This window comes from Manis javanica, chromosome 13, assembly GCF_040802235.1.
Source record: "Manis javanica isolate MJ-LG chromosome 13, MJ_LKY, whole genome shotgun sequence".
NCBI lineage: Eukaryota > Metazoa > Chordata > Mammalia > Pholidota > Manidae > Manis > Manis javanica.
Window position 1 is genome coordinate 18,666,094 of NC_133168.1, and position 144,179 is coordinate 18,810,272.

A 144,179-nucleotide genomic window follows, 5' to 3' on the forward strand; every position below is an offset into this window, starting at 1 on the left:
GGAAAAAAAACTGAACAAATCTCTGTGCAAGGACCTTAATTCTGTCATTATTATAAGCCACCAGTCATACCCTCAGCTACAAGAGATTGCATATTATCGATTTCTGAAAACTGCTTTAGCAACCTCTTTCCTGGCTGGCTGGTTTTGTTTTAATGTTTTCCAGTTGGAGAGATGCTTTCTTTCTTTTTAAAGATGGCCACTTCCTTTCCTTCGGTGTTCATGCTTCTTTATGCGTCAATACATGAGAGAAAATATTTTAATGTTTTGTGTGTGTGTGTGAAGAGCCGTCAGTGGCTGCCTGCTTTTTATTTACTTGCTTTCAGCAGTTCCAGGATAGTTCTGTGGACTCTGAGCACCACCCAGTGGCACTGTGCAGCCAAAGACTTAAAAAAGAAAAAAAAAAAGGATTGGGAGATGAAAAGATGTATGAGCAGGAAGATAAGTTTTCCTTTAATTGAACTAGAGAAGTGGTGCTTCAAATGCAGGACTATGGCCAAGTTATTGCAATCACCATGACTGTAATCCTGACCTTTTGTTTCTTCTTGCTTTTGTTCCTTTGGTTATTTAGTGCCATTTCATTATATTGTTGCTGTCATGTGTTAAAATTGAAAAAAAAAGTTTGTGTGATGGTTTGTAGTACCCATTCCTTGAGGCTGTTACTGAAGTAGACATTTTAGTCATTTAAAAATTGGGTGACTATCAAGGGAATAATCCCAGTCTATGCTTTCCCACTACCACTTCGTGAGGGTCTCTGGAAGGGTAACGGGACCCTAATGAGAAGAGAACTGCCTTGTCTGCCCCTTGCAGCTGGGTGGCCATGCCATCCCTCCCCATTGCCGGTCTTGTCTAGCACAGCAGTCCCCTCTTTCTGAAACTTCACTATAAGGTTTCAGTTAGTTAGCCACCAGCAGCGGTGGTCCTGAAGCCCACGACATCCCTTCTGAAGACTTGTCAGGTCAGTAATACACTAACTGTATGACGTGTGCCTATGTCACTCACCTCTCTTCATCTCTTCACATAGGCATTTTGTTGACTCACATCGTCATAAGGGGAGTGAATATGGTGCTATAAGATATTCTGAGAGAGAGACCATATTCGTATAACTTTTATTATAATGTATTGTTGTAATTGTGCTTTTATTATTATTGTTAATTTCTTACTGTGCATAATTTATAAATTAAACTTTGTCGTAGGTGTGTGTGTATAGGAAAAACACATCGGGGTTGGTACTCTACGCAGTTTCAGGCATCCACTGGAGGTCTTGGAGCACATGCCCTATGGGCCGGGGGTACCAGTATTCATTTGCCTCTGCGGCAGGGCGCTCATGCTGTTAGCGCGCATTAAACTCGGAGCCTTGGGGTCTTGGGAGGAGCCTTCCTGCTTGTCCTTCACCTTGTTGGCTTCGGTGCCAGTGTTGCTGGGGACCACCGAAGTGTTTTAGTCACCTAGTCTAGTTTCAAGGCATCTGGAGATTTTAAAAATCGTTTCATCCATGTCTCAAGCTACTGATAAGCATGTTGAACAGAACAGGGTCAATGAGCATAGTGACAGGACACCAGGATTCTGTCCAGGACCCTTAATCAGCATTTTGAGGTTTGGTTTCAGGCATTTAGCTGGCTGTTATGAAATTAATCACAATTACAGCATTTTAGATCATCTTTTATATCTGGGCCCTTGACATATGTCATTTCGAAGGTTGATGCCATTGCTGCCTAGTAGGCGGTATCCTTGTTTTTTAAGATAGCAAACAGAAGAATGGAGAGATTAAGTGATATGTCCATGGTCACACTGAACTTGGAAGCGATTAAGCTGGATTTGAGCATATACATAGCTGACTTCAAGGTCAACACACTTTTCTCTCTACCAGATCGCCTGCTTGTGACATCTTCTGAAGGCATGCACCTCTAAAAGGTGATCCATGATCAGAGGAAGCAGAGAAATAGAATTGCTAGTCCACAAAAGTTCATTTCAAAACAACTGGTATTGTTGGCATAATTAATTCATTATAAATAAAGTTGGGACTGCATATTCATAATTGTTCCTGCGACCGTGACCAACTCACACTGTGATGAGAATGTCAGTCTAGCTTTTGTTAACATGATAAATGGAGTAAGTGCCGACTACTCATTAGTTAGTTACATGCTTTTCAATTCATACAAAAAATGTCTGCCTCTCATGCGGGAAGAAGACTGGCAGCGACGGTGCCTCCTGTCCCAGCGGGGCTGCTTTTAATGTTCTGCTTACTCGTGATACTTAATGCAGGTTTCCATTTAATTGCTTTCATTAAGATGAAGATCCTTCTTATATCTCCCTTACTGAAAGAATTTTTTAAAAAGCAAACATTTCTTCTGTGTCTCATGAAACAGTCATATTAAACACTGTTATTGCAAAATACATCAATAGCTAGGAAAGGGCTATAAAACATATGTACAGTCCAAAGAACAATATTAAAATTAACACTCTTGCACGAACCCTTTTTCAGGTAAAAAAATAGAGTGTTACAGTCTCTTTAAAAGTGCACTGAGATTCCCATGCATTTAGGTAATTATTATCCTTACACTTCTGGTAAAGGGTTGCTTTTTTTATGGTTTCACCATCTATTAAGAATATGTAATTAATTTTGCCTATCCTTGAACTTGATAAATGGAAATATTGTATTCCACTCTCCTCCTGTGTTTTCATTTTGTGGTCCAACCTTATTTTTGAGATCGCCCATGGCAATGCACGGGAGCTGCAGTTCGTCCATTGCTGAGTGGCATTCTACTGCAGGCACCCCTCACTGTGTATTCATTCATTCATCTTCCTGTTGATGGACATATGAGTTGCTTCCGGTTTGGGGTTATTGTAAACATTATGCTCCAAATATTCCTGTATGTATCTCCTAGAACTCATACACCCTTTCTTGTCTGGGGTGGCTGTGGAGGTTCTGCTCAGATGTCCGGCCAGGGACCCAGCTGTGAGGGGTGCGTCTGACTGACAGGCCCTGCCCCCCAACCTTTGGCTCAAAGATTGGTTCACATTAGGCCACGCTCCCCACCCCCTCTCTCCCTTCCAACCAGTGACAGCACAGCTTAGGATACCAGAACCCCTGACATTGGATTGCTCTGAGCAACAATGTTAGTTCAGGACTGTGGGTAAAATTACAGTATTTCCAGAATCTCTTGCCTGGCTTTAGTGCATCTCTGCACAATGGGTGCTTCCAAGGGGTGGAGAGAAGTAGTCCATCTCCGTATCAATAGGTAATTACAGGGACTAACGAGGGCTTACCTGGACCGGAGAGGTTGGGCGGGGGCCTCTTCTTCCACAGCCCTGTCGCGACAGACACAGGAGAGCAGAAATGGACTGCTTGTAAGAAATAAACGGGTTTCTCTCACTTTATTTCTGTCTTTGACTGATTTCGGTTTCAAAGATATTTTGCCCTGGGATTTCCCCCCCTGCAGTTACAGGACCTCACCATGAGCTTGGCTGCCATGTCCCAGGATTGCATTGCTGTCTGAGGCTCCTCCTATCGAGTCTTCCCCACCTTCCCTCCCCAGCCTGGGTTTAGGTCCTGGGCGCACGGCTTGGGAGCTATCTTACAGGGAAGGGTAGGAGGAGGCACCTGAAACTGCTCCCCTGACCTGCCCCAGCCACTAGTCATGATAGTAAGTCAAAAATTGTACTGCATCCCAGGGGCGGGCGTGCTCAGTAAAGAAAGGACTGCAGGGAGTGTGATCCCTATCTCCATTTAATTTGCTGGCATGGCTTTAATGTGTGTGCAAGCTAAAAATAGACAGCGGTTGCATTAGGGACGGCCTTGAAAAAACCTTCCCACTGGCCAGGGCACTCCTTTCCTTTTCGTGTGTTAGATCTTTCATCTGAGATAGTGTTCCTTCTGAATAAAGTACAATCTTTGGAATTTTCTTTACCGGGGGTCTGCTGCAGGCAGTTTCTCAGTTTTTGTTTATCTGAAATGTTTTATTTTGCCCTAATTCCTAGACTTTTTTTTCTTCCTCTCCCTCCCTCATTCCAACTTCCTTTCTTTCATTCTTGGGTTGGGTATATAATTCTAGGTGGGCAGTCAGTTCTGTTCCACACATTTGGAGACATTATTTCACTGGCTCTTGGGTTCCATTGTTGCTACTGAGAAGTCAGCTTTTAATCTTGTAGCTCCTGAGGCTGCTTTTAAAATCTGTACTTCCAGTTTGGTATGTTTGAATGTAGATTTTTTTTTTATTTTAATTCCTGGGATTTGCTGGTGTCTAAAATCTATGGATTGCTGTATCCCATCAGGTCTGAAGCCTTCTCAGCTATTATCTCTTCAAATATTACTTGTGTCCCATTTTGTCTCTCCTCTTGAAAAGTTGGGGGACTAAGTCAGCAGAGACAATCAAAGTGTTCACATTTGAGAGAATTAGCTCCTCTAAGAAATACTTTTATTTTGATGGGAACATTTATACATTGTAAAGTGTACCTCTATGGCTTGTCTACAAGGATACGGACAACCCCGTAACCACTACTACTTGCACTGGAGATCTGGACCTAGATCCCGTAGGCTTAGGAAAGCCACTGTGAAATCTCCAGGATATTTACAAGCTGGTTGTTAAATTATTAGTAGTTTGAAATCAGCCATGGTGGTAATATTTACATCAGGAATCAGCAAATGCTGAACTTTAGAAGGTTGTGTTTTTGTGTTCCTTGGACAGCCATTTCACCAGCATCCCACTGGATCATGCTTCAGTATTTTCTCCAAACTGATCTTCCCAGAGCGTTCAGTCTTTTGGGCTGTTTCTCTTCAGCCACTCTCCTTTACCTGCAGGTAGGTCTACATCTTTTTAGCCTGAAGTGGCAGCATCAGGATGGCCAATGGCAAGACTTTAGCTCCTCTAGAATCTGTACCAATCTTTCTCATTATTTAATTCTGAAAACCAGTATTTTCTCATTGATATGTAAAGCGCTACATTCAACCAGACAGATTACCAGGCGGTCTTCCCTGACTCAAGGTTCTCCTCCCCGCTTCCCACCTTCCACAGTTAGAATATTGTTTCCTCTAACTCTGAACTGTCTTATGTCACAAACTTCCTATGCCATCCCATGGCAAACTACATAATTTGCACAGCCTAGTGCAAAATGAAAATGTGGAACCTCTTTCTCAAAAAGCCAGAAAAAATATAAAGCATTCCCCTTCCTATCCTAGGCTCTATCTCCAGTTGTTGCAGCATCTTTACTTGCTACTTAATGTCATTCTTAGTAAAGAAAAATCAAAATTTTAAATTGAATTTTTATCACTCATATTTATGTTGTGTGATGTCAGTTTTTAAATAATACAGTGTGTATTTTGTATGTCTAATCACTGAAATTATGCAATTTGTATTTTGTACTTCATACAGTAATTGTATTTGGTTCTCTTCAATACCATGGAAACACTTCATAAAACTATAACCCAACTGATTTTCTTTCACTTTTTGATATAGCACTTCCTATCTTCATCTACTGATGACTAAGGAAAGACTGAAATTTAAAAGACCTATGAGTTATTTTTTATTTCTCTTTCTAAGTCATCATTTTCACCTTAAGTGGTTGGCTATTACAGAAAATAACAGTAAGAAAAGATATCAGAGGAGTCTTTGGTCATTGATGTTTCTTAGGGTGCCACTGGCTTCTTTCTGAATTCAAAGCAATTTCTGGTTGGAACAGAAAATGTAGCCTCTTGGGGCTGTCAGAGCCCTCCACTCACTCAAAGATGTTTATTTTGTATTTACTTTGAGTCTTGCTCAACTACCACCTGTCGTGGAGCCGCTGGAATTCTGTGCACAGCAGATGAATGCTGTAGGCAAATAGAGTAGCAAGGGACACCCACTGTGCATTGCGACTATCTCCTCTGCTCAGGCGAAAATGCTCCAGTGTCCGTTGGACTTATAAAACACAAGTTCAAAGATAAAATTATTAAGAATTACAAGACAGTGAGAGCAGAATACTAAATCAAGTGTGGGGAGGTAGGTTTCTGAGCATGGGGACCCATGGACAGGTTACATGCCCATAAGTTTGGCCCTGTGATGTGATTTGCTTCTGGGCCTTTGCATCCTGTTCTTGCTGTTTGGAATATTTTCCCTTCTGCCTCCACTTCCCCTGTTAAGTCCCACTTATCCCTCAGGCCTGCTGTGACTCCATTTTCTCTGGAAATCCTCTTCTGAGTTTCCTCTTCTAAGTTTTGCACCCATTCTCTGTGTGTTACATCATTCTTTGCCTTCCTGTATTATTTAATTGTCATCAACTATCAACTGTACTGTATTAAAATGACACATACCCTCTTCTCATTTAGATTACACATTCCTTATGAACAAGAACTTCGTCCCATTCATGGTTGTATCTCAAGCAACTAGCCCACTTTCTGACACATACTAGATGCTTGATAAATATTCTTGAATGTATAAATGAATGACTAAATTGAGAAGTTTTTCATTATAATTTCTTCAGATTTAATGATATCATGGGGCTACTGAGACTTTTTTCTTTAGATAAAATGTTTTCAGCATAAGCTCCTGATTTTTATGTTTCTTCCCATGATATCAAACTGTTGCCTGCTATTTCTTGTGGAAGTTAGAGTGTTGGCCCTTCTGCCTACCACCTGTTGAATACTTGGAGTGTAGATCTTACACTTAATAGAGTTTTGCATAAAAGAAAAAAATAAGTGGATACAGAAAGACTTTGAGTCTTTTCTCTGCAAAAGTGCATGAAAGTTTTGCAGATGAACTACAACATTCTCTGTATTGGGTGGCTCAGTCACTCTTTGCTTATTTCCTACTTCTTAGCTATGCTTGGAGTAGGAGTAGGTGGTATGTAGCTGTGTTTTAATTGCTGTTTTCAGCTCTACTCTCCATTCTTAGCTCACCCTGGAAGCTTGGCACTGCAGACTGAACCTGCCCTCCCCGTGCTGCATGACAGGAAGAGGCGCCCCGGCATGCCCTGTACATTCCAGTGGGGCCCTGTTGGAAACAGCCCCCTGGACAAGGCAGCCTACTTACCCTTTCTCTTGTCCTGGTTCCTTTCCTTCCTCTTTGTCTTAAGTAGCAAAGTTTCTTGTGAGTTTTGAATCTAATTTAAGACAACACAGACCTCATGCAGCACTGTGGCATGATGTCACCTATGTGCCCCCTGCCCTCCTGGCCATTTCTTCCTGTTCCCCACCCCTTTTATCTCTCTCTCTGATTGACAGTGACATCTCCCATCCAGTAGCTCAGCCCCTAAACCGGGCCCCCCTGTGCTGTAGTCCAGGATGAAAAGCCATCCTTGGTAATCCTGAGTCCTGACCCCATTTCTTCATCCCTCCCGTGATTTTTTGATCAACCCTAAATCCTTTGATTTAAAAATTCCTCTCCTGCATAATCAGTCAGCAGCAGGAACTTGCAGCTAATAAGCCAGACCACAGAGAAAGATCTGTTTCCTCTTTGTCCTCCTCTTCTCTTGGCTTTTCTCAGAACCCCCTCCAACTCTCTCCTCTCCTTGCTCACAGAGCATCTCATTTTCCTCTGAAACCACACACTTTAGGAGAATTTTGAGATGAAGCCTGTTTCTGAGCAAGCTCATCTTTCCATAGAGCAGCCTTCTGTTACAGGCCACGTTTCCCAGCATGGATTCATGTCTAACTCCCCGGTGAGTATCTAGGGAGTCTCTCATCTCTCCCTCTGGTTCCACATAGAAGATTTGCTCTTGTCTGATGTTTCAGATTTGAATTCTGGAGCTGTCATAACCAAATCAGTCAGGCTTACTTTTATTATCCTTTAAACCAGTCAGGGTAGAGAACCACTGAGTTACATGGTCTATGCATTCAGATCACTATTAGCAAGACTGGTGTAACTTCCATTTTCATCTGTAACATGGGGACATTGGCTAAAATAACTCTCTAATTAATTTTTCAGCTTAAACACTGTAAATTTGGCTAGAAGCCATTACTCTTCCACTTGTGAACATTGCAACAAACTTAATCCTTAAAAATTACACAAATAATTCAGCTTCACTGTAGAAAAATTGGAAACAAAAAATACAATCTCCTGTGTGTATATATGATTAATAGATTTCTCATATGCTTATATGAAAAAGAAAATTATGGTGGGCTAGATTGCTAATACGGGTTGCCTAAAAAGAGGGGCAAATGAGGGAGGGAGACCTAAGCAAAGAGGAAAGAGAAGAAAAAGCCTGATACAGTCACATTTGTGCCTTTATGCACGTGTCTGTGTATTTATTTGTAAAGGTGAATTAAACTAAATCAAGTATGATGAAACAAAATAAGGTGGACTGTATGGAATTATCCCTCCTGTACCCTCCCCTCTCAATTCTCTGCCTCTTCATTTTGATTTGCTTATATAAGTAATAATTCTATTTCCTGGCATGATAATTGCCCAGCCAGAAATGGGAGTGGGTACGTGTGATCTGGGAGTGGGGCTGAAGGAGCTCATAATTGAGAATGACACTGTGAATCCAGCATTGGCTGCACTGGTTTAGACTGGGATAGACCTTCTTAAGGTCCAATCATCTGGTCTGGGTGATGAATAGCTTCATTTGTGCTTTAATTAAACCTGTGCCTCTTTTCTGAATCCTATTTGAGAATTCTATCCGATCATACTATATGGTATTGTCAATAGGAACTCACATTTCATTCAGCACATGATGCTACATTCCTTAGCACCTGCTGTGTGTCAAACACTGGGCTAGACACTACGGTTTGTAAAAAGATAACTGATGCCCACTGCTGGTTCTCATGGAGATTTTGGTTTGTGGTGAGAGACAAACACTTAACATTAAATGGGTAAGTGCTAAAACAGAGGTATTACCAGAGTGGATGGGATATGGAGGCGAGAGAGAGAGAAGAGAACACTTTCAGCAGAAGTGACAGCTGAACTGGTCTGGGTGGCTGAGGAATCATAAGTACTCTGTGGCTTTGGGATGTGGGGAGCTGCCCAATATGTCTGGATACAGATCATGTGGGCAGTTGTGGATTTCAGGATAATCTGAGATCAGGTCACGGATAGCCCTGGGTTCCATGCTGAGGATTTAGAAAAGGGGCTTAATATAATCTGATATGTACACGTTAGGAACCTTAGTCTAGGGCAGTGTTCAGGATCAATGGAAGAATGGAGGCTGGAGGCAGAGGCAAGTCAGGCTTGATGGGAGCTGTACAGAAGCCTTTATGACAGGCACAGGGGTTGATGAGACACTGGACCAGGGCCGGGGAGTAGAAATGGGCTAGATAGGAATAGTGGGAAAGTGGGATTTTAAAATGACATACTATAATTTGACACATTATTGAACAGAGGGATAAAGAGAGAGATTGTTGAAAGTGATTGAAACTTTTGGTCTGAATGAGCAGAAGGAGGCAGATGCTGCTGCTAAGTATGGGAAGGGGGAGGAGCCAATTTATGCAGACAAGAAGTTTTATGTGAGGGGCCATGGGGCAATCATCCGTTCATTCCATTCAGTAGGTGATAACTGGGTGCCTACTTTGCCGCAGTCACTGTTTTAGACACCAGGAATGTAGAGGTGAACAGAAGGGACAAAATAAGTCCTCAGGAGCTTGCATGGAGAGATAGGCAATACACAAAATAAATCTGTAAAACATGTTTTAAAAATGGTAAATGCAATGGAGAAGAGTGAGGTAGGGAAGGAGAACAGAGAATACAGGGGTCTGGGGGAGTTTGTGTTGCAGTTTTAGAGTGTGGCCAGGAAGCCTGCACTGACATTAAGTAATGAAGCAACAATGCGACTACTCTAAGCCATTTTAAAGACTTCAAAAATAAGCAAGTAAACCATCAATAAATGAGGATGTCAAACACATTGATGAAAAAAGCTGCTTGGAGTTCAACAGGGAAATATGAGCTGGTGATACAGACCCAGGATCAACTCCATAGACATGGTGGTTGATTCCAACAGAATAGGGAGAAAGGAAAAGACAGGTGTGTGAAGAACAGATTCTTCCAGAAGTCTCAGTTGGAAGACTTGCGCAGAGGTCAAGAAGACAGTGAAAGACGTTGAGAGTGGGTAGTGGGCTACGATATTGCCAAGAAGACTTTGTGTGGATAAGATGAAAGTGTCTGTGGCCAGGATTCTTACCTGGCCCTGGTTGGCTTGCTCACTACACATGTGTGGGCAATACGTTGCTATTGACTCTATATAAAGAGCTCTGCCCAGTGCTCTGGGTACACGGTGGCAGGGCTGCAACAGAGCAGAGCAGAGGCTGGAGTGGTGGCAGCGCCCAGGACAGAGACTGGGATGGCTATGCAGGCAGAGAGGCCCAAGGTGGAGGCAGAGATGCTAGTGTTCGACCTACCACCAGGAGAGCAAACCTGGTAATAAGCCCTTTCACCCCAAAGAAACGTTCTGCTGTCATTTCTTTGGTCACACTGAATCCATAGCAAACTTTCCAGGGGCTGAAACCCATTGGCAAAACACTTTGTATGGAATTCCACAAGCAGGACAGATTTATGTTTCTTCACTTAATGAACTTACAAGCTATGATTATTAAAAATAACAGTATATTCAAAATTATCCTGGAAAATATTCTGCAGATAGGATCTTGTCTAAATAGAGTAAGCTTTGCCAGAACTTAGATTGGACTTAGATTCTACCCCTCTGCAATTTCTTTCAATTCCCTGTTTTCCTTTTGTGCTTCCTATTTGCTGTGAAAACAGGAGACTTAAATTATTCTAAGCAGTCATTAGGTAAGTGCAGATGGCTTTGTGTGGTTACTGGGTTGCAAGTTGTGTGGCAAAAATGTATACTCAAATCAAGTTTGTCAAAAGCATGGGGGATATCTACCTCTTACAGGAGCTTTACTTCACCGATCTGTTTTTCTTTCCTCTCCCCCACTGAACCACAACAAGGCATCGGAGTGAACTCCCATGCATCGTGATCAATGCCCTTTCACTCGCTTCTGGAAACAACCTATTATTTCTTCTGTTTGTTCCTGGGTGCTTTCCGTATGCAATAAACCCAGCTGACATATGGCTCCACTGATTAAACAGTGTCGAAGCTTAGTGAACTGAGGGCACATAAAGAAAACACTGCTAGGGCTCGGGTGTATTGCATGAGTTTGTTTGTACTGTGAATCAGCTGCTTTGGGTCTCGCTTTATGGACCAGACGAACTAGTTAAATGTGAGTTGCAGCCACAAAACCGAAGGTCTTCTCTTCTCCTCATTGCTGCTTCTTTTGTTAAGAGGAAGGTACTGCTTAAGAAGATGGTTATCAGAACCTCCCTTTTTGATCCAAATCCTGTCTCAATTATTGCTAAGCTATATGGTCACGGGCAGGTTATCCTAGCTTCTCTGCCTCTTTTCTCACCCATCTCCCAGGGTTGTGTGTGAAGCTTAAGTGAGATGAGGTGTGCAGAGCACATAATACAGTGTCAGTAGTTACTGAAGGCTTGGAAGAGGTTACACTTGCTGTAATAAAATCACACCCACCAAAAACAAACTCCCATGAATTGCTTTCCTGTTAACCTAATTAACTGGATTCTGAATAAAGGAGTTAACAATTATTCATTACTTGTGAAGTGTCCTGAGGGATTGAATTCACATATATATGTAATATGAAACCACAGAAATCCCAGGCGGAACAGACCGGGCCTTCTCTTTTTCCTCTACCTCTGAAAGGTTCATTGGATTGTTTATTTTTATAATATGAACTCAAGCCTCTGGTCACCTAGAGCCCAGTTCACTATTTAAGTGGCAGGAAGTTAGTGTTTCAACCTTAGAAAAGCTAGAATATAATTTTTAACAACTTCCTCTTGCAAATGTCAGTATCAATTTCTAATAAGCATGAAATTAATCTTAGTCTGTTCCCTCCTGAGAAATAATAAGCTATTAAATAATATCTCATCATCAGATGATGAGGAGAGAGATCCATTTTTCATTTTTGTTAAGCATATGCCCATAAATGTTTCCTCTATTCTTTCCTCAGCGACCTTTCCTCATCCAGCACACAGTAAAATTATTATTATTTAATATAAAGATTTGGATCTGTTCAACTCGTGAATGTCGACTCTGTTTTCATTCCACCAAGCTTCTAGTTTTAGAAAAAAACAAATGGCTGGCTTGTAGTCAGAAACTTCCCATATCTAATTGATTTGTCTACCTGGATGCATTGTAAAGGGAGTGTGGCCGACTTCAGTTCATTTTGGCATTACATGGACAGAATATTTTGGCAATATGGAGGAGACACTTCCTGGTGGAAATACACTCTTCAGAGAAGGAGAGTTCCAATATCTCACTCAAGATTCCACTGAAAATATGAAAGTCTTCCACCGTTTAAGTCCTCCAAATGCAGCAAGCATAAAAATGACAGAAGAGAAAACTCAAGAAACAGTCACACTGTCTGAAGATTCAACTCTGAAATGTCACAGGAATCATCCCCAGCATATTTGTTTGTGATGAGTCTCCATTTAAGCTCTCATTTTTTTTTGCCTCCTCATTGGCTGATGAGAAAAATAATTCAGTGTAAGTTTCGGTGGATTTCAGACTGGAAAAATTTATGGGGATATTTATCTTCAGTCCTAAAGTTGAGCAAGAGTAGTCATTAAGTATGGAAACCTTAAAAATACCATAGTATGTGTCAGGCATCAGAAACAAATAATAGATGTTGTAATGATTGCAACTATAAGAGCATTAAAACAATGATTTTTATCAGTGACATAAATGAATAGTTTACTTTGGATGTGCTACAGTATGATTTTATGGTTCCTCCTTGCTTCAATTTTGGAATCTCTAAGCACAAAAACTGTAGATATTTGAGAGCTTTGATCCATGATTAACCCAAATAACTGTCCAATCTCTGTTGAGATGGATTGAAATTTGAATGTTCTTTTGGTGGCTATTGTATGCCACATGATCGGTGTATTTAAAAAAAAAACAAAGGAAAAAATATTATTCTGCTTGAAAGTTTTCATTGTTTCTCTGGATTCCAAATAACTTTGCAAGTAAAAGATGTTGGACTTCGGTGCTTGTATTTCAGACATCAGTGTATCTCACCATTTGGAATATATTGCAGAGATAGGACAGCTGAATATTAGTAAAACCCAGCTGGTGAAAATGATTATACTCCCATACTCCCACTTAGGAGACAATCTTTTAAAGTGCTGAGTTGGTTTTTGGACTCAATCCCACAATGCCCCAGTGTTGAGGAAAAGTAAAATATCTAGCGATGGCCAATTTAAATTAAGGATCATAGAAGTTGAAGTCAAGGGGTGAGGAGAATGGTAGGCTGTTATTTGAAATCTCATGGTCTGTTAGCTAGCATTTATTGCAATAACAAACCACCCCAAAACGTAGTGGTTTAAAGCCACAGCCATTTATTTAGCTCATGTTTCTTTGCTTTGGCAGTTTGGAATGTGCTGGGTGATCCTCTGGTCTAGGCTGGTCTCATTCACCTGTAGTCAGCTTCTGGTTAGCTCTGCTTCCTAGGCTGGGGTAGCTCTTGGCTGGAGTGGTAGGGCTGACTGGACCTCATGTCTTTCATTATCTGATACACTTTTTTTGGCTTCTTCACAGGATGGTGGTGTGGTTACAAGAGGGGAAGCCCCAGTGTGTAAGTGCTTCTCAAGACTTTGCACCATTTTTGCTAACATCTCATTGGTCAAAACATGTTCCCTGGCCATGCTCAGAGTCAAGTTTGAGGGCACTGAAACTTAGATGATATATGGATACAGGGAGAGGAAACACATGGCCATTTTTCCAACCTCCCTCAGATGGTTTATTAAGTAAGATCAACTATGGAGTTGAGAGGTTGTATGATTCTGGCATAACCCAAAAGCTGGCATTAAAGACAATAATTTGGAGATGGGTCAAAGACAGACTTAATGGCAAATAATAGGTATGTTCAGCTAAAATAAATACTTAGTCCAAAAACTTTGGGGAACCCTGTTTGGACTAGCGGACTTCATGGAATTTAGTCAGCAGGAGTCAGGGAGTTATAAGCTTTCTTTCTTGGGGTTATTGTTTTGTACTCTGCATTAGAAAGGGCTGAGAACCTTGGTTTAGGTTCTAGACTGGTCACCTTAGGCAATTCAGTGCAATCCATCTCATCCTTCTGTATCTAGGGTTTTAGTAAAAGTATGTATTTTTAGCTTATATGCTTCAAGTGTATATATAATTATATTATGGATGACTTTGGTGGAGTGGTAGTTGTAAAGGTAAGTTGGAATAAGATACTGCAACTCTAAAGGTTTGAGAGTTGTTGATTCCTTGAGCTGAAAGAGGCAACTTTTCATTACTGCCTAATATTAGGATAAGTCCAGAGCATGACCCTGGTAGCTCATTTTTGGAAAGGGGGTGAAACTACTTTTAGATGGTAGGATTCATCTGGGGAAAAAAACAAAAACAAAAACCAATCATTCCTTACCTCCCCCTAAACCTACCCCTAGGTCACCCCAGTCCTCTCTGCCCAAAACTTTGCTTTACTACCTCAGAAAATTCAAGCAGTTTGAATTTATTTGGTTTTAAGAAAAACAAATTAATTTTGTTTTTATTATCTAAATAGCACCAACATACATAAACTAAAGTTAAATTATTTTTCTACTTAATATTTGTGGGTAAAATCGCAATATTTCCAGAATCTCTCACCTGGCCTTGTGCATCTATATATCAATAGGTGTTTCCAAGGGTGGAGAAAAGTAGTCCATCTCCACATTAATAGGTATTTAGAAGGATGGGGAGAAAGAGAGTATAACTGAACTGGAGAAGTTTGGTGGGGTCCCTTTTTATAGCCTGGTGGTGAGAGACACAGGCAAGCAGAAGTGGACAACTGCTTGTAGGCAATAAATGGGTTTCTCCCACTTCATTTCCTCCTTTGACTGATTTCGGTTTCAAAGGTAATTTGCCCCAAGCTGGGAGAAAGATTTCCTCCTTGGAATTACAATATTTCAATTTAGAATTTACCTGTGTTAAAACTTTCTTAAGTGACTCTTCCTTGACTACTGCTCAGTGAATATTTCCACCTCTTAAGAGAATTTGTCAATTTCAGACTGCTTTCATGTTTCTTCGTTGGTATCACATACTTTTTGCTCCAGAATTGGCTTGAGATGTCAAGCATGAATAAAATGCCAGATGCAGCGCAGCCTCAGTAGTTAGCATTACTTGGGAAGATTGATTTGAACTAGTGAAATATTTGGACTGAAACTACCTTGAAGAGGAAAATATTCATTGAATTATGCTTCTACACTGCACTGAGCTCTTTGGGTATTTAAAAGACAGTAAAAGGCCCTAGTACCTGACTTGAAGGAATGTATAATTTATTTCAAGACGTGCTTAAGAAAAATAACAGGAAAAAGCTGTATGGCATAGCTAGAGTGGTGGAATGGACCTTAAAGTTCAGAGAAGAACAATCCCAGAAAAATGACTGGGAAAGATGTCTTTCTTTGAGAGGGTGGGACTTGAGGTGAAATTTACAGAAAGTGAGAATTATCGGAATGAGGTACTAATGACAGCAAGGACAAGCCAGAGATGGAATGTCAGGGATGCCCAGGGGCCAAAGAGTGGTCTGTTGTAAGTAGGGGTCATAATGGGGAGTAATGGGAGCCAGCGGTGGGCACATAAATAGAGATGGTACATAAATAGAGATGGATTAAGGAGAGGCTTGACTATCTAAATGAAGATCTTGGATGTGGTTTGTATACATCAGGAACTCAGAAATGTTTGAAAAGAAATGTTTTTCAAGATTAGAGCACTGAACATGCATGGTTATTTGACTGAAGATGGGCAGTGAGTGCCTGAAGGAAGAGCCTGCCAAGCGGCTTTTATACCTAGATAAGGTTAATCAGAAGCCAGCTCATTACTTACCTCCCACTGACGGGTTGAAATCTATTCTCTATTCGTTCCTCGGTTTGTCTGCAATCTTGTTAATTCTTGCAACTGCCTCAGTAATTCCTTTTGCATGTATGGGACAAATGGAAGCTTCAGACTCTCCAGTTCAAATGATACCAATTTCAAATTAGTAGTATATGAATCAATCAAGCAGTATTTATTTTGAATAGTTACTGTTAGAACTCTGAAGAGTTAGAGAAGAGAATTAAATTCTGCATTTCCACCTCAGGCAGTCTTAATGTTAGTCACCCTGATTTCTGTTGTTATTATAGAAAATATGTAGTGTTATAGATTGAATTGTGTCCCCTCTACCTGCCTTCAAATTCATACGTTGAAGCCCAAACCCCCAGGGGGACTGTGTTTTGGAGGCAGGGCCTTTAGGGAGGTAATTATGGTTAAAGGGGGTTGTAAGGGCGGGGTCCTAATCTGGTAGGATTGGTGTCTTCATAAGAAGAGGAAGAGACGCGTGAGAGCTCTCTCCCTGTGAGCACAGTGGAAGGGCCACTGGGGACTCAGTGGGAGGGTGGCAGTCTACAAGCCAGGGACAGAGGCTTCACCAGACACTGAATTTTCTGATGCCGTGATCTTGGACTTGTAGCCTCCAGCACTGTGAGAAAATTATTTTCTGTTGTTTAAGCCACCGGTTTGTGCTGCTCTGTCATGGCGGCCCTGGCAGTGGTGAGGCTAGTGGGGGTGTGGGCCAGGGGTGGCACTCCTGTAATGGGGCTCGGGGTGGGAATGCAGGCTAATATCAGTAGTCACCCTCAAAATGAAGGACACGAGGGCATGTGGGCTGTGGCTTATAGCTGCTCAATCTGCCTTGGCCATAATTGAGTTCCAGGTGCTGGAAGTTGGTAGGGTCACAGGTTTCTATTGGAATTGTTTTCAAGAGTGTGAGGCCCCAGTCTTGACTTTGTCATCATTGTCTACATAAGGCTCTTAAGTGTCAGAAGGTGATTTCTTGACAATACCTTGGCTAGGACTATTGTACATTTTGGTAATGGGTGAGCAATTCATGAGAAAATTTCCCTGAGGAAATCCACACTTTGGTGCAGATGAGAGCAGTTATGTTTTTTAAAATAGAGTATTGATTCACAGGCTCTGACTGAAGTTGCTGAGTGACTGATCTCTTGACAATAACAGGGACTGACACATCTATTTGTGTAGCGAGTAGATTGTTATTTGGTTGCTGGGCATTATTTGATGATATACCAGCAAGCTTTCTCCTGATCAAACCTGCATTACAATTTGTGTTTGTATAACAATTTCCAGCAGAATCAATAAGATTTGAAAGGGGATTCTCACCTATGTTTCCTCGGACTCTTTCAGATTTTCCATTCCCTTAAAAATCAGTTTGTGGGCTTCTAAGGTTAAAGCTGGTTGGCCAGAAACTATTTTATGCCACAGGATACCTAATAATAATATTGCCTCCCTCTCTGCTCTCACCACTTCCCTCTCTTTCTTTTAAAATGGTACCTGTTTTTGATCTCTTTGCCATAGGATAGTAAGTCTATTAATTCAAGCAGAACCTATTAAGATGCCTTGTTTTTAGGTTTAATATTTTTTAATTTCAATAGGGTAGTTACTGTAGTTTCAAATCAGTTCTGGTCATTTGGAATAGAAACAATTTGGCCTCTCCTGGTACAACCATCATCTGGAACTGGTGCCCTCTGTGGTGCTTGTACACAGATGCTGGTTCTTTCTCTGATGGAGCTTTTCATGTTTCGGCAGACATCCCTCCCTGTCCCTGGCTGAGAACCTCCAGCCCCTCCCTGACGCTGGTTTCTGTCCACTGGCTAACCCCGCCCAGTGCCTGCTCCTGTCCGTGCCCTGTGGCTCACCTCATCCCTCCCACAGTCCTCTGGGGCAGGGGCGCTTAGAGGCCACGCAGGCCTCACTGTCTTCTGCTTGGCCCGCTGTGCATCCACTGCAGCTTTCTCACATCCCAGCCTTCTCTTCTTGTCCCTGGAGTCAAAAGTAGATCCAGTCAACTTCTCACCTTAAGACTGTCCAGATGAGAGCGGGCCCCAGTATCTACCCTCTCCAACCCCCAAGGACACGGGTTCAGCTCTCTCCCATGGCCACCCTTGCCCGCTGCTCAGCAGACCTCTCCCTGGGGCACCTCTCCGCACTGTCTGTCCTTTATCCTCCCAGCAAACACCACCATTCTGTCTGAGTGGTTCTCTGAAGCCCTGTAAGGCTGGTGGTAGGGGCCAGGTGGGGGCACTCCTCTAGAGGGGGTTGGGATAGGGACAGAGAACACTGACAGTTCTGTTCAAAGAACTCATCAATGATCTTAAATAATGTCCTAGGTTTCTTTCCTATATCCTGGGGACTGGTGATTTATGCTAAGATTGTGGATTTCATATTTTGGAGGCTTCTTAGCTAGTCCTGTATGCGTATTTGGCATTTCTCTTTAGAGTGTGAACAGTTAAGCATGGATATGAATATACAATATGCTATTTTAGGCATCCATTTTATTATGAGAGCTCTTCATTGGTCACATACATGAAGCACTAAACTACAAGGGATCACATTAGAGACTGAACAGAGCAAAGCATCTGTATCAAGAGTGCAGCATTTGATGGCTGGGTTTGCTAAGTGTCACATCTAAGAGTAATGTGACTGTTAGTTGGGTTTACAATTAAATATATATATAAATGAATGAATGCACCACAATTCTGTTAAAAGCTGTGAAACTTTGGTACAATAGTAGCAGGTATCTTTTTATTCTTTTAAAATAAGTTTTTATTTTAGAATAGTTTTCGATTCATAAGAGTCGCAAAGATAATAATGATAGTTCCTACACACTCTAGCCAGTTTCTTCTCTTGCTAACATTTTATATTAGTTTGATACATTTGTCATAACTAATGTATATGTTGTTTATGTTACTAATGATACCTTATTCTTAACTACAGTCAATGCTTCATTCAGATTTCTGTGGTTTTTAACCTAACGTCCTTTTTCTGACCCAGGTTTCCATCCAGGACGCCACATTACATTTAGTAGTTATGTCTCCCTAGCTCCTGTACTGTGACTGGCTTTCAGACTTTGTTTTGATAGCCTTGGCAGGTTGGAAGAATGTTGCTCAGCTGTTTTGTTGGGTGTTACTGAATTTGGACTTCTAATTAGACTAGGGATATGGGTTTTTGGGAGGACGACCGCAGGAATGAACTGTCAGTCTCATCACACCCTACTAAGGACAAATACCATCATTAAGACTTGTCATTGTTGATATTAACCTCGATCACCTGGTTGAGGCAGCCTTTGTCAAGTTTCTCCACTGGTGCAATTACTCTTTTGTCCCACTTTCCATACTCTGACTCTTTGAAGGAAGTTTACTGTGCACAGCCTACACTTAAGTGATGGGGAGTTATGCTTTATGTCTGTGAGGGGGCATTATCTACACAGATTGTTTAGAATTCTATATGGTAACTTTCCTATTCTATCTCATTTATTTGTTCAATAATTTATTTATATCATTATTGAGTCATGGATATTTATCTTATACTTTGGGCTATAACCCAACACTACATTATTTATTTTCTTGCTAAAATTGTTCCAGCTTTGACCATCTGGAGCTCTGTCAGTGGGCTCCCGTGTGCCTTTGACAGAGTCCCGTCTTTGGGTTTTTTGAGCAAATTCTTGTTTTCTGGAATTCCAAGATGCTTTAGGCTCATTTTATATGTTTCTTTCCCCAGCCCTAGAATCAGCCATTTCTCTCAGGAGCCCCAGTCCCTTTTAGCGGAGAATGGCAATCACAAACCACTATCTGGGTATCCATTGTGAACATTGTTACTGGGGACGAGTTGTACTTTTAAGCTTGGGAATTTCTGTGGTTTCAGGAAAGTAGTGAACAGTTGTGGTTGTTGTGCATGTGGGTCTGTCTGTGTGGATCAGAAATTTCCAGCAACACTGGCACCTGGCGACCACACCCGAGAGATATTGTTTGTTTTATAGGTTAAGGACCTTTAAGACATTTAGAATAGACCTCCTGGACTAGGGGTGGAGATTTGTTTTGAGGAGAACTTGGACATGTTCCAGCCTTCAAGAGGTGAATTTCCTGAGACCGGGAGGCATGAGGTGGCTGTTTCCATGAGTGCTGGAGTCCTGGGTCCCACTTGTGTATAGCACCCGAGAGCAGGCAGGACCTGGATGGCCCCTCTAAAGCATGGGGGTCTTGTTTGGGAATCTCAGAAGTCCCACAGCAGAGTCAGGCACCAGGGACACAGAGTGACAGTGAGCAAGACAGCATCAGTGGTACGCCTAGCCTGGGAAAGGAGAATGGCCTGAGAACAGGGCTTGCCCTCACGAGTTCCTGGAAAGCAGAGCCTTGGTTTCACCTATGATCCTCTGTGTGTTCATTCTTAACAGCAATATTTATTTCTTCTTAAAATGTAAAAACCAGTCAGCCTAAAGTCTAGGAAGTGTATTTATATACCTTTGTTTCAGTTTCTTGTTTTTTATGTGCCTTTTTTTGGGAAATGTACCTAGCCAGCATCTGAAGCACGGATGAATGTCATTGCCAGAGCTCTCCTGTGTCTGGCAGACTGGGACAAGGTCAGGAGTTTGGGGTAGCAATGGCAATTAAAATCGAGTGGAATAATGTTCTGGTTACTATTGCTGCATGAGAAATTATCACAAAATGTAGTGGTTCAGAACAGCCATTTTATTCTCTCACAGTTGTGTGGACAAATGCTTCAAGAAGGGCCTGCATAGGCAGCCTGACGCATGTGCAGTCAGATGTCCCTGGGACTGCGGTCCTTTGAACACTCAAATACATGGTGAGCAGCAGCTCACTCTCCCGGCGGCTGATGCTGGCTGTCAGTTGGGGCGCTTCCCGGGTCTGTCCTGTGGAGCCCCGCCACTGAACTGTCCAGTGTGCTGGTGTTGGGAGAGGTGCATTTTTCACTCCTGGTGTCTGGCTTCCTCCAGGAAGTGGATCAGTAGAAAACTGATATTTTTTTTCTGACGTGGCTGAGGAAGTCAGAGTAAATTTTGTCTTACTTTGTTGGTCTAGGCAGCCACAGACACATCTGGATTCAAAGAAATAGGACATATACTCTTCCTCAAGATGGGAGTAGTATCATAGTTTGGGGACTAATTCTTAAAATTGCCACAAGTGATAAACCTTTTCAAGTTTAAATATATTTCTTACCCTAGTCTATGTTAAGTGTGTCTCTCATTTGAATGTCATAGAACAATTTTTACTTGTCTCATCTCTTTGAAGCATGGGCTGATGATCAGCGATGAGTCTTAGAGATACAGCCTGGCCATTGTAACTCAGGGGGTGTGCCCAAGCTGTGGAAATGCATGAGGCACGGTGCAGAAGAGCATGGGCTTCCATAAACCCCAGCACTGCCGCTTACTAGCTACATGACTGTGAGCAAGCTATTTCAATTTATGAGTTGACATTTTCTTATCTATAAAATTACAATTATAGCCTTCACTCATTAATTTATTCATGCAATTATTGAGCACCTATATTGCACTGAATTATGGCATTATAGTGAGAATTATGCATGAGAAGCACTTGTCACAGTGCCTGGAACAAGGTTAGGACTCAATAAATGTTACTATTACTATTATAAGTAGTAGCAGTAATACTTGGGCAACATGATGTAATGAGGAGGTAGATGAACCTGTGATCTCACCTGAAACCCACCCATAGACCAGAGGAACCAACATAGTAGTCAACATGAACTGCAGAGCTGTTCTCAAGGTTGATGAGAATTCATGTTCAAGGACGGAGAGAGTTCGGGTAGAGTCAAGCAACTATCAGAACCTCAGCTTCCTTGGGCAGATTTGGGGGAGCTCAACCTGTGGGTACAGCACTGGCACAGGGGATCCCGAATCACACACGGGCATGAGGTCTTGCTCTCTGAGGCCCATTAGGCATCCATTGGTGTTATGGGCTGGATTGTCCCCTGTCATGTTTCATAGGTTGAAACCCTTACTCCCAGCACCTCAGAATGAGACTCTATTTGGTGACAGAGGGCCTTTAAAGAGATGATTACGTTAAAATGAGCCAATTTTGGTGGGTCCTAATCCAATTTGACTAGAATCCTTATAAGAAGAGGAAGAGAAAATCTGGGCACCCAGAGATACCAGGCCAAACACCATGTAGGGGTACAACAAGAAGTCAGCTCTTCTCGAGCTATGAGAGGCTTTGGGAGAAGCCAAGCCTGCCGGCACCTTGACCTCAGACTTCCAGCCTCAAGAACTGTGAGGAAATACTTCTGTGGTTTAAGCTACCCAGTTGGTGTTACGGCAGCCATAGAAACTAATACAGATGTTGTGCTGGGATGTGGGGGACGGTGGAATAAGGGAGGCAGGCAGGAGCCAAAAGAGGAGGCCGGGACTAGTTTCTGGGGTCCACAGGGCAAGAAGAATGATGATACAGGGAGCACAGGCCTCCGGTCTGACCTCCTGCAAAGATGACCTGGGGGGCGACATGGGACCCTTAGGGTATGAGCAGGACTGGATGGTGGGCCTCACAATGGTTGTTTGGGATGTAGGGTCAGCTGGGCCTTCATGTAGAAAATGTGTGGGTCGGCTTACAAGGGGAAGGAGAATGTAGAGACTCCAGAGATGGCGGTGGTGGTGCGAGCAATCATGCGGGAGATCAGTGATCTGATTGGTTACGGCAGGAGGCTGACCACCATTTGGTTTATTTTAGGGGTTGTGATTTTAATTTGGGTCAACAGTATGATTTTATGCTGTGTAGTGTGTGGTTGTGTGCACATGAGTGCATGTGTGTTTGTGTAAAACTGTATATGAACCAGGATTATATTTTGGTTTATTTTAGTCTTCAGGTTGAGTGGTTAGTGCATTTACTCATATTTTTCTGTTACCTGCACTTCTAAAGATGGCATCTCTCAATATTTGATCATTTTAACAGTTCTGTTTTCCTATGTCAAATCAGTTAACACCGTTTAATAGACTGTCCTTATAGAAACTGGGGGGAGTTGGAAAATTGTAAGTCAAGAATGAAATTCACAGTCTAGTTATTATATTTTGTAGATCAAATATTAGGAGAAACTCACTGAGGCCATAATTGCTTAGCATCCCAAACATAAACCCCAGAAATGATTTGTTTTGCGTTTATTTTATTGCCTAAATATTTTTGATGCATTCTTGTATTTTGTATATTCCTCTATTACTTTATCGACTCATTTTATCCTCAGTCAACTTTTCTTGTGGTCAGGAATAGCGTGAAGTACATGAGGAGGCCCTGCAGAGAAAATTCATATTGTACATTGGATAATAACACTATGGCCAGTAGAGGGCATCAAGGAATCGTCACAAGTGCAGGTTTTGATAAGACAAAAATATTAGCATTTTAATCACAGAACAATTTCAGCCAAAGCATCTGTGCTAAAATGATTCCATGATGTAAAATGTAAAGCATCATTCTTACATTGCTGAGTGACAGTTTTGGGTTTTGGTCACTATAGACATGCTTTTCTTATGCATTTGAAATAAGAGTAGCTCTTATTTATGTTGAAATGAGAATTGTTGAATTTTGACAGTGTTATAGCTATGAAATGTTATATTTCAAAATAAAGAGTATGAGTTCTCACTTTGAAATCTCTATATACTCCATTTTCCTGCCTTCACTTACTCATCTTTTCAGTGTGGCATACTGAGGAAATACGCTCCAAGGCCTTTTGGAGAGTTCTAGCATAATGTGATGGAGTCTTTACTCATCTTCTGTCCCACAGGAGGATTCAGATGCTTTCTATCAGCCACTGGAGGGCTCCCTCGATCAAATCAAAACTTGCATTAAAAGTACCATGTGGTTTCTGGACATGGTGTGTCTGATTTCTCAGCATTATTTATCAAAACAGAATCCTTACTGCATGCATTATGGGAGGCAGTTTTAGAGATTTTCTGATTTCACTTACCATCCCTTCAGTCCCTCCCTCCCTCGCTGGCTTTGTAGTTCACCAAAGCACCTTTTTGAGTATTATGTCATTTAACTGGTCACAAAACCCTGGAGAATGAATATGTTTCCCCATAGTTTTATGGATGGAGAAACTTGGGCTCCAGAGGTTAAACAACTTTTCCTGATGTCACTCAATAATTTTGGGATGGAAACATAAATCCAGGTCGTCTTACCCCATGTTTAGTATTCTTTTCAATTTAGCAGTCAGTCCCAACTTAATTCCAAATATGTTGCTTGGTAGAAGGAATTTATTAAACTGCAATAATGCGGCAATACATTTACAAGGATCGTAAGATTTTAGAGGTGGAAGGCATTAGGTATTCTAATTCCTCTGTCAGCAGAAATGCTTGTGGCTTCCCCTCTACTGCCAACTCCCATCATGCCTCTCGCGCTGGTCTCATCAGCTCAGGCTCCTTCAGAGAGTGGCAGATATGGCCACTGAGTTCCCATTTTTATTTTTACAATGCCCAGGGACCATGCATTAACCCCAGGAAAGGACTTTAATTTGCCTCCCTGGAGCTAAGAAATGAGGTATGGTTGGAGGGCACGGGCTGGGGATGGGGTGGGAAGGGGTTCTCCAAGCTGAAGGAGCTGTTTCCAAGGGAAAGAGAAGTGGAATGGTTTCTGAGCTGGGCTGTCCAGGGTGGGACCCTCAGGAAAGATCCGTGGGCAGTATTGGGAGGACCTTGTCGTCGCATGGGTGTCAAAGGAGTAAAGAACCCAGAAAACACGCTTCTCAGATCTAACAGCCCTTACCGGGGACCAGGCTGTAAATACACCAAGCACTAGCATGGAAAGGCCTGAAGAGTCTAAATGGTGTTAAGCATCGATCTTCAGAAGTATCCTGTAAGATACTTTTTGATTACCAATATAACATCAGCCAGGAAGTGCAAAACTATGATTCCTGGTGTTTCTGGACAGGTATGATGGACCTCCTCACCTGTGCTCCCCCTCTGGATTGAGACTTTTACCAGGACACGTAGAACTGAGAACTACAGCATCTTGGAGGGTAACAGGCTCATGGAATTAAGGTCTCGTAAATTTCTGGAAGCTAGGTAAGCCGCTTTTCAGGATGCTGACTTGGTTACACATTTAAATATCTTCTGTTAATGGTATAAATATACATCTTGGAACTTACGCACACATTTTAGATTTTTTTATACTGCATTAAAATGCCAAGGAAAGAGCATTTCCTTAGGGCAGAGTCTACCATTGACGTCTCCTGATGGACTGCTTTATGTCTCTGGGCCCTGATGTTGCATCTGCTGGGACTCTGGCTCTGCCGTGTCCAATACAGAAGACCTGAAACAGACTGAATAAACAGGAGCAACTTCCCTCCTGGTCTCATTTTCTTTCCATTTCTCTTGGCCTTTAATTTCCTTGAAAAAGACCAACTACCCCAGTCTTTACATGGTCTCAAGACCCACATAAGTTGAATTCTCCTAACTCAGGCACATTCTTTAATGTTGCCCAAAGAGGATCTTTAAGGTCTAGAGATTTTACTAGTTCAACAAAAGGATTAGTTGACGAGATATGAACCTATAGGATAAAGTGTGTTAATTTATAGAATAGCTAACTTAAGCACAAATGGGTACAGAATATTATTTAAAAAGTACTCATATGGCTTAATTTGGGAATTAAATATGAATTCCTCTATTCTGTGCTATGGGCAAAAAATAAACCAAAATAAGACAAAACAGAAGTCTGAGTGATGAGGTAAGTGCTCTGTCCTGGCCCTTGGTCTCTAAACTTTCATTGCGCTTTAACATACTGTATTGAAAATGCTACTTAAATTCTCTCTCTCTTCCACTGGTTTGAAATTTCTGTTAGGAAAGGAATCTATATAGCCTAGTTCACCATTGAATGTCTAGGACCTAGCATAATTTCTGGCATATAGGTGCTCAGTAAGTGTTTGTTGAATGATACATGAGTGGATATTTGCTGCAGTAAGGGTTGTTTGCTTAACCTGGTTGTTAAGTAACCAGTGTGTTTAAAAGGGCTCAATGAAAGAGTAGTGCTAACAGTGGACACAAATGAGGTGTGTACTGAGCACCTCTGATCCTACTATTATTTCCTAGAAGAGATTTTCTGCCCAGTTGACTGTGATCAGCCAAGGGTAGGCAATCTCCAACGTGGGAAACGGACTGGTTTATTTGGCGAAGAAGGTGACTCTTGCTCCGTTTTACCATATCTTCAAACTGTGAGATTACGATTTGCTACTGCAATTACTACATGTTCTCTTTGGCAGTCTGGAACTTTGCACTTTTTCAATTTAAAAAGGTCATCTTCCAGTTAAATCTATTGGTTCGTCTGTCCTCCAGTGTTATCTGTGAAATGTCTCTGACCTCCTCCCCCGCTCTCCTTTGCTTTCCAAGACTCCCCTTGTCACCGTCTGCTCTAGTCCAACACCCGTCCACCTGCGTTTCATTTTTCCATCCTCTTTCACTCAAGGATGCTTTCAAAAATTCAGGTCTCTCATGTTCTCCTTTGGTTAAAAACCAAGGGTAATTTTTTGCTGCTTGTAGGATAAAATCCAAAGTGGTTAGTGAGGCATTTGAGGCCCTTTATGGACACGCCTCCTCTCCTGCTGTTACTTTCCTACCCCACCGCAGGCCGCTTCTCATTTGCTGAATTCCATTCGGATCTCTGCATCTCCATGCTTTTCCTCATGTTGTTTATCTGAATAAGTTGACAGCCTAGTGAACTCTTATGTCATGTTCCAGTTGAAATGTGAAGGCTCCTCTCCCCTACCTCCCACAGAACTGTTTATTTCTTCTTCTGTGCCCAGGCAGCACATTGTACATATCTCTATTATGCACTTTATCACACTCTATTGCAACCACTTACTTGTTTACTTGACTTTCTCTTCCAATAGACCATATTTTCCTTAAGGGCTGGGGCTGTGTGTCATTTATAGCACAATGTGTTGCAAAGTTTAACACACAGATGTTAACAAATCCTTTTTGAGTGAATGAACTTTACTTTACCTTCAAGTTATTATTTAATATGAAGGATATGAACCTATGGGATAAAGTGTGCTTATTTATAGAGTAATTATAAATGCACACAGAAAATGATTTTAAAAGTATTGGTATAACTAATTTGGGGCCAGGTATTAAACACTAATCCCTCTACACTGTGCTGTGGGCCAAAACTAAAACAAAACAAAACAAAAGCCTGAGAGACGAGACTAAATCTACCCCTGCCACCCTTGCCCACACAATCCTCCTGGATTTTGGTAATTTCTTCTGGTTATTTTTATTAAGAAAGGACTTATGTCACTGGACATATCCCCATTTGCTAGAGTATATTCAGATCTACAACATTTTTATAAGATTCAAGGAAGTGACCCTACCCCCTAGGATGCTTGTAACTCAGCTAAGAATATAGTACTTGTTAACATTAGGACTCACCCCCAGAGCATTCAGAACACCCCCTTAGAATGCAAGAGGAACTGGCGAAGCCTGGTCTACCAACCCTTTGAAGTTACCCACTTGTGCTTGTCATGGACTGAATATTGTGTCTCCCACAAATTCATATATCAAAACCTCCTCCCCTCAATGCAGTGGGACCTTTGGGAGGGTAACTAGGATTGGCGAAGTCGTGATGGTGGAGCCCTCATGAATGGGACTAATGCCCTTGTAAGAGTCATGGGGGAGCCTGCTTCCTGTCTCTGGGCTCTGCCGTGTGAGGAGGACACAGGAGAAGCCAGCAGTGTGCAGCCCAGGAGAGGCTCCTTGGCAGAACCTCCCCGTGCTGGTCCCCTGATCTCAGCTTCCAGCCTCCAGAACTATGAAAAATAAGTGTCTGTTGCTTATAGGCCAACTGGCCTATGGGATTTTTGTTATAGCAGCCCGAGTGGACTAAGAGTACTTTGATTTCTGCTCGCTGCCCTTCCTACTCCTTCCCACTCCCAAGGCCAAGAATGAAGGAAATCAAAATCAGTTGCTCCTTAGGCAAAGGTCACTTTTTCCTAGAACAAAAGCAAAAAACAAGTAACAACAACTTAAAAAATAAAAACACCATATGATGAATAGAATTGAAATCCATGGAGTAAAAACTAAATAGAGAAATTTAATTTCATGAAGAAAACATTAATGGTATCAGGCAGTTATGGAAACTGTGTACATTTCCACACAAGAAAGTTCAGTGGAAATGAAAAGACTCGAATCTGGTCCGGCTGCACTTACTGTCCTAATGGAGCCGATGTGCTGCTCAGAGACCCAGGAACTGGATGTGTTAGGGCTCTGTGGGTTGAAGGAAGATCACAGTGCAGGTTCTGGTGGCCGATTGTAATAGTAACTGTTGCAGTAAGACAGAAAGAGTCTCAGGAATATTCTCACAGCTAAACCTCAAGGAACTGGAGCATAGGGTGGGAACTGGGAGGCACTGGGAATATAAAAGGCATCTCTAAAGGGCAGGCAACATTGTTCTTTCCTCAGCAGCAGGAATTGAGCCTCCTTCTTGTGCTTTTCCCTGGATGCTAGCTGGCTGTTTTGTTTCAGCTTTACTTATCTTTCTACTTCTGCTTCCACTGAGAAAGAAATCTTTTCATGATTTGCTTATTCAAATTCTTGAGAGGTAAGAATGTCACCATTGGAACTAATCACCTACTGTTTGTGGGGAGCACCTCATGGCACAGAACCAGCCTATAGATCTGCTGTTCTTGAGCCAGGTGCTCCTAGGGGAGTGGGGGTGGTGTGTCACATGAAGCCATCTGGTGGATTATGCTTAAAGAACACCTGGAGCTGCTTTTCTCAGCAGAGGTCGTGTCTCGTAATGCATTTAGTTGTTTGCGGGCAAGGCAGGCATTCTTACATGAGATCTCTTTGGTACAGAAACTCTAATCTCGATTTCTCCTGTGTTACCAATGAGGCTGATATCTTCGTCCCCTCCTATTCCAATTTGTGTGGTTTCCAACAATCATACATGACATAACACGTATATGCAAAGTACCCTGCTGTTACATTTCTAAACTTGTGGAAATAGTTGTACTCATAACCATTCAACCAATGACACTTGCCTGTATCAAAGTTGCCTTTGCTTTTCTTCCTGGGGCTGAGGGTATTAATTTTGTTTCTATGTGTGTGCATGTGTGACTAGAAAGGGAAGTTTTAGTTTTTCGCTAGGAAGAACCGATAAATAAGAAGTGAACAGGTAAGGTTGCCAGGTAAGCTGCATGTTGCCTCAACAGTTTTATAGCCTATGTCAATACTTATTTACATTATGGTTGTTCTTACTGTTCTCCATAAAATGCCAGTTCTCTGTCCCTCCCCACAAAGGACAGGAAGACAGGATGGCTGATGGTGTAGCTTACAGCCTCAGCATTTATACATAACTGCTTCATATCTCTGTGTATTTTATTAGCATCTTTCTTACTGACTGACATATGTCCTCTTGTTATATTGCCAAGTTGCTCTCCTTTGCCATCCAGATTCTAGTTCAGTCCTGATTATTCAATTGAGTAAGTGATTTTTCCATTTGCCAATCCCTTTGTGCGTGCTTAGCCACGAGCCAGAAACACTTGGGGTCACTGGTCTGCTTGTTAGACTGGTCATCAGTCTAAAGATTCCTCAGAGGATCTATTTCCATTCTCACTCCTTTCGATGTCTTTGTGAATTAATTTCTCTTAAATCATTCCTTGATGTATGACTGTTTGATAACATATAAACTAGAAAAACATGTCCACGAACTTATTTCTTGTATCCACGTTGTTTATACATTTTCTCTGAAGAGCCAGCCATCCTCCTCTCCTCTTCAGTTTCTGGTGTCACATCATTTTCCGTATGATTCAGATGTGCAAAATGTGCTCCCCTTTCCCCTTTCTCCCTCACCCCCTGAAGCAAAGGCAGTGTTTATAATTCCCTCTAAAGTGCAGTTTCAGCCCAAAATAAAATAAATATAATCAATTGTCTATGGATCTGCTCTTAAGATCTGGATCTTGTAGTTTTCCACCTTGATTATCTGCCCTCTTTTCTCTTATTACCCTTACAGAGATCCCACTGCCTAGTATGATGTCAGAGTCCTGGCAGACGCTCACTCGGTGTTTGTGAACCCAGAACCACTGCCAATATTATCTCCCCACCTCCGCTCTTTCCATTGCTATGTTCTTGCTTTCTTCATATCATTGCTCTCATACCTCTTTTTCTTTTTCAATGAAAAGTGTTCATACTCTACACAAACTCATAGCAGATGGTCAATCATCATTTTTTAAATTTAAAACTTTAAGTATTAAATTTTTATTAATAAAGTATTATCTCCCAACTCCTGTTATTTCTTTTGTGTCATCACTGTCCTGATGCCTTGTATGTATCTTTTTTAATTTAAATATTTCACAACTCCATTTTCATATGAAAAGGTGCCCTTTTTACCCACAACATAGTTACCCATCAAAATTTCTTGAGGTCTCTAATTAATGTGTTCACTTCAATTAAATCCCACAGACATGTAAACAATACAAATTGAAAGCCACAATGCATTCCCCTCTGTGCTGCTCCGTGCTGGGAGCACCCAGAGGGCCCACAGATCACTTCCCTGAATCAGTTCTTTCCTCAGAGAACTCTCTCTTTTCCGTTCTCAAGGAAATCATTTCAAACTACTTTCATGGCGAGGCTGAAACCTACTGCGTTTTCTCCAGGTAGGGTTTGTGGGAAGAGAGGAGGGCCCCTGTATAATTTAAGGGTCCCAGGAACACCCAATGCCTTCCTTCCTAACATTTGAAATATCGCTTCATTTTATTGACAGGTGTCTGAGATTCCCTTCGAATTCTAAGTCTGAAGTGACATAGGTGAGATTATTTTTGGTCTTTGAAAGCCTGTCTGTCAAATAAAGATCTTCTGAAGCACCACTACCTCCTGTTTGCTAATAGGCATTTTATTGGTTCCCTTTTCTTAATGATCTCTGCCAATGTCATGGCAAACTATTTAACCAGTGTGATGTCTGTATTTGTTGGCCTGACCCTCGCTTTGATCCTGGGAAGATTCAAATTGGCCTTGAGTCTTTGAAACCGTCCATTCCTTGCAATAACATTTCATGAACAGCACTTTCACCATGCCTAGTCTTTAAATTCTCAGATCATCTCTGGCCAGTGCTGAGTTAACATTAGGCTTCTGGGCAGTCCATGTTGAAGCTGATACTCTGAGTTTCTCAGTAGGTGGTGATGTTGGCATTTTGGGTGGGGTAATTCTTTATGGAGTGGGACTGCTTTTTTTTTATTGCAGGATTTAGCCCCCCACCTCTGCCTCCTACTATAAAACGCCATTGGTGTTCTCTACTGAGATAACTAAATGTGCCCACACACATTACCAAACAGCTTTCAGAACCACTGGGTGACACTCAGACATTTTCCAATCTCATTAATCACTTTTCCTCATTTCCTGCTGATTATAGTTGGTAATTCAGGCACACTGCTTTTTCACGTATTGCATATGTGGTTCTTGAAAACTGGACAAGGTTTGGTTCCATTCTCACGTGCAGTGCTTGACATTTTCTCAGCACTCTATCTTTTCTGATGCTTTCACTGCTTTTGCAAATACCATACATAATGGAGTTAAAATTTGTGCAAATAAGACCTTAAAAACAAAGCAAACACTGCAAACATATAGTAGCAGAGTAAGACCAGTGCGATGGCTGAAACTACAATTTCCTGTGCTGGTAACGAGCACAGGTGTGGGACTTCACTCTAGAACTTACCTTGTACATAATTATCAGAGTTTGCAATCTGAAACTCATGAGCATAGGAGGCCTGTAGAGTTACCTAAAGCAGATACTGGTAACTAATGCTAACAGGGGTTCTTATGGCCACTGGTTATAACTAAAGGATATTCCTTATCTTCAAGGGAGACTTATATCCAAAAATTCCATTACCAAGTACACAAACCAGGAAGTCCTAATTTATTAGTTAGTGGAGGTGATTGAAATGTTACCTCTGGGGCTTACTTTTAATCTGCTAATGTTCATACTAGAAAAACTGGCCATATCCGAAGGTCCTGTCACTTCACTCAACTTTTAATTTAAAGAGGCAGTAGTGGTCAGTGGCAGCTATAGCACTACTGGTTGAATGAGTAAACCAAACAGTTTTTTCAACAGGTTTGATTTTTACTAGGAAATACATACAGATTCTTTTTTGCTAAGGGCAGAGGTAGGTGTGAGAAAAATACATTTAATTAGGACTTATCTAGTAAATTGGAAATGAGTTAGTGAAAATAGTAACTGAACATTAGTTGTGTGTTTGCTTTTTGGTTTGTATTTAGACTCTTGAAATTTTAAAACTCATAATTTCTAAGACACTTTCAAAGACAATATGTGGAGGATGATGGAAAAGCATGTGAGTGGCTCATATTATTTTTAGATATTATAGACAGCATATTCATGATAAGTATTGGATTCTCAGCAGGTGCACAGTCTCAGTCAAACTACCTGTAATTTAAATCCCAACATCCTTCTACATGGATCACCACTAGCTGGGTAGCCATTTGACTTGCCTGGTAATATTTGAGCTGTGTATACAGAAACCAACATCCTTATGTGGCAGAGACTGTTCAATGTCCCCTTGTATTCATTCTCTCTTTCTTCCTTTTATTATAAGGTCCCCATTTTTAGCAAGGCACATGGCTACCCAGCTAGAGATTTACTCTCCTATTTTTACAACTCTGTGTGGCCATATAACTAATTGTTGCCAATGCAATGGGAGCAGAAGCTGTATTACCCACATGACTTCCTTAAAGGGAAACTGCTCTCACGTCTCCCTTCCTGCGGACTGGGAAGTGGATGCGACTGTGAGCCAGCTTTGACAGTGCATATGAAGACAGGCCCCGGGGGGGAAGCAGAGACCCCAGTGGGAGGAAGCTGAGTCCTTAGGTATTGGGCAGACTCTCCTACTCTGATAGAAACTATCCTGTTTTAACTGTTATATTTGGGGGGTCTCTTCTTTGCCAGCAACTTAGCCAGGATCCTAACTAATAAAGGACATTCACTTATATTCAATAAGAAGTGCACTTTCTTTCCACGCAGAAGCATTTCCTAGCATTTTTTAGAAAGGCTGGAAATGCTAGGGGAAGTTTTTGGGGAAAAGGAAGTCCTTATTCACCATGGGATTTTAAAGTTTGGTTTTCTCGTTGGGAGAAGATAGCACATTTACATTTCTCTTCCAGGGACATAATTCCATTGACATTCACAGCCATTTATTGACTGCCTACTGTGTGTACAACACTGTAGGAGTCCTTAGGAAACAGAGATGAAACAGACACAGCTACTGTGGGCCTCAAGGAGCCCACAATGTACTAGGGCAGACAGCAGAAATACCCAGACAGATATGGGATGATACCCAAACCTGATGGGGTGCCTATAGTGACAGATATGAAGGAGGGTATCTGGGCCCAGGTAACTGGGAGAGAGGACTTTCATAGGGACAGAGAAGGAAGGAGGGTCTCGGGAAGAGTTTTCAAAGAGACAACATTTGAGATATGTGATGAAGTATGAGTGGAGGAAGGATGGGAAGCTGTGGGGTCAGGTTTCTAAAGCAGAGGGAACAAATGTTAGGGGAGCTTGGAAAACAGGGAATATGCAGACTTCTCTGGAGTATGAGGAGGCGAGAAGAGACGGTGAGGCATGACTCTGGGAGGTGGTCCGAGGCCACATGGTGAAGGAACAGTGCATGTTATACCAAGGAATCTTAATTTATTTTGTACTAATGGGGAAATAGTAGAGGATTTTGAGGACTGAAATTAGAATTCACCTCTACACTCTAGGAGAGTGATTATCAAACTTTAGCATGCACCAGAATTTCCTGGGTCTTATTGAAGGGGTTTCCCACTCTCAGAATTTCTGATTCCCTAAGTCTTCAGTGGGGCGCTAGACTTTGCATTTCAACAAGTTCCCAGGTAATGCTAACGTTGCTCTGGAGATATCACTCTGAAAGCAGCTCCTCTAGGAAGCTGTCTCTGGCAGATGGGAGGGAGCAGAGTTGCAGGTGAAGGAGTCCAGAGGTTGGTGGGTCAGGTGAGATTTGGTCCATGGGAAAGGACTGAGTTACTGGGGAAGGGAACATATACAAATGTTTCTGTAGAGGCAAAGACCATCTGGGTAAGAGAGACAAGCCAGGAAGAGAGGAAATCATCAGTCTCGTGTGAATGATGCAAAGCATGGCAATCCTTTTATCTGAAACTGAGAAGGTGCCAGAGGAGAAGGTTTGAGTGTGGGAAAATGACCCATGAGTTCAGTTTAGAAAGGCTGTGTTTGAGCCTCTGACAAGGGAGAAATGCATGGACATGATTCTTGGTTTTGGAGTTTGAGAAAGAGAGAGATCAGAACTAAAGACACAAACATAAGAGCCACAGACACAGAAGTAATTGCTGAAATGATAATGGGGAGCACAGAGTATGGAGCATGGAGTTACAGGAGGTAAGAACCGAAGACAAAGCCCCAGAGTAAAGCAAAGGGGATACAAAATGAGGAGGTAGGTAGAGAACCGGGAGAGTAAGATATCCTGGAAAGCATGGGCTTTGAAAAGAAAGGGATGGTTTGCTGTTTCAGTAGATGAGAGGACCGAGGTGGATGAGGACAGAAGGAAACATAGCAGTTGCCTATTAGCGAGTCGCCGATGACCTTTGGGAGGTCAGTTACAGAAGAGCTGGCAGAGGCGCACTCAGATGGCAAGGGCTAGAAGAGTCAGTGAGAGGAGAGAAGTGAGCAGAATGAGTAGAGTGACGTGTGATGACTCTCAGGCGGCAGTCGGGAGAGAGACGAAGCAGGAGCCGGCACATGAAGTAGGGCCAAAGGAGGTGTGTGTGCACCAGTGTCCAAGAGACCTGAGCAAACTAATAAGTCAGTGAGGTTAAAGAGTGGGGAGAGGAAGGGGTGGTGAGAGGAGAGAAGGTGGGACAGGGACGATGAGAGGAAGATCACAGAGAAGTCGAGAAGGATAGATTTAAGGGCTGAACTGTGAGGGTGGAGAGAGGGCAAACCAATGTCTTCTCAGCACACAAAGAAGAGAGATGGTGTGTGAAGAGTGCAGAGACGGGGAGAAGCTGCAGAGGAGAGATGAGGAGCAGAGCCCAGGGCAGTTCTTTACTGAGGAGCATACGGGAATGTACAGACTTTCAGTCCTTTCCGTCACGGCTCTTGACTCAGTGGTGAGTTCCTGCGCGTGACTAAGGCAGTCATCCAGGCTGTGAGAGGCAGGGTCGAGCCTTGCAGTGCATGGCCTCAGGGTGCAGTCAGGGATGGAAGACACAGCGATTTCAGGAGACAGAATTCCATGCTCATTTCCTGATGAGTTGCCTTTGCTTGTAAGCATAGATTTTCAACTTTTAATTTTTTCAACTACACAACTGGTAATTTCATGGGTAACATTTCTCCAATGAAGGTCTTTAGGTAATATATGCCCTCATTTGATCATTGCACTCCATTAAGCTGCTTTAAAAGTTCTCCAAATTTATCAGGTACTCCCACTTTTATCCTGCCAGAGTGAGAGCTTCACTGGGACTTAGAAGGGGAAAGGGCCCAATGTGTCTGCCAGGGAATATAGTAGCACATGGACCAAAGTAGATTTAGATTCTTATTGGCTTATGTTTCATATTCATAATCAAAGGCCTATGAAAGTGCCAGTGTATTCATTCCAGGTTCCTTTTAGAGAATAAGGAAGCTTATTTAGTCATGAACTAAAAAGGACATGCCAGCTCTATTATTTGTGTCTGGAAGGAATGGGCTATGTATCACGGCGAATAACTCTAGCTCAGGTCTGCAAGCAGTAGATGACAGCACATACACTTTTTATGCTTTATGTAGTCATGCAATTCCCATTGGAATTTGTATGCACATGGAGCCATAACCTCAGATTTAATGTCACAGAAGGGAATGTTGTCAAGTATTTAATTTATAAGTAAAAAGAAATTCTTCAACTGAAGATTTATTTTGGCAATCTTTAATTGCAGGATTAACTTAAATGGCTAAAAAAGGTAGTTTCTATTTTACCTTATTATTACTTCTATGAAATTTCTGTTTTTGTATGATAATATTTATTTGAAATTATGTGCCACAAATAAGACCAGAGGTAGAAAACAGCACACCAAATAACACACCTCAAACAAAACAGAGCAAAACAAAAAACAGGACCACACATACTTACAAATTTCCTGAACCAAGTGTGTTCAAGAATTAATGAGGTGCACCCTTTCCCCCATCCACTCACAGAGCTGGTAAAAATCATGCCTCTTGGCTTTTTACAATCTAATTATGTTCTCGACATCTAATGAGCTTTTTAAAAGCCAGCTTAAAGTCCTCATTAAAGCTTGTGTAGAGCAGAGGGTTGATAAGAGAATTAACATAACCGAGCCATGTCAAAAAATCAGCCACTTCAGAGGACACTGTATAGACACTGAGACCGACAATCAACTCTTTGATGAAAAATGGCAGCCATGACAAAATGAATGCACCCAAAATCAGTCCCAGGATGCGTGCCGCCTTGCGCTCCCTGGTACTAGAGATCTGCTGGCGTTCTCCTGGGTGATCTAGATCATTGTCGAAGGAAGAGATCCTGATGGAGGTGTGGATCTTTTCAAACTCTGTGGTAGGGTCTGAGGTTGAGAAGTCAGACACGCAGAAAGTCTGTGTGAGTTTACAACTCGCAAAAGAATTTTGGCTATCTGTGCTTCTGCTGCTTAGGTGCCGGCTTGATCCTCTCTTCTGGTAAAGGCTCTTGGCCGCATGGTAAATCCGGTAATAGAGAATCAGTATCAAAGTCAAGGGGATATAAAATGCCCCAAGTGTGGAGTAAATGGTGTAGATGACGTGGTCATGCTGAATGGTGCACTGACTGGGGGGCGGGCTGAGCTGGCGGTGACTCCGCCAGAACAGAGGGGGCATGGAGATGAAGATGGAGATGGCCCAGACGGTGAGGATCATCAGTCCAGCTCTCTTGGCGGTCCTCTTCCTGGCATACTCAATGGCATTGGTGATGGCCCAGTACCTGTCCAAGGCAATCACGCAGAGATGCAGGATGGAGCAGGTGCAGCAGGTCATGTCCACACTCAGCCACACCTCGCAGATGAAGTACCCTAGCTTCCAGCTGTCCATGACAATGTACATGATGCTCAGGGGCATGACCAACACTGCCACCAGGAGGTCCGTCACAGCCAGAGAGCAGATCAGGTAATTGGCAGGCTGGTGGAGCTTCTTGGTGGTGCAGATGGCCATGATCACAGCCAAGTTCAGCAACACAGTCAGGGTGGTGATGACCACCAGAGCCACAGAAATGAGCATCTTCTCAGTGACGGTCTTGGGTCTCACGGCCGCACTGGCTTCTGTGGTGCAGTTAGTGGTGTTCATGTTTTCCCTGTTCCTTCGGCACTGTGGAGAAGCTCTTGGTTAATTTCCTTCAGCTGGAAACTACTTAGACTTGAATGTGTCTCATTTGTAAGGAGGCTTTAGTTTCTTCAGCTATGTAGTCTCTTGTGTTCTTTTTTGTATGGGTAAAGGGAAGTGCCACAGCATTTCTTCTGGATGGAGGGTTCCTGGAAGATAGTATGTTACTGGTTAATTAATGAAAAAGCCCTGTTTTTTTTTTCCCCTCTGGAAAACCTGATAATATCTTGAGATTCATAAATTCTTTACACATATTTGATATAATTTCCATTTTTATCTCTGAATATAAAGTTCAGCTTTACATTATTCCTTAAAAGATACTTTTATAAAAGTTAAGTTTCTAAACTCTTTCTGATGAAGATATAACCAAATACTGTCTATCTTGCCACCTGAATTCTTTTATTTTTTATTAAATTCATATAGAGATCTATTTATATCTATAAAAAGCCTATTTCACATTTGGAGACATATAGTCACATTCTATCAGAACTTAGAAATTCAGGGACCATTACATTGAAGAAAAAACTTGTGTTGTTTATAATGAGCAGACTTCCAACCAGATTTTAAAGTTTCATAGCAAATATTCAGCTCCAAAGATATTAGCATCACAATGGAATTGTGTAATTTTTCTGATTATTTCTGATACTTTACATATCCCTCTGTGTATTTCGTAGGAGAAAAGGGAAAAAAAGCATATGCTTTGACGTTTATGGCAAATTGTTCTCAGAGTAATGAGTAAATTGACTATGAAATGGCATCACTGCCAAACTCAAAGATCTCTACATAAAAATAAATGTGTTTAGTTTTGTTTAACATTTGTGTCCTTTCAATTTCTCTATCTATCCATCTACCTACCTATCATCTTGTCTCCTGGATGGCTGTTATTAAGCAGGACAGTCAATGAGATAGGGACATTTATTGAGTGCCTAACTGTAAAGGCTTTTTACAAAGAGTAAGGTCAAATATAAATATATGTTTATAAGAACAAGACAATCAAAATCTGTATAGGAATACTCATGGCTAATGGCTGTTGGTTAGAATGCTGATCAAATTCTGTGATTTGACTGAAGGATTAGGCCCAGGAAAATTTCAAAGCAAAACTGGTGTTTCAGCAGTTTTAAGATGGGACAGACTGATGTGGATTAGGCCTAACAGACACAATTATCTTAGCAAAGACTGAGGATGGGAGCAGGTGAGGCACGTGTGAACTGGAGAGTGAAAGTAGGTGGGGGGGGACTGGAAGTTAAGGGGCAGGCATCAAAATCTCCAGCCAGGGTGAGATCGAGCTGGCTCTAGAGCTGGTTTCTCCTGCCCATTGGGCAGAACCAAGAATAGAGGGAGATGGGTACCATTAACTTTTAGATATAGACAATAATGATTTCACTAAAGACCAAAAATGGGGCAATTGTCTTTAAGACAGTCTATCTTTCTGCAGGTACCTGAGAATTGTCATGCCTCTGTGTTTCTACTAAGCTTTTACACTGTTTCTGTGGATTCGCCTACTTTTCGAAGTGTTGTGTTTCTCTAGTTCTCCCACAGGACTTGCTTCACCACCAATATCCTCTTTCTTGTAAATTAAATGTTTTCTTCTCCATTGGAACCTTTCCCTCTGTTTATAATCAGTTTAAATTTGCATTTTTATTTGAGGCAGGCTGTACAATTTAAAGGGTAGGCTTTGGACTCAGACCTGGGCTCAGATTCCAGCTGAGCTACCTTATCAGCTTGGGGCAGCCTCTCTACATTTCCCCCTATATCCCATGCACTTATTTCTCCATTTTGACCCCTTTCTCTATAATAAAATGAAATGAAATTATTTTCTTTATACAACTATTCTTAATTATGTCTTTCTTGAGTTCTACAGGTTTGTTGGATAGAGTAGTTCTCAACAAAAAGGCTTTTCCACTCTGATAGGCAGATTGAGAATACAGAGAGTGACATGGATAAGGGACAAAAACTTTACAAATTCCAATGTGATAATAGAGAAAATTAGGAAACGTGGTTATTTTGGAAATATGCAGTAAGAAAATCAGAAATAATTTAGCTTCACAGAGCTCTTAAAAGCTGGTGTAATTATCCAAGCTCCTATAAGTCCTAATTGTTATTTCTCTGGTGACACCATTTTCTTTGTTACTTTGTGATCATTTATGTTTCACTCCCCCCAGCAGGCAACACATTTCTGGAGGGTGGGATGTCTGACTGATTCTTTTAAATGCCTCTCGTTAAATTTGCAAAAACATTACAGGTTGCGGCTACATTGCCAGCTCTTTAATGTGTCTTAAATGTGTTTATTTTGTGTCCAAGCCTTTCAGAATAGGAGTTTTGTATCTTTGTATTGTCAGTCACCCCAAACTTCTGCACACATCCAGCTTGCCATCTTTAATCTTTTTTCCACTAACAATGTATCTTGTACTTCGTTCCATAACAACAGATATAACACAGCCTTTTGAGCAGCTGGGTAAGAGCACTTAGGGAGAGATTATAGATGGAACAAGTCTGAGAACTGGGCCCTGGAGCTCTTCACTCTTTAAAGGTCAGGAACCAGCAAAGCAGAGAAGAACAGCTATTGAAGTGGAGGAGAACAATAAGAGATAACTGGGTCCCAAGACTATGTGAAGAAAGCTTATCAGACTTGGCCATTGGCTAGGCAAAGTGGATGACATTGATAAACCTTGACAAGAGCAGTGTGATGCAGTAGAGGGGTTGAAAGGCTGAATGTGGTGGTTTCAAGAAATAAAGGGAAGAGAGGAAATAGGAACATTGGATAAGGGCAATTCAAAAGTTTTGCAGAAAAGGAGAGCAGAGAAATAAGGTATCTGGGGAGGGAGATATGGGGTCAAGGCTGCTTTCTGTTTAAAATGAGAGATTGTCTTTTTTTGCCGGTCTGGTTACAATTTTCTCTGCTGCTACACTCAATTTTCTTTATATTGGGACACAGAGCATTTTTTGGAGTGAGTAAATGTAAAAGAGGAAGCAGGAAAGCAGTATGGAAGAGTCTGGGAGTCAGTAGGTGAGGCCTGGAGGCCCTGGGTAAGTAGAATTTCTCGAATAATTTAAAGGATCATGTTGAAGGCAGTGAGGGGCCAAGATACAGTCTATTTTAGGAAATGATCCATCCTCAATTGACTTTTACCTTCCTAAGAAAATAACCCATGGTTTTATAATCACCACCAACTCCTTAGGGGGTAGTATGATTTCTAATTAGAATACTGCTGTTTAAATGGCACCTGAAAATCTCTTAAGTCTCTTTAGCTTTCACATAGTAGATAGGGGTGGAGGAATTATAATAACACTTAACTCAGAACACATTCTGCAAAACCTATCCAAACACTAATATCAACACACCAAACTTTTATTAGTCCATCAGAATGGAAAGTTAACTGCAATTATCATAGCTAAAAATGGACATATCCTATCAGGACTTAAAGCAGGAACTTCTTGGGGGGGTTTATTACTTTCAGTTTTTGTTCTGATTACAACATGGAAAATACCAGTGTGGTCCAAAGCCATATTTAAATAGGTTTTCATGAAAATTATGAACAGGAGAGAATCACAGTAAACCAAATGGGTCAGAGCATTCTGCTCCCATTTACTGGTATGCTTTGGAGCCTCTGACTTACACTACCCCACTGATGGTCAGAGCATTAGGGAGATGAGGCCACGAGGACACTCAACTGATTTTTTATTTCACCCTCTTATCTAGTCTTCTACTGGTTTTCAATAACTACCAATAATTCAACATAAATATTCTTTCATCTCTTCATTGTTTTCATTTTGCCCCAGTTTTTCCAAATCAGTAAAAAATCTCCAACATAGAATCTAAAAACAAAACCAGTATATGAACAAAACAAGACAAGACAAAACAGAAACAGACTCATAAATACAGAGAACACACTGGTGGTTGCCAGAAGGTGGGTCATGTAGGTGAAGGGGATTCAGAGGTATAAACTTCCAGTTGTAAAATAAATAAATCACAGGAATGTAAAGTACAACATAGAGAACATAGTCAATAACACTGCAATAACTATGTACGGTGACAGACGGTACCTAGACTTACCATGGTGAGCATTTTGTAATGTATATAAATGTTAAATCACTGAGTTGTATACCTGAGCCTAATATAATATTGTGTGTTAACTATACCTCAATAAAAATAAAAAGTCTCCAATATGAGCCAAGTGCTTTATTGTTGTTTCAGGAGTGGCAGCTTGCTCTCGCAATTACTAATTTTATCTAATCGTTTCTTGAATTCACTTCTGCAACCTTCATAAAGACTTTTCTTTGCCTGTCCAGGGGAAGGAAGGATGGATAGTAGTGTACGTCTCAACTTGATCAGATCAAAGGAAGGTGTGGGGAGATACTGAAGCAAGGGCTTGTTTATTTTCTTTCTCCTTTCTATTTATTTAAATTGTGATTGTGACATGGTGTGTGGTTATTTTGAGGTTATTATATTCAGAATAACAGGGAAAACATATCATTGTAAAACTTCAAGCAAATGTAGTACATAGAGGTCTAGGAGATGTTTATACATTCTGGCCACAAGTCTTTTGTCAGCACAGTGTTTTGTGAACATTTTCTACTCAGTGGTTTGCCTTTGTATTTTTTGGTGATGACTTTTGATGAGCAGATTTTAATTTTCTAAGTTATCTATTTTTTCTTTGGCATTAGCACTTCCTGTGTCCCAAGACGTGGCCTCAAAGTTACAAAGAAATTTTTCTATGTTTTCCTCTAGAGGCCTAATAGTTTTTTCTTCTATGTTCATGTTGGAGGAGGTCAGCAAAAGGACATGGGCTTGTTCAGGGGAACTGGAGGCTTCTCATCTCCTGCCCTGTCCTCGGAATGTACACTCTCCCTACCTCTCCCATAGGGGGAGCCATATTCAAGGGCATATCCTTGAGAGAGCAAAGTATTGTTGAGACCATCTGGATGGTATGGGTGACTGAACCCAGGTAAGGCTTCTAGATAAACTTTTAAGATTCTGGGAGGCAGGTGTGGAGATCTATTCATCTTGAATGCAAGCCTTGTATGTAAGTTCCCCTGCTTATTAAATGTGTGACCTAGCCGTCTGGAGTAGTCTATCTCTTTAGTCTCTCCTTGCCAATTTCAGGTTTCACCCAGGAAATTCCTGAATTTGTGAACCAACAATTCACTATCCATCTTGAATAAATTTATTTTAATTGCTTGAAAAATGAGTTCTTTTTTTATTGAAGTATAGTTGATATACAATCTTATATTGGTTTCAAGTATGCAACACGGTGGTTCAACAGTTACCCATATTATTAAATCCTTACCCCCACTGTGCAGTTGCTATCTGTCAACTGGTGGTTACCATGGGGGAGGGGTTGGGGTGGGTACATGGGGAGGGTGAGGGGGATAAAAGAGCACAAAAATTCTTAAATACATTTTGCCTTCGGATATGAAGTAGGTGTTTACTTTTTCCCCCTGATAGGGATGTCTAGTTATTTTAGCACCTCTTGGGAGTATTTCTTTCACCATTGAAATGTTTTGGTGCCTTGTATAAAAAATCAACTGACTGCATATGTCAGTCTATTTCTATATCCTATCTTCTGTTCCCTTGATCTACCTTTATGCCAGTATAACATCATCTTTATTATTGGAGCTCTTAAACTAAGTTTTGCAATTAGGTGAATCCAATGTTGTTCTTTTTCAAGATTGTTTTGGCTACTCTAAGGTTTTATGGATTTCCATATACATTTTAGAATCGAACTGTCAATTCCTACAAAACCCTCCTGGAATTTTAGATGGGGTTGTGTAGAAATTATAGACTAATAAAAGGAGAATTAAAATTTATCAATACTGTGTGTTCTCCAATCCAACAACAAAGTAGCATTCTCTGTTGACTTGGTATTTCTTAATCTTTCAGTAATATTTATAATTTTCAGGGTATAGATTTTATACATATTTCTTTAAATATGCTCCTATGTATTTTAATATTTTTGTAAATGGTACTTGTATTTCAATTTTCATATTTATTGCTTGTGTAGAGAAATACAATGGATTTTTGGGTATTAATTTTGAATCTGTGATCATGTTAATACTCATAAATTCTAGTGGATATTTTATTAATTTTTAAGATTTTTCTATGCAAACAATCATGTCTTTGCAAATAGAGGAGTTTTATTTCTTTTCCAGTTTTATTGCTTTCATTTCTTTGTCTTGCCTTATCATACTGACTAGAAACCCAGTAAGATGCTGAATAAAAGTGATGAGGGTAGACATTCTTACTGTTCTCAATTTCAGAGGGGGAGATGCTCATCACTTATAATTCATAAGATATTAACTATAAGTTTTTCTTAGATCCCTTTTACTATTTTGAGGAAATTTTCTTCTATTCCTAAATTGCTGATGGTTTTCATAATAATTGGATATTTAATTTTATCAAATATATCTTTTCCAACTCCTCGGATGATTTTATGATATCTTTTGTTTACTTTGTTAATATGGTGAATTACAATAGTTGATTTTTGGAAGTAAAACCAATATTGCAGTCTTGGAAAAACCCCAGTTAGTTATGGTATATTGTCCTTTTTATGTATTGTTGAATTTGATTCGCTAATATTTTGTTAAGGATTATTTTTTGCATTTACGTTCAGGAGAAATATTGCTCTGAATATTTTTCCTGTACTCATCTTGACCAGTTTTGGTATTGAGGCTATACTGGTCTTAAAAAAAAAGAATTTTAAAAACTTTTTGAAAGACTTAGAGAAATACTAATGTCATTTCTTTTGAGAATGTTTGGTGGAATATACCTGTGGATCTCTTTGAACCTTGAGTTTTCCTTGTGGGAAGATTTTAATTATAAATTCAATTTACATATAAAGGGCTCCTTAGGACTTCTGTTTATTCTTAGGTCACTTTTGGTGATTTATGTTCTTTAAGGAATTTGTTTCATCTAAGTTATCAGATTCATAATCATAATGTTAATCACAACATTCCTTTCATATCCTTTTAATGACTTAAATATCTATAATAATATTCCTGCTCTCATTCTTGATATTCATAATTATACTTTTTCTCTCTTGATCAGGTCTAGATAAGGATTTTTCAATTTTATTGATTTTGCAAAGACAGCCTTTGAATGACTTGATTTCCTGTATTATCTATTCTTCATTTAATTCCTTTCAGTCTTTATATTTGTTATTTCCTTCCTATACTTATTCTGGTTTAATTCACCCTTCTTTTTCTGGTTTCTTAATGTAAAAAGTAAGATAATTTGTTTAAAACTTTCTTCACCAAAAATAGAAGCATTTACAATTACAAATTTTGCCCTGAGCACTGTTTAGCTGTATCCTATAAATTTTAATATTTGTATTTTCATTATCATTCAGTCAGAAATATTTTCTAATTTCTTTCATGGTTTCTTACTTGATTTATGCAATATTTAGGACTGAATTTCTTAACTTCAATATATTTAAGCATTTTACAGGTTGTTTTAAAATTAGCTTTTAATTCCATTGTACTCAGGCTCACAAAACATGATCTGTATGATTTCAATCATTTGAAATTTTTTTGTGACTTATTTTATTGCTCAGCTTATAGTCTATCTTGATGTTATATGTGTGTTTAAAAAGAATGTGCATTCTGTGATTTTTCCATGTGATTGGCTTGACAGTGATATTCAAGTTTTCTATACATTCACTGATGTTTTGTCAACTTGTTCTATCAATTATTGACAAAAGACTATTAAAATCTCCAACTATAATTGTGAATGTGCCAATCTTTCCCTTCAGCTATGTCAACTTTTGAGTATCTATTTTCTATTTATTCAAATGCCCTTTAATTCATTTCCTTAGCATTTTGTAGTTTTTAGCATACAAGTCCTGCACATGTTATGTTAGATTTATACCTAAGTATTTTATTTTCTTGGGGTGATTCTAAATGGTATTGTGTTTTTCATTTAAGTTTCTACATGTTCATTTTTAGGATGTAGAAATGGGATTGATTCTGTGTGCTGACCTTGTGTTATGCAACCTTGCCTACCTCACCTATGAGTCATATGACTTTATGGGTAGCTTCTCAGAGTTTTCTACAGATACAATCATGTCATTGCAAATAGGAACACTTTTATTTCCCCTTTTCTGTATGCTTTTTTTTTTTTTGCCTTACTGAAGTAGCTAGACTTCCCTATACTATGTTTATTGTCAGTAATGAAAGCAAACATTTTATCTTATTCCCTATCTCAGGGAGAAAGTATTCAGTCTTTCCCTATTAACAGAACAAAGATCATTTTTGGGGACAGAATGTGAGCCTAAGTGGTAGGTGCCACTCCTCAGCCCTCGTGCTAAGATGTCTAACGTGCTATCATTGCTCTGAATCTCCCTCCACCCGCCACATGGATGAGGTGGCTGTATCCCGAGTCTCCAATCAGGTTGAGCAGAAGACAACCCCTTCCCCTTCTGACTTGTATTAGATGTTTGATATGAGCGAGAAATAACATTTTGTAGGGTTAAATTACTGATATTTTGTGGTTTATCAGTTAAAGGTGCTAGTATTATTTACCTTAAATAACACATCAACTCTCCTTGGGTGATTTGATGTTTGGAAGCTTGGTTTCACAATTTGAAAAATGAGGAAAATTATAACTACCTTACACATTTATAGGGAGAATTAAATGAGACAGCATTTGCCAAAGTGTTTGCACATTTCCTGACACCTAAAAGGTACTCAGTAAACATTTGTTCAATCTACTGTTTGCTGAGCATGCTCATATGTAGATATACTAATGGATTTCTTGTCTCCATACTGAACTAAAGGGTATTTACATGTGCCTGTGTCCTTGAATGTTTAACCTACCCCTTTAAAATGTATTCTTCAACAGTGAAAGTGATGAAACATAATGTAAGCATAATATATATTGATCAAAATATTGTGCGTTTGTCAGTCCCCTTAACATAGTTCTTTGGTAAACATTCATAGTTGGCTGGTGAATTTGACTTTAAGAACTATTTTTAAGAAAATTCATGCCACATGTGTCACAAGCTATGCCCAGGCCTACCTTGCATCTTTTGGAAACACAGTTGTGTGTTTCTGTGCAAATGAGGAGAAAAAGGGCAAGTTATACAGGTAGTTGTCCTCATCTACATGAAAGCAGATAAATGCCTCCTTACCCATTAAGTCAGTTCCATTCATTCAAAAGCTCTTTTGAAGGGATTATTGTTCGGAAAACAAATCCAGAAAAGGTTTCAGAAAGAAGTCGGTTGAGAGTCTTTCAATTAGGCCAGGAGACTTGGCAGGGATGGGTGGAGAGGGGGAGGTTGACTACAGGGTTGAAAGCAGGGGATGGCCTGGGTGGGAAAAGGAAGTCATTGAGAGGATGGGTGGCAGGAAGGTGATACAACTGACTGGCAAAATGGTGTTACTTCTTTGGAGACGACAATATAAAAGTCAGGTATTATTATAATGTCCTTGGTAACTATAAAGAGAATTTAGAGAAATTTCCCAAATTTGAAGAGTTTGTCTAAAACTTATGTTTTCAATTTGAATCTTTTCTACAATTAAACATAGTCATTATTGGATAGTCAGCACACTTTTGTTTCTTTGAAATCTGGTTAGCTTATTCATTTGAGCTTTTACCATATCAGTTTTGCTGACCTACCAAGAAGAGCCTCAATTTTTGTTAGGTTCAGAACATATTCCGCTTCACAGACTATTACACAAATAATACTTAGTTTGTTCAGTGAAGGACAAATGCTGCTTCTCCTTTTGTTGTACAGTGTAATGTTCCACTCCAACCATGGCTTCGGAACTCACTTAGCTTTCCCAAGCCTTTTTTAATTGTATTTCTTGGATTTGGCTACAAAATGCTGCCCTGCTCCAGACAGGAGAATGCAAGGGGATAAATTTGCACCATCTGTTTTTTTTAACAAACTTTAAATTTTGGTGTAATTTTATATTTATGGAAAAATTATAAAGCTTATACAGAGAGTTCCTGTATACCCATTAGCCAATTTTACACATTGTTAACATCTTACATTACATAGTGCATTTATTATAACGAGGAAACTGACATTGTTCATTATTATTAACTAAACTCCAGACTTTATGTGGGTTTACTAAGTTTGTCCATTAATGGTCTCTCTGTGTTTCAATCCAGGATACCACATCATATTATTTATTTATTTTGATTTATTCTTTTTATTGAAGTATGGTTGATATACAATATTATGTTAGCTTCAAGTATACAGCAGTGTTATTGGATAATTATCTATATCATTAAATGCTCACTCCAGCTAGTGTAGTTGCTATCTTTCAACATAGAAATATGTTACAGAATTATGGATCACACTGTATTTAGCTGTCACATCTCCCCAGTGTCCTGTAATCTGTGATGATTTCTCACCCTTTGTTTATTTTTCATGACCTTGATGGTCTTGAGAAGTACTGGCCAGGTATCCTGTAGAGTGTCCCCTGATGGTGGTTTGTCTGATGTTTTTCTCATGATTATACTGGGGTTACGGCTTTTTGGAAAGAGTACTGTGGCGGTGAAGCACCCTTCTCATTCCATCATATCCAATCTACATGACATCCTGGGAATGTTACCCTTCACCACATGGCTATGCGTCTCTTGCCAGGATCCTCCACTGCAAAGGTACTGTTTTCCCCTTCCCCACTCTGTTTTTTGGAAGTAAGTTCGTAAGTCTAGCCCACCCTCAAGGGTGGTGAATTAAGCTCTACCTCCTTGAGGGGGGAATGTGTACATATATTTTTTGGAATTCCTTTTTAAGGAAGATTGGTGTCTTCATCACTTATTTACTTACTCAGAAATGTATATTTATTTTTTTATTTGTATGTGTATACATTTATGATTCAAGGATTCCAAGGTGTAGATAAAGTGAAGGTTTCTGTGGCCAGGATTCTCACCTGGCCCTGGTTGGTTGGTTGGCTCACTACACATGTGCGGGCAATACGTTGTTAGTGACTCTATATAAAGAGCTCTGCCCAGTGCTCTCCGCAACATGGTGGCACGGCTGCAAGGCTGAAGGAGAGCAGAGACAAGACTGCAGTGGTGGCAGTGCCGAGGATGAAGACTGAGATGGCTGTGTGGACAGAGGGGCCCAGAGGCAGAGACCGGCTTGCTGCGTGCAGACTTGCTCAAGAGGACAGGATTCTAGTGATCGATCTACCACCATGGGAATAAAGTTGGGTATAAACCCTTTCACCCCAAGAACGCTATACTGTCATTTCTTTGGTCTCATTGACTCCATAGTGAACTTGCCCGGGGCTGAAACCCACTGGCAAGACACAAGGGAACAGTAGTTTCTAATTTGGGGAAAATTACTTTTATGAAAGTGCTGTTGATGTCTATTTACATTCTTTGTTTATATCAGTATGGACTCACAGATATTTATGTTATTCTTTGGCTCATAAACCCATACCACATTATTTGTTTTGTAGCTCAAATTGCTCCAGCTTTGGCTACTGGGAGCTCTCTTTGCAGCATCTCTTTTATCAGATGGTTTTCCTTTGCCCTGTATGGAATGGCAGCATCTCCCTGAAAGCTGATGGGGAAAAACAATCTGCCTTGGGAAGTATAGATAAGCTTTTAGTCAATAGAGAGTCTCTATTGCAAGCAAATAAAGTCTTTTAATATGAAGGAGTGTTATTTACTTCTCAGTAAATTCACTAACCTGTAGAAGTGTTATTTACTTCTCAGCTGAGAATAATAAAAATGAACTTCACAAAGTGCCTGTCATTTAAGCTGGCTGTGCTCAAGGTTGTATTAGCATAAAATAAAAATGGAATTACTTTTTTTAACCCAGCTTAATGACACTCTCTTGCCAATGGGTTTCAGCCCAGGATAAGATCACTATGGACTCAGTGAGACTCATATAGTGACAGTGGAATGTTCTTGGGGTGAAAGGGTTTGTACCCAACTTTAGTCCCATGGTGGCAGGTATAAGGAAGCCCCACCTCCACTATCCCTACTATTCTATGAAGATGGCGTCCTCTGCTTCACCCCAAATATGTCAGGCCTTGTATGGAGCCAGATATGTCTGGCCTTCAGAAACCTGAAAACACAGCATGTTGTACCCATGAGAAAGGAGCTACATAAGGGCCTTGAAGGCCAGATACCTGGCCATGAAGGCCGCATGCATGTGCGTCTTCAATATTTATGCAACCATGAATTAGCACTGTAGCAGTATAAGAAGTACAGCTTTTTTCTAGGAAGTTGTCCATTTCTTCTAGGTTTTTCAGCTTCTTAGCATATAGGTTTCCATCGTAGTCTCTAATAATTCTTTGTATTTCTGTTGAGTCCGTCGTGATGTTTCCTTTCTCATTTCTCATTCTGTTGATGTGTGTTGATTCTCTTTTTCTCTTAATAAGTCTGACTAGAGGCTTATCTATTTTATTTATTTTCTCAAAGAACCAGCTCTTGGTTTCATTGATTTTTTCTATTGTTTTATTCTTCTCAATTTTGTTTATTTCTTCTCTGATCTTTATTATGTCCCTCCTTCTGCTGACTTTGGGCCTCATTTGTTCTTCCTTTTCCAATTTTGATAACTGTGACATTAGACTATTCATTTGGATTTGTTCTTCCTTCTTTAAATATGCCTGGATTGCTATATACTTTCCTCTTAAGACTGCTTTCACTGCGTCCCACAGAAGTTGGGGCTTTGTGCTGTTGTTGTGTGTGTTATTTCCATATATTGCTGGATCTCCATTTTAATTTGATCGTTGATCCATTGACTGTTTAGAAGCATGTTGTTAAGCCTCCATGTGTTTGTGAGCCTTTTTGCTTTCTTGGTACAATTTATTTGTAGTTTTATACCTTTGTGGTCTGAAAAGTTGGTTGGTAGGATTTCAATCTTTTGGAATTTACTGAGGCTCTTTTTGTGGCCTAGTATGTGGTCTATTCTGGAGGATGTTCCATGTGCACTTGAGAAGAATGTGTATCCTGCTGCTTTTGGGTGTAGAGTTCTATAGATGTCTATTAGGTCCATCTGTTCTAGTGTGTTGTTCAGTGTCTCTGTGTCCTTACTTATTTTCTGTCTGGTGGATCTGTCCTTTGGAGTGAATGGTGTGTTGAAGTCTCCTAAAATGAATGCATTGCAGTCTATTTCCTCCTTTAGTTCTGTTAGTATTTGTTTCACATATGCTGGTGCTCCTGTATTGGGTGCATATATATTTATAATGGTTATATCCTCTTGTTGGACTGAGCCCTTTATCATTATGTAATGTCTTTCTTTATCTCTTGTTACTTTCTTTGTTTTGAAGTCTATTTTGTCTGATACTAGTACTGCAACAACTGCTTTTTTCTCCCTATTGTTTGCATGAAATGTATTTTTCCATCCCTTCACTTTTAGTCTGTGCATGTCTTTGGGTTTGAGGTGAGTCTCTTGTAAGCAGCATATAGATGGGTCCTGTTTTTTTAATCCATTCAGTGACTCTATATCTTTTGATTGGTGCATTCAGTCCATTTACATTTAGGGTGATTATCGATAGGTATGTATTTATTGCCATTTTAGGCTTTAGATTTATGGTTACCAAGGGTTCCAGGTTACTTTCCTTACTATCTAAGAGTCTAACTTAACTCACTTAGTATGCTGCTACAAACACAATCTAAAGGTTCTTTTCTATTTCTCCTCCTTTTTCTTCCTCCTTCATTCTTTATATATTGGGTATCAGATTCTATACTTTTTCTCTATCCCTTCCTTGATTGGCTTTGGGGATAGTCAATTTAATTTTGCATTTGCCTCACAATCAGCTGCTCCACCCTCCCTACCATGATTTTACTACCTCTGGTGACAGCTATTCAACCCTAGGAACACTTCCATCTATAGCAGTCCCTCCAAAATAGACTGCAGAGATGGTTTGTGGGAGGTAAACTCTCTCAGCTTTTGCTTATCTGGAAATTGTTTAATCCCCCCTTCAAATTTAAATGATAATCTCGCCGGATAAAGTAATCTTGGTTCCAGGCCCTTCTGCTCCATGGCATTAAATACATCATGCCACTCCCTTCCGGCCTGTAAGGTCTCTGCTGAGAAGTCTGTTGTTAGTCTGATGGGCTTTCCTTTGTATGTGATCTTATTTCTGCCTCTGGCTGCTTTTAACAGTCTGCCCTTATCCTTGATCTTTCCCATTTTAATTACTATGTGTCTTGCTGTTGTCTTCCTTGGGTCCCTTGTGTAGGGGGATCTGTGGATTTCCATGGCCTGAGAGACTATCTCCTTCCCCACACTGGGGAAGTTTTCAGCAACTACCTCCTCAAAGACACTTTCTATCCATTTTTCTCTCTCTTCTTCTTCTGGTATCCATATAATGCGAATATTGTTCCGCTTGGATTGGTCACACAGTTCTCTCAATATTCTTTCATTTTTAGATATCGTTTTTTCTCTCTGTGCCTCAGCTTCTTTGTATTCCTCTTCTCTAGTTTCTATTTCATTTATTGTCTCCTCCACCGTATCCAACCTGCTTTTAATACCCTCAATCATGTTCTTTAACAATTGGATCTCTGACCTGAATTCATTCCTGAGTTCTTGGATATCTTTCCGTACCTCCATTAGGATATTGATTATTTTTATTTTGAACTCCCTTTCAGGAAGAGTCACAAGGTTCATATCATTTAAATCTTTCTCGGGAGTTGTATTAACAATTTTACCCTGGACAAGGTTCCTTTGGCGTTTCATGTTTGTATATGGTGCCCTCTAGTGTCCAGAAGCTCTATTCTGGAGCTGCTGAGCCCCTGAAGCAATGTCAGGGGTCGCAGGGGAGTGGTACTGGGGGTAGGAAAGAGCTGTTCCCCGCCTCCTGGCTCCTGTGCCTGTCTCCACTGCCTGAGCCAGTGGGCTGGGCACACAGGTATAAGTTTTTGTCCCAGAGTAGCCAGATATGGATCCATGCTTTCCACGAGCAGCTGGAAAACCAGTCTCCCCAGGAACTTTGCCTGTATTAACTTTCCAACCCAGTAGTCATGCGAGTCTCATGAAAGCACCATCAAATGTAGGTTTGTGCTCCCAGCACAGATCTCCAGAGCTAGGTATTCAGCAGTCCCAAGCCTTCCACTCCCTCCCTGCTCCGTTTCTCTTCCTCCCGCCGGTGAGCTGGGGTAGGGGAGGGGCTCGGGTCCCATGGAGCCACAGCTCTGGTATGTTACCCTGATCAGTGAGGTCTGCTCTTTTCTCCAGGTGTGTGCACTCTGACGCATCCTCTTTCCTGTTGCTCTCTCAGGATTAGTTGTGCCAATTAAATTTTCTAATTGTATCCAGTTTTAGGAGGAAGCCTCTGTCTCTCCTCTCACACCACCATCTTTAATCAAGGTGGCTTCTTCTGAGCACCCTCTATGATGACTCCCACTGCCTTCTTTGCTCTTCACATTGCCCCAAAACCTCAAAGACAAACCCCAGACCCTGACAGCAGGTCACTAGAATCCTGTCCACCTCGGAGCCAGTCTGCGTGCAGCAAGCCAGTCTCTGCCTCTGGGCCTCTCCCCCCTGCAGCCATCTCAGTCTCTGTCCTGGGGGCTGCCACTATTCCAGTCTCTGCTCTCCTGCAGCTGTGCAGCCCAGGGCACAGGGTGGAGCTCTTTAAATAGAGTCAAGAACAATGTATTGCCCACATGTGGGTATTAAGCAAGCTGACCAGGGCCAGCTGAGAATCCTGGCTCTAGGAACCTTCCCTTCCTCCACAGACACCACTGAAGTATTCAATTCCCCAGAAAAGATCTGGGCTCCTTCCTGTGCTGTGCATAGATTTTTCTTTGAAATCTTTTGCAGTGCAATGTACTTTTGGGGCAGACCCAAGGGAATGAGCATGTTAGCTGTCTGCAGGGCTACAGGGGTTCTCTCCTGGGTTTCCACCTGGGGGGTAAGCAGTGCTCTCTCAGACCACTTGGCTCTGCTCCAACTGCCTCCAAGTGCATGTTCGATAAGAGGGAGGTTGGCCAGTATCTACTTTGTGTACTTTTTTTGGTTCAACCTATTTCAGGTTGAAAAGCAAAAGATAGTGTATAGTAATGAAATGGAGAGGTATGGATAAAATGAAGGTTCCTGTGGCTAGTATTCTCACCTGGCCCTGGTTGGCCAGCTCACTACACATGAGTGGGCAATGTGTCATTACTGAGTCTAGAGAGCCCTGCCTAGTGCTCTGGGCGACACTGTGGCATGGATACAAGGCTGCAGAACAGCAGAGATGAGACTGGAGTGTGGTGGCAGCACTGAGGACAGAGACCAGATGGCTGCCAGGGCAGAGAGGCCCGGAGGCAGAGAGCAGCCTGCTGCACGAAGGCTCGCTCTGAGTGAACGGGATTCTAGTGATTGACCTGCCACGGTGGGAATAAAGTTGGTTATAACCCTTTCACCCCAAGAACATTCTGCTGTCATTTCTTTGGTCACATTGAATCCATACTGAACTTGCCTGTGGCTGAAACCCATTGGCAAGACAAGAGGTCAAAAGCAGAGACCTGTGAACACATCTCAGATCTATTGCTGGTTGGTCGTGTGGCCCCAAAAAAGAGACTATGCCTTTGGGTCTCAGTTTTCTTATCTGTATAATTATTTGTGGGGTAAATGTAAGTTCCTATAGCCAGAATCTTCACCTGACCCTAAACTACTTGATGATGTAATTGGGCCACTGCCAGGCTACTGCTTCCACACCCATAGGCAATGAGCTATTATTGACTGAGTCACTGTATAAAGAGCTCTGCTCTGTGCTGAGCTGAGAGAGAGACGAGGTGGATTACGGACCTGCAGACTATTGGATGCAAACATGATTCTAGTGCTCGACCTGCCACCAGGAGAATAAAGCCAGATGTAAATCCTTTCACCCTGAGAACTTTTCATGTCATTTCTAGGTCTTACAGAATCCACAGTGAACTTGTCTGGGGCTAAAACCCTCAGGCAAGACATTAGGACTTCATTATTTCTGAATATCTTTTGGCCTAACATTCTATGATTTTTATGCTATGATTTTATGAAGACTGAAAGAAGGGTATGTGTGTATGGGGTTTTGATTCAGTTTCAAGATAGAGAAAGTTTCTAGTTTTGGGGAAATTGCACTTATAAATGTACTGTTGATGCCCCATAAAAATTCAAAGGATTCCTGACATTTATATAGCACTACTGTTTTTCAAATTCACGTTCACATTTATTTTCTGTTTTTAACTTTGAACACATATTAGTTTTATTGACCATATTAGTTTGCCAGCTTTTGCCTCCTTTTCTTTTTCCTCAATATTATGGTTACTAAGGGGGTAAAAGGGACTTAGTTTTATTTCTTTTTACCCCAGTGAACCCTCTTAGTTGCTGAACTATTATCAGTCACAGTCTCTTTTAGAAAATGACTGATTAGACTTCACCATTTTCCAGCAAATTGATGTGAGTCTATAAGGATTAATAGCACTAATCAGGATTTGAAAGGGCACTGATGTCTCTGTAAATATTACCAGACTCTATTTTTTTCTTTTTAAGCTGCTGCAGGTGAGATACTTCAGATATAATAGGAAAGGCAAATAGTTTCACCTCATATAACCTCAGCGCAGTCCTGGCTGCTGGAGAGCTGGGCTGAGTATTCAGAGGTGGTGTCTAGATTTAGCAGAAGAGAGTTATGACTGATTAATTATCAATCACTAGCTGAGATTTTTTATTTCCCTAGGAAAAAAGAAACACTGTCCTCCCAAATGGCAGCCAAGGTTTTGAGGACCATGATCCCGAATCAGTCTAATTTCAACCCTAGTTCTGCCTAGAGAAAAACAAGTCCCATCACCGTGCTTATGAATTGGAGCCCTTATCAGAAAACTGATAGAATTGTGACCCTTATACCACCTTGCTATTGCTTATAAGAAACGTAGCCAGGGCGTCATACAACTCTTCCTCCTTCTACAACAGCACAAATAGTAAATAACAGCCCTTTAGATATTGGAAATAGTCAACATTACCAGAATTTGTTCCACAAATGTGAAGAATGCCACCATATATTTTTAACTGATAGTTTGTCCAATTTTTCAAATATTTAGGGCTAATAGAATAGATAATGGCAATTTTCCTGAGTGAAGATTAAATGTAGAAAAATATCTCATATTTACCACACTAAGTAAGAGAGGATGGCAGCAAGAGAGATGTAAGGGAAGAAATGATTCCAGTAAATTTGATTTGTAAGGAAGTATTCCAATCCTAGGCAGATATGAGGATCCACCTGCCTCCCATCTCAGTCCGACAACATGTGGTTTTCAAAGTCAAGATATCCTTAAAAGACTACCTCTCACTATAAGGTATACTGTAGAGTTTATAAGTAGCAAGTAGATGCACATATTCAATTTTGTTCCATTCTCTTAACCTGGACAATTGGACAGATACTGTTGGAGCTGAAGGGTAACTATGGTCCTTGCCCTTGAGGTGGTCAGAGTTCACCAGTGAAGATCATCCTGATTTCTCTTTTGAGAGAAATCATAGGCTGAGTGAAGCTAGGCTGAGGGCCCTCACTTTCCCTCAGGGTTAACTGGTCATTCCCAGCCACAGTGATGGCCCTGACGCCGCGTACCAACTAGCACTATTTGAGTTCCTTTGACCTGGAACACCTCTCATTTCTTCTTTCATTTGAACTCTACTTTTTCTCCAGGGCACCCAAATCCAATTCCATGTGTGAAGTCTTTTTTCACACTTCTTATAATTATTTGTTTAGAAATCTAGGACCAAGTTGAAGCTTTAGGCTGCTCAGGTATTAAAAATATTTCAATCCTTCTACATGTATTTAAAAAAAATGCTAAACAATTTCAAGTAAAAGGTAGTCCAACAAAGTTCTTACTTTTCCTTTGATGATGATTTTAATGACTTTTAAGGTCATATCAAGGATTAAAGTGTCTTAAAAGTTTTCATTTTTCTCTGTCTCTGTGTCTGGTTGCTCCTACATTGGAATCTTAAAAATGTACTTGCCTTATTTAAGGGTACTCTAGCTCTGTTCTGTCCTGTCTCCTACAGTGGATTGAGAGTGCTACCCTTATTTCCTTAGTTCACAGCCCAGCACATGGCATATAGTAGATATTCAATAAGCATTTGCTGAATGAGTGACTAAATCGTAGTTAATTATTGTCAGCTCACATATGTTGTCCTTATTAATAAAATATCCAGAAAAAAATAGCTGTTCATAAATCATTTTTTGATATTTGTAGTAGTATGGTTACTGTACACCAAATTCATGCTTCTCATTCCATAGTTCAGGTTCATCACTGGGAAGCTGCCATCCCATCAGGGGCACACTTTCTAGTCTGTTTTCCCTTTGCACTTAGATTTGGTTTAGGAATCACTTCTCATCAGTGAAGTATGAACACAGGTGATGTGTGTCACTTCTGGTCCCTGCTTTTAGGAAGTAGTGTGCGTCTTCAGGTTTTCTTCTTCCAATGGCTGAGGAGATTATGAGGCCCCAAATGGCAGGAGCACAAGGTGAAGGAGCCCATGAGAGGGATCGTGATCTGAAATAAACTTCTGCTGTGCCAGCCATTGGCATGTCAGGCATTATTTGTCATAGTGCTTAGGGTTATTCTAACCCACAAAGCCTTGTAACTAAGTGCTGAGAGATAGTGACCTTGTTTTTTTTGGTGGTGGCTCACTCTTGCCACTGGTTAGGGTGCAGTATTAAAATCCAAGTCATGGGTGCTTCCTTGGCTGGGCCTGAGAGAGTTGTTCTAAAAACCAAAGTTCAGAGGTCGGTGTTTTGGTTTTAAGGCAGATGGATTGAGAGAATGTGGATTTTTCAGTTCAAATTAATTTTTCCATTTTATGAAAAATGTCTTGAGTCTTGAACTTCCAAGTGAGAGCAGAATTGTAATGCTCTTTCACCCTGGAAGACAATTTTATATTTTACATACAGTGTATTTGGAAGCCACTCCTGCTGTGTTTCTTCAGTCTGGAAAAAATAAAGTCTTAGGCTTTTTGAGTAATGTATAAGGGAAGTGAGGCTTTAACTTAAAAATCAAGCCACTGAAGCAAAGGCTACATACAGCAATTAAGATCCAATTACCTCCAGGAAAACAGATCATAGTGGAATTTCTTAAGCAGTAAGGATGAACTATGTTAAACCCAAACTGGAAAATTACTTATAATACCTCCAAAAGTAAATGTGAGTATAGGCCAATATAAATGTGAATATAATCAGGGAATAGATAAGGAAAAGTATTAGTTAAGAGGAAGTCAAGTCTAGAAATATGCATATATATATTTAAATAATTATACTACTGTTGCAATTCAAGATACAATCTCTGACACTTTTCTGTCTTCATGTGACTCCATAGGTGTTATTCCTTGCCAAGTTCTCATCTCCTCTGTGTTTTCAGGACCATTTCAATCTCTTCATCAAATAACACTGTTAAGTGTTATAGCTGAATTGTACATATTTTGTTGATTTCACAGCATGAAGAATTCACAGTAAAGATATTTCATAAACAGGCCACCTTGTAACTCTCCATTGAAATAAAGCTGCTATGGTTCTTAGCTTTTGCCTGTTGTGTTATTTTTAAAGATTTCTGAACATTTATGTAAGAATTCAAGATTGTGAATAGAATTGGGACAGGTGTCAATGAGTGTTTTAGTGTTAACCCACACCTAGACGGAACTCCTTTGCTTTAAATGCCTGCTAGTTCTCTTTCTAAGACAAAGCACATTCATTGAATGGCCAGCACACTATTTCTTGTTCTTAGCATTGTCTTATAGTCCTCAGTAACCTTGTCCTAATTTATTAATTCCAGATATTTACTGAGCATTTGCTTTGTACCAGTTACTGTTCCACTGGCTAGGGATATGGTGTAAACAAAACAGGTAAAAAAGTTTGCCTTTCACAAGTTTATATCCTGTTCCTAGCATAATTTATTTAAAATGAAATACTAGTTGTGGTGCCTTTAGAGACAGACTTAACATTTTATATAATTCCTAAGACACTATAAATTCTGAGGAATGTTTTATATATACATATCTCTTTATTTTTTATATGGGAACACTCCTCAAAACTTTAAGGTGTTTATTGAATTATTAATTTATTTGATCAGATTAACCTAATAGCATTATTTGCATATTTGTTAATAATCTCCTATTAGTACAAAAGTAAATAATTATTTTCAGCATAGATAATACCACCAAGGTGTTTGATTTGATACTTTTAAGTAAGAGCTTTACATTTTCCTTAACATTTTTCAGTCACTAAAACCTTCTTATCCTAGAACTTGAGGTATACATATATTTTGAAAGAATATGTTTAGAGCTTGACCAAAACAACTGAGCAATAGTGATATGAACATTCCTCACTTAGCAGCTCTTTAATCAACACTTTGCAGAAATTATGTCTTAGGAAAGAATTTTTCTTTCTGGGTTTTGCTAAATATCACTGAAACAACAAAGAGGTGCATGTTAAGTTAGATCTGAAAAATGGTTCTTTGTGTTATAAATTGTAAAATAGCTCAAGTTTCAGAAAAGATGGAAGGGAAGAATATTCTTCCTAATAATTTAAGGTAATCAAACCCTGCTTATTTATAGGAAACAAAAGGAGAATTTGCATAATTTCTTTTACATATTAGAGATGTTTTTGAATTTTCAATGCAGTCTGCCATCCTTAACTAAGCTTCTCCTTTGAATGGCCTCTCTCTCTCTTTCTGCTTTCCCTAATCAGACAACACAGACTTCAAACTGGGAAGTTTAGGGTGTGAAAATTGCATGGTAAGCAGAAGATAATTAAATTATGTGGTCTGATCCTAAATCGGTAATATGCTATATTCCACACAGATTTGATTGGCATTCATTCAAATTACTCAGTTTCATTCTATTATTTTTAGAACTTTCATATTTCATAATCTTTCTTTGCTCCATTTAGTTTCCCAGGAGAGAGAGCTCAGGATCTTTTAAATTCTGCATAGTCAGGTTCCAAACTGGTCTTTAGAACCTTAAAAACTCTTTATCTGGAAGAGGAACAAGTAATTAAACTGAAGATACGCATTAGTCCCCAGTCGGACAGAGTGTAGTGCACATGGGACTGCTCACTCCAGGCCCCTCTCCAGGGCTGCCCATCCCTGGTGTCCCCTCCCTCCGTCCTTTCTTCACTTCCTTGCAGGTCTATCTCCCGAGAGCACCTCTCACCTTCTGCACACAATTCTTCATCTCAGAACCTATTTCCAGGAGACCCAGCCTAAGGTAGTCGGGGTAGGGCCTCCAATCTTTCTTTATTTCTCAGATACCAGTAAAGGTATAAAATTTTCTAAAGCACATTTAAGAGGTCAGATGTTTTCTAGAGAGAACTGAAGTAGAGAGTAGGTTCTTTGGACAATCAGGTAATGGTGGATGGAGAGAGGAGGCAGATACTTAGGGGAAAATGTGGTCTTTAATTAAGAAGAGAGAAAAGAGGTAGGGCTTTTAACGCCTGAAGACATGCATATTGATGTGTCAATTGCGTCTGTTAAGGAGCTGGAGCACAATGACACCAGTGATGAAGCCCACGAGGTTCTCATTCCTAAAGGGGCGGTGGGCGTGGCTAGAAGGCCGTGTAGGCGCTCAGGTGCGCAGGCATCACTCGGGAGAAAGCAAAGTTAAGTGAAAAGTTTCATTATCTATGAAAAACAAATGGAGTATGTGAGATGTAGTGGATGTGTCTGGCTAGTGTGCTGGACACACTGGGGTAATAAGAAGGAAGGCATTGACTTCAGAATTTTAGGTTCAAATCCTGGCTCTGCCCCTTACTAGCTGTTGTCTTTGGTTAAGTTACTTGAATTCTCTGGGACCATAAATTGCAGATAAAATCAAAGGACAGTTGTGAGCATTAAATAATATATGTAATGCACTTAATACAGTGTGTAGTAGGTAGTTATCCATATTGTGCACTAATGTACAAATACCCACGTGACAGCTTGCTCGGACTATGTCAGCCTCAGGAGTGGCTGAATAGCTCTTTCCTGTGCTCTAGGACATTGAAGAAGATGTTAAGAATGTTAAGGAGAGTTTCTTTAATTGGACTAAATTACAAAGTACAGATTTACTCCAGGGCATAAATCATCCTCTTAATTTTTTATAGCTTTGTGGGGTCATTACTTAGGCATGTAAATATTGGCCTGTGAAATGGTAAACACAATTTCTGCAATTCGGGGAAATGCCAAGGTTCATGGAAGGCTGTAACTGTGACCATCTCAAAAAGACACTGAGGATTTGCTATATTTTAATGTCTGCTGGTTTATCCAAGTTTTAGTTTAAAATAGAGGATTTAGCAGTCTCTAAGTCCTTTCAAACTAAAGCAGCCACGAAGTAGCAAAACTGATGGTTCCTATTAAGCATGATAATTAGGGGCATGCGTGACAGCCACTGAATGTCAAAGCTGGAAGTGCCAGCAGAGCCTCGGTTGCCTCAACCCCTTTCATGGAAATAAAAGAGAAGCTGGGAGGGTCGGAGGGCTTGACAGACTCCTACAGCTTGCTGAGGAAAAGACAGATCATAACCCGTGTCTACTCCAGAATGCTCTCCATTCCACCAACAACCTATTCAATCAGTTCCTGAGAAGATAACAGACGTGGTGGGGTGGTGGCGGCGTTTCAGATCTCCTGCATACAGGCACTCTCCACTGATCAGATCAGTAAATTATACGCACACACCTACCCCCACTTCCAGACGCAATTTATGTTCATGACAACTCAAAAGAGACATGTGAGTTTACTATTAGTTAGTATGGTTTGGTGTTGGAATTAAAGCAAATTGTTTCAAGTTTCCATACACACTTTGTCCTTGGACAGTAATAAAGGACTGCCAGGTTTATGGAGCCAGAAGAGCGTTTTTGCCTGAGGGATAAAGGACTGAATTTAGAAAGTTAATGATTATGAAATATGTATTTGTTTATATTCAAAAAGTTATCAACATGCAGTATGGTAACTAAAAACTAACATTGACAAAATGGAAAGGATTCCAAAATATACATTTTAGCCCAAAATGTGTCCCCAAGCTGTTGTGGAAACAGACATCTCTGTTTCTTAATCAGAGTCTGTCCTGCACTGTTACTGGGCACTACTGTCTGTGTCTCTGCTGGGTGCTGTCTATTTGCTCTGTCAGGTTCCTTCTCTGCCTTGACCCTTTTGGAGGCCTCAGGGACTGACCTCTTCAGACAGGATAATCCAGCCCCCCTCCCCTCAGTTTTTGTGTGGATTTGATCAATGAGAGGATGGGGGAAAGGAGAAGGAGGGTGCATTTATTTTCCTGCCTCTTTTCTTGTCAGCTGCCATTTGGCAGTTTCTGCAACTCGCTGCCTGTGGTCGTATCTCCTGTCGGGGACGCTTGCCCTATGTAGCTGTGACTCTCACTGGACCAGCCTCTGAGAAAACTCACCCCTCTTGCCTCTTTGGGTTTAGGAGTGGTAACAGCTGTTACTGTTGTTAATACTAGGCTTCTTCAACATCCCTGTGGTTTCCCTGAATCCTGTCCACTCTTTTAAAAATGTTCTTTTCATTAAAAATTCTTCAGTTATCCTTTTTGATAATGCCTTTAGTTTCCTGACACAGACACGCACCTAATTTGTACAGTCACCATATGTATTGTCATTAAATATCTTAAAGCCTCCAGTGACTTCTAATGTGCTTGTTGTGGGTAACAGATTAAAAAACAAATACAACGACTTTGCCAAATCCAGGAGGCAGTTTCCTTATATCTGTCCACGTCAAACTCTTTAAGTACATCTTATTTTATTCCTTCCATCTTCTTTCCTGTCTAATGATAATTTTTCTGATCACCTACAATTATTACTCAGTCTCCAGCAATGGTTTTAACTTTTTTTGAGTCATGACTCTTTTGTGAATCAGATGAAAATACAATTTTTCTCCTCAGAACAGTAACACAGTTATATATATATATATATATATATATATATATATATATATATATATATATATATAAAACATATTTGCATGTAGTTTATATTAAACTGAAAATTGATTTTGACCAGAGAATATTTTATTCATGGAAGAAAAAAATTATGTAAAATCTAATGGTGACATTTTGGAAATAACTGAAATTAATCTTTGCAAATAATAAAAAAAACCCTCTCCCCGAATAAATATTAACTCTGCCCAAATGTTAAACTTGAAAAAAAAGGTTGACATAGCAACGTGAAAGTTATCTTGGGCATTAAATTGATTTTGACATTTTTATCTTGATGACTGCTGGTACTAAAAACTGTGACTCAAAGGTAGGTTGTTGTCAAAGAATGTCAGCATTTTCCAAGATTCTTTTGGGTTGAATTTCTGTAGCATCATTTCCTTTGTTCTCAAATCAAATGAGTTTACCTTTGCAAAGCTGGCATTATTGATTCCCACTATGCCCAAAAAGAAAACGTTATGGTCCACATTTAAGTTTTAAAGTTGTTGAAACAGAAGGAGTCAGCACGAAAAAATCCCCACTGTTCCAGCTATTTTCAGATTTCTTTCTGCAGAGAAACTGAGAAGGCCTTGTAACTCTTGACTCTAACATATAAAAGCACTTTCTGCTGCAGTGTTAGGTTGGCATGGATGTCTGCCTGCAGTCTCAGCTTTCAGACTGGAGTGTGGACATGGTTTGATTAACTAGGAGTCTCCTGGCTGCAAATACAAAAGCCTGACTCAAGGAAGAATCATACAGTGAAGAAGTTTACTATCTTACATACACAGAGTCCAGAGCTAGAGTTAGTTTTGGTTGAGTTGGCTAGTCAGTAATTGGATAGTATCATAAAGGATCTCAAGTGTTCCTGTATTTCTGCTCTGTTGTCATCAGCATGACAGCATTGAATTCAGACTTGTTCCTTTTATGGTTGCAAGATCCTTACCAACACTATTTGAATATAGCATTCATATTCTTGTTCGCATCCTGAAAGGGAGAGAGAGCCCTTTCCCCCAACTATAATTGAACCAATGTAGGCTGCATGACTTCTCTACCTACCGCAGGAGCCAGAGCAATGCCATGTGCTGACTGCCTTCAGTGAAGCAGGGATAACTTGATATGAGGTCTGTTTTCCCTCAGTCATTTGTGGGGGTGGGGTGGGTGCGAGCTATTTAAACAAAATCAGGATTCTGTTAAGAAGAAAGAAAGAGAAGTGGATGCTGGGAAGGCAACATTCTCTACTGATATTTTCAGTAGAATCTATTATAGCACTTGGAAGTATGTTGAAAGATTTATCTCAGCTAAATATATCTTCTAATTAAACAAAGTCATGAATTAACTCTCTATTGAGTTATTCTGAGAATGGGTATTGCTTTTCTCTAAAACTTTTGCCTTGAGTTCTGTGTGTTTCAAGAACACTTTTTTGGAAGTCCAGCCATCTTGTGTGGAGTAGAAAAGAACTTCATATTCTGTTACACTGTTTTGAACTAAAACTGTTAAAAAGGCAATTGTTTAATACCCTGGCTCTGAGAAGACCACCAAGGTACTAGACATCTTTCTGAATGGTTGGCAGAGCATGAGCGTGACACAGTGACATCAGAAGCTTCTTTCTTTGTTAAAGCAGCAAAATCAGATGTGATGGAGAGTTTCAGCTGCTCCATTTATATGTGTAACATCCATATTTTTCTTCATTAAAGTTTTGATCAACCAAGCATCTTCACACCATTTTGCAGATGGTGATGCCTGTGTAGTCACCAAAAGTGACTCTCAAGTAGGAATTATTTAAAGGTGTCAGTAAGCACCTATGTAGACAAGTTGTCCGAAGCTTCTGGCTGTCAGTTTCATTCAGTTGTATTAAAGGCGGTGAATGAATGAACAGTTTCTCCAGTACATAAGTGTCAGCAATCTTGGAGTAGATTTTTTCATTTTGGGGCTGATTACAGGATTGGAGCCTTTTGCCCAGTGACTTTTGTGGCCAGGTTGGACTTTCCTGAATGCCATTGCACCATTCCCTTTCCACATCTCTCCCATTTAGGCTTCCTCTCCTAGGCTTCTCTTTCCATCCCCCTCCTGCTACCTTCCTGCTTCCCCCGCCACCATTTCATTATCTTATTTTCTTCTCTATTCCTCCTCCTGTCTTCCAAAATATCCTCCTTGCAGCCCTTTGGCTGCTGCCAGCATTCTTGTATCGGAAGAATCTTTCCAGCGACAGCATGTAATAGGCAGTGTTTTTCATTAAAAATATTAATAATTTGATTCACTTTTGCCAATTTTTGATCCACAGAGGGATGAATGACAGTGAAGGAAATGCTCGTGGTGAAGGAGTGTGTGTGCACGTGTGTGATATTTAATACTGAAAAGCTATACATTTTCTCTTTTAAACAGTGACTATATTGATGACTGGTTGGTGGGTAGAAAAGAAGGAATCCCTCTTCCTTGAATGTGCTTCACGTGGTCTAATAAAGTCAGGATTTGGTCAAGGACCTTAAGGTGTTAGACTGTCCCTAGATAAGCACTTCTACCAGTATCTCTTTCTCCTTTAACTTAAGATTCTTACTATTTGTAAGCAGAGTAGAGGATGTCCATGAAGACAGCAGCCTGGTGGAGTGAGCAGGGTACACATGTAGGATGGCCTACAATGGGTCATCAGAGCCCCAGCAGGCAGAAGAGGTGCCCCTGTGGGAACCAGTAGTGTGGCATGGGGCTGTCAGAGAACAAGCAGGCTGAGGGGCATATACATCCCGGGAGGGGAGGAAGGAGGGTGACTCGGATGGTGTTTCAATGACTGAGCTGTGAGGGGAGGACATCCATGTGCGGCCGTGGCCTGAGACGAGTTAGGAGGACATTTAAGTGGGGGAGGTGGTAGTTTCAAATGGGAAACTGGGTCAGGAAGTGCTTAAATAAGTAACTATATTAAGATTAACGTGAGCCAGGGTTTCATTGTTGAAAAAGCGAATTGCAAATATGGAAGGGGAGAAAGCTGGAATAAACTCAGTGCAGTTGGAAGATAAAAGTGCGAAAGCTTGTGGTTTTCAGTATATATAGACAGATGTCTTAATAACTATAGATGTAAACATGTGTAGATCTATACACATGTGCACATACATGCACCCCTAAGGTTCCTAACCTCTGTCCACTGAGTGATTCTGGGAGCATTAAACTTTAAAAACAACAGTAACTCCTGGGCTCAGACCTTGGCTTCTGGATACCATTCTTACGGGAACCAGGAGCCCTTACAGAAGTGGATGACTCCAGGTCTGGGGCAAGGAAAGTATAGATGAGCTCAGAACATTTTCTACCACAAAACAAGAAAATGCTCAAAAAATGATGAGCACGTGTCAACGGACACAGAGCCACTTTGAAGGGGCTCTCATTGGCCAAATCTGTGTCCATTTGAGCTTCAGAATAAATAATGATAGTAATGGATTACATTCATAGAATAAAATGAACAAGTGGTCAAAGTGAATACGACCAGTAATAGAACAAATTTCAATCATTTACCATGTAATAGGAACACAGCCTAGCTTCTGTGACATTTTTATGAATGATGTGTACCCTGGAACTAGTCATGAGGAAACACCAGATAAACCCAAATTGATGAATCTTCTCCTGGCCTGTAATTTTGAATAGGATCTTTCTGCTGTAAAGAACCTTCCTGGAATGAGGAAGAGATGGCAATAATATTTCAATAATAATTTTCTGATTTTGATGGTTATACTGTGGTTATGTGGAGAATGTCTTTTTTTGTAGGAAATACACATGCAGGTCCTCAGGGGGGATGGGCATTCGCTTGGCAACTGACTCTCAAATAGTTTAAGAAATAAGTTCTTTTTACTGTACCTGCAACTTTTCTGTAAGTTTGCTGGTTTCAAAATAAAAAGAATATATATATATATATATATACAGTAAAGGTAAAAAAAGTGAGAATCAAAGGAGGGGAAACTTTTTCTATGAACAGTGAAACTATGTGTACAAGGACGATTTTATAAAAATCTTATAAAAATTATATAAAAATCTTATATAAAAATTAAAATGCTATGTTAAAAGTCATAATGATGCAGTAGAACAAAAAATTTTCTTAAATTCAGTTACGTTCACCTCTCTGCTTTGTGAGTTATGTGCTTTGAGGACTATATGAAGAGAAGGAGGCTCCTTATTGGAAGACTGAAGGATTGGAGGATCTGGTTGGGCAAAGATGCAGAGAAGACCATTCTAGGATACAGCCTAACTCCAGGATACATTCTAGCAGATGCATGTGGTCTGTGTGGGCTAACGGAATGTCTCACTCAGCCACACACACACACACAAATAAGCATGCGTGTACTGCTACTGTGCTGTCTTCTCAGACTATTGCAACAGCCTCCTAACGGGCCTTCCTGTCTCTGGACAAGGAGCATAGAAGCTACTGTGTATTTTAAGCCAACAATTTAAGATGAGAAGGTGGATGGTAGAATGGAAGAGATTTGAGAGACGAAGATAGTATTTTCCCCTAGGAAAGTAAATCCTCCTACTGAACAGCAAAGGGGTATCCAACCTTGCTAGAGAATTTCTGTATCATAGACCAAGCTGTGAAGTTCAGCTATGATAAGGAACAGGCTCATTAGCAATAGCAGCTGTAAAACAAGCTGCAGTTTTGAAGGCTTTTTTTAGAAAGCATTCTCTAAAGAGGGCTGTTTACTTAATCTCCCTGCTCCGGGAACCAGCATCTAGTTATTGAAATAAAACTCATTCTTATAAAAGCTGTACATGTTTGTCACAGAAATTTGTGATGGTACAAGTTAAAAATGAGAAGTAAAAATTATCCATTATCGCACACACAACCCTTATAATCACTGGCAAAGATTCTTCCATACCTCCCCCTCCCCCATTGCTGCCCCATCCTATGCACACACATATAGGTATCTGGAAAGAATGATTATCTGTGTGCATGCACATGCAGACTTATCTAATGATGATCATATTGCAATCATTTCATCTGCTATGAAATATTCTTTGAAAATAGGATTTTAAAATTTATAAATATGCCATTATTGTTAGAAATTTAGATTTCTCCCCCATAATGTTGTTGCAATGACATATCTTTTTTGTCTTTATTATTAACTCCTCGGAGTCTAATTGATTCAAATGCTAAATATTTCAAGGATTTTTATGCAAATGGGAATACTGTCCTCCAGAGATAATTTTTCAATGTACATAACCACCAGCCATAATGAGAAGGGTATAGAGCCTTGTAAAAGTGGGTTGCATCACCCAGGTTAGGTATAACTTGTTTTTCTAAGAATGCCTAGAGTATATCTTCAAATACGCTGCTTGGCCTTTAACCTCTGCATACCTAAGAAAAGGGAGAGTGCAAAAGTTCCTAAAGAATGTTTAACGCATTTCACTAACAGAATTTAAGCAGCATTAATTTTTGAAGAGAATGAATAAGCAGCCATCACTTGTGCTATTTTAAGAAGATGGTAATTGAAACCAAGATTATGCAAGTGGTATAAAATTTTACAGTTAATGAAGGTTCTACTTACTAAAGCAAAGCAGATAACATTGTTTTAATTATTGCAAAATAAAAAATAATAATGCTATGTTAAAAGTCGTAACGATGAAGTAGAAAAAAATTTTTCTTAAACTCAGTTGACATTCACCTCTGTGGATCATGTGCTTTGAGGACTATATGAAGCAAAATTTTAAAACATTTTAAAATGGTTTCTGTTCCTGTCCAGCACAATGATTATTTTCTTTATCACCCAGTTTACATATGCTCAGACAACCCACACTCATTTTGGTACCACTGGAGGCAAAACACAATTAGGAAGGAAAATTGACTGCTGAATCTATCATAAAACAAGGTCCCCAACCACATATAAATGACTTTTCATTGTCCACTACTTTGCATTCGCTCATTAGCAGAGACAATTGGAAGCTGAATAAATTTTATTTGCAGAAATCAGAGTGATCTTTCATAGCCATGACGCCTTCCTTTCAGAGTTCAGAGAGTTCTACATGGCTTTATAATTCGTAAAGAGTCTGAACCCCAATGAACCTACAGGAGGAAAAGAATGAAATAATCAGTTCTAAGAATAAGTCTTTGATGTATGTAGTTATTATCATGTGTGCGTCCCAATAAAGTTTTATTTATAAAAACAGGCAGCAGGGTAGCTTTGGTTCCTGGGCTATAGTTTGCAACCACTGCCCCTGATGATACTCAGATGAGGCGGCTGTGCACGGGCACTATGACCCCGTCTGTTCCCCTGAGACAGAACCGCCCTTGGTCTGGTGCGGAGCTGAGAGCTGTGCAAACGGGCGATGGGGGAGCTGTGTTTGGAGCTGCTGACGCGGTGAGTGCCGAGGCCAGGATGCGAGGCCTGGAATAGGTTGGGCCTTCCTTCCAAGAAGCACCAGCGGCCCAATTCCAGATCGGCCCAACGCTCCTAACTCTGGCCACAACATGACCCTGGGGCCCTGGCCGCCACTGCCCTTGCTGGGCCCCCAGGAGCCCGGGTGCTGGGGCGTGACCCCCAGCTCCTCTCTGGTGACAGCCCAGTTGTAGCTCCTCGGGGGTCCAACGCTTCTTCCATTGGCCATTCCACGTTCCCTGTGGCGGTGAAGTTTGTCCGTCCTCCTGCGGCTGCTGCACCCACGCCTGCGCCTCTCCCGCCAGCCGCTGCTCCTGCTTCGGGGCCTCCTGCGGCCGCTCGACCTGGTTCCAGGCCGCCAGCTCCCCGCGCTCTGCCGCATCCTCCCTGCCAGGCCCAGCGCCTGGGCCTCACCGCACGAACTCCAGTCCGACGGCGCGCACGGCCTGGCGGGACTGCGGGTAATGCCCGGTGTGCACCGAGAACTCTGCAGGACCCAACACGGGCGGGTCCCCACGCACCTGACCTTGGACTTGGCCGGCGGGGTGGGGCGGGCCTTGCAGCTGCTCACGCAAATCCGCAGCCGGGCCAGGGGCTGGGGGACGCACTCCCGGTTCTACTATCAAAAGTTTTATGTTGAACCGTAAAGTAGGTATAATTTTCACTGTCTTACACTTAGAAAACCACGGATTTTGAGCCAGGGAGTTATGAATTTGAATCCAGAAACTAGGCCGTCTGTTAGCTCAGTGATTTTTTGCAAGTAGAATATCAATACCTGGAAGCAATTGTTATTTTAGGTTATTTATTCCCTTTTCCTCTTTATATTTACTGAATGCTGTGTGCTCCAGGTGTGGTGCTGGGAATACAGCAGCATTAGGACAGTTTCTGCCCTTAAGAAGCAGTTTCTATCCTGTAGTTAAGAGGTTGCGGTTGGGAGTGACAGAACACCCATCCTAAAACGACTTGAGGACAAATAGGGAATTTATAAGCTCATGTAATATTAAGTAGTCCAGGGACAAAAACGGTTTCAGATTTGACCCAGGCCTTCAAGTGATGTTCTCTGTCTCTGTATTTCTTGGCTCTAATCCTTCATTTTTGGTCCATTCTGCAATCTCCTGCTACTGGATGACTTCAGGTATCTTTGTTCGGGCTCCCCTTTGTTTCGGTTTCACTGCGTCCTGTTCGCTCTCTCCGGGCACAGGCATATTGCTGAGCCAATCACTGGGGCTTGGAGAGTGACCGGGGCTAAGTGGCTGATGCTCTAGGTCTTGCGTGGGACCAGAAGCACGGGAGCTTACAGTCAGAGAAGGGGCATCCCCCTGAGAGAAGTTTAGTTACTAGGAGAAAGAGCAATAGAAGCGGCGGAGGGAAGGAAAGTGTCCACGGCAGAGGCGAAAGCTTTAAGACACTAAAGTCCCGGACTCTATAAAGTGCCGAATCCTGCAGAGACATCCAAGAGTTCCTGACTCGGTCTTGGCCAGGCCAGGGAAGTAGAAGGGGAAATAATGTGTAAGCTGAAAACTGAAGGACTAGTAGGGGGAACCTACACTGAGATAGAGAGGTAAGCAGAGGCCAGATGAGAAGGGGCACCAAATTCCCATGATGGAGGTTTGGACTTGATCAAGCGTGCTACTAGACTAGGTGTCTTCCCATCACCTTCTGCCTCATTCAAGCATTTGTTTTGGAATCTTTCCTATTTTTCTTCCCTCATATTTTTATCTTAACTGCGTTCCTGTTTACTGTCTTAATTCTACCTCATCATCCTTCCTGTTTCCTGCATCTTACTTTTTCTGTGTTCAGTAGGTCATATCTAGCCTCAGTTCTGGTGAACTGATCGAGGGGACTTTCTAGATTCCCAAATGGAATAATAGCTGTAACAGACCACTGCTCTCTCTGTGATAAAAAAGAATTTATCATATGACAGCATATCATACGACAGTGGCATTTCAAATTGCAGTGGGAGAAAGGTGTTGTTCATGAATGGAACTGGGACCACTTGGTAGCCATCAAGAAAAAAACAAAAACACAAAAACAAAGATCCCTCTCTCACTATAAATAAATACCAAATGAGTAATAACTTATATATGAAAGTCATAGTACTAGATAAAAATAAAGGAGTTAAAAAATCATATTAATAAAGATATTTATAAATATGAAATAAAACATAAAATTCATTCATTTATAGAACTAGACAATTATGTAAGGCAACAAATATTAAGAAAGTCAAAAGACAAATGACGTATTAGGAAAAATATAAGTAATTCAGATTATGAACTAAGGACTAATGTCATTATTATTAGAACAGTTCCCCCAAGTCAGTAAAAGAATAACCACCCCAAAGGAAAAATGATAGAGGATATAAACAGAGCTCACAGAGAAGGAAACACTGATACTTTTTAAACTATGAGAAATGTTCGAGCAGTCTCATAATTAGAAAGCAGGCAAATGAAACCACCGTAAGACCTTATTCTTCACTTATCAGATTATCAAAGATCACAAAGTTTGATAACACACTGCATTAGTAACAGTGGGGAAATGGGTACTTCTACACATTGCTGCTGGTAATTTCAATCAATAAAGATTTTCCAGAGGGGGATTGGCAACAGCTATCAAAATAACCAATTCACGTACACCTTGGCCAAGCAATTTCCTTATAGAAAATTGTCTTAGGTATATACTTTCAGAGTTGTTTGTACAAAGCTCTTTTACTGAGTCATTTTAATAGCAAAAGTCTGCAGAAACAAACAAAAGACAAAACAAAACAAAACAAAACCCACTAAATGTCCTTTCAGAGCAGGCTAGTTAAATAAATTATGGTACATTTGTACCTGAAATATGATGCAACCATTAAAAGTAATAACTCAGCATAAAATAATCTCAAACATGTACCATAAGAGAAAGAAGTAGGGAGCAGAACAGTTCATACAGAATGATACCAAATGTATGAATGGTATGCTAGGGAGCGCATTTGATATCTGGAAGGACACACAAGAAACCAGTAACAGTGAGTGCCTCCAGGAAAGCAAACGGGTGACTGGAAGACAGGGATGGGAAGGAGGATTGTTTTGTGCATCTATTGCTTATCTGGAAAATCTCCCCCAAAGTACAACTCCCTTTTCACGCTCTGTCTGACACACCAGGTGACCCCTCCAGCTTTTTTCTTTTTTTTTCTTTTCTTGAAATGAAACTTCCTCTCTTTAACACTCACAGGGACCAAGTTATCTGATATGTACATACAACCTTTTATAAAATATAAAACACTGAGCACAAGTAAGAAATGACTACCATTAGTACTAGTCTAATATCATGAATTATGTTAATCTGACAAGAGAAGCAAGGAAAAGTTGAATAGAAAAAGTAATTTCCCTGATCCTAAGTAGATTTAAGCTTTCCTTTCCTCTGTGTATTTAATCTTTCCTTGTCAGAGAAAAGAACCACATCTTTCCAAAGTTTTGTAGCCTAGCTCACTGTGGGTGTTTAAGGAATGTTAAATAATAATAATAGCTATTTATGGATCACTGCACCACTTGACAATACTTTCCCTCCATTGAATCACACCTTCTAGCAAGCCATTTTTAAAATGTATTTCTAACTAAATTAAGGTGCAATAACTCACAGTGAGAATTGATATTTATATAAAAAAGGGAACTGGCACAAAACCAATGATTTAAGCTCCAACTTTCCAATTCCTTCTTGGTGGCATTAATAATGGTGCCCTTTTGAAATGTCTTTTCTTCTTTCAAATACCATAGCATAATTGAGATAGGCTGGCTAGAGGGTAAAGTCTTCCCATTTGCTTTTTTTCCCCCTTCCTTTGCTTTTACATTTTGTGATATGCCAGGGGGGAAGGGCATCAAAGAGAATAATAACCTAATTTTAACCTTTAATTATTCTTGCTCTTTAACTATGCCTCTGGTTTCACAGTCTTCCTGCTCATTATGCTGTATCACTCCTCAGTGGTGGCACATGTGTACATAGAGCTGAGATGAATGATCTCTGGGGGCCCCTCCAATTCTGACGCTCTCTGCTTCTCTTCTCCAAAAGATGTCCATTTAATGTGTCTTGTATTGGCTTTGGTTTTGAAGAATTATGTCTATTAAATAAACTCAAATAAAATATTAAGCCTTTAGAGAATACACATTCTCTAGGTCCTTTAAGAGCACGTCCACAGAGCTGAGTTTCAGAAATCCCAGTGTAATGAAAATGCGTATTCACATTTCTGGGGCTTTACACAAATTGGTTCATCTTACCTGGGAGAGAGTGCCCTTTCTCTGCCTGGAGAACTCTCAGTCAGCGTTTAAAACTGAGCCTGAATGTCATCTCCTTTCTGAATCTTTCTGCAGCAAAGAAGAGTGGGCAGGTCCCTTCTCTGCTCCCATGCCAGCCTACAGCGCTGCAGCTTCTCTCCAGCTCTATACTTACCTGCTTTTGAAACTGTATTTCCCAGCAGGCTGTGAGCTCCTCATTAGCAAGAGTGTTTCCTATTCATCTTTGAATCCCCACTGGCTGGAACATAGGAAATGCTCAACAGAAGTTTCCTGAAGGAACGAGTGAATAAATTCTTGGAAGTAAGGGGTTCTTGGTTCTAGTTCCAGCTCTGCTGCCGATAATGTGTGGTCTTGAGAAACTTGATGAACCTTTCTGGATTTCAGTATCCTCAAGTATAAAATGAAGGCGTATTTTAGAAACTCTCTTAGGTCTATTTACTGATTTTGTTTAATTAATTATTATTAAGATTATTAACTCCTTTTGACAGGGATTCTATCTTCTGGGTCATTGTTTAATAAATATTTTTCAAGTTTCTCAGAAAAACATAAATTGAAAAAGTAGTCTATGAGTGAGGTGTTGGAAAAATGATTGGTATCTCTTCAAACCAAGGTCTGATCATTATGCATTAGCTTTGGAAAAGCACCTGCCATACAGAACTTTTTGTTCACGTTCTTATGCATCTTCAAGTCTGAAAGACAACTATGGGGCAGTGGCGGAGGCCAGGTCTCAGAGACAATGGGAATGAATGATAATCATCATTACAAAGTGATATAATTCACTGAGCACTTAATTTGCACTACATAAATTACACACACTATTTCGAATCTTCAACATGATCTCCAAAAACCATCAAATCTTACCTCAGAATCTTACCTTACCCTTCAACATGACCTGAGAAAACCATCAAATCAAACCTCAGAAAAGTTATGTAACTTGCTGTTCTAATTATCTATTGCTATGCAACAAAACCTTCCAAGCATAATGGTATAAAACAACAACTATTTTATTATGCTCCTGGATTCTGTGGGTCAGGTATCCAGAAACGGCACAGTGGGTGTATTGTGCCTCTGCTACTCTGTGTCTAGGGCCTTAGCTGGGCAGACTTGAAGTTAAGAATGTCTGAAAGGCTGGGGGCTAGAGTCACTTAAAGGCTGACCCTGGAGGTTGATGCTGGTAGTCAGCTGGGACCTCAGCTGGGGCTGCTGCAGACCTAGACATGGCCTCTATGGGTGGTCTCATCTCCCCACATCACAGCGACTGGGAGCCAATACGGGTGTCCCCGCAGAACTGAGAAATGCTGTACTGCTTCTCATGACATAGTTTTAGAAGACATGGAGCATCACATCCACTGCGGTCTTAGGGCCACACAGATTCAAGGTACAGGTGACACAGACCACATCTCTCATTAGGAGACTTAGTATCACCTTGTGAGAAGAATATGTGTGATAAGAGATCTTGTGTGCATCTTGGAAAATCTGCCACAACTGCCCAAGGTTGCAGAGCTAGAAAGATGTAGAGATGAGATTGAACCTGTCCATTTTAGCTCAAGACTTGTGTACTTTTCATTACACCCTGGGGTCACAGTCTCTTGATGATGCTAATCATTGCATGGAAATTTCCTTTATTTGCAAACCTGTTCAGTTAAGTAAGATTAAGTTTCCTTAAAATCTGTTGTTCCCTCCTTACTTTTTTCTCTTTCCTTGTTTTATTTCCCTCTCTCTCTTTTTAAATTTTTTTTTGTCCTTAGACTGCATTACTTTGCCTGACTTTTGTTTCTTTCCTTCTATATTCGTGGTATATTTTTCTGCCTCAAATTACACATGGTCGAGGCATTTCCTTCATTCATTTTTTTTCAGAATCTGAAAAATTATGAAACCATCTCATCCTTTCATCCTGTACCATCCTCCAAGAAAGACTTTGTCAGCTAAGACTAGTTTAGAGAATGATCATCTATTTGTAATCATATCCATATCTTGCACTATTATTTTCATATAGCTAGTCTAGTGTGTGTGTGTGTGTGTGTGTGTGTGTGTGTGACAGCCCTGGACTGGCCTGGCTGTTGGCATTGCCTGGAAAGATAAGACTGGGGTTGTGATGCCTACTAGGGCAGTGGTCCTCAATCTGGTTGCCGCACATTAGAACCACCTGGGAAACTTCTGTGAAATGCTGATCACTGTAATCCACCCTAGAGCCATTAAATCAGAATCGATGAAAATTCAGAATAGACAAGCTTCAGAATGTGTGGAGATTTTAAGTATCAGACACTGAAATTAAAGAAAAATAAAGAACTTTACTGATGAATAAAATACGCAGTCAAATCTGAGAACCTCTGCACTAAAAAAGTCTACTGTTTTCATTTGGGAATCCCTGGTAACCCCTGACCTGGGACTCACAGAAGGTAAGGAGATGGTATAGATTCCACACCAGGCATGGGAGTCTCAGTATCAGATTGGGCGATGTAGATGGGGCTGAGACTCAGAGCTGCCTTGTGTCAATGATTAGCTCTGGTCACGCTGTGGGTCAGAGAGCAGTGAGCATGCCCTGGGGCTGCTGGAGGACCCCCCAGACAGCTCCACAGAAAGGGGCAGGAAGCCCAAGATGCCGAGTCCTCAAGTCAGGACTGGTCCAGAACAATGCAGTGAAGGGGAACTTGACCCATAAGGCAATGCCAATATATTAATTGAGCAACTTTGCTTCTGAAGCAGCAGCTTGAACAGGAAAATCTAGGAATGGATGAAGCACAGTAAATTTAGAGAATATGTTTCTAATGATGTTCCTTTTCATTTCTTTTAATGGCAGTATATTGTTTCATTTATTAATTTTAAATTATCAATTGTAATTTTATGTGAAAGTCATTCCTACAAATGAAATAATTCTTCATACCCGCTAGCAATAAAATACATAAGGATACTAATATTTGTTATACGTGAAGGTTTATTTTACTGCTGTTTCATTTAGCACTTCAGTACTATGAATCACTATTTTAAGAGGATTTAAGATACTTTGAAGACTTTGTTCAAACTGTCATTTATTACTGTTGTAAAGAGAAGTGAAAATAATACAGTGCAATCACACCACATGCTCATTTAACAGGCAAATCTTACTACCCATGCTTGAAAAAATATGAAGGTAGAGGAAGGAAAAAATCATTTAAATACTGCAAATGACTTTTCATGACCTGGATGAGTGAATGACCTTCCATCACATTTTCCTTGTGTCTCTTACATTGAGAGCATCTTGTTATGCTGAGTTTGATTCTTGTGTTTATTGTTTGGACTGCATACTTATGCATATTTATTACTGAATATGGTTATAACTATATAACTATATTTTCATATATATGGTACTTTGTGGGAAATGTGCAGGAATTTTACAAATAAATAATTGAAGTATACTTCATTTCTGACTTTTGTGCTGATAGTGCAACCTGCCCCTCACCCAAGCAAGGCAACATTCCAGTGCATGTTCTTTTACTCCTCCAGATGACTACACGAGCTTTCTTTGTGATCACATGACAGCTTAGTTTTTAGAACTGGAGAGCTGGATATTGTCATGAAGCCTTCCTGAGCATGCATAGCCCCAGGTAAGGTGCCTTTCCTCTGTATTGCATAGCACCAGTGCACATTTCTAAGTTTTTCTAGAATTATGTCCTGAAGTGTATAGTAATTTTTGCTTGTCTGTTTGTCCTACCCCTAAGACTATAAAGGCCTTGAAGGCAGAGTCTGTTCATTGTGTTTCCAGTGTCAGGCATAGTGTCTGCTATAGAGTAGGTGCTTGGCAAATGTTTACGGGATAAACAATTATATTAATCTGTGTCTGACTAGTTTCACAGCTGGTTAAGATAATTTCCATTCAATCCCTGCCATTTCTGATCCAAGCAACTTTAGGAAAATTATTTTTTATTTTTTCTTTATATGTTCCAGACACACAACCCCACATTATAAACCATTCCATTGTTCATCACCAAGAGATTCCCTTTAATGCACAAAGCCTCACCTGCTTTATGTGTCCTTCTTTGCCCATTCTCTGTGAGCATGGGAAAGGTACATGGAAAAATGCTCTCAGGAAGGCAGTTCTTAGAAGATTAGCATTGGGAATTTAATTAGAAACACAGGGCATAGGCTATCATTTTAATCTTTCTGCATAATTGCCATTAACCTCAATTCAGTTTTTGGTGGTGATAGTACCCTTCCACATGCATTCATCTTCATGCATCTATGCTCCCACACAGTTTTCAGGATTGGCAGAAACTCAGTATATGGGGCCGAGCCATGTACCCAGAATGAGCCTTGGGGAAGGAGCCAGTAAATCTTCTAGGGGCTGCAGTAGACTGGGACATTTTCACACCGTCCGTGGATAGATGCTATATATGTCATTTCAGAACTAATTTGTCTCCATTCTTGATGTGAGGCACTCACAGGAATTTTTCTCAGCACAGCTGACATTTCCCTCAATGCCAGGCAGGAGCATATATGGCCGGCCTCTGATCTTGTGCCATGAACTCATGTGCTTGTTACTTATCTTCCCTGTGTGGATGTCAGCCTGTGGCTTTGCCATGACAGCAGAGGCATGGAAGTAGCCAAGTGTAAAGGGAATCTGGAGGAATCAGATGGCTCAGATTTAAAAGGGTTCAGATGAAGCTCTGCAAAGGAGTTCAAGTTAGACTAGGTTAAAAAAATGTGGAATACGCCCTCATCTTAACTTGCCACCACTGCCTGTCTTTTATTTCCTTTTAAAAATATCCCCATGACTTATTTTATAGCTGGAAGTTTGGACCTCTTAATCCCCTTCACCTATGGCATAAGGATACATAACTACATATTTGTATTTGCACACATGTATTTGCATGTGCACATGTGTATATTATAAAACCCAAGGGCAAAATGAAGGTGACAGTCACTGCTCAATGGCATGACCTCACCCCTCTTCTCCTATTCAGCGCACTGTTTCTGCTGCTTCATCCAGGGTCAGAGCTTCTGCACGGCCATGGAGACACGTCTGGCTAACAATGCCGCTCTGACGCACTTGGCAAAAGGAGGGCATGGAAGTGAATCATTAAATCCACTGGTAAGAAGGAAATTAATTAGAATAGCAAGATGCTCAGGAAAAAATAATACAATTTTCCCTTGAGCTCGGGTAAATTAAACTCGTATAATTGATTTTATTCACCCTTTACTCTCATTCAAGTGGGGTGTGAAAGAACGGGGAAGAAAGAGTTAAAAGTTTGGTAGAATAACAAACTGAGTCAGAAAAAGCATTCTCTTTCATTTCATAGGTGATCTCACAGTCAGATGTTAGCATTATAATTAGGTCTGACTTGTAACTGTAAAGGCATGAAGAAAGAATTTTAAAACATGAAAAAACCCATTTGACTTCCTAGCAACAAGACATTTTCTGAGTCAAATGAGCAGCAGGAATATTAAAAAAGAAAACAGACTCCCTAAATATTGGAAGCTTATTTGAAACCAAAAATATTAAAGAATGTAATGATATTTGGAAATATGACCACATTCTCTTGATGGTTCCTAGCTTCATTTTTATCACTAGTACAGTATTTTTTTTCTATTTATAATAAGATGAACACACAACGTAAGTATAAAGCATTTCAGAATCTGTGTTCTGACTCCCCATTGTGGAGAAAATATATATATTTTTAATATGGGCTTTCCATTACTCAAACGGTGGAAATAAAATGAACAGAGGCAGTAGTGGATATTTGAAGGCACGTAGGGTTAGCATTCGGCATTCGCAGAGGGGCCCAGGGCCATTAGGGCCAGCAGAGTGTCTGGGGTTAGAAATCATGAAATTATAGGGCTGGGAGAGAACCAAAGAGGAAACTGAGGCTTGAAGAGTAAGTGACTTGTCCCAAATTACCCGGGAGGTGTTAAAACCCCTTAGAATTCTGTTCCTCGGACACCCTGTCCAGCCTTTCATTACTGCTGGTTTCCTGGAGTGGTTGTTCTTGATCGACTCCTCTCCCCGCCTGCACCACCACAGAACTTGACAGAATGACGGTGAGAACAGAACACCTGCCTGAGCTGAATTATAAAGAGAATCTAACTGGTGAAGGTCATCAGCTCGAATTATGTGAACTCCCAATATAAGCTTTTCAAACTTGCCTGCCAAGTCTTTTCCTGATGTATCTGGACAAGTTTTTCAGTGTGCCACTTAAGTTTGCGTGTTTAGACAGTCTGCCTTTCAATTAACTTACTTGTAAACTGGGTAGAACAGGTTGGCTTGCTTACTAGTATTCAAGAACACAGTGACACCAGGGAAGCGTGTCACTGCAGACACAGCTGGGGATTCAGAGCTCCCTGGTCTGCAGCTTTATCTCGGCTCTGGCTGTGATGGGACTGGAAAGCTAAGGCTTCCACTGCTGCACTTGGCTCTGTCTTCCAATCATTGCATAAAGGAGGGTTAAGAGAGGCTCAAAATCTGTCAGAAAGTTCCATGAAACTTATCCCTTCTTCCTCACACTTGCCCTTGTTTCACCACCAGACCCTCAACCCCACCTGCAGCTGCTGAAGCTCCATCATCCTTCCTGTGATGGTTAATTTATGCGTCAAGCTGGCTAGGCCACAGGGCCCTGATGTTCTGTTGAATGCTAGTGTAGATGTGCCTGTGAAGGTATTTTTTGAAGATGGGATCCAATATTTAAATTAGTACACTCTGAATAAAGCAGATCACCTTCTGTATGAGGGTGGGCCTCATCCCAGTCAAAGGCCTTAGAAGATAAAAGACTGATGTCCCCCCAGGAAGAGGGGATCCTACCTGCAGACTGCCTTCGGGCCCAACCTGAAACACTAACTATTACCTGGACCTCTGGCCTGCTGGCCTGCTCTATAGATTTTGGACTTGCCAGCCCCCACAATTTCATGAGCCAATTCCTTAAAAGAATCAATCCTCCCCCCAGACTCCCTGAAGGAGATGGAATAACGCTTCTGGAGTCAGTGGAGCTGCTGAGTAGGACAAGAGGGAGGGTCAATCTCCAATGCAGAATGTGCCCAAAGACAAAGTGGTACCTTCAACATCACAGCAACAATTTCGGAAGCAGCTTGATTCTGCAGAACTGCTCAGGTTCCCCTCCCAGCAGTTAGGGCCTGTCTGTCATGTGCTGCTGTTCTTTTATCACATCTAAGCTCCTAAAGATGGATACAAGCTTAAATTCATGCTACCTTTTTTTTTTAATGAATACTGAAGATTACTTCATTTTGTTACCTTCATGTTATATCAGATATCTTCTATTCTTCTTCTAGAATAATGTAGTCTAAAATAATAACTATACATATAGTCTATATGTAAAAAATTTAAAGAATATAAATGTATACTAACTTAAGGTGACAGGCTCCCTTCCCCTTCACCAGCATTTCCCATCACCCACCCTGTAGACCTTTGCTTGTGCACTTCCACACACAAGGGCTATGCTTAGGAATCTTCATTCCACCACCTGCTTTTATTCCATTTAAACAATAGATCATCAAAATATTTTTATATGCAAGTGCACATAAATCTTTTTTTCTGTTCTTGTATAGTTACAAGAACTGGGAAAATAATTTATTCTGTAAGAAATTGTAAAACAAATGGAAAGTACTAAACATTCAGATCATTGACTGGAGAAATAGGCCTCACTGTGCTTTTTCTCTAGTGCTACGTGACTGAGACGGTGGGTCTGGGTACCCACAGATAGTCCTTTAAGAGTTACCAGGTAAGGGAGAAAGTGACAACACTCATATACATTTGGGATTCTATTATTTAAAATGTTGTTTTAGATTTAAGATTGAACACTGTATTTTTTCATTGTTGTGTAATAGGCTACAAATTTAGCAGCCTAAAACTACATATGTTTATTATCTCACAGTTTCTGAACTGTGTCTGAATATAACTTAGATGGGTCCTTTGTTTAGGGCCTTAGCAGGCTGCAATCAAGGCGTCAGCCAGGGTTAAGTTCTCATCACAGACTCAAATGCAGAAAGATCCACTTTCGTGCTTCCTCAGGTTATTGGCAAAATTAATTTCCTTATAGCTGAAGGATTCATGGCAGCTTGATTCTTTAAAGCCCACAATGAAGAGAAAGAGAGAGAGAGAGAGAGAGAGAGACTCTAGGGTTTGTTCTCTTGTATTTTTGTTTTTCTGCTGGCTGTTGGCCAGAGGGCGCTCTCAGTTCCTAGAGGCCACGCACAGTTCTCCGCCATGTGGCCTGCTCCATAGCTCACAACATAGCTGTTTGTTTCTTCAAGGCCAGTGGGAGAGTGATAGTACGTCTCATAGCAAGATTCAGTCTGATGTAATATAAGGGAGCAGCATCCCATCAACTTCGCTGTATTGTTCAAGGGGAGGACAGTATACAAAACGTGTGAACACCAGAAAGCAGAATCATTGGGGGTCACCTTCGGGTCTGATCTCCACAAACATTTTCCCAAGTCTTTAAGCTGTGACATACAGGGCCTGATGGGACCCCCCACCTTCATCCCTTACAAGAACCAACTGCAGAAGAAGTGGCTGTTGTGTGAAACTCAGCTGAAGAGGTACCACGTTTACATTAGTGCATGAGTAGGTGGATAGCCCAACTGAGCGGAATAGGAACTCCCCAGATAGATTCCAGTACAAATGGAAATTGTGATTATGATAAAAGTGGCATTTAGAGTTGCTGGGAAAATGATGGACTTGTAAATAAATGGTGTTGGGACACCTGGAAAGCAATCTGAAAAAAGATAAAATTAAATCCATATACCAGTATTCTAAATTAATCAGAGTTCTGAATGCAAAAATGTAACTATACAAGAACAGAAGAAAATACAGGCTGATCCTTTATAGGCTGGCAAAAGCCCTTATAACATTGATTCAAAACCCAGATGTAATAAAAGAAAATATTACTTTGACTACATTTTTAAAAAGTCACATGGTAAAACACAGGCACACATAAATACACAGGAAAAAATATTTGTAGCATATATTGAAGATAAAGGACTAATCTCCCTAATATAAAAGGAGCTCTTAAAATTGAGTGAAAAGGACCAAAACACAACATAATAAATGTACCAGACATCATCTGACAGTTCATAGAACAGATATATAGTTGAACTTTAAACATATGAAAACATGTTCAAATTCACTCATAAGAGGAATTTATTTAAAAAATTATTCTGAAATATCACTTAGCAATTTTGCAAACTTTAAAAAATTTGACAATATATTGTGCAAGATTGAGAGAAAATATCACTCTCTCACATTGCTGATGGGATGAACAGATAATATCTAACAAACTTACATATATATTTACATTTGGACTTAGCAACCCCATTTCTAGGAATTCACCATACCATCCAGAACATAGTTTGAAGGTGGCTGTTGTAGCATTTTACAAGAGTCGTCTTGATATTTGGGATTAATCTTAAGGATAGAAAAGCATAATCTGTTAAAGAAAAACTCAAAGGATATCAAAGAAGCTAATAATGACGCATTGACGAGAAAGCTATGGAAGGGACGTCAAAAGGTGGGTGAGCCAACCAGACCAGCGTGACTGATCATGTCTGAACACCCTGGTGAGCTTTCTGGAGGGGTTTCCTGGGAGAAGCAAACTTCGTGTCCTCATACCTTTGCCCTTCCGGTGGAGGCATTCACGTGTGCCCACCTAGCCAGGAAGGCTGGGAGGGAAAGTTCCAAGGTACCTCAAGAGGCAGCAGCAGGCTGAGGTGGCAAAGCAAAATCCTACATATGTCACTTCCATTTCCAAGGTAGAATTTTACTTCTGTGCTCTAACACTGGGCATGCCTGTGACAAGTGGTCTCACCACAGGTATCATGAGAGAAGCTCCATTTCTTTCCATGTACAGAAAATCCTACTCTTCTCAAGGTGCTACCACATGTAGACATGGTCTCCTATGCTCTTGATAAGCACCGTGGAGTATTAGCAAGAGCAGATATTTTAAATCTAGATTTTGCAGGTGACAAGTTGAGCAGAGAGGAGACTCTGCTTGAGGTCACATGATCAGTAGGTGCAGATGGAAGATAATCTACATGGGGCCCATGTTCTCTCTTCATTGTGCTGAAAAAAATAAACAGTGTTGCCAGCAAGAGGTACTGTTTCTCCAACAAGACTTCCAGGGAAACTGATTCTTTGCTGGACCTCTGGGAAGGGTAGGAAAGTGTGGTGAAGTCATAATACATGGGCCTAGAGGAGCGCCTGAAAACCAAGCTTACTATCCAGAAGCAAATAGGCTGTTTGCTCTGTTTTTTGCTGGGCTCATTTGCCAGGTGCATCCTGCGATGAGGCTCTGGAATATTTCTTTCATTAGGGGATGCTCCCAAGATAAGATAAAGGGGAAAAAAATCAAATAAAAAAATATGCTGCAAACCAAATTTGACTTCCATTAAATGTTGTTTACAAACCTTCTAAAAGAACAGAGAGTTTTTACAGGAGCTTCAGGTTCACAAGAAATAAAAGAAAATGACAAGCTTGTTTTCAATTGTACTTGCCTGCTCCTGACTTGGTGATAGAGTGTTTATTTCACTCGGAGAGTTGTCTTTTCCATGGCATGCAAGATGTCATGACACGCTGGAAAGGGAAGGGCCTCCTGGGCCTCTTATCCTCTGAGAAGGATCCCACAGCATTCTCTTTTGCATGTCTTTCCCCACAACCATGTGTTTATTCTGCAGTTCTCCACCAGATATAGTGGATGGACTGGGTAAGCAGCTGCCCATTGGTATTGAAAGACACCATTCAGCTGTCCATGTAGGGCACTTAAACAGAAGACATGCACACTGGTGAATTATGGGTCATTTGCCTCTTGTCTTATATACATGCATACACACACACCAAAGAGGAGAAGAAAAGAAAATTAGTTGTTTTCTTGAGAGAAGCAGAGCAAGAGACCATATGATGAGAGGCTGACAGCCTGAATAAATATGAAATTTCCCCGGCTCTGCTGGCTTTACAGTTCTGAGTTCCAGCCACTGAGACATCTGGCTATACATCTTATCTTTGACCTCCTTGAAATACTGCTTGTTAGAGATGCACAAATGTCTATAATATTCGGCAGCTCATCCTATCAAGAGGTGGATCTGTTTCTCCATTCCTTGAATCTTGGCTGACCTTATGAATTACTTTGACTAATAGAACATGGCAGAAATGAAATTATGTGAGTTTTGAGTCAGGAACTCAAGAACCTGCAGCTTCCTTCATTGCTCTTTTAGAAACTTTGCAGTCACCAAGTGAAGACATCTCCTCTAGTATCAAGGATGTCCACAACCATATGGTCCACCTGCTTCCTTTGCACTGGCTGACAGCCTGCCAACCCCCAGAAATTGAGAACATACTAGATCAGGCTTGTAACAGATCTGCAGTTATATGTAGATGCATGAACAATCTCAGCAGAGACCAGCCAAGTTGGGGCAGACCAGAAAAACTACCTTTCAAAACAGAGTTAAAGAAAGGGTGCTGTTTTCAGTCATTATGTTTTGAGGTCATTTGTTGTTCAGTAAAAGCTAACTGATACATCCCTGTACCCTTTCAATAAACTCCTACTGTATTTTTTCCCCCTAAGCTAACTTGGAGTGTGTGGTTTTATATCTATGTATGTTTTTACTTGGGACCAAAAGAATCTTGACTAAGAGACAATTGTATCAATAGAGAAGGCTACAACTAACAGAGCAACAGAAAGAACGTGGAACTGATTGGCTGAGTCACTCAGGGTGGCATGCAGAAAGAATTCCCTCATTTGTGTTATGGTGTAGTGAAGCAGTTGATTAAGCAAAGAACCCACCCTGGCAACAGTGGACGCCCATAAATATGTTTACATCATAATCCTGTCCTGTGGGATGCAATATATTGTGTGGTCCAGTAATCAATGGATGGGGATGCAATGAAGATTTTTGCTTCTTGTTTCTTTTGCTAAGTGGGAATGCTCACGGTTCTGATAGCTGTCTAGTTTTGCCATTTATCCATTGCATTGCAGGATGGGAAGGAATGTTGTCTGAATAAAAATAGGAATCTAGAGAGAAAATGACTAATCCGGAAATCTTTCACTTTGAGGAGAGGGACCCATCGGTGACATTTTTAGTTTCAGTTGCTAGGTAGGATTTTTAGAAATGGTGGGTGAGAGTGTAGTCCAACATAAGATGGTTAAATCATGTATGGCAGGGAGACTTCTTAACAAAGAGGAAGAAAGGTAGGTGCGTTTGTGTGTGCACCATGCAAAAGGAAGAATAGACAGCTTTTGGAGGAGTACCTCTACAGCCCATATTCTCTTTCTTTCTGCATATTGTTCCCATCCTGCTAGGACCAAATTCCCAGCAACTATGTTTGCATTCCATAACCTCAACCCCTGGTCATTGTTGATTGGTCCAGTGTTAGGTACCTAACAATGGATGCACCTGTCAGTGTCTTTTCTAAAAATCTGGACCTGAGAGTGAAAGATGTTTCTGGTTCTCTCTCTGAGTTTGAACCTGGACATCCAACACCTGCATTTGACCACATGCAGAGGCCCTGAAGCCAGTCCAGGGAGGAGAGATGGGAAGCAGAGGGGGAGCGACAGAAGGAGAGAAGAGAGAGAACCCAGGTATGCTGGGTTCAGGTTCCCAATAACTTCCTAGCTGATAGTTCTAGCTCTTGGGTCCCACCAAATATCCTTGTGTTTTCTAATAAATTTCCTTTATAATTATGCTAACTTGAAGTGGGAATCTCTTGTAATCAAGAGAGCATCAACTAAGAAAAATCCACATCAATGAAGAAGAAATTATGAGTTTCTCAACAATTATATGAAAGGATATTTGCCAATGCCTGGCTGTATCTAGTTTCTATTTTATTTTCTGGTTCTTGTGCCAGTAGTCAGTCTGGGGCCCCAAAAATACTGTGTGCCACTTAAAACCCAGCTGACATTTTTATTGTGTTACTGCATTCATACTATTAGAAGAAAAATATTTTTTTTCATTATGCAGGGTATATTTACATAGACATACTTATTTTTTCTTCCAGTGCATTGAATTTTGAATATATTCTTCATCGACCAATAATTCATTCTTGGGAATTAAAATAAATAAATATCAGTTAATACATAAACATGTTTTGTATGAGGCACATTATCATTAGTTTAAAATGTTATTATCTGCTTAACAACTAATGCTCCTCTTTTTCCCTAGTGGTAAATCTTCCTGGAGTTCATAAATCAATAATAGCTACAGGTATTCACATAGGAAATGACACTAATTAAAAAAGTTGCATCTTTTAAGGAAAAAAGCCTTATCGGTTTAGAGTTGATGATATGTGGAGGCTTTCAAAAGTCTAGTTTGAAAATAAGGCTACTTAAATTTATTTCTTACTTTGGAATCTAGGCAAAAAGAATTTAAAAGCTCTTCATGAAAAGAAAAACACGTATTTCAAAGGCTGGGTTGGTGAAATACACAGGGGCTGATAAAGAGATTTCAAGTTAGCTTGTTCAGTGTAGACAACTAGACAGTGTACCCAACACCACCACTGGGAGGAAATAAGCTGTATTAGTGATCCTCATTAACCAAGTTAACCCTTGAATTGGCTAATTTTGTCTGTGCTATCAGCATCATGAAGACCTGACTACGATGAGGATTCATTACGAAATCTGAAAGAATGTCAATAGTACTATTAAGGTTGTCATGATGAGAGCTGGGCAATGAGCCACTGAACTGTCCTGCCCAAATGAGTGCTGAAAAACCTAGTAAAATTGGTGAGAAGTCATCAAAGATGAACCTTGCTGTGCTACCTGAGGGGATGGTCACCCCTGATGAGAATGGGTGCAGTTCAATTTCAGTGTGGAAGAATAAGTTTGAAACAATTCTCCCAACTTCAACACTGTTACAGATTTTTGATTTACTCCAACACCCTGTCAGAGAGTTTTATACCTAAGAGGCATTGTATACAGATGCTGACCCAACTTACTGAGGACCAGAAAGTCTTGATAATTTTCCCATGGTTACAAAATAATTCAATAACACTTCAGAACCAATGAGAAAGCAGCTCTCTCATTATTTGAGTGCCAATTTTGCTGTAGGCGCTATGCTCCAGCATTGCATACGCTTTCCCACTTGGAGTCTGACAAGTTCATGAGGTTTGTATTACCATCATTGCGTGACATTATTATGCTCATTTTACTGATGAGGAAAGGAAGGCTGAGGGTAGCTAAGTAGCTTGCTCAGTGCCAGGCAGCCAAGAAAGGACATGGCTCTTTGAACTCTGATCTGACTTTTCCAAAGCTCCAGGCCAGGGTGCCTCCCACCAGGTCGACATTCCTTCATGGTCTGCATCTCCGGCAGGACTTTATAAGGCCTTACGGAAAAGCGCCGTATGCCAAGAAGAGTTTCTACTTTAATGACAGGCAATGGAGCTATGGGAAAAATTCTTTTTAATAATAGAATTTAAAAGGCAGTCTAGACTTGAATAGTATGACTTTAAATACTAGGTAACATGTACTTTTCCAAGTAAGATAGTGGTATTTTGTTACAATTCAAAGGAATGACCTGACTTTTTATACTTAACAGTGACAAGGAATTTGAACATAATATTCTTATTTAGAAAATGTTTTATTCACTGTGCATTTACATTTTAGACTAATTCTCAGTGGAAAATTTCACCAGGCAGCTGTGTATTCATTTGCCATATGCCACATTCTTTCTGAGCCAGACATGATGGAATCTGATTTCCGTATGGGAGAGACCAGCTGCCTCCCCCAGTAAACACGTTTACCCAGCGCTCAGTACATAATGGGAGCCGCTGAGAGCAGAATGATTCAAGCATTCCCCAGGAGCAACAGGTTTAGTGGGAAGGTATATTTTACTTGAAAAGCTGAGAAAGGTACCAAGGACTTCTTTTTCAGGCACTTGTTATAGTAGAAATTACAACAAAATGTATCTTGATTTTAATAAAAATTAAATCAAGCAATGTAACAATAAATGTAATTGAATTTGTTATAATAAAAGGTATTCAGTTAGAAGCTGTAATAACCTACAGACCTAACAAGAGGGTCTGGCAGCTACTAGTAACATAAACTTATTTTGTAGACTCCAGACCTCTGTCAATAATGCTTTTGATAGAAATCTTCAACTATGTGGACAGAAACCCCCCTCAAAACTGAATGCTTAAATCTCTGTCATAAAGATACTGGCATGGTAACATTTGAGAAAGTGCACTGAGCAGAAAAGAGAGAAGCCATAAGTTTAAATTACAGCTTGGCCAATAAATCTCAGCATGAGTGAAAATACATCCTCCTGTGTCTCACTTTCCACCTTCAAAATAACAATGGCCACAGCAGGGGTGCACTTACATGGTGCCAGGCTCTGTCTTAAACACATTTCACATATTAACTTATTTAATCCTTCAAAAGCCCTATGGAGTAACGTTTGCATTTTCCTCATTGTAGCGGTAGGGAAGCTGAGGCGGGCAAATGTTGAAATTTTTCCTCAGTTACACAGTGAGCAATGGACTTTGGTTACAGCTCCAGAAGCTGTCTTAACCCCAACTCATAAAGTTATAAAGTAGGGACTTACACTATCTTAAGCACAACACAACTTCATCAGTTGAGGGTATAAACTCTCTAGATTAATGAAGATTCTTTCAAACACAAAATGCTTACAAAATCCTCTCCGTATGCCAAAAAGGGAATGTATTTGCTCATCAAACTTGTATGAAGTTTGAATCAGGGTGAATCAGGCACAGGTGGATCTAGAAACACAAACAGGAGAATCAATAATCTATCTCTATTTCTTCTTTCTTCCATTAAGGTTTAACCTTAGGAGGCTCTCGCCTTATATCAGGTCCCTGCACTTCTAGGCATAAAAACCTCAAATCTCCAAAGCCAGTATATTTACAATGCCTTGATGGCGCCAGTAAACCCCTCAACTGAGTATCATTGATTCTAATTGGTCGTTTCTAGATCATGGACTATCCCCAAACCAATCACAGTGGCCAGGAAAACAAGATGTTGTGATTAGGCTGAGTCATATGTAACTCTTGGAGTAAAAGTTGTATATGGATTGAGAGTGAAGAGGTATGGTTCCTTAAGAAAATCAGGGCACTATTACTGGAGGGATGCATGCTGGATAGGCAAAAAGTGATAGATGGCCACCTCTGTTAGAATGCTGCTTTGGCAATTTCTCACACTAAAGCCTATACGTGTCTACCAGTGAGGGGTGGGGATGGTGAGCAGGTAAGGGGTAAGAGAAGGCTATGGGGTGTCATATAAATACTATCCACTCTTATATTAACAAATCTCATTGTCCTTTAATGACCTCAAGGAGTCCTTTGCTATAGAACTTCTACTAAAATTATCAGGATAATACTGGACAGAGGTTTATGTAAAAAAACTTATTTTCACACTATATAGTATTTCAAAAAAATGGTGGAATCCTTAAAGTCCAATAGTAATGACTGGTTAAATGTTAGGATATATCTCTGTCATAGATTATTATATCCTTACTAGAAATGATGTTTTTAAATAATATTTAACTACATGTGAAATTATTAAAGGTACAATGTTAACTGGAGAAAAGTAGGATACAAAAATTACATAGTATGCTTCTAATTTTTATACTAGAAAAGAAACACCTACTTTCTATCTATCTGGAGGATACCTATCTAGGGCCAGAAAAATGAAAATCAATAGTGGCTATCTCTTAGTGCTGGGAATATGATAATTTAAATTATCTTCTGTATAATTGTCTATATTTCTATATTTTCTACAATGAATATGTAAAACACTTATGAGCAGGGAGAAAAAAAAACCCTTAGAGGTTAGACTTGACTCATTTTGTACTTGCTAAATTTGTGTCAGTGTGCAGTGAGAGAAGAAATGTAGAGAGCACAAGAATCAAACATAACACACTCTTTGAGATAACCAATATTTGGTCATATTTGCCTACTTCAAAAGGCTGTTTCATTGCTCTTTCTTTAACAACTGTAAGGCTTGATTACCTGCTTAGAAGAATATTTACACAGGTGTGCCCAATTCTAGAGTGCTTGATATAATGTCAGGAAACTCATGCTAATCAGCTAAAGATGATTTTTATTACAAAAGTTATACTTATATCACAATATCACATGTGCATTGCAAAATTCCACTGTGGGAACCCTCTCTGTGCATTTAAATTATGGGTTTGTTTCCAAAGATTCTATTTGCATCCACTTTTCAGGACAGCATAACTAATGTGCAAAGCCAGATAAGATTAAGCCATACAAAATTATTGAAAAAATTGGGAGTAGCTGGATTTGATACATAGATTTAAAACATGACTGATACAAATCACATCTGTTTTACTCTATTGTGAACAAATGACCAAGATGCAGTAGCTGAAATATATCATCAGCTTTATCATTATCACCATTGTCACCACTGTCATCGTATCATCTCATTTCTTTAGGTTTCAGTGGATTTTAATATATATTTTACCTGGTAGGGCCATAGAACTAGGCATAAAACAAATAAATGGTTTTTCCAAAGTCATTCACAGAGCAGGGTGTGGAATTCAAATCTCTTAATCCCTGGTTTATTGTTTTTATATTACCACCTGTAATTTGAAACTAGATGCTCAATTTTAATAAAGCTAATAAAATTTTGATTTTCATGGAACTTTACATTTTACAAATTTCTTTTACATAGATTATCTAATTTCAGTCTAAGAACAATACCATGACATAGTACTAGCAGCTGATACCAAATTGAGTTCTTATAAAACAGCTTTTCCTGCATTATCATACTGTAGTAGGCAGCCTTAAGGTGGCTGCAATGATCCATTCCTCCTGGTATTCATGCCCTGTGTAAACTCCTCCCCTTGAGTATGGGCTGGAACTAGTGATATGCTTCTAACGAATGGATATAGCAGAAGTGATGGGATGTCACCTCTGCGATGAGGTCGCAAGGAGACTGTGGTTTCCATTTTGGAATCTCTCCCTCTCAGCCCGTGCTCTGGGGAAAGCAAGCTGCAACATCTGACAGAAGCAGGCTGTGCTGGTAATAGCCCTCTAGAAAGGTCCATGTGACAGTGAAACAGTGTCCAGGTAACAGCCAGACAGAATCAGAGGCTTGTCAACAGCTGTATGAGTGAGTTTGAAAGCCTCTCTTCCCCCAGTTGAGCCTTGAGGTGTCTGCAGTCCTGACTGACATGTTGACTGCAGCCTCCTGAGAAAACTGAGCCAGAGGAGCCGCTAAACTGTGCTCAGATTCCTGATCCACATAAACCATGAGATAGCAGAAGTCTGTTGTTTTAAGCCACTAGGTTTTGGAGTAATTTATTATGCAGCAGTACATAACTAATACATATTTTTAATTGTCATAATAGCCCTATGAGGGAGTACTATAATGCAAGCTCCATCTAACAAATGAGGAAATTAAGGTTTAGAGAGGTGCAGTGATTTTCCAGAAAGCAAGAAGTTAACAGGTGGCAGAGCTGGGATTGGACTCTGGCTTGCTGGCAACAGAGCTTGAGCTCCACACTGAATTACCCCCTAGAAGACAGACATGACGCAGTTTGGCTTAACAGCAAATAATGTAAAGGATGAATTCTAACAGCAGACTTCGATTTGAAAAACTTCCTAAAAGGAGGCTAAGGTAGACAGGGAGGGTATTATTATCCTGTTGTAGTGATGACAAACTGGGTGGCCCACGGGGCCTGGAGGCTAGGATATTGACCCAGCCCCTCTGAACCTTTACCTCTGCTCAACGTCTTTCAGCCTTAGCTTGATGCTCATTTTTATTAAATAGGCAAACCATATGCTACACGTATGACATATTTTACTGTAATAACAGTAATGTGTAGCAATCCTAACAATAATATGGAATCATCTGTTATTAATTGAAATGCATGCTGATGTTATATATGCCTGAGAAAGAGGCACTCCGTATGTTCAAAGCAATGTGAGAGATTATCGAAAGTCAGTGGGACCTGGCTGTCCCCTCTTTGGTATAAAGGTGTAGATTGCCATGGATGTGCTGTAGAAAGTTGCTCCATCTGCATCAGGGGGGCATTGTCTTTGATACCAAGCTGAAAAACGGATCAAGTCTGTGAGCACTGAGACTCCTGTTTCCTCTAAAGTCATTTCTCATCCCTTCTTGGTAAGATGCCTCATTTATATGTAAGTCCCCAAACCCTGGGGTCAGTGCCTTTTGGTCTTCCAGTGCCTTGGGCATTAAGTAAGGCTTCAGGTGGCGTTAGAAGCAGGCTTATTATGTCACAGGAAGGATGAGGAGATTGCATTGCTGTATCAGTTTAGAATCTACGAAATAAAATATGCTTGCCAATATGAATGTATCTTGTAAATTTATTTACAGATTGCTGATTACTAATAAATGTCGTATTTAATGCTTAAAAAAAATTTTTTTTGAGCATCTGTGTAAGGAATTAGGTTCAGAGGGACAGAGTGGGCAGAAAGATAAAACAATTCAAATGAAAACATAATGAAAGAGGAGACCCTGCTTCTCAACCTGAATGTTTATTTAAATTATGCTGGACTATATGGTAGGAGAGTATTTATGGATTACTAAATGTCAAATTCTCATGCCAGGTGACAAAAATTTCTTTGAGGAGGGTAGCAATCAGTATTAAAATTTACACTATGTAATAAAGTTTTAAGATGTGAGCTAATTAAGTGAGTACGCTGTTCTTGCTCCTTTATAGTAAGTAACGCAGGAGAGAATTAATTACAATACCACACGGTGCTCAGAAATCACAGAACGATAAACATTACAGAATGTATAAGGATGACTTTTGGGATGTAGGGTGCTTCCTTGCAGAGTTCTCTTCCTTCATCTTTCATTTCCCATTCTTCTTGGACTCTGATAGAAGAATCTTTTTACATTTCTCAGCCCTGTTTTCTCCCCAGCAATTTGCAAGCTTACTACAAATCCGTACAATGATACTGTTGCTAAGTGGGCAAGCTATTGGCTTTTGTATATTTCTTGGCTTATTCAATCCCTCCACTCTTTTAAATGGCATATTCATTGATTCCTTTGCATTTTCCTGGTAGATAATCACATCATCTATAAACAATAACACAGCTACTGCATGACCAGTATTTATACACTTATAACACCTCTTTTCTATTCTTCTCTTAGTTTCTATTGCATTGATTAGAATATTCAAGTAAGTGTTAAATAATGGTGGTATTAGCCATCTTTGCCTTATCTTGTATAGTGTTTTACTAACAAGCATGCTATTGGTTATTGTTTGAGAAAGAAGTTTATTGTGAAAAACTCTTTCTTTATAGTTTACTAAGAAATTTATTCTTCTATTTCTAATTTGCTAGTTTTTAAAAAAATATTATGACTATATATTGAATTTTGTAAACTTTCAGTAACCTTTGACATTACCATTGGCTCACTGATGTGATATTCTTGGTCATTTGTACGGGCATTTTGCTTTCGCCATAAAAAAGACTCTGGAAATACAGTATTTGTAACATGACAGCAACATGTTTTCCTGCTTAAAGATTATGTGTTTCTAATCAGGACTGTAGTTCTTTAATAGTAAGTTCCCTTATATATTTTTCTGTTTCTTTAGTTGTAACAAAAACATCTAGTTTGTATGCCATGCTAACCCCCATAAGTGTGTGCTAAAAGATATGTGCTACCCAAAGCACAGTTCGCAGATAACCCGCTTGAGCATCGCCCAGCAGTTCGTGAGAAATTCAAATTCCTGGCTTTACCCCACCCTACTGAATAGCAGCTCTGCATGTGGGGACCAGGAATCTGAGGTTTAACATGTTTTCCGAGCGACTCTTCTGCACATTAAGGTTTTAGAATGACCACTACAGAGCATGCAGAAATCTTATAACTTTCTGGGTGCAGAGCAACTGCAAATGGAACTTCAGAGTCACGTCCTGGGATAGTCTCTTCTCCCGCATGTATAAAGGAGGGATTTGTGAGTGGGTTCAGGGACTAGAGAAAGTAGCATCCAAGGGCATTCTCTAGGCTTGAGGACAATCCTGATCTGAGATAACGTTTAGTAATTACAAACGAAACAAAACAAAAACAAACTCTTGCCAACAGGGTTCAGGACAGTGGAACTCAGCCTTGACCCATTTCTCTGTTTCCTACAAGGCCAGCACCACATCCTTCAGCTAAATTTAGGTCCAGATTATTTCTACAACACCCACCCAGGAATAATAATGAAGATGCCTACTATTTCCTCACGGCCTGTGTTGCACTTGACTCCTCTTCACCTTTCACAGTAGGTCTATAAGGCAGGGACTGCCATTCACGTTTCAGAGGTGGGGCAGCTGAGGCACAGAGCAATCAAAGAACTTACTTGAGGTGATAAGAACAAGGTGGGGTGGGGGGAGCATCAGGTTACAATCAGCTGAAGCAAACTGGACAATTAGAGTAAGAACGCTGCCGAAAATTAACACAACAAAGGCCCCCAAAGCAGTGACATTTTCTTAAAAGGCCGTGTTTCTTTTATCCAGATGCTTCTGCAGACTAAAACTACTTCTGAAAGGAAACCAAACTATGGGGGAAAAAAGGAAATAGCACCCAGGAAAGGAAGCAGAAAACAGTGTAGTTCTGACTTTTCTGGGCCATAAACATTTTGTGGAGTGCTTTAAATACAGCTGTGGGAGAGCCGGGAGCCTCAGGCCCTCACTGAAGGCAGAGACAGAATGAATCATGGGTCAGAGGCAGCATCTCAAGCTCAGGAGCATCTGTGTCTGGTGTGAGAGCAGGTGTTTCCCTGGCAGAATCTGCTCTGAGAGGTTCTTCATGCTGACAAGTATCAGCCAGCCCCTTGTCAAAAGTGCAGAGCTTAAAATCCCTTCGCAGGGTACTATGTCACTGAGTTGAATAGGCAGTGACAGTAAGGAGAGGCTTTTCATGAGCAGTTTGTCTGTTATATTTCAGTTGTCATCAAAGTGCAGTTACAAAGGAGCGGTTACAGCCACGTCTTATCTAAGCGTTAAAGACTGGTATTATTAAAGCACACACATCCATGCTGTTCCTTTAGGAACATCTAAAAAGTTCCTACTGAAGACAGTTGGCAGTACACCCTCTCTATCTTATGTGAAGTTCTGTATCAAGGGCCCGTGAATGTGATGGGGATGCCTCCCATCCACTCTGGGCAGTTCGAGTGTAACCTGCTAAATCAGGAGGGAGAAGAGACTAAAGGTGAAATGGCAAGTTATCCACAAGAATTTGTGAACTCTTCAGTGGCCTAGAATCCCGGCTTTAATGAAATGAGTAAACGCACGTCTCAGAGTCGGAAGACAGCTATTTTGTTGGCTCCTCTGTAGCTGGACACCATATACAAAAAACCTCCCGAGATGGACACAGAGATGTGCTGCCCAGATCCCCAAACTGGAATTTTGTCAGGACAGCTTTCAGCTGTCAGCCCCTTCCAGGATATCCTCAACTGCAGATGCTGCCTCTGCCTGGACTGTGCCCTTCCTGGGGCAGCCTGCACTCTGTGCCCGCTGCAAATGGGGATCGGAAAGCCTGCTGCAAAGGGGGGTCGGAAAGCCTGACCCTTTTGGCCCAGCTTAGGATGATTCTGCTGGGCCATTTCAGTGCAGACTCCTCCCGGGGGTGGCTGAGGCTGTTGCTGGGCCCACGTAGCAGCCAGACTCCTCCCTCTGCCCAGTCCTGATTCCTTCCCCAGGAAAACGCTGCACAGTAAACCCATCTGGGAGTGTGTAGAGTCCCCCTGTGACCTGTCCCCAGGGATGCTGCACTTTCCTAGTGATGCAGAGCACACACCGCACGGGCAGCCTGACTGCATCTCAGATGGGGTGGACAGTTCTTCCACCAAGTGTTGGAATCTGCCTCTTGGCACAGTTTGTTAACTGTGACTGTCTTCCTGAACCAAGCAGAACAATGCTAGGCCCTCTACAGTCTAGCTCCTTTATTTCCATCTCTTTCCTGAATTCTGCCTACTTGCAGTCTAAAAGGTAAAGCAAAGTTTTAGCTGTCTCACCATCATCTCCTTTTTTTGTAATTGTGCTGCTGAAAGGGACAAAATTAAAAGGAAAAGCAAATGATTCATAGGTCAACAGTTCAGGAAACATGAATAGTTCACGTTCCTTTTTAGGTGACTACCCATTACAATTTGGGGCATGAAGGGAGCTTTTTTAGGAGTACAGGGCATGGTGGGAGCCAGGGCAGAAACAAAGCGCTTTGTTGCAGAAACACAGATTTGGAGCCTTGGCAATTATTAGAACCTCCTGAGATCCAGCAAACATGGTCTTGTTCATTCTCCTGCGATCTCAGTCTTGGCGAAGGGAAACTATTCACCGGGTCTAGAAACCCGGGAGTTGTCCTGCTGTCCGTATTTTCCTTCACTCCTTATATCCACTTAATCTCTGCAGGTTTTCATCTCCTTCTCCCCAACAGCCCCAGTCCTTCTCATTTCCACGTCTCTCTCTCCGTGCCCACTTCAGCTGCCATGGTTCGGGCTCTCCCACGGTAACTGTCTCCTCGAGAGCCCTTCCCTTCCACTGCATTCTGGAGCCAGAGTGAGCTCTCTGCAACACCAAACTAATTATTGTAGTCAACAGCTTAAAATACTGGAATAAAGCATTGTTTATTATAGCAAAAACCCCAAATGCCCATCAACAGTAGAACGGATAATTAAATTGTGGCATATTCATACAATACAATGTTGTACAACAAAAACAGATGAGCAAGAAGGTGGTATAACCACATGATTCATGAATCTCATGACTATAACACTGAACCAAGTCCCATAAGAGATCATTCTCTACAATCTATGTGTATATAAAACTCAAAATACTCTATGATGTTGGAATGCAGCTTGTGGTTACATGTAAGGAGGAGAGGAGGGTGAAGTACTGACTAGGTGGGGGTAGAAAGGGAACTTACGAAATGGTGATATTCCATTTCTTGCCTGGCTGGGAATTAGTTACGTGGGTTGTTTACTTTGAGAAAACTTGATGAGTTTAACACTAACAATTTGTAAATCTTTTTGGTGTATACATTATTCTTAATAAATGTATTTAAAGATACTATGATGATTCCCGCAAGCCTTCAGGGTAGAGTCCAAATTCATAGGATCCCCTCTCTGATTACCACTCTTCTCAGGCTTTCTCTCTAGTTATTCCCCTTGCGTATGTTCACTTCACTAACTCTGATTTTTTGCAGCTCTCTGAAAAGGACAGAAGGTCAGGTAGCTGGGTGACGAATACAGGTTTTTAATGAATGAATGAATGAATGAATTGTGGGGTTGATACTACTTGCCCTGCAGTGCTTTTGTGAGGACTAGATAAGAGAATACATGCGCAGCTCCTAGTGCAGTTCTTGAAGCATAGGACCTACCCATCATCTGTTCATTCCTTCCTCCTCCCCCACCCCCACCCATGCAGATGGATGGACTTACCATAACTCTGAACATTATTAGGCTGTAGTCACTCTGGGGAGGTATTGCCTACCCATGTCACTATCCACTTGGTGGAGTTTACTTCCAAAAGACACCATTGGCAAGACAATTGGCTTGTCTTCAATTTCCAGGAATACAAATCTTGACACAAAATTGACTTTCTTGGCAAGCTGTCCCAACAAAGCCCATATTTAATGTTTGAATCAGATTCTTCCTAACTCCCTTGTAAATATCACCACATTATCATTATCTGATAAAGGGATAAAGAAGAGCTATGGCTAAGGAAAGACATTTCATGGGGTCCAGGTTACTTTATAGGTAGGTGGCATTATAGGCATTATAGGTAGGTGGGGTCCTTAGAAGGATATGAGTTTTAGAACTGCAAGCTGTTGCTGCTATTGGCAGCTATTTTTCAAAATAATATCTTCTTGCTCTAAAAATGCTTTCCTTCTCATGCCAGATTTTGTAAAGACCTTCCATCTGGCCTGTACTGATAACTAGGATCTCAAGATGCTCATTCCTCTTGCTACTTGTAGTTTAAAATGATCCAGATGTCAAAGCATTGGGTCTTACAGCTTCTTCTAAAGGGTTTTGTCTTCCTAATCCTACAACTGCGTGTGTTGGGAACTGATCAACAAGAGAGGCTCTAACAATGAACCTATTGCGAGTGTTTCACCACCTATGTTTATTTTTCACTTGGCATATCTTAGGGGAACACAGCCATAAAATAAAGCGCTGAAACCTATTAAATCTACTAGGACAAGGATAATTGTGAACCAGGTAATTCACAGTGGGTAAGACAAAAAAAAAAAACAACAACTAAAAATGCAAAATAAAATTAGAATCAAACTGTATTAGGAATAGAATTCTCAAAGATTTTTGCCAGCTGGTTGTGATCCAGGAAGAGACCCAACTGACTTGAATGATCTTTATCATTTCTGGTTCTCAGTTTCTTAATCCACACAATTATGAAAAAGTAGATGTGATACTGATATAAGTCCTTTCTTTCCCAAGAAGACAGACTTTGGTAAGTTGATTCACCTGGGCCCCAAGCTTTAGGGGCCATAGTACTGGTTCTAGAAAATGACTCAGGGAGGAGAAAACAAGAAAGAAGGCAGCTGTGCCAAAGAGCCACTGTCCCACCTGCCCCTTTCCCTCTGCCAGAGCACACCCATCTTCAGTATTTCCTCGAAGAAATGCCGATATGATTTCACAAGTATAACAATGCAGGAGGTGGAGGACAAAAAAAGAATAAAGCATGAGATGCCCAGATTTGCCTCTACCCTGAGATGACCTTGACAATGGATGGTGTGAACAATAAATCCCGATTTGTTTGAAATTTACCTCTTGAGGAGCCTCAAGCTCATTTTCTCACTTAAATAAGCCTATGGAAATAAAGGGACAACCTCCTCATATTACAATATTAGAGTTAGATCTTTTAAAGGGTAGCACAGAAATAAAATTCTAAGAAGAACCACAGAAACATGAAAAAATGAGCTGTGTATAAAGTTAAGGTGTAGGAAGTCAGATGCTTGAGTAATGAGAGGATGACAAGACAGGTCAGGGACTGAGGTTTTCCGCAAATGGATCTACTTTCAGTTTGAAGCCTTGGGATCTCAGTGGTGGGGGAGTAGTATATTGGTAGAGAACAATCTGAGCCAGGTGGGGGACAAGGTGCTGCTATTGATATATCTCACTTTGCTCTCCAATAACAATCTCATCAAACAGCAGGGAATGGGAACATATCACAGTGTCACCTGGACTGGAGATTTTGTCTCTTCATAAATACCACCTCTGGGAAACCCTGACTTGGTTATTATCCTCAAAAGAATAGAAATGTATATTTACATGATTGAGGGTGACCAGGAATCATCAAGGAGAGGCAGGGAGCAAATGTTTTGAAAAGATACCAAAATGGCTAACAAAGGTGGCATCAGGGTGAGCTGTGAAAGAGACAACAGCTCAGGTCTTAATATGTGCTCGAGGGAGTGGCTTGTCCAGGAGCACTTGGCCTAGGAATAGGCCCCGAGTAAAATCACTATGTGCAGGAGAGGAGTGAAAAATAAAATCTTGAGTTCACTACGTTTGTGAGGTCGATTTCTGTGGAATTAAAAAAAATGCCAACTGGTGAATATAAATGGTCAATGTGAATACTTCTTAATATAAAGATAATCTGTGAAGGCTTCACCCTTGGAGATCTTCATGAAAGGGACAATCACTGTCTAAAGGAATATGGACATACCATGGCTCTGAGGACCAGGGTCTTGGCTGCAGTATTTTTGAGCTTCTTGCTGGCTCCACCATTACATGTCTCATTTATACAGAGATCTGTAGTAATCCTTGGTTTCAATAGCCCATTTTGGGTGATGATGACAAAATAGTTAAGTTCTGTCAACAATAATGCATCAAGATTTGAATGCATTTAGCCCTTTAGTGATGAAATATCTAGGCAGAAGTACTCCCACCTCCAGGCAGCAAATGGTTAGTTGTGGAGGTGCTATGCAATTCCAGAGGTGGCAGCATCCTTTGCTTCAACATGATACAGACATTGAGCTGAGTCCCACTTAGGAGAATTGCTTCACTTTCACAGTTCTGTGGTCTGGGACTAAAGTTCTAAAGGGAGGAAAAAGGCAGGCAGGCATATTTTCTGCACTTGCTGAGCGGGTCACAAACACCTCCATTCCTCTATTTGTTGAAGACTGGGTCATCTCATTTAATTCAGCAAGAATACAAGTGCACCAGAAGAGAAGGAAGGCCAGCTCATAATCTTCTTTTTGCATTTCAAATATGCTCCCAGAGAAAGAGGCTGCACCTGGGGCCAGACCCAGGCCTCTGCTTCCTGCCCCACCAGCAGGGTAAGTTAGGGAAGCCCCAGATTCTCAAGTCCGCCCTGGGTGTTTTAAGGTCATGCACATAATATCTGAATGACAAATATATAATCTGGAGCAATATCCACTTCAGACCAAGAGCATACACTGCTTGGAGCTGGGGGTAAAACAAGAATGCTGGGAGAACCCTGAATTATTTGGGAAAAACACCCCTCCCACAACCCATTTGAACGTCTAGTATTCCCCCCTGGACTCGGAGACATTTGGCGCAGGAGACAGAGGACAATGAGGAAGGTTAGGCAGAAGCACCCTAGGATGCTGACTCCCCCTGCCTTATGCTTTTAACTCAAGGACAAGCTATTTAACTCAAGGGTTGAATACAGACAGAGAAACGACGCAGGCAAAAACATGCAAACGTATACATATTTAAACAATGGAAAACCATGTATGATCCTGTGACAGGAGCAAGAACCACATCCATTTAGCATCAATTCCCTTTCGTTTTCACTTCGTAGGGGGCCAGAATTGGGTGGAATTGCAGGATTGGTGGAAATATCTTAAGACTAACTTCCCGTCTTAAAGCGCACTTTCAAGCTTTATTTTGTATTTAAGAAAATGAGTCAGCTCCATCACCTCCTCACCTGGCTTTTTTCTTTATCAGGACTACGCTCATTATTTTCTGAGCGCTGCCGCAACCGTGCAGTCCTCTCTAATCAAAGGTTTTTCAGTTAGCGTTGGCTTTGAAATCACCTCGTCCTCCAGCGGTGCCCGGACTACACCCATTTCCGCGTGATTTCCACTCAAGTTTTTCCCCCAGCATCCTTTCCGCATTTATTTAAGCTCTAAATCCGCCCCAAATCCTTTTGCAAGGAAGCAGGATAAAATTCTTAAACCACAGTTATACACATTGTCGACGCTCAGCTGGTGCACACATCTGGGGCACTGTTTGACCAAGAACGCGTTCCTTACTAAGGTCCAGGGCGCAGGCACAGTGCCCAGCGACCCCAGTGGTCTCCCTCCCGAGCCGCGGCCCGCAGCCTTTGCTCCTCACAGGCGCAAACCTCCCCGCGGCGGAGCTCGAGCCCCGGCTGGGGCGGGGGGAGCGGGGAAGCCGAGGCAGCCCCCGGACGGGCGCGCCCCTCACCTGGTGGACGGTGCGTGCGGCCGCGCCGCACTGGGCGAACTGGCGCGTCCCGCTGGCTCCAGGAGTCTCACTCCGAACCCTCTTTTTCTCCCGAGCTTTATCAAAGCACCACTTCTCGCAGCACCTGGCTCTGGGGTCCGCCGAGCGCTGCCCCTGGAGGGTGCTTGGCCCGCGCCGGTGCCCCCTGGGCTGCGGCGACACAGAGCCGGGAGCGCAGCGCTGCGGGTGGCAGGTGCTGCGTTTCGCCAAGTCTGGGCGCCCCGACTGGGAGAGGAGGCGAGCGAGAGCCGGGAGGAGGAGCAGGAGCAGCAGCAGGAGCAGGGAGGTCTAGGGACCAACCGGCAGGCTGCGGCCACCGGCCACCACTGCACCGAGAAGGGGGTGGGCGGGCTGAGAAGGTGAGCAGGGGTGCCGTGCGGAGGGGGCGGTGGAGGAGAACTTGGGGGTCGGAGCGCCGAGGTGTTTCAGGTCTTGCTTCGGCTGCGAAAGAGAAATTCTGGAGCTGATGGCGCCCTCAGGGCTCCCGGTTGCAAACACTAGAGGGCGCCGCTGCACACGCTACAAAACTGGTTTATGGGGTTGTAGGAGTGGACAAGGGGCCCCTCTGAGCCCTTTGCTGGCGGCAGCCCAGGCAGACCAGGGGCAGTCGGTGCAAGGAGGCAGACCCCACTCTCTTCTTCTGTGGCTCAGCTGGGCTGGGGAGATAGGAAAGAAATAGATGCCAGGTTTGGACTTTGCCTCTCTGGGGCTCCTCCAGGCAAATGCTCTGGAGGTGAAGTACTCAGCTTTCTCCAGGGGAACATCACAGGATGCTTTAAGGAAATGGATGGGCGAAAGGGAATGAGAAAGAAGTGGAGAATAATGGGGTGGGGAAGAGGGGAAGGGGACCGAGAGATGGGGAAAGCAGAGAAGAGAGAAACACCTTCTGTGTTTAGGCTGGGGGAGTTAGAGCCGAATTTCAGGTTGGCAGAGGGCTTTGTGCTCTTTCTTCCTTGTTTCACCTGCTGCAAGGCCAGAGACGGTGGCCTGAGAAGTTACAGAGCCCTGGCACTGTCGCAGGACGCTTCCTGAGGACTGGTTGGTTACTCCCTGCTGGGAGCTTGGGTGGCGGTGAAATCTTGAAGCTTTATGGAGACTGATTTCTTGATATGTCGTTGAACAAAACAAAACAAAACAGAGCATTTGAACAAGCCTGACAGATGGGGAGGAAAGATGGGGAAGCCATAAAATAAAATAAAAAATCTTATGCAGATAATATGATCTTTAGACAGGCTGGTACAATCTTTGAGCTGCAAGGACCTTGGAACCTCTGTAGGCAACTCCTGTAAGTTTCCCAAAACATTGCCTCACACTGGCCTTAAGGCTGAGTTGAGAAGGCTTTTTTTTTTTTTTTTTTGTTCTAGTAGCTTGGCAATTTTAACACAGATGAAATTCTTCTTCACTTTGGAAGGCAAGCATGCGTGCCCTTCTCCTTGCCTTCTGGAGGGCCTCTCAGGATCAGCAGGGGAATTTCGCTGAGGAAGAGAAAGGAAAGTTGGTAAACCAGCGTCTTGAATTGTGCTTGGCTTCTGCTAATCCTGTTGCACTAAGAGAAAAGGCTTACGTGCACTAAAGCTTAGCAGGAGGGTGCAGTGGAAGGATGTTTTCCTACCAAAGAAAGATGCTGCTTCCGAGTCATCGTTTTGAAATGTGTTTGATGATAGAGATGCTATGCAAAAGTAAACAGAACAAGAGTCCTTCCTTATTTTATAAAAGAACCTCACAGGATTAAAGTTTTTTAGATACCCCAGGAGTAAATAAGGACATGGTCGTACTCTGGTAACTCTGGAGCCCTTCCAAAAGACAAAAGAAATCTGAGTTCATTCTGTTGTTTTTTTAGGGAATTAGTTTATCCTATGCTTTCATTATTAAAGTGTAAGCAACTATGGCATCAGATATACGTTTGAAAACTATCCTGAACACATCTCAGAGTAGCTTGGCCTTGGTGGATTTCAGCTTCACGGGTTCATGGTTATTCTGGGATGTATTTTAACTTCTGAGATATATTGATTAGTTTCTTCCAGAATATATTGTACCAGTTTTAATGAAAGTGAACATCGCTTAGTTAGGATATGGTAATTCAGTTTGTGGATTGCCCATTTGAATTTCCATAGGGTTCTATGAATGCTTTAAGTAGTATATGCAAATCACATGCTGATTTCATAATGGTGAATTCCTTGTCAGATATTAAAAAAATATAAGGATTGAGTGGAGCCCCGGGCACCTGGCATATCAAATTCATCAAAATGCAGTGAGAACTCAGAAGTCATTATGAAGGAATTAGTTAATCAAATTCATTCATTCAGAAAATGTTGATAAACACCCTGTACCAGGCATGAACCAACTTCTAGAAATACAATGGAGAAGACAGAGTTTATTCTCTGATAAACATTAGAATCTCGTGCAAGGGCTGATTTGGACTAGTAAACCCAGTACAAAGTAGTAGTTGGAAGATGGGGGATGTACAGGGAACTGTGAGAACTCCAAAGAGCAATTTAGCCCAGCCCTGAGGACCAAGGAGCAACAGCTGGGGGCAGGGGCCATGGCTGTGTGTGTGCAGGAGGAGGGGTCGTTGTAGCTGGGGGGAGTTGGGACAAATGACAAGCAATGCTTATGTCCATTCCCAAGTCACATCAGAATCACATTTGTTAGCTTTCCACCTGGATGCCAGAAACCTGCCTGTTGTATATGAGGAAGCAAGCCTGCACTTGCTGCCATTCCTGCTAGGAGGTAGACAGCAAGCTGCTTAAGGTGGGGACTGTGCATGACTCGTTCATCTTAACCAGGATAGAGAACAGTCGGGACCCTAGTAGACCTCCCTCCACTGTGGAAATGGGAATGAAATGGGAAGGGAAGGAATTGTGGTGGAGTGGAGTTCACACTTGTATTGAGCTCACAAAATCCTAGGGGCTCTCCATATGTTATCCCATCAAATAATCCCCATCATCCTAGAATTTAGTTCTTGTTCTTCTCTTTTACTTTGCTTTCAAAGAATGAGCTTCAGATTGCATCCTGTATCTGTGGTGAGCCAAAGGCCAGAGGGAGAGTATGCAATGTCTGTACGCACATTTCTGCACTGGTCAGCTTTTAGCAAGTCACGCTGTGGGAACAAAGCGTAACTCCCAAAGTGGAATGGCTTACTATAGCAAAAATTAACACCTGGTCCACAGTATCCCTGTTAGCTGTGGATTGGCTGCAGGCCCACCCTACAGGTTCATTTTAGGAGCCAAGGTGATGGGTGATGGGGCTGGACCCTTGCTAGGCAGAGGGAAGAATAATGGTGGAATATCACGATGGCTTTTAAGCTTTTACTTAATTATAGAAACTGTCCCTTCTGCTTACATTCCATTTGGTAAAGGAGGTCGTATGGCTGAGCCTTATAGAATAAACTAATCCAGAAGTGCATTTTGAATCTGAGTATTTAAAAACCTGTGGGAGATGGGTTGAGCAGACATAATTGATTCAGTGGCTTCCTGAGGTTTTTGTCCTGCCCTAGGGTGTACCATCCAATTGTTTGACTAGAGAGCCGCAAGTTTCTTGTGCATTGAAAATTTCTACACACTGATTCCAAATCCACACTCTGAATAGTTTAAACACATTTCACTTATAAGAAAAGGGGTGCATGGGGATAGGCAGGTTTGGGGGGAGAAGGAGAAAACATGAGAGAAAGGGACTCCATTCATTACCTCTGTTATTTCTGAGGTGTTTCCCTGGTGCAGTGGTTTCTAAACTAGCCATGGGTCAGAGTTATCTGGGGAATATAAAACCACCACCAACAAAACCAGGCCCTTCCCAAGACTACTGAGTCAAAATCCCTGAGGCTGTGGCCCAGGGATCTGTTTTTTGAAGTCTTCCCCAAATGATTCCTTAATGTGTTAAAAAGAAAACCAGGGAGGAGGTGAGAGGGAGATACATTGAAAAGAAGAAAGGAAAGAAGGAAAGAAAGAAGGGAGGGGGGAGGGAGGGGGGAAGAAGGGAGGAAACGAGGGAGGGAGGGAACAGAACCCCGAAATACTGCTGAACACTCAGATACAATGTATTCTCAAGATAGTAATTTTGTCTTAGAACAAGTTTTCTCAGACTGTTCATATTTTGTAGCCCTTCTTTTATCCTGCCACACTCAGTGGTTGTCTTAGAACTGCTCAGGCTGCCACAACAAAATAACATATAATCGGCAGCTTAAACAAAAGAGAGTTATTTTCTCATGATGCTGGAGAGCCGGAGATCAAGGTTCTGGCAGGATTCCATTCCTTGTGAGATTTCCTTCCTGCCTGCAGACAACCCTGCTTCTCTGTGCCCTTCACATGGTGGGGGGTGGGGGGGGGGAAGAGAGAGAGAGAGAGAGAGAGAGAGAGAGAGAGAGAGAGAGAGAGAGAGAGAGAGAGAGAGAGAGAGGGACAGGGAGAGAGAGAGAGATCTGATGTTTCTGATGTTTTTTCAGTACCATTGAGTCAGGGCTCCACCCTTATGGCTTCATTTAACCCCATCACCTCCTTAAACGCCCTGTCTTCCATATGGTCATATAAGGGCTCAGGATTCCAACATAAGAATTTTAGGGGGACACAGTTCAGGCCATAGCTGTGATCTACAAAGCCAGTCTTACTATCTCAAGTGAGATTATCAACCACAATAAAGATGAGACACATGTATCCACGGTGTTTATTAGTTTCTCTTCATTACAATTTGCAAAGTGGAAATTTAGCAAAATCAGTGACTCAAAAAATAAAATTCTTTAAAAAGTGTCAAAGTGATATGATCATTTGGTAGGAAATATGAGAGTGCTCCTAGGAGTCTAGAATAGTAGGTAGTCTAACTCTCTTGATTCTTGAAGTACTTGCACAAAATTACATGCTTTTACAATTTGCTTAGAGGTTAAAATAATCATTTTGTAATTCAGATAAACATATTTTAAGTTGACATATAATAATGACCATAGTATATATGTAGCAGAATTGTGGCAGAACCCAGATACAAATCCAGGCTTTCTGAGACAAATTCACTTTTTTTTCCCAACTAGCCTGACTCCCATTCTGAGGTAGGAAGCCAAGAAAAGGGACAATGTTTTCTTAAGGCTTCAGGAATGTAGAGGAATAACAGGGTGCTTGAGGTAGAAATGTAGCAGTGTACTCCCTCAGGGCCCTGCTGTGCTTGGGGCTCAGCCTTTGGATGTGAATCCGCTGAGCAGGTGTCAGTACCAATAAACTCTTCATCTCGCCAGATGTCTTGGTGTCCCGACTCCTTGTTCGTAGTTTCGGCGATTCCTGCAATATTTCCTGGGGCCTGTCAAGGATTCGCAGACGGTGCATTCACCTCCTCTGTTGCTGGGGGACTGTCCTCAGGACCCCGGGAGAGGTGATTGTGCCTGGTGCCAGCAGACTATTGTTCCGAAGGGGACTCGCCTCTCCCCATGGATCGGGGATATAACCCAAATGCCCAACAGAACCCGGGATGCGGGAACCAGTGGGGATTGCCCCACTGACTGGTAAGAACCCGGGTTCAAGGTACATCTGCCTTAAGGGACAGAGGGGAGCCTGATCACCTCCCCGTGTTGCTCGAGTAGCCCCATCTGCGGGTGAAACCACGACCCAAGGCAAAGGGTGGAGTGTGGAAGTAAGGGTGGTGAAACTCTGGTGAATAGCGACTGTGTGACACGTGGCCTGGCTACGGAGTGAGTCCTGATTCTCTGCTCCGTGGCAATCCTCATATAGTTAAGGGCGGCCCTCCTCACAAGGATCCTGACTGGGAATTACGTGGTCCCACCAACACCAAGAGGTGCCTGAAATATCTCCACAAGGAGAGCAGCTGGAGATAGATAAAGTATGTAACCAACCTTCCCACCCATCAATCCCCGATCCAAGTAGTCCTCTCCATGTGTGGGGAGGCAAAGGGAGGTGTAGGTGGTCGGCAGGGTAAGCACACCCCCTTGGAGTACATGCTTAGGAGCTTCCGGAGGGGTTTAAGAGGTGATCATGGTGTCAGACCCAGTCCCGAGAAACTCTGGACGTATTGTGGAGCAGACTGGGTCTCCTTTGAGGTCAGATGGCCATCTGAGGGATCTCTAGAGAGACAGCTAACTGGCAAAGTCTTTGGGGTAGTCACAGGGTGCCCCAGACACCCAGACCAGTTCCCTTACATTGCCTGTTGGCAGGATGCAGTCCTGTCCAGGACGTCCTGGCTGAAAGCATGCTTAGAAGAGAATTGTAAGACTATGATGGCCTGAGTGGTGGCTTCTTCCAGGTGCCTTCCTGATCCACAGAAGCCCATCCTCACCAGTGAGCTGGAGAAGACACCTCCACCATATGATCCTCCACCCATTCACCCACCTTTGCCAACTGCCCTGCCATTGGTTGAGTCCACTGAAGGGTCTCAGTTGGACGGTGACCTAGATAAGACTGTGGAAGGTGCTGCCATGTGTGCACCATCCCTCGTGCCACCAACCCCAGAGCCTCCAGTGCTGACCCCACAGCTTCCCCGTCGGAGGGACCAATCTACCTCGGTCAGAGACTCCCCTGGAAATTGCAGGCCAGGAGCCTTGCAGATGCCCCTGCATGAGACACGGAGCCCTATCTTCTATGACCAGGATGGGCATATTCAAGGGGGACAAGTCTTTACCAGTCATTTACTAATATTGACCTTTTAAATTGGAAGAATCATACTCCATCTTATTCTGAAACACCTCAGGCCATGATTGACTTGTTACAATCTGTAGTTCAAACTCATAACCCACCTGGATAGATGCCCATCAACTCCTCCCAACATTATTCAATACAGAGGAAACGTGCCAAGTAACCCAGGTGGCCATAAGGTGGCTAGAAAACCATTCCCCACATGGAATGCTCAACACCCGGGTGTACACCAAACTCAGTTCCCAGAGGAAGACCCCCACTGGGACCCAAATGATGACCGGGACTACCAGAAATTAAAACGGTATCAGGAGGCTCTTACAAGTGGAATGGAGGAAGGAGGGGAAAGGGCCATGAATACCGTCAAAACCTGAGGTCCTCCAGGGACCCGAAGAGAGTCCAGCTCTGTACTGTAAGAGGCTGTGCGAGGCCGTCAGGCTCTCTACCCCATCTGACCCAGAAGCACCAGAAAACCAGCAAACAGTTAGTACTTCCTTTGTCAGTCAGGCTCAGGGAGACATGAGGCGAAAGCTACAGAAGCTGGAGGGCTTTGCTGGGAAGAGTGTAAGCGAGCTGATGGAAGTGGCAACTCAAGGCTTTGTTGACTGAGACCAAGAGGTCCAACTGGAGGCTGATGGCAGATGAAGAAACAGGCAGACCTCCTCGCAGCGGCTCTAGAGGAGTGTTCAGAAGGGCCTCGGAGGGCTGCTCCATCAGGTGGAGGCTGGGCTGGTCAGGGTCAACCTGAGAGACCATGGCCCAGGAGAATCCAGGGCGCCCACTGCTGCCAGGAAGGACACTGGATAAACAAATGTCCCCAAAAGGGGGGGAAGCCCAGGCCCGATCCAGAAGCTCGAGGAAGCGGGCAAACAGTGTGGGGACAGTACCCTGAGGCCAGCCCTCAAGGGTCTGGAAGAGCACCTCAAGGCCTTGTTGAAATGGAGACTATGAAAATGAATAGGACCAACTGGGCTTCATCCCCCTTGGCCCCCAGGAGCTTATGGTCTGAATGACAGTAGGAGGTCAAATAACAGGCTTTATGGTGGGCACTGGGCTGAACACTCGGTGGTTACTCAGCAGGTGGCACCTCTCTCTCAACAACAGGCCACCATTGTAGGCGCCCCTGGAAGCAGGATGTGCCGGCCCTTCCTGATGCCTCGGGGTGTGCCTTGGGGGTCATGGGGTTGTTCATGAGTTTCTGTACCTACCAGACTGCCCCGTGGCTCTTATGTGGCATGATGTCTTGGGGAAATTTCAGGCCCAAGTAACTCTTGACTCCCAAGGGCATGCAGCTGTAACCCCAGGGGGGTGCTGAAGCAAAGGGTTTGACTCTCACAGTTCCCCAGAGAGAAGCAGCATCTCTTCAGTTGCCCAGACCCCACCTTGGATATCCTTGAAATGCTCTTCCAGGTTCCCAGAGTCTGGGTGGAAGATAATTCCCCCAGGGTTGGCCAGAAACGTTCCTCCAGGGATTATAGGATTTAAGCCTGGGGCCAAGCCAGTATGGGAAAAACAGTGTTACACCCCTCCAAGGGTGCGGGCAGGCATTCAGTGCCACCTGGACAGACTCTCAAAGTACAGAATCCTCCGACTGTGCCAGTCATGTTGGAATACTCCAGTTCCACCAGTCCAGAAGCCAGGGACAGAAGATTATCGGCCCAACCAGGACCTACGTGCAATAAATGAAGCTACTGTCACTCTTCACCCTGTGGTCCCTAATCCCTACACTCTGCAGGGCCTAATCCCACCAGAAGCAATTTTCTTCACTTGCCTAGATCTAAAGGATGCCTTCTTCTGTATCTGCCCGGCCCCAAAAAAGTCAGCCGGTATTTGCCTTCCAATGGGACAATTCTGAGCTCAGAGGACATGGGCAGTTGACTTGGACCAGACCACCCCAGGGCTTCAAAAATTCTCCCAGCATATTTGGGCCAGCCCTGGCCTCAGACTTGAAGGCATTCCCTGCCGACCAGCTCAGCTGTGCTCTGCTTGGGTATGTGGTCGGCCTTCTGCCTGCAGGACCCACTGGGGAGGAATGCCTTAGGGGCCAGGGAGGCTCCTCCACCTACTGTGGGAAGCTGGATACAAAGTACCAAAGAAAAAGGCCCAAATATGCCTAGAGAAAGTTAAGTACTTGGGCTTTCACCTCTCCCACGGACAGCTGCGACTCAGACTAGAAAGGAAAGGGACTGTGCAAGCCCCAGCCCCCGAACCTGATGTCACGTTTGGGAGTTCTTAGGTGTCGCAGGATTCGGCATTTTCCTCTTACCAGGACACCTGTCATATTGGATTTGCGCCCTCTCCAGTGACCTCCTCATAGGTAGATGGCATCTGCACGACCATCTTTCTGAATGATGTCACATTCACAAGTACTAGAGACTGGGACTTCAACGTGACTTCCTGGGGACCCAATTTAACCCATAACATCTGGTAATCTAGTAAAAGCTCCTAGATTTCTGTATCAGGCCATCATCTTTGTCTCCAATTAATTGTCTCCACTAATTCAGGATGCTAACCCACTGAGGAGATTGTTCTATAATTTAGAGAGCATTGTTAATTTAAAAAAATCTTTAAACTAAAAATGTCTAGTTAATTTCTGCTTGATGGCTATGCATTCCTTTGAGGACTGAAAAATTTTGCCTAGGGGGGGAAAAAGATAATCAGAACTCTTACCTTTTTTACGAGCTTTGATCAAGCTGGTCAAGTGCCTGAGTTCAGGAGGGTTTTAAGTTTCTGTGGGAACATAACTTCGGAATTGTGGCATTAAAATTTTTGTTCTCACGGACATTGATCTTGATGGTAGCACTGATAGTAGGTTTCTTCCTTACTTGTGAAGCTTTTATCAAGTCTCTGCAGTATGCAAGGGTTCCAGCAGAACAAATAAGATGCTATCTACCTCCTTCAAATGGCACTGGTCTTGCTTTCCCTCCAGAAGTAGGAAAGCACAACAAAAACTCTCTTTGCCCTTGGCAAAATATAATTTAAAAGGATGTTCTGTACCAAATAGGAGAAGGGTAAAAGATACATAGAGAGAATGAGAGAGAGAGAGAGAGAGAGAGAGAGAGAGAGAGAGAGAGAGAGAGAGAGAGATAAACAATAACAAATAGTAGTACTCTATTGCATTCATGTTAGGATAATTAATTCTGTTGCTTAAGGAGACATTGGTAATATATATATATTTTGTGATTTCATGTTTTTTAATACTTTTTTTACACTTGAATCCATCTTTGCTTCTAATCCCTTTTTAAAGCCAGGCTTGATGTTCTTTCTGTAACCCTGCTTCATGAGCTTGTGCATCAAATTTATAATGTGGAGCTGACAGTTCAGAGGCAGCAATGACTGCACTGATAGGGGTATAATGGTTGTTTACTAAGTCACCTGAGATGACACCATATTTCAGGATCACATTGTCTAAAATTCAGAGAAATCATCGTGCATTGCCAGAGCAAGGTGACACAATCTATTGGACACAAATGAGGCTGAATAAAGACAATGTTTTGTATCTTATCTTGAGTGAGGCTTATAGATAATACTATACAAATTGATACAAAACTGATTCAAGGTTGCTAGAAAGCCTAGAAGAACTTCTGTCTTTGTATTTAGTTGAGCATTTCCAACACATTCATAGTCACTCGGCCACTGGTTTGCACAGACTTCCATCTAGATAGATGAGTCACAGATCTGTCTCTTGATGGCTCCCAGATGCATTCCAGTGCTGACCTACTAGTCAATAATGATAGACTGAAAAAAGGAAAGATTTAAAGAGCTCTCAGTTGGCAAGGTAATACATCATACCCTACTAAGTCCCCCAAATGGTTAGTCTGATTCTATAGAAATACAAATGAAGCATTTTTCCAAACAAGCGGAGTTGACCCTGTTTCTTCCCAGCCCCATTTTCACTGCCCGTGCTGTTAAACAGTACAGGGGCTTGCTGGTTTAATCGCCGAGTTACTCGGTTTTGTTTATTCTCTCTCCTCAGTTGAACTTTTGCTCTTTTCTGCAGGTCCTAGCTGACTCTATGATTTAGCTTTGGGGATTGCTATACAACTCATAGGAAAACTGTTTGCAATCACCTTCCACTGTTTTCTATGAACTCTTGTTACCTACAGGACAGAGTCCAAACATCATAGGTTGGCACGCAGTGTACCCCTTCACCTGTCCCTGAGGCTTCAGCCGGAGCAGTTCAGTATGCTTTGGACAGGCCCTGGGCCTTCGCTGCACCAAAGCCTTGTCGTGCACTTTATTTGCTTGAAATAAGTAACAGTTAATTTAAGTCCTACCCATCCTTCAAGTTTCACCTCCTTCATGAACTCTGTGAGAGATGCCTCTTCAGTTCAGGTTTATAATGCTCTCACCTAGGGGATTTATTTGAAAAAGGCAAAGCAGACTTTAATCTTGGCATTGTCTTCTTTTGAAAAATTTTCTTCCTTCCCTTGAAAAGAGTCAAAGACCAGCATTCAAGTCTTTCGGCTCAAAAGTAATCAGGGATTATGAGGTAACATTGTGTTGGTCAGCAGGGCACAGCTGGAAGAATGTTCTCATTGAATGAGCTTGTTGTTAGTGCTTCTGATAGCAGCTAGACCTCCTGACCTCCTCCTGGTCTGAGGAGGGGGAAAGCCTAGAGCAGAGTTCCTGCCCTGCAGCATTACTGATATGGCTACTGCTCTAGGGTAGACACTTGAGCATTAGCAGCGGCTTGTTTTCTTCTGGAAGACAGATGACAAGGAGGCAGGAACAGGTTTTACTGTCACAGTCCTGGGCTGCTGTGGTGGCGCATTACATCCATCCCCAAAATGGTGGTACTTCTCTGGCTCTCCCATAGGTCCATAATTCTAAAGCCTGAAGAACTTCATCTTTTAGTTTTGGCTTTGGCGTTCTCTCCAACACTCTCAGGCTAACATCTTGAGGACATTTGAGATAATGGCACCAGTAGGCACTACATCCTCAATTCTGTCTTTGCGAGCAGATGCACCTTCCGTCTTAAATCCTGTTAAGGCTGCATTTTTACAGACACCTCTTACTATGCTGTGGCTGAAAGTACAGAAGCAGTAGTTGCTCTTGCAGCTTGAAGGTCTCAAGCTGTGGGTCTCTCATTCCATTTAGGTTGCAGACCTCAGGCAGTCCACATTTCCCTTGCTAAAGCAGTGCCTCCTTTAATCCTAGCTGGCAGACTTGATAACTGGTCTGATTTTAGTTCTCCCTCACAGGTTTTTCTAGAAGTGACAAGAAAGAGCCAACACATGGATCATTATAAATATGCCAACGATTTGCCTTAACACTGGAGCCTGTGTGAGCACATGGCCATTCTCCCAAAGTACAGAGACAAGCCTTTGGCTCAGTATTTTGCTTTGTCATTAGAAGGATCACCAGCTTTCCAGCGGGTTTGCCTCCAGTAAGGCCGGATCTATTTTGGCTGAAGTTCTTAGCAACACTTCACTTTCAGGTACCAGTTCCCCATATCATTAAGATTTATTTGGATGTTTATAAGAAAAGTCCAAATAAATAAATTATTCAAGCAACATAGAACTTTATTTCTCTTTGCTGTATACAAAGACTGGAGGCAGGAAAGAAAAAGATGGGAGGAACAGATAGTGCAACAACTAATACAGAAAGTGTCAGGGATGGTGAGATTTCTCTCTCTTGGGACACTCCCCAGTCTTCCCCATGTGGGTGTATTACTAATTTAAGTGATCAGAAATCAGTACTTACATGAATGTATTCATTTACTGTATAGTTCAAACTTTTTCTAGGCAGTCTTTTTCTTTTGCCTCAATTCCATCTGCATTCCTTAAATTTTTCGAAATTGCCTACCATATTTTGTATTCCAATTGTCTCCCTCCCCCATTTTCCTTGAAGATCTTGGAGTCCACTTGGAGTCCTGTCTTTTGCTTTTAATTGTTGGCCCGATGGTTCCCCAGACCTGTTATTCAGCTGCCATTTGGGGGCCTATCCTTTATCATCTTTTTAGGTCGAATCCATCATATCATGTTTCCTTAACTTCCTTTTGTTTGGTCAGCTTATTATTTGGTTGGAGCATATTGTCAAGTAGAATCCTTAGAAAATATGGGCCTGAGGAGAGTTCCTTTGAATTTGTGCATTTATAAAAACACCTTTACATTATTTCACATTTGACTGATCCTTTTCCAGAGTAGAGAATTAATGGCTGAGAATAATTTTTCCTTAGGTTTTGGTTGACTGTCCTCTAGCCTACAGGGTTACTGATGAGAAACCATTTACCATGCATACTCTTTGGCAGTTAACCTATATTTTCTTATTGGTGTTACTCAAATCTGGTGCCACAGATCTCTCATACTGTGCCCGAGGGCTTTCTGTTTCTCTTTGTTTTCCATTTAGTATGTTGGGCATTCAGTGGGAATTTTCTATCTGACAATTTGTGTTTGTTACCTCCGGGAATTTCTCTAGTGATATTTTTCCTGATAATTTATACTATTTAATTCTTCTTTTTCACCTCTGAAACTCCTATTAGCTGGGAGAACCAACGCTTAATTCTTGTTTTATGGATGCCATATCTTTTGACTATCTCTGAGGACTTAATCTATGGTCTCAGAGATCATCTTTTCTCTTGACCCTCTCAGTTTTCCTAGAGAAGGAACCCTCTGGAAAACGTCTGGGATCTCCCAAAATTGAGCATCCTCACAACTGGATGAAGAAAATTGTCCCTCTTCTAGTCTTTTTGCCTTCTATGAGCAATTTGGGCTACGGTTCTTTTTATCTTGATTAATTGATTACTAGAACTTTCCAACTGCTTTCCTTTTTCCAGATTTTTTTTTTGAAATATATTTTGTGCTTTCTGTCCACTTTCTTTTTCAACCATATCTTTTATTCCTTTACTAAAATTTTAGTGGGATCTTGTATGTATATTATACTCTAAATTTTAATCCCATGCTTTTTATTTTGTTGCTCAAGTTATTCCAGCCCTGTTCCCTGGAAGCTCTTTCATGTTGGCTTCTGGGTCGAGGCCCTGGAAGTGGGCGTGCTGACTGCTGCTGGGTGTCATTGCTTCCAGGCTCTCCTCGGCAGACAGAGCCAGATAATATTTGCATATATGTTAGCCAGTGTGTACATACATGTCAGTAATTGTATCTGTCCATTTGTATTTACAAGCTAAATGTGAGTTCATACTTGCAGCTCTGATTCTAACCCAGTACTACAGGGTTCATTCTAATGGGGGAATTTTGTTCATGGTGCTGAGTCTACTAAGCCATTTTATTCAAAGCCCCTCTAAATTCTAAGAAAAATACCAAAATTATTGTTAATTAGGTTAATAATAATAATAAACAATTCAAATAGTTATTTAAATAATGTAGTAATTAAGCTATTAAAAGTAATCATAAATATATTTTATTAAAATAGGTTTCTTTAATATCTTTCCTTTTGTTGAGCACAAAAATATATGCCTATTTGGACTCTGAGAACATACTCCAGAGTCTTAATTGTTACTTCAGTGTCTTTGTCTTTATATCCCAGAGACTGTGTTAAGAGAACATATTATTATCCCAGAGACTTTATTTATAATTATGGAACTTTATGGTTTACAGTTGCTTGTATTGTTAATTTAAGTGGGACACAGATTCTTAATCTCTTTGTTTAAGCAAGGAATATTGCAGCCATAAGTTTAAAAATCTTCCTGCTTGGAGAAGAGCTAAGTGCCAATAGTCTTCTTCTGACTTTACAAAGAAAATTTACTTGCATTTATACCTTCTAGAATATAAGATGTCAATTACGGTTTACCTGGGACTGGAAGTTTTCCTGGGAAGTGAGACTTTCAGTGCTAAAACTGGGAAAGTCTGGACAAACAGGGAAGAATTTGTTTAAATATTAATACCTGAAAAACAAGTTTTTTTAGATAACCATCATTAGAGTTTTTAGATATTAGAGGTTATTTTTATAGGTCACAGCAATTATCTTTGGAGTCCAGGTGTTTTACATGATTTATTTGTCAGAAATTACATTTTTAAGTTCAATTTTATGTCATAAAATGAAATCTGCTTTTCTGTGATTGCAGAAGAAGCTTTCTTACTATCACCTGAATTTTTTTTTTTATTAGAAATTCAAATGGCCTACAGTTTCAAGACAAAGTATTGGAATTCCAACAGTAAATGGTAGGGGGGAAAAGTCTGGCTAAGAGGCTCAGTCCTGAAAGGTAGAAAGAAAATGAGGCAGACAGCCCTCCACAGCAGCACTCTCTCTTAAGGACCTACAGCTGGTCATGTATGTGATGATTTATTATGAATTATTTGACAAGCACTGAACACCTATTATTATCTTGTTTCTGAGATTACAACTTACTTTTTGAGCTTGCTTCGTAATGTCTTTTTCATGATCACATCACAGCAGTACTGGCAAATGTTGACATATCATATATTAAAATAACTTCAAATTGTATTTTATTTTAAACATCATTGATTTGTATCCATCCTAGACACAGTAGTGAAAGAATTCTCTCGTGGTGAAATGATTGCATCATAAGTGTGGGGAGAGACAGCAGGTGTGGGAAAAAGCAGGAGGCAGTAAGTGTGGGGATGTGGCCCCATCTTCTCTCTTGAGGTACATGGGACAGTGCCTCCCAATCCTGGTGATTTTAGTTTTAGGTGGTACTCTGTGGTTACCTCCTTGTTATCCCAGAGTTTTTAATAAAAGCTTGATGAATTTACTGGGTTTTATTTCCCTTCTGTGCTGCTGGTTGTTAATGATCATCAGTGCTTGAAGTCAGAAAGATGGTAGCAGGACTGCTCAAATGGGAATCTTGAGCTAAGAGCTGGGGTTCCGCTCCCAACAGGTGACTGTGCCTGTTTTGTGAAGCTGTTATGCTTTCAGGGAGAGTAGTAAGCCATCCATCCAGACTGACATGGATAAACAGTCTTAGCTCACTCATGTGTATGGAGCTCAGAAGAGATGTTCATCTATACCTCTAATATAATTAAAAACCTGAAACAAGGAAATAAAATTTTAGTTTCTGTTGCTATAGAACTGCACTGTTCTTGAAAATCTATTCTTTCATACCAGCAATAATGAATAACATGATTTGTGAAATTAGGTTCATGTCAAACAGCCAGAAATACCTTGTGATCAGAGGACGGCATGGCTGTCATTACTTTGACCTCACCGTTCCTTCTTTGCTGCCATTGAGTGTTTCATAATAAGTGGTTCCTACCCAAGTCAGAGTATTGCAAAGAACATTCTGTGAATTAACTATTAGTTTCCTTGGACAAAATTTTCAAGGACTTTGACAATAAGAATCAAATAGGACTGAACTTATATAAATTACAACACAAATGCAAAAGATGATATTTAAAAAAGCAGAACTATTATTTTTTAAACATCTGAATTAAAAACCTATAGTTTCAATTACTATCTAAAACACTTCAAAGGGCATAAAAAGGCAAAGATTTCAAGGACGTATGCAGCCCTTAAGATCTACCTCAAATATCTTCTGCTTTAGGAGTCTTATGAGCTCCTGTCTGGCATAAATATTTGCCCATCTTCCAACAATGATAGCATATTATCTATACCTCATATAGCACTTTTCACTATCTACTCCCTAATGTGGTTATATATATAGATGATACCTCTTCTTACTAAATCATAAGTTGTTTGAGCATAAAATGCATGCCTTTAAACACCTTTGTTTCTCCCTTCATATAGCTGGCACTAAAAGAAAAAAAAATTGATGGATTGAAGAGACCATTCAAATGATCTATTCTGTAGACGAGTGATCTACAAACTTCACCTATAAAGGGCCAAATGGTAGATACCTTAGGTTTTGGGGGTCATATAGTGTTCATCTCAACTATTCAACTTTACCATTGTAGTGTGAATGTAGCCATAGGTAATATGTTAAATAATGGGCATGGCACTGTTTCCCCCAAAATCTATTTACATAAACTGTGGGAAGGTAGGCTGTCGTTTGCTGACCCATGCTGTAGAACACTGTGATATAATGAGTTATAAGAAATACATATTTGGTCATTCACATATTTCCCAGGTATATTTTGTGTTCATCCACATATCTGAAAACACTCCAGAGTCTTAAAGGTGAAATGGTGTTTTGTCATGTTAATGAGAGACTTTTGGATCCACCCAAGGGCAGAGGGGCTGATTTGGTTGAATCAGCCAATGGACAATGATTTAGTCAATCATGACTGTGCAAGGAAGCCCTCATAAAGACCCCTGAGAAGAGCATATCACTGTCTTTTGTTCTGCTTCGCTATTGGAGAGAGCTTCCATGCTAGGGGAATCAGAATGCACCCACCTGCCTCTGCGCCAGGACCCAAGCTCCACAAGGATCAATGCTCCTTTATTTGGGACCTTGCTCTATGTATCTCTTTACCTGGCTGTTAACTTGCATGCTTTATTAAACTGATAAACATAAGTGCTTTCCTGAGTCCCATGAGTCATTCTAGCAAATTAATAAAACCTGAGGGGGTCATGGGCACCTGCAATCTGTAACAGGTTGGTCAGAAGCACAGGTAAGCCTGGGGCTTGCAACTGGTGGGGGAAGGGGGCAATCTTGAAGGATGCAACCCTTATCTTGGGGAATCTGGTGCTGTCTCTGCGCAGATAACATCAGAATTGAGTTGAGCTCTCAGACATCCTGCTGGTGTTGGAGAATTGCTGGTGTGGTGCATAGGAAGACCCCCTCACCCCCTACCATGAACCACTGTCACACATGCATTGATATCAGGTCCGGGAATCTGAAAGAAATTCTACTATTATTGCTGTGTTCTATTTTGTAGGAAACAGAACACAAGTATATATTCATTGGACCTTCAAACAAGAAATATATCAACAATTCTGTAAAATAGTAGAAGTCCTCTCTTTCTGTCCCCCTCAGTTGTAACGTATGCATCTCCCCTCCTCTCTGGAAGCCCCATCCGACCACACCGAGACTCCTCAGAGGACTGGTGATCTTTGTCTGTTTCCTCATATTTAAATGAGGGGATCTATCAGCTGATTGGATGCTGTGTGCATGTGGGCAGGTCTTGGTAGTGCACTTGACTGTAGAAAGACCGGATTGGGCCATTTCGTCAGGGAATCCTGGATGGTCTCTTTAGGCTTTTCTCTTGTGCTGATAAGATGCCCAGCAAAGAATCTCCTAAACGCTTTCTTATACAAGGGGTGGGGTAGGGGTGGGGGATAAGTAAACACAATGAGGAAACTGTGGTAAAGGTCTCAAGATATGCTGACTTAGTTCACATTTCATGGAGAGGAAGGAGCCTGCATACTTATTATTCTTTCCTATGAGGCATAAACTATATCCCTTTTCATATGGTGCCAACACCTAGCATGGCATCTAACACAGGGTAGATGCTCAGCAAATGTTTGCTAATAATTGGAGAACATAAAGCTGGAAAGCCTGGGAAGAATATTTCCTGATGATTGGGAGTCTAGATATCTGATCTTCTCATTCCATCATATTTTCCACCTCTTCCTTAACTATAATTTGACATGAGAATGCCAATGAATCCATATTTCTTACTTGTATATTTTCTTGTGGAGTTTGTCAGAAAAGATTACTAGGTCTATGAGAGTGAGCAGAAATAGGAAAAGAATATTATAGTCAAGTAAATGCTGATTTCTACTTATTTTTTCATTAATTTTTATTTAAGTGCTGTCTTACTTCTTAAATGACTTGTTTAGAACCACTTACAATCATTATTTGAATTAACATAGGATACTTTCAGTTTACTTAATCAGTTCTTGTCTATTATTAAAAATTATTTAATTCAGTCAAATTTTAAGTATGTGTTAAATAAAAATAGTAATTTAGCAACCAAATTTGGATATTTTCCAGTCATGATAAATAGTGTTATAGAACTCAATCTCCAACTTTCTTGAAATAATAGTAGCTTAAGGACAAAACTTTAATTAATACTCGTTTTATTAATTCATATAAGAGTGGTCATATATGCTTATGATCTGATTTTCTACAATTGTTAATTACCCTTATCGACTTGACATCTCTCTAATGTATGCACTAGATGAGGCAGAGACTGCTAAGCATCCTCTATCTGTTCTCCACTACTTCTTTTTAATGACAGAACCCTTGAGTTTTAGATGGGCACATGTTTGCCCAGCTAAAGAGAGCAACTCTATTTCACAGACTCTTGCAGAGCAATGTTGAGAGCAGCAGGGATGTGTGCAACTTCTGGCTCATGCCTGCTTTCCATTTCTTTTTTCTTTTCCTTTTTTTTTTTCTTCTACTACTTCTTGAAGTTAGAATGTAGACAAGATGCTAATGAGCCAGTTTTGATTATGCTGCCAAAGGGACCCCCTGAGGAATGGTGGAGCAGCAGGATAGAAGGAATCAGGGTAGCTTTGTGGCACTTCTACAGGAGAGAGAAATAGCTTCTAGTTCTCTGACACACTCATACCAAGGGATTTTCCCATACCATGCTTAATGAATCTGAGTATGAAATTCTGTGGATCTTTTATTTAGGATAGTATATAAGGCAGGTTTAAGCACTTATAAATGTATATTATCAGCTATTTGTGTCAATAATGTGTTTCTGAAATTGGGTTTAATCTTTTTCTGGCAAAGAATTTATAATATTCTTTGTCATTAATCCAAATGGTTCTCAATAATTAATTTGAAATTTCTTTAAAATGTATGATTTAAATTTATGATAAAGCAGGCTAACCCAAATATTCTGATGTAGTGAGATATTTTGTATAATTACACAATCATTGTAATAATACTTAAATATATTTCTATACCATGCTATGTATATTACATATATACACTCTCTTCTACATTAGGTTAAAAGAGAATAGTATGTTTGCATGTAACTGAAAAGAATGAATGAATGTAAAACTTTCTGAATTATAGAAAGTTTCATTTTTGCTGCTTTTATATGCTAAGGACTATGTAGAGAAATCTGTTAAAGCTAGATACTACTGTCTTCCTAAGATTGTATGAGCCATGCCAAATAAAGAAATGTCTTTAAGGATATAGAAATAAACAGCAGATTCAACATGCTAGTAAACAGGGATGTAAATTTATGAGGTATCCAACTAAGCAGAGCGAATGAACTGTTCAAGTGGAAATGAAGTCTATGGCTTTGCCTTATCTTTTAGAATCTTAGCAAACAAGCTAAATGGATTAACATGAGTTATACATGACATTAGTGGGCTAATTTTAAAATAGAAACAAATAAAAGATACACTGAGATATTTTTCGAAGTTGACAAAGATCAGGAAGGTTGATAAATACCTCAGTTGTTGCTAAGCAGAACAATCAAATGCTATTTTGATTCACTTTAATTCTTAACAGATAATTCTTCCACATGATGCAACATAAAGTCCAAGTGCATAGGCAGTAAAAGACATTAATGACAATCCTATATGAAAAATGTATATTAATTTGAGGGACCCAGTAGTTTGAAAAAGCTAAAGATTAATTCCCCTGTAGTTAGGCAAGAGTTTAATGAGCAGTTTTCTGGAACTTTCTGTATCGGCTATTGCTAGCTATCTCTCAGCCTTTTCCCCCCTTCTCCCATTGTTACTGACTTATTTAGCTGGTCACTATGACTATAAAAATAATGACTCTATTTACTACCTTCCCTTGAAGCAAGGTGTGGCCATGTGACTGGTCTGGCCAATCACAGAAAATTCTTGTGGTATCTTTTTGGAACCTTCTTCAAAAGACAACTATTATGTGACCTTGACCCCACACTTCTTTCCCCCTTCTTCCATCCTGCTGACTGAAGCATGACAGGCATAGCTGTCATCTCGAATCTCACAGAGTATGACTTCATCTTAGAATGGCAGAGTGGTGAGCAGTACCCAGGGTGGTTTGGGGAACAAAGCCCCACACTGGTTCTTCACTCCTAATTCCACACTTTCATTTAAGACAGAAATTTATTTCTTTCCATGCCATAATTTTGCATCTTGGTAACTTGTGCACAAATCCATTTTCTACCGATAAATTGACTATAATATCTACAAAAGCTTCACTTAGTAGGATAGAGAACACCATGAATACATTAAGAAAAATGAAAATTGATTCTGAATAAAAATTTGAGCACTTAATGATGCCAGTTGAAGAAGAATCTGTAACTTCCCAGGGTTAAAATGTGATGGCACGAGGAGTTAATCCTCTTTCCTTCCAGGGTCTCATTATCCTACCCAAGAAAGAAGACAGGATCTCTGAAATGCCCAGGGAATAGTGCCCACGCAGCCTCAGTGATAGCGCTGCATGAAAGCAGAACATTAATCGGCAGAGGGTACATTCCTCAGTTCAACTATCAGGCTGTCGCTGATTCTCCAGGGTCTGGGTCCTTATTGTCGGGGGCCTAAATTCAGAGCATTGACATATACTCGCCTCACTTGAACTTGTCCAACCGCAGAACTACGTTCCATTAGCTGGCTTTACTCATTTTACAAGATGTCTGTTTCAGCACCATTCATCACATCCTTGTTCAATTCCAGAAGAAGCGGGTATGGGGGGCATGACTTCATGAGGAAAAACAAAGTCTTCCTGTAATCTCTGGAAGTCTTTCCCCTATGTTTCATTGGTCGGAACATTGTCACAGGGCCATTCTAGCTGCAAAAGTTGAGTACTTTGCTGGGAGCTGGTTTCATCACTGCCTCAAGGAAAACTGGTTTATTTGGAAGGAAATAGGTGAGGATGTCTGTCACACTGTATGTTAGCACACAGAGAAAGATGGGGACAGGTGACTGGAGGGTACACACTCCAGTAAATAAAGGGGGCTGCCTTTATTCAGTGTTTCCATGATTTCTGATCTTTTCAGATAAGCCAGAAATCTAGGTTTTTATGAGAAAGTTTCTGATTCCTAAAACATTGTGCAGACTAAATAAAATGTTTTACTTGTGACCTTAGACTTAGGCCCTTAGGCTTAGATGTATTAATTCACACTGTGAACCCCAGGTCTTCTCCACCCCACGGCTCACTCTTTGTAGGACTCTGAAGTTGTCTGCTGCAGCCACAGAGGTCCTGGGCATTTTGACTACTGCTTAACACCTAGTGTCCAACCCAGCCAATCCTGCTTAGAGAGTGGTATTTCTCTCTGATGCTTGCTACCCATTTAGGTGCCATTTCTGTGACATGCTCCAAAAGTGATTCAGCTTCTTTTTTCTAGTCCCAGAACCTGCGAGAATGCTTGGTTACCTTTGTCAAATTTCAAGTAGCTTTCCTGTTGGAAGGGTGCTCAGCTGGTTGTCTTCTGGTGGCCTGAATCTCCAGAACCTGATCTCTGAAGTTAACACACGGCAAAGGTCTTGAACCAGTATGTCACTGATTTCCTTCTGCATCCAGGGACCCCAATGTCTTAAGAAATATGATGCCCGTGGAAGAAGGGTTACTAACAGATTGCCAGTTTCTCCTGCTTCCTGCCGCAGTTTGGTGAGCCCATTGAGCATTCTTGGAGCAGTCTCCGTCATTCCTCTCTGGCTCCAAGAATGGCCACTTTGTACTTTTGGACTCTCAGAGTAAAGGTGCTGTCTGCACAAATATGAAGTGACTATTTTGTCTGAGGCCAGGTGAGTGCAGAATTTTAGGCCCCATGTCTTTAATGGTACCACCCAGTTACAGCACATATGAGGCCAAGTGTGTAGAGGCACAAAGAAACCTGGCATCCCATTAAAAAATAATTAAAAACTTTATTGCCTCTTCTTGAGAAAACACAAAGCCATTGTTTCATATATTTCACCCATTTTTCTAGTTGTCTTAGCAAGGGGGGAAAATCTAATCCCTGTTCCTCTATCATGGCCAGCAATGGTGGTCAAAACACAGCCTACCTAAGGCTGTTTACTCTTATACTAGTGATTCTTTTCCTTCTAGAAGTAGCTCTTTATTTCCACTCTAAATATTATTAACATCTCTGGATTTTCTAGTTTTTCTTTGTCTTTCTGCTATCTTGCCCAGGACTTCCATTGACACTATTTGATAAAAAGCTAATTGGCTGCCATGGAAACTCAGGCACCTTTACCTGACATCTGAAAAATCTGGGACTGGGATAGGGGTCAGTGGTGGGAAGAATTAGATGGCAGACACAGCCATTAACGTCTTTTCTTTCACCCCTGTTACTCCTATCTACGTTTATATTACTTGTTTACTCCCTACCTCCACCACTAGGAGGCTCTAATCTCTATGAGGATAGAGACCACATCAGTGGTATTTACTTGTGTGTACTTTACTCATAAGAAGAAAGTCAATGTATTTTTTGAATAAATACATATGATATGAGAAATGAATCAATTGTACATGTGAATGGAGTCAAGGCAGAAAACTTTGAGAACTTTTTTTTTAGAAACACTGCAACTCACCCTAAAACTTGTAATAGTTTCTGTATTAAAAAAACATCTAAGTTAATTGTTATTGGAGTTTGAGGCAATTTTTGATCTTATAACAATTATACAAAGCTTCCTGCTTACTCTTTGTAGGATTCTGAAGTTGTCTGCTGCAGCCACAGAGTCCTGGGCATTTTGACTACCTGCTTAACACCTAGTGTCCAAAATTCACAGATTTTGAGACCCCAGTGACCTAAAAGGGCATATAGGAAGAATCAGACTTATTGTCAGATAATTTTAGGGATCATATACTTAAACTCTGACTTTGGAGAAGGAAAACAGAATACATAAAGGAAGGAAATGTTGCTATTTTTATCAAGTAAGTTAATATCAGTAGGAATTTTGAAAATCATTAATTTTGAAACAAATCTACTTAACTTATACATTTCCTGTAACATTTATAAAATCCCTAGGGTTTTGTTTGCTTGTTTGTCTTGCGGAGGAAGAGAAAAAATTAAGTTTCACTCTGTGTGGCAAGCCCTTACGCTATTGATTACTGCATGGTATTTCTGATGTTGGTATAAATGAAATTCATTTGCAATGAGAACAATGTTTTGAATATCATAATCATAATTATGGAATATCATAATCAAGCAGTCACATTTGACTTTCATTAAGAGTGAAGCAGGCACTGTATAGCAGCTACTGAGTTCTATAGGAATTGATGTCTTTCTTTAAGAACTTACATAATTGTTTCCTTTCATACATGACATAGATAAATGATAAGGCCTTAAAATTGTCAATTCAAAGATGTTTGAGAATTTGTGTCTCTCAGCATTAAATATCTTCAATAGCAAGCTTGGGTCTTTTTGTGAATGATCTTTTACCTCCAGCCTCCTGCCCACGCTGGAGCTATTCTCTCTGCCCTCAGAAAGGCCAGGTTCAGGTGTCAGATTGCAGTGTGCTTGCCCTAGAAGGGACTGTCCCTGGTCTCACCCACCCTTTGAGAGGTCTGGCCAGGGAGAGTCTCGATTCATGGCAGATGCTGAATGGGGCTCACGTCAAGACAGGTTCCACTTGAGAATCATGCTCTGCTTTTCTCTCCCTTACCCCCACCACACCTCAGCTTAAGTTTCTAACCAGATGCCAAGATCTGTCTGTTTTATGTACTACGTATGCGAAAATTCCATCTTTTCCTTTGTTGCTGCTAACGTAGTTCTATCAAACCATCGTTTCTCTAAGTAAAGAGCTCCTGACTAACCTCCTTTTTAAAAATCTTTCAGTAGGCTCTGTTACTTACAAAATTAAATTAAACCTTCTTAGCATTAAGGCCAAGGACGTGGTAGGCCATGTGTAGTCTGTGCCCTCTTTGCTTCTTCCAGTTAATGTCCTTCAAACACTTTCTGAAGCTGAAGTACTAGGTGACTGGTGGTTTCCTAAAGCCATCACAATGCTTCCAGCCTCTGAGCCTGTATGTCTCACGATCCCTCATCTGTTTGGCCATTCCCTATTCAGCCTGTAAAACTCTGGCCAGGGTGAGTTCTCTGGGAAAGCATGAGACACCCAGGCTCACTAGTTTTCCTCCTGTTTTGTGGAGTCCCATACCTGCCACATACCTGCTATGGCAGCCATGCAACCTACCCTGAGATCATTTGCTTTCAGCCTCTGTTTCCCTGGTGTACAGGGCTGCTTTCCCCTGGTGTAGTGGCTCTTCAATGGTCCCTAGGAAGGTGGAATGCAGGTAATCAAGACTTTTTTGTCTTCTTAAAACTTTATGCCTTAGTTTCTGTTTATCCATCTTTGATGGTGGATGTATGTCTTTATATGTCCATGTAGCCAGATTAGGAAACATGTAAATCACGGTATGTCCATAAGAGAAGAATTATTCCAGCTAAAGGCATTTACTGGGTGACAAAGGCCCTGATCACAATAAGCTGTCAGTGTAGCTCCAGAATGTTGTCATATTTTTAATTTTGTAAGGTAACTAATGATCAAAGATTAAAGTTATAATCATTTCAGATTATGCTGGAAATAAGAAATGTGGGTAGTAAAGAAAATTGGCCATTAAAATCTATTTAGAATAAGTCATGCTTCTTTTAACTATGGAATTACACTATAATATAGATGTCATTTGATATAAATAATAGAGATATTTTTGTTGAATAAGTTTGCCAGGAATATATTTAATTAATATAGGTCATGGCAGTTTGAGTAAACCAGCATTTGATTAAGATGGATAGAGAAAAAATAATAGGTTTTTTATGCCAACCAATGAAAAGGAGTCACCAGAAATATCACTAGATAGTTTTATAGGCTTATCTACATTTAATAAATACTCATTTCAGAATTTGAACTAAATTATGCTATACTTGGAGAAAGTTTTTAATATATCAGATAGCACATAGCTATTGAAAAATGTTAAAATTGCCAGTGAAATAGCAAGACAGAATATCTTTGAAGTTTGAAGAAAAGTATCTCAATTGTTTAAGAGTATTTAAACATGTAGAAATTCTTTGATGTATCATTTATACTTATAGGCGATAAACGTAAAATAAATGACATACCCTTGAAATACAGTGAGAAAAATGTTATTTTACAGAGACAAGGTTGAATGGCCCAACTGATGGCTGAATTAGAATTATGACAAAATATAATGTAGCATGGTAAAATTTAAAAGAGTTGGCTTCTCAAAAAATTACACATTGATTATCATATGGCCCAGCATTTCATTCCTATACCCTAACGAACGGAAAACAGGTATCAAACGAATAGATGTATATGCATTCCTAGCAGTATTCATAATAGTGAAATATCCCAGATAGCCCAGATATCCACGAGTGGATGAATTGATAAACTAATTGTGGTATATACATACAATGGAATATTATTCAGTTTTAAAAAGGAAAGAAGTACTGATACATGCTAAAATGTGAGTGAATCTTGAAAAACATTAGGTTGAGTGAAAGAAGGCAGATGTAAAGGTCCCATAGTGTATGATTCCATGTATGTGAAATGCCCAAAATAGGTAAATCCAGAGAGACAGAATGAAGATTGGTGGGTGCCAGAGTCTGGTAGGTGGGGGTAGGAGGGCAAGCAACTGATTAATGGGCACAGGGTTTTTCTTTTGGGATAATAAAAATGCTTCAGAATTAGTTAGCTAGAGGTGGTGGCTGCACAACGCTGTGAATGCATTAGATGCATTGAACTGTTAAAGTGATTAATTTTACTTCATGTGAATTTCACTTAAAAAAAAACCCAAAAGGTCATTTTCCTAAGCAGTCCAAAAGTGTTAAGTGGGAACCACAGTTAAAGGACATAGGAAGCATAGTTTGGGAAGAAATCTAAGTGACATTTAAAATTTGCTTTGCTTGAACAGTGGTTTCAAAAAATTTTTTTGTCTTTGACATCCTAGGGTTTCACTACGACCTGTCTGGGTGTAGATTTTTTTCTCTTACTTGGGATTCATAATATTTCTTCAATCTAATGATTAATAAATTTCATGATTTCTAGAACATTGTTTTTTTGAATGTGGACTTTCCCTTGTCCTTTTACTCTACTCTTTAAGATCGCCTGTCTATCCTCCATGTTTCTTAACCTCTATTTTATAATTTTCATCTCTCTCTGAGCCATCTCCTTGCCGATCTTTGGCATACCAATTATGTCTCTGCTTCAGAGTGTTTGGTGTTTCTTTTCTAGAATGGTCTTCTTCCAGCACTTTCTTTAGCTATTTGCTCAAGTCATCTCTTCAGAAATGATTTCTCTGAGTCCTATCTAAAATACCATCTACTTTCATTCTCCAGCTCTTTTATCTTTCTTCAAAGACTTATTACCTGACACAATATCATGTATTTTTGTTTATTTGATTATTATATATTCTCATAGATTTGTAAACTCTGCAAGATCAGGAAAAGGACTTCTCTACTTAGTTCCGTGAGATCTCAGCAATGCCAAGGACAGTGCGTGGCATATATTAGCAATCAAATAGTCATTGAATGAATAAATCAATTACATTTTGGGGCATTTTCTTAGCTCTGTTTTCCAGTTTACTTATTTTCTCTTCATTTTTGTCCACTATTCTGTTTACATTGTTTATTGAAGTTTTTCTGCACTTTAAAGATGTTGCTTTATTGTGTTTGGCCTGTATAGCTGCGATGAGAATTCTGCTATCATTCTTATTTTTCTTTCTTTCTACATGCTTTCATTTTTGTCTGTCTGCTTTTAAATATTTCTTTTTACTATTGGGTTTTAGCAATTGGATTATGATGTGCCCTGGTGTGGTTTCCTTATGTTCGCTCTGCTTGGAGTTTACGGATCCTTATTCTTGTACCTGTGGGTTTATAGTTTTTATTGAATTTGTATAATGCTTTACCATTACTTCTTTAAAAATTACTTGTTCATCTCTGGGACTACATTTAGATATATTTTTGATCATTTGATATTATCCCACAAGACACTGATGCTGTGATTTTTTTAGTCCCTTTTCTTTTTGTGTTTATTTTAGATAATTTCTAAGTAAGTGTCCTCAAGATCACTTTTTTTTCATTGTCTAACATGCTGTTAATCACAGCCAGAATATTTTTATTTAAGTCATTATATATTTCATCTCTAGAACTTCTGTTTGTGTCTTTTCTTAACATTGTTCATTTTTTCCTCATTATGCTCATGTTTGTTCTCTACCCTCTTGAATATATAGAGTATAATAACTATTTTAATGTCCTTGCTTGTTAATTCTCTTTGTAATTTATGCATCTGTTTCTATTGATTGATGTCTTTCTTCTTGGTTATGGGTTATATTTTCCTACTTTGAATGCTTAGCAATTCTTGATTGGATGCTAGACATTATGATTTTACTTTGTTAGGCATTGAATTGTGTTGCATTCTTTTAAGGAATGTTGAGCTTTGTTTTGGCCTATAGTTTAGTTACTTGGGATTAGTCTGATTCTTCCAAGGGCTGATTTCAAACTTTGTTAGGGCTGGTCTGCAATAGCCTTTATGGGCTAATTTACATTTTTAGGCAAAACCCTTCTGAGGACTCTTCCCATGATATATGGATCAGAAGATGTCTTTACTTTGGCTGGTGGTAATGTGAACAATTTCCAGACGTGTGTGAGCCTGGGAATTGTTTGACCTTCTTTTTCTGGAGTTTATCAGCCTTATAGAGTGTCATTGCATTTATCGATAGATGAAAATTTAGTCAAAGGTCTGAGTAGATGCTCCTCCGTGACCCTTGTGAATCTAGAGCTTTCTTTTTGTACAGTTTCTTTCTTTATGGCATTTTGTCCCCACGTATTGTAGCCTAAGTGGGAGTGGGTAGGGTATGTATGTGGTTGCACCAAGATGTGATACTCTTAGGCTTCTGGCCGAGCTGCCTTTGGACAAGTGTCAAGAGGGAACTGTACTAGAGAGGGAGAGTAAGTTAGAGCGTTTGTCATAAGGTCTTCCGTTTAAAACTAAGAGGGCATACATTGTGCTGCTTTGAGATCGAACACGGACAAGAAAAGCTGAACTTCCCCCATTGGTTCTGCTTCTTGCTTTGAGTTGGGAGAGAGGATTTTGATGGGCCTCAGTTAACTGAATTCTATGGAAGGGGAGTAAGTCAGAGAAATATTGGTCTGTTATTTTTTGGTAATTTTATAGCCTGGTGAGATTTCCATTGGTCAGTGCATGGGCCAAAAATAAGAGACTAGCAATGACCTAGATGTGCCACATTAAGGGCTGAACTCTCATAGCCACGTATCAGAAGGAAGAAGAGTTAGTGTAAGGAAATTTGGAGTCAGCGTAACTGCGGAGTGTCTGGAAAGGACTTGTAGGTCATCCTATTCCATAATTGATGACGGTCTTAACTTGCTGCACCATTGCTGCTCACATTTGCCCACAAGGGGAAAAACAATGTCCAAATATATGTAAAATGCATGATTATTAAAAAAATTATATCTGCATTGGGTCCCAGCAAATGTTGCTGGACTGAGTGGTCTCAAGCAGTACAGATTGGTAAGGACAGGCTCTTTTGGCTTTAGGATTACATGATTTTCTTCTATTGTTTGAATCTGAGTGGTAGTTCTGAGTACGAAAATGGATTGAATTCGGAGGGTTGAATTTAACCTGGAATACCTGCTCATCATCTATGTGTTTGCATAGTGGCCCTATGAATTATAAATACTGAGAACTAATATTGCAGAGGTAATTTAGGAAACAAATTATGCTTTATAAACTGTAAGTTTTGTTCTGGAAAACCAAAGGTTTTATTAATTCTTTTTTTTCCTTTTTTTCCCTTAATGTATCCTTTTATAGTAGAAGTAAGTGATCCTTATCATCTTAGAGATCTATGAGGGCTATAATTTTACAAGTCTGTGATTTGTACAACTATAGGAACATGGTTCAGTGTACTGGAGAAAGTAAATATCAAGTAAACAGAATACCCAACTAATTATAAAATTTTGTGTGAAAAACTAAATACTGTTTTGTGATAAAAAGAAAAAGAATAGATATTATTGCCTATACATTTAACTTTCGGTATGAATTTAAACTACTTTAAATGGATCCTTCTGTTTTTAACCCATTTTTTCTTTCATTAAAATTTTACTTTGAAAAATATTCAATTACAGAAGTTATAAGAATAGTATAATAAAGTCCTTATGTTTTCCACAAATACATGTACACATCACAATTATTTTTTTCTTTTTGTTGGACCATTTGAGAGCCAATTTCTTTATTTTTCTGATCCAGATTCAGAAATCTGGGATCAGTTTTTGAATGATATTTAGTTTTCTCCTTCATCTCACTTAATTTGGAACAGTCTTTCTGTCCTTTCATAACACTGATATTTTTAAAGAGTTCAGGTCAGTTGTTGTGTAAAATGTCCCTTTGGGTATCTGATGCTTCTTCATGATTAAATTGAAGTTACACATATGAGTTTTTTCCTAAACATGATGTCAGTTTGTCCCGTTTACTGGTGACATTAACTTCATCAACTGGTTAAGGTTATGTCTGCCAGGTTTCTCCTTTTTAAGTTACCATTTCTGCAACTATTAAGTAATCTGTGAGGAGAATCCTTTGAAACTGTGTAAATATTTTGTCCTAATCACACTTTTACCCCACGCATTATAAAATCTATTGGTGATTCTTGCCTGAATCAATTATTATGATGATGATTACATAATGGCAATTTGCTAATTCTGTTATTTCATGTTTGCTTATAGGAAAGAGCTTTTCCTCCTGTATTAGTTTGCTAAGGCTGTTGTAACAAAGTATCATAAACCGAGTGGCTTAAATAACAAAAATTTATCACCTCATAGCTGCAGCACCTGAAGCCTGGATCAGGGTGTGGACAGGGTTGTAAGGAAAGGGTCTGTTCCCGGCTTCTCTCCTGGACTTGTAGGGGAATGTCTTCTCCCTGTGTCTCTTCATGTCATTGTCCCTCTATGCATGTGTTTGTGTGCGCATGTCTCCTTTTTATAAAGAAACCAGTGATACTAGGTTAGGGTCCACCATAATGACTTCAGTTTAACTCTTTATCTCTGTAAATCTTCAGATTACCAGAAATAAAAGTGGGAGACCTTTGGCACAGAGATAATATTTGAAGCTGTGGGAGTGAGTGTAGTGAAAGGGGAGAGGTGAAGTGCGGGAGTAAAGGTGCTAATAAAGGAACATCAACATTATAGGATCGGTTCAGAAAAGAGGGGGTTGCACAGGAGGCAGAGAGATGGCCAGAGCGGTAATGGAAGACAAGCAGGGCGGGGTCATGGACGCAAGGGAAGCAAACACTTTAAAAGGAGAGTATGAAAGGTGTGAAATGTTGCCAAGGGGAAAGTAAGAAACGGCAAAGGCATGTGGACTGGATGGTGTCAGAGTATTTGTTGGTGAGAGGTTTTTTCTGCCTTGGTAACTTGAGGGTGCAGTGGGTTGAGAAGAAATGGGACGTGAAGGAAGAGGAGAAATTTGTATCTGGAAGGGAGAGGAGAGTGGTAGCAGCTGGGCAGAGCATGTGGGCTCAAGGAGGGTGTCTGTGTTTTTTAACATACGAAAGATATGGACAGTTTCAAAATGATAGGAAAAGCCTTCAAACCAAAAAATGTTTTAAGATAGGAGAGAGATGACATGCTGGAGTTGAGGTGGGAAGTGAGAAGTGGAGGCCTTGCTGGGCAAAGTGGAGGAAAGACGCTTAGAGAGAAGGAAGAACGAAGTCCCAGGAGGGGGGCAGGGAAGGTGGAGGGAAGGTCGGAGCAGTAAGTCTGTAAACTCACTGCCGTTGTTCTCTGTGTACAGCAGGAGGGAAGGTCAGCAACTAAGAGTATGGGAGGAGGAAAAGACGGGGGTGTAGGGAAATATGAAAAAAGTAGAGAATGTGGGAAGCAGACATGGGAAGGATGAGGGAGAACTGACTCTGGAAACAGAGAGGCTCACTCTGCATCCTGGGCATCCTTGTTGAGGTTGTTGGCATGAACTTACAGTGGCATCCGTCTATGTTTGTAATCTTTCCCAGCAGCCTAGATGTAGAAGAATACAAATCTTGGAGATTCCAACTATTACAATCTCGAGTCTTTCCACTTCTCTTTATCCCCACTGCAAATACTCTTTAGTTTGGCTCAACATGATCTTTGACCTATCTGTTCCCTACACTGCCACCAGAGGGAACTTTCAAGGTAAATCTGATCACCTAAGATTAAAACTGGTGGTTCCATTGCTTTAGGAATCGGTGTTAGGGATTACAAGATCCTTCATGACAGTGTCTGCTTATCAGTCCAGGTTTCACTTTAATGCTTACTCCTTTGCACTTTATTTTCCAGTCATAATAAAATTAATTCAGTTCTTTCAATAAAGCATGCATACTCTCTTCTAATCCATTAAGCCAGTAAGAAATGAACTAATTCTATTTTTCTTAATTGATTGGTAAATGCACTGCGTTTTCTTATGTGGGAAAATCTTTTTATATTTACATATGGAATCATGTATAAGGTAAAGGAAAAATCTTGTGCCTATCACCTTTAAGAACGAGTATTCTTTGAGATATACCTGCATCCAGAGTTCCAGGAAGCAAAGATTAGACCACCTAATAATAATAAAATAAAGTAGTTTGGTTAGGTCATTCTGTCTTTAAGGTGGGGGGACTGATACGGATTCTATTCTGTCATTTCCCCATCCTGCCTTGTTGCTAATTGACCAAGGCCCTTGTTTCTGAGCAGCTCAGACTCAGCATCACCACCTCATCATAGCACTCCAGGAAGTCACTGCCAGGAGCACTGTTCCTAAGATGAAACCTCTCTGTCATTTGTGTGTGTGTATATGGCAAGCTGTGGGTTTGCCATCTGTGTGTGTGGGTATTTGCACTGAGGACTTGAGGATAAATGAGCCCAGGAAAGTGAATTCTTAACTGAATTTGATTCTTGTTTCATTTCTTTCAATGACGAGATCATAACTTGCTGCATAAGGAATCCCAGTGTGGATATCTTTAAACAGGGTATGTATAGCCCTGACGGCACTTGAAGACTTTCTGGGGGTACATCGTTCGGACAGCTTTAAGGAAATCATTTTGTAGGTGTCCACCTAAAACTGTGTCCTTTCCTAAAGCTGATCTGTCTGAGAACCAGTCCCTGTGTCAGTTTTTTTCCTTTCTTATCTTCCTTTCCACAGTTGACTGTCTCCTACTTTGCAAAGGAAATGTGTGCCTCTTTCCAATCTGAATCTTATGAGGGATTTTTCCAGGGTATAAAAGACAGAGGTACTAAACAGAGGGATGTTTGAAAATGTAGAGCTCTTGAATGAGACTCCTGGATTTGGTATAACAAATAAACAAACCAAAAAAAAAACCCAAAACAAAACAGAAGAGAACAATGCCTGATTTCATTCAGATCACAAACTCATGGAAGGGCTCTCTGCCCACCGTGTCTCTGCCTATGTATGTTAGAATTAGGATTTGAAATACAGGGGTTGCCATGGAGCACATGTTGACATACTTAAATGGAAAGAAGTCGGACTTTTTTATGGCAAAAAGAAAGTCTCATTTGACTAATTGGTTTGACCACGAAGACTGGTTTTGCCAGTGATATTTTATATATGGTTATGTTTCATTAATTGAATGGGCTAAATCTGCGACTTCAAGTATATTTTAAAATACACTTAAATATGATGTGTAATATACAATCAACTAGAAATTGCATCTTTGTAGCTTTACACTTGAGATAAAAATTTAGATTCAACTTAAAAATGCATGAGAAGGTACACAATTTTTCAAAATTGTGATGTCTAGTCGACAATATTTACATATAACCTAAAGAAAGCTTCAAGTTTAGTATCCTATGATGATTTCAAAACAACAAAATCATACTTTGAATAACAAAGCTTGAGCACTTTCAGAGTCCAGTGAAGACCCCTTCAACTTAATCATGAGAAAACTAGGATGCAGAAAAGTCAGTGACAAGCTCATACCCATAGTCTAAGCTAAGGGCAGATCCATCTCTTCCTCCTAATTTGTCCAGACACTGCCGATTATACTTCTTTTAAAAGGCCTGTAAAATTGGCATTGACACTACACAAACTTTGATTACACAAGGAAGTGAATATATTATAAAGTACAAGAAACACACATGCATATGACTACTGTGTGTTAAATTTAGCTTAATAATGATATGTATAATAAACATTAACTGAGCATTTAACTAACAGCAATTTTTCTTACCTTCTTAATATTAATACGGGCTTTTAGAAGTTATTTTTATAGGACAGATCTTTTAAAATGCCATCCAGGGAGCTATGGGTCAGTGTTTCTTTCTTTCAGTAATTTTCCCCTTGGCAAATGAAGGCATTCCAACCTGTCATGAATATCATTAATTTAGTAACTGGCCATCATGGTACCTTGCAGAAGAAAGAGCACTGGTCTCAGGACACAAGAGTTCTGGACCCTCGTCCCAGATCTACCAGCACCTGATCCCCAAAGACCAGGTTCTTGAGTTTCAAAGTTACAGAAATGCACATGGAACTCAAAAGAAAGAAAGCAGGCAGAATTTATTAGCAATAGCATGTATACAGGGAGCTGACAGAAAGAGAGGTCAGGCCCCCTGGAAAGGAGATGGTGTGAGGTTTACAAAGGCAGTCTTCGAAGGTCCAGGGGTTTGGAGATACGACAATGATTTCACGCCAACATGTCGCAGGACTACTGTGACGTTTAAGACATCAGTTTATACTCTCACAGTCTATTCATCAAAAGGTTTCTTTTGATGTCCTAGAACAGAGGCTTTCAGAAAAAAAGAATGTTAATAATAAATCACCACAGGTCAAGTTAACCTAAAACTTGTGTTTGAGCAGGGACTATTGTAAGAATATGTTTTCAAGTTAGGTCCCAAGAAGGAGTGTTATTCCAAAATAGAGTCCCTCCTATTCAATCCCTGCCAGTATGTCACTGTTTTTATGTGACCTTAGAGCGTTTTGTGTGTGTGTGTGTGTGTGTGTGTGTGTGTGTGTGTGTGTGTGTGTGTGTGTTTAATTGTCAGAGTGTTGAATAGGTTTCACTCTGAGGACTGGCTGTACTTGATGACTAGCATTTGTAGGAAGGGGTCCTTTGATTGTTTTAGAATATCTATTATGGGCATAGATGAGAAATATTGTATGTTTATCAGCTCACATGATATAAAGGATACATTGTCAGTATTTTATCTTCTGACCATGGGGTATATGTGTTTTTGTGTTTCCTCCAAACAGGGGCTCTTTAAAGAAAACAAAAGTCATATTCCTTTAATTAATGTTGCAGTGGATGTCACTGAGGAGTTTTTAAAAATAACTGACAAGATCACCTTACCATTTCCCTAGAGTTACAGCCCACAAGAAATCTAGTGATGAGAACCAGAAATACATTTATAGGAGCTTGAGGAAAGGCCAGTGAGATTGTTATTTGGGGATAATTCAGTTACTGGTAGAGCCTCTTAGGAAAACACATCTTGCTTCACTCAACATTTCCTGTTTGTCACATTCCCTTGCAGTTCTAGGAACAAGATTTTCTTGGTTAAACCAGATATTATTTTCTCTTGATGATAGACTCATTGCTGTTTAATTTACGTACATCTCATGCATAATAACATTATATTCAATTTATGCAGTGTGATAGATAAATGTATTTCATGATTTCCTTATCCAATATATGCTCTTCCTAGTGTCAAAGTATCTGGTAAGTGAGCTTATTACTGATCAGAAGATGAGCCTAGAATTTTAGTCCTAAGAGTAGGATGTGTTGCAGTAGCATTAAAAAGGCCCAAATGGTATACTGAACACCTGGCTTAGGGAGCAAGGTACTATGATCAATATGGGACATGTATTCCATTTTATCTTAAAATGTCACACAGTACATTTATGTGACTGTGTTTGATTAAATCATATTTCCATAAGTCATAATTTTGGTGGAATTTGGGGAGGATAATACTTGGGCTGAGAAGGTTGGCCATGCACAGCTCCATCTGGGGACTACTGTAGCTAATAAAAAGGTGATGTGTGCACAGAATTCCAAGAATTTCAACATGAAGAGCAGATAATAAAGACAATATTTAAGTAAGAACATTCCAGAATGGAAGCAGCAGACTTACATGCTAGTTTGCTTCCTTCTTTCTTCCTTTTTGTGGGATGTGAAATATAGGGAATGGGAGGCTGACCTGGGATGGTGCACTGTGTTTGGGGCTCTAGTCAATGCAAACCCATCAACAGTGAATCTTTGGGTCTGTATTCAAGATGATACATTGCATACTCTGCTTTGTAGACTCTTAGGAACCCACATAAAAACAGGGAATCAAAACAATGGAGTAACAGTGGGCTGGGATTCTGAAATCCGCATGTGGCAGAGACTACTAATCATTCATCACTACCATTTTACGCTTTCTTTTTAGTAACAGAAGCCCTCTCCAGCCAGTTTTAGTGGAGCCGGTGGTTCCCCAGAGAACACATATGAACAGAGCTGTGGCTGTATCAATACGTTTAAACCAAGGGAATATAAGCAGAAATGTGTGTAATTTCTAGGTGATCTCCTTAGAAGGCACCTGTTTGCTATGGTTTGTTTCTTCCCTCCTCTCTGCTGGCTGGAAAATGGGGACAACTGGAGCGACCTTGAGCATGTGTCACAAGCGGTAGAGCCACTGGCAGGTTCTAGACTGCCTTGTGGGAAAGTAATGAACTTCATTCTTTGTATAAGCGACTCTGCTTTGGTGTCTTTTGTTATAGCAGCTAACTAATACAGGAAATGTTACCCAGATGTGGGGTCCTAAATAACAATAACTGAAAATTATGCTTAGCAGTCCAATGGTGGGTTGCATGGCAACAGATACTGCTCTTTCTCATGCAGCTGACTTTAGGCTATTGAAAAATGTTTGACAAAATCTAGTTGATGCAGGCCTGGATTGAACAAGAGGGACTCTATTTTGAAATAAGACTCCTTCTTGGGACGTGTACCTAACTTGAAAACATATTCTTACAGTAGCACCTGATCAAGTACAAGTTTTAGGTTAACTTGACATGTGGTGATTTATTATTAACATTTTTTTTTCTGAAAGCCTCTGTTCTAGGACATCAAAAGGTTAGTTAGTGTACTTATGAAGACTGTCTCCTAAAGTATAGTCTTGGGAATATCAATGTGTTTGTTGGTATAAGAATGTGTACAGACCGTGAGATTATAAACTGATGTCTGTTAAACATCACAGTAGTCCTGAGACATATTGGCATGAAATCATCAGGTAAGATCAATTGTTGTCATACCTCCAAACCCCTGGACCTTCAAAGACTGCCTTTGTAAACCTCACACCATCTCCTTTCCAGGTGGTCTGACCTCTCTCTTTCTGTCAGCTCCCTTGTATATAAGCTGTTGCTAATGAATTCTGCCTGTTTTCTTTCTATCAAATTCAGTGTTCATTTCTGTAACATGAAACTCAACAACCTGGTCTTTGGGGGTCTGGTAACATAGTCTCTAATAACTTGAAAGACAGGACTACATGTTTATGAGTCTGCTTATCTATAGGGTAATTTCATGTAAAGACTCAAACTTTTGTTATTTACTCACTCTTTCTTGCTGGTTTTTACACAAAAGCGATGAAAGCAAACAAGATTCCCCAGTTTTGGAAGCAGAGATGAGAAGGAATATAGATCTGTTAGAGGAAAGTCTCTGCCTGTGACCTACAAGTTAAATTTGGGGACTTGCAGGATTGGGAAAGTCAACTCTTCTGAGCAAAATTCTGAAGATAACAGCCATTCAGAGCTTTTCTCACCTGTTAAGGGGCCAGTGATAAAGAGGAGAACCACTCAGTGTAAGAACTACATCCGGAGGAGAACTGTGGAGCCGTAATTGCACTTGGAACTTGGCAGAAAGAAGCCACAAGAGCCTACCACAATTCTGAGGGAATTGTTTCATCAAAGAAACCACAAATCTGGCCTGTACAAGCTTATAATTGTTCTAAAGCACCCTCCCTACCCCTGAACCTACACCATCAGAAAGCTAGAGTATGTGTCAATGACCATTTCTTTGGTTATTTGGCCACTGTGATAGTGGACAAGAAACCCATCCGGAGAGCAATGCCAGTGGCTGCAGAGAGTAATCGACAATCTTGGTGGTCAGAAGCACCTTCCAACGAAGAGAACTCTTGTCCTTCCGAGACAGGGGGTCCCATAATCCCCAACCAGCAGGAAATACAGCTCAGCTCCTGGGCACATGTAAGATATCCCATTGCCACATGCACATTAGGAGGGAGAGAAAGAGACCCAAGAGAGCCTCATTATAATCTACCATTTTAACACAGCCAAAATTATGGGAATCCAGTTTGCAGTGTGGTCTTACTGAGGCAAGGATCTGTCATAGTTATAAATTATTAACTGATCTGAGGCATTTCACACAAAATATACCACACATATAAGGAAAATTGAATAAGTATGATGCATGGTGGGGGATGTACACATTCTTATACCAACAAACACATTGATTTTCCCAAGACTATACTTTAGGAGACAGTCTTCATAAGTACACTAACTAATGGGTTAGTGACATTGTTACTGTCAATATTATAATTAGCTATTAATTTATGTAATATGTAATTTATTATAATATTAATTATATAATAAACACAAATTATATTTTAAATATTATATGCAATATATTATGATATTGATTAATAATAATAATAATAACACAAAAAATAAACTTTGTAGAATTAACACAAGACGGTATGATAAAATTGGCACTCCAATATGTTTTGGGACAGGCCAATAAATACATGAGGAGATACAACAAAATATCAAAACAAAGATAATATTCTTGGTATCAAAAAAAGTTTTCCAGTCTGAAATAGCTAATTTCCAAGAGCTTGGATTTAAAATCATGATCAATAAGGGAGCTTTCAGTGTTGGTTATGAGGCTAGGCAATTAAAATATTACCATAATCTGCTTTTTATACACGGAGATCACGATGGTGTCTGATTCACGGCTCACAGAGAATGCACTTTGATTACCATAGGCAGTGATTGCATTTGTGTGTGTCCAGCCTTCCTCTCTACTTCTGATAATAAGGGGCAAATGTTTACAAGGCAGCTGATGGGAGCTACAGGGAAACTGACTGGTTTTCATGTTTGGTTTGATCTGTTACTGTTAGGTTTATAAACTGAGGTTCTAACCTACTGTAATTCTGGGGGAAGCCTGGGGCAAATAAACCATGGAAACCTGTGAAGCCAAATTCAGTCAAAGGGAAAAATAAAGTGGGAGAAACCCGCTTATTGCTTACAAGAAGTTTTCTACTCTCACTCCCCTGTGTCTTTGTCAGTTCCGGCTGCCCTCACCTCTTCACCTGCTCCTTGTAAACACCTATTGATATGGAGATGGACTAAGGCCAGTGATAGATTCCGGAAATATTGCAATTTTACCCACAGCCTACCTCTTCAGAAATCTTGCCTCACAATCTACTTGCTCCCCGTTTACTGCAATGGCCCCTGTGCAAGAAAACTGGAGCACTGTAACCAAACTAATAACGTGCAACAGCAAGAAAAGTATGATGATCCTCAAGCTGAAGGATCCAGCTAGGTTCAAAGTCCTATTCAGATTAAGTCCATAGCTTTCCCATTCTATAGGAGGCAGGCAGCTGAACCAGCAGGGAGCTCCGTGCACACACAGTGAGCAGCAGCTGCAGCCAGGGGACAAGTCCAAACTTCAAGGGCTGTAGATGAACACCAGTGTAGACCACTCTTGTCCACCAGGTAGGATGCATGCAAGAGGATGGTCCTGTAACAGGAGAGGGGAAGGAAAGGGGTAGATGTGCTGCTACTGGAAACACAGGCACTGGCCACAATAGTAAGACACAACTTCCCCACAAAGTACTTTTACCTTCCAGCCATTTGGGTACATTACCCTGACCTTTGGAGGCCACTCTGCTGTTACTCCAGGAACACACAGGAGACCAGCTTGCAGGTCTTGTCCCCAAGGTTCCAGAGGGGCCAGCCATCACTCATCTATGTGTCAAAATGTCCAGGGCCATGTAGTCTCCAGGTGTGGGACTCAGTCACACTGCATTCCTGCCAGGAAGAGGCAGGTCTCACTGACGGACTACAACCCACATTGCCTTCTGCCCAGGACCAAGTCATCTGCTCCACTGTTCCCTGGGGATGCCAAGGCAAATGGCCTGCAAGTTGCTGCCAGAGGCCCCAGTCACATGAGCATCTAGTCTGTCTGTTTTGCAATGGTGGAGGTGACTATATACATTTTATCCCAGCCCACCTGATGCCTTTCTGTGCCAAGGGGCACAAGGGCATTAGAATTTGTGCCAAGTGTGGGATAAACACTCTACCGTAGCATACAAGACCCAAAACCTTTTGCAATAATGCCACAGTTATCTGTAAGAGAATCAGAGGTGAGCATAACATCATACACAACATTTGACTTCCCTATTCCCAAGGGGGTTCAGGCTTATTCCACTCTGACAGCCCCACCCGTGTGTAATGGTGGGGACCCCAGGATACCATTCTGGGTCACAGTAAACCAAGGAGCATCCAGCTCCTGTGTCCACCTAAGCCAGGACACACTACACTGGGGACTGATCATTTACTCAACATGGGGCCTTTGTTGCAAGAGGCCCCAGCCAGATCCCCAAGGATGGGACATAAGGCCCAACTGTCCTCTGGCAAGGGTCCAGCTGGGTTCTGCATGTCCTTCCCCAGCAAGTACTGCTGGCATACAGGCCAAAAATGGGCCTTTGTCTCTAGCTTCCATGTCGTGGACCTCAGTGGCTGGAGCTGCTGCTCTGGCTTTAATTGGTGCCACAGTTCGAACAAGATCCTATTGGGCTGCTCACTAAGTTTTTCTTTCACTCCCCCCCCCCCTTTATCAAATCAACCCACATCTGGGTCCTTGAGACCTTCACGGGGCCCTTTGCACCTCTTCTTTCAGTTGTAGCCCATACTTGCTACTGTGCTCTTATTGTTTCAACCTCCCCCAGATCTGCTAAAGTACAAGTAGCCTCACTTATGGGTTGCCCTATGTCAGGGGCAAGAATAGTTACTAGGGACCCAAAGAGAGATGGAGGTGCTGTATGTGGCACCAGATTTCTCATTCCTATGGTAAACAACTCCTTACTGGGGCCATGGGGGTCCATATTATAGATGATACTTTTTACACCCAGCTCTCATAACACCTGCTGGAGCTCTGCGTACATTTTCCAGCTAGTGGCCAAGTATGATAAATCACCCTGATTAGATCAAACTGTACTGATGGCTGCTGTCAGCCAATCCAGAAGCACCCGATTCCCTGAGGTGTGATTGGCACTTTGCAACTGCTGCCGGAGGGAAGGGTAAGTCATCAGAGAAGCCAGTCTACCCATTTCAGAACCTGACATAACAATGTTTGCACCACCATATCCCAAAGACACAAACGCCATGTAGGCAGAGGTTCCCATGGCTTCTGTTGAAACCAGATGCTCAAATTTACCAGCTCATCTTGGATACAGGGATGGAGCATGGAGTGCTCCACAACCTGGGGAGGGGGCTGCTCTTACCCATGAGGAGCTCACAGTTGTGTTTTTATTTTCTTAATTACGACTAGGTAGGCCTTCGATACAGGAGGGGCTGGTGCCCTGGGCTCTGGCCTTGGCAACAGATTAGCCCTCGGTCCCACCCTCTCAACCTCTTGCAGCATCTCCTCCACCATCTGTGGGGCTGGAAGCACTGCTCCTTTCTCCTCCCACCCACATGATCTCCCGCAATGCGGATTCTCCGGCTGTCTCCTCCTTCGCTGATAACGTATCTTCCAGGAGTGCAACCCATCTTCTCAATAACTGTCTCTCTTTTTTAAGTGCATCCTGTAGCTCATTGCCCAGCTCCTCCAAGTGATGCTGAAGGGTGGCCCTCTCCTTGGTAAGCCTTTCCAATGCTTCGGGAAACAACAGCCCCACAATTCCTGCTGACTCATGGCCACTCAGGGCCTCTAGGCAGTTCCCTATCTCAGGGACAACTAACTCACAGCTTCCGGTGTTTCCACCCTTCCCAGCGCTGGGGAGGAACCCACTCATCTAGGAGGTGCTTTACATAGACCAGTTCCCCACTAGGGGCTCCGCAAGTGGAAGCCCCATGGATGGGGGCTCCTGGGTGAAGGCACACCATCCACAGGGGGTTTCCGGGTATCTCCCCTCCATCTCTAGGGGTAGCCGCCCAAACATCACACCCACGAAGACAGATTTGGGGTTCACAGGTCCTGCCAACTACTGCCACGTGTATCTCCAGAGGGAAAACATGTTCCCAGCCCATGGCAAATAAACCAGGGAAACCTGTGAAGCTGAAATCAGTCAAAGGGAAAAGTAAACTGGGAGAAACCCATTTATTGCTTACAAGCAGTTGTCTGTTCCCACTGTCTGTGTCTCTCTCCGACTCTTCACCCTCCCCGTGTAAACACCTGTCAATATGGAGATGGGCTAAGGCCAGGTGAGAGATTCTGGAAATACTGCAACTTTACCAACACCCACTGAATTAGCCTGTCAGTCCAGACACTCCATAATTATTATTCATTTGAATCTGGCATAGATTGTTTTTATGAAATAAAATCTAGTTAATGTTGAAAATCAAACATAACAGGAATATCACTTCATGTAAAGCTCTGCCCTGCCATCTTTCAATGTTATTTAAAGATACAAAAGGTAAGCTTCTATTTTAAACATTTTCTTGTGTTGGTAGCATACACAGTATTTATTTTAGTGCCTAGAAATTTAGAAAGGTCATTGCAGCAGTAAGTAGAAAAGTGTCTTTCATTTTCCTTATTGTAAGTGACTGGCATTCAAATGTTTGTAGTGCCCTTATAAAAACAGAATAAAACCTCTCCCCTGATCCCATTTTTCTTCCCACGTCCTTGTAACTTTCGGTCACAAGGCTTGTACCCGAGGCATGCTGGGAGTGTTCTAGTACAGATGTTTCATGGGGCAGAGTGAGTCAGAAGCTCTGCCATGTACAATGCTCTTCTTATGTCACATCTGTAAATATAACTCAGCTACAGATCAAGGTGTGTTTTTTTTACATGAGTTTCTTTTATTGTTTATTTGTAGCAGATAAACAATATACACTTAGAGGCTTTTAATTCTACAGGCTGACATTCTGAATAACCAAACTGTGACAGTTCAAGCTTTCTTTCTGTCAGAATGTGTCCAGATGAGCTACAAAGAATGCCAGAGATGTTGAAATTGGTGTTTTCTCTTCCCCAGGACATTTGGTGTCAGGAACTGCCTTAGTTTGGGTAGTGAGTTTATTTTTTACCCCTGTAACCATGGAAATTTGTATTAGAGAAGGGAAGTTGCAGTGATGGAGCAGTGGGGCCACAGTGGCCAGTATCATACTTAGGTGAGTACTTGTAGGGCCAGAGAATTCAAAATTGCAAAGGATCTTAGGGGTTATTAAATCTCTCATTTTTGGGTTGGTTAAATTGAGCTCATGTCACAGCCTGCTGGCATGGTTTTAGACCCAGTAGTTAAACAAGTTTGCAGCAGTGTATGGGTCAGAATCTGGTCATGACACTTAAGAAGCTCAGGCCCTGTTCTGTCTCCTGTTGATTGTCATCCCTGTGACCTCCTTCTCCAGCTCATCACTGATGCACACCTGTCTTCAGTCTATCCCTAATAAGAAGTCTTGCAAAGAGAATGCTTTTATGAAGCCTTTCCTATGGCTAAGTTCCACACCACCAAAGCCTCATTACCACTGCCACTTCACTGTAATTCTTCCTTAGACATGTGTTAAGAATGGAGAAGAGAAGAAAAAGGAATGGAGGGAAGGATCTTACAATGACTTTCCATCTCACAGGCTGCACCATTTCTCCTCTGGGTAAATCCTCTCCGCGCTCCAGCACCGTGGCCTCTGCCCTATGTCCCTCCACCCGACAGAAACT

The 144,179-nt window shown here is 40.9% G+C and overlaps 1 protein-coding gene across 1 annotated transcript; it reads right to left on the reverse strand.

The window, feature by feature from the left end:
* Positions 1–35,477: 35,477 nt before the first annotated feature.
* HTR1E (5-hydroxytryptamine receptor 1E) lies at positions 35,478–101,358 on the reverse strand. The gene is made up of 2 exons (XM_037013655.2): positions 100,884–101,358; positions 35,478–37,288 (listed from the first exon to the last, which is right to left on the reverse strand). Exon 2 carries the CDS (start codon positions 37,101–37,103, stop codon positions 36,006–36,008), a length of 1,098 nt encoding a protein of 365 aa, XP_036869550.1. The 5' UTR covers positions 37,104–37,288; positions 100,884–101,358; the 3' UTR covers positions 35,478–36,005.
* Positions 101,359–144,179: the final 42,821 nt, after the last annotated feature.

Excerpts from the sequence above, each read along its gene's own strand:
- HTR1E (XM_037013655.2), bottom strand. The coding sequence starts at position 37,103 with ATGAACACCACTAACTGCACCACAGAAGCCAGTGCGGCCGTGAGACCC.